Raw genomic sequence first — 144,179 nt, 5'->3', positions numbered from 1 at the left:
ACCACAATAAAACATTGAGAGTGACAGTGCAATAACAAACAAGCTGCAGGCAATGACTGCAAATTGAATCTCTCATTGGGACAAACACACAGTTACAAAGGTGATTGGTTGAGCCCTAGGGCACAGGGCCACTTGCAGCCACACACACAGTCCCCCAACACGGGCTCTATAGGAGGTTTTGCTCCACATGTGATGACTATGAAATGGGGAATGTTCCCATTGATTCTCAATGCGGAATTGCGGCGGGGATGTGCGCATGCCCGGTGTAACCCCGCCCCTGCTGGTCGTCACTCTGAGATTGGGAGCGCATGCGCAGCCGTTCCCCCACACACTCTCCATTTGGTCAGTGAGTGGAATCGCTTTGTTGAAACTGAATGAAATGTCGATGTCAGGGCCCAGGTCAGCGAGGAAACAGCGTTCTCATTGCAGCAGCACCTCCATCTGGGAGTGTGAGCAAAGAGGCTCAGAGATCATTACTGACTCGGGGGGAGTTCAGGGAGAATCGGGGGCTGTTTGCAAGAGGCGCAGCGGAACACGATCTTGTTCCGGGACTTGGAGTGAACCGGGGGGGAGGGAGAGCTCTTTCTGGGCCTGGCTTATTTGTCTGATTCTGGGTTAGGATTCGTGGAGTATTTTCTTTCTTTTACTGATTGGGGGCAGCACGGTGGCATCGTGGTTACCACGGTTGCTTCACAGCTCTAGGGTCCCAGGTTCGAATCCCGGCTTCGTCACTGTCTGTGCGGAGTCTGCACATTCTCCCCGTATCTGCGTGGGTTTCCTCCGGGTGCTCCAGTTTCCTCCCACAGTCAGATGTGCGGGTTAGGTGGAATGGCCATGATAAATTGCACTTCGTGTCCAACACTGTCCAACAGCACACATGGACTGGTTTAGCACACTGGGCTAAATCGCTGGCTTTTAAAGCAGACCAAGGCAGGCCAGCAGCACAGTTCAGGTCCCGTACCAGCCTCCCCGAACAGGTGCTGGAATGTGGCGACTAGGGGCTTTTCACAGTAACTTCATTTGAAGCCGACTTGTGACAATAAGCGATTTTCATTCCATTTCACATGGTTAGGTGGGGTTACTGGGTAAGGGTGGAGGCGTGGAACGCTCTTTACAAAGATGGGCTCGATGGACCGAATGGCCTCCTTTTGCCCTATAAATTCTGTGATTATCAGTTGAAAGAATAGACTGATCTATCATTGGCCTCATTTGACCCTGATTTACAAGAGATATGCTTTCTTCCCCCTAGTTCAACAGATGAAGAAATGAGTTCCAAGAACAAGATGATGATTCCTCAGCAAAATGTATGTGCCGCCGTCTCCTTCTAACTGACAGTAAGTACAATATTAATCCAACATTGCAGAGACACAGACACAACATCAGCTCCACCATCACAGAGAACAGAAGCAGTCACACTCACATTGACCTCAAGTCCCAGGTAAACATGTCTAATCCAACAGTGATACACGAGAGGGCAGGTGGGATAATTTTCCACAATTCGTCCTCCCTCCATATCATGGAACGTTGGATCAACTTGTGATAACCGCTTTTCATCTGTAAAGTAATAATTAGGTATAGATTCAGCAATCAATGTGGATGTAATCCATTTGCACTTTTTTTGCAACTTTCTTAGTGCAAAATACATAATAATCACTTCTTGTCACAAGTAAGCTTCAATAAAGTTACTGTGAAAAGCCCCTAGTCGCCACATTCTGGCACCTGTTCAGGGTGGCAGTTACGGGATTGAACCCGCGCTGCTGGCCTTCTTCTGCATTACAAGCCAGTTGTTTAGCCCACTGTGCTAAACCAGTCCCTGGTTTATCTCGAACGATCTCCGATATAACGGTACAGTGTCATTTTCATGAGACATGGATACAGATCATTTGTTATATCAATATTATCACTAAAAGTAATAATGGAAGATCAATATTGAACAGAAAGTTCACCATTAACTCACAGAACAGATATTGACAAGAACAGAAAACACAATAAAATCACGCACATCAGAGAGGTGGACAGATAGAGATTAAACCCAGAATCCTCTAACAGAGATAGACAGCTACAAATGCAAGCACACAGAACTGAGGCAGAGAGTTATAGAATCAAATTGATTTTTCGCTAACACTTGACCCAAAACAGAGACAGACAGCTACAGTGGAAAACACACACTCTCACACACATTCAGACACCAACAACTGAGCAGAAAGCAGTAAAATATGCCATAGATCATACACAGACAGTGAGGGTAAAACACACTCACACATTCTCTCACAGTAAGCAGTAAAATATGCATTATCTATCACAGAGAGACAGTGAGGGTAAAACACACTCACACATCCTCTCACAGTAAGCAGTAAAATATGCATTATCATAGAATTTACAGTGCAGAAGGAGGCCATTCGGCCCATCGAGTCTGCACTGGCTCTTGGAAAGAGCACCCTCCCCAAGGTCAACACCTTCACCCTATCCCCATAATCCAGTAACCCCACCCAACACTAAGGGCAATTTTGGACACTAAGGGCAATTTATAATGGCCAATCCACCTAACCTGCACATCTTTGGACTGTGGGAGGAAACCGGAGCACCCGGAGGAAACCCACGCATACACGGGGAGGATGTGCAGACTCCACACAGACCGTGACCCAAGCCAGAATCGAACATGGGACCCTGGAGCTGTGAAGCAATTGTGCTATCCACAATACTACCGTGCTGCCCTTAAGAACAAATAAATCTACACTATATCATTTTACCGTAATCCATGTACCTATCCAATAGCTGCTTGAAGGTCCCTAATGTTTCCGACTCAACTACTTCCACAGGCAGTGCATTCTATCACAGAGAGACAGTGAGGGTAAAACACACACTCATATTTTCTTATGCACATGTTCACTCACAAGTAACTTAGCAGTAAGCACTACATAAGCATTATATATCGCAGAGTCTGAGGGTGAAACACACACACACCAATCACTGAGCATTAAGCAGTAAAATATGTTATATAGAGCACAGAGTAACAGTGAGGTTTATACACACTCACTCACTCTTTCTCTCATACACTCTCTCTCTCTCACACACACACCCATGCACTGTCTCTCCCACAGACACTCACAAATCCAGAACATAGTAATAATCAATAAAATATTATTTATATATCACAGAGAGACAGTGAGGTTAATACTCACTCACTCACTCACACACTCTCTCTCTCTCTCACACACACACACCAGTCACTGAGCAGGAAGCAATAAAGTATGCAATATATACCACAGAGATACAGTGAGGGTAAAACATGCACTCACTCTGTCTCTCACACACTGTCTCACATTTTACTGCATACTGAGCAGTAAAATATTTGTTGCATATCAGAGAGAAACAGTGAGGGTAACATGCACACACACACTCTGTCTCTTGCACACTCTCTCAGACACAGTCACACACACTCTCTCTCTCATAGAAACCCTACAGTGCAGAAGGAGACCATTCAACCCATCGTGTCTGCATTGACCCTCTGAATGAGCACGTCACGCTAAGACCAATCTCCCACCCTCTCCTTGTAACCCCACCGAAGGTCAGTTTAGCATATCCAAACCCCGTAACCTGCATATCTTTGGACTGTGGGAGGAAACCGGAGGAAACCCAAACAGACACGGAAGAATGTACAAACTCCACACAGTTGCCCGAAGTCGGAATCAAACCCAGGTCTCTGACGCTGTCATGCAGCAGTGCTAACCACTGTGCCGCCCTGCTGCCCCTCAGCAGCACATCCACTTTTCACCCTGTTGCTCTCTCACACACATACACAAACACTCACTATCCCGCACACATACAGACTCTCCCTCACACAGACTCTCACTCACTCACACACACTCACTCCCTCACACACTCTCACTCACACTCACTCCCTCACACAAACACTCCCCATCTCACTCACATACTTTCACTCACTCACACTCCCCCACTCACACACTCTCACTCACACTCCCTCGCTTTCACACACACACTCTCACTCACACTGTCACTAACACTCACTATCTCACTCACACACTCACAGTCACTCCCTCTCACACACACTCTCTCTCACACACTATCTCACTCAGTCACTCACACACTCACACATACTCACTCCCTCACACACACACCATCTCACTCACACACTCTCACTTATGCTCACTATCTCACACATTATCTCACTCCCTCTCACACATACTATCTCACGCACACACACTATTTAGTGAGCAATAAGCTGTATAATATTTGTTATGTATCACAGAGAAACAAAGAGGGCAAAACAAACACACACAACTGTCACACACACTTACGCTCTCTCTCTCACACAAAGATGCTCCCTCTCTCTCACACACTCTCTCTCTCACACACACTCAGTCACTCTCACTCACACACATACCAGCCACTGAGCAGTAAGCAGTTAAAAATGTGTTCTATATCACAGATACATAGTGAGGGTAAAACACACACACACCTGTAAGAGTAAAATATGTGTTATATATCGCAGATACATAGTGAGGGTAAAACACACACACCTGTAAGAGTAAAATATGTGTTATATATCACAGATATATAATGAGGGTAAAAGACACACACACACCTGTAAGAGTAAAATATGTGTTATATATCACAGATACAGAGTGAGAGTAAAACTCACACACACCTGTAAGAGTAAAATATGTGTTATATATCACAGATACATAGTGAGGGTAAAACTCACACACACCTGTAAGAGTAAAATATGTGTTATATATCACAGATACATAGTGAGGGTAAAACACACACACACCTGTAAGAGTAAAATATGTGTTATATATCACAGATACATAGTGAGGGTAAAACTCACATACACCTGTAAGAGTAAAATATGTGTTATATATCACAGATACATATATCACAGATACATAGTGAGGGTAAAACACACACACACCTGTAAGAGTAAAATATGTTGGACTGGGGTGAGCACAGTAAGAAGTCTTACAACACCAGGTTAAAGTCCAACAGGTTTGTTTCGATGTCACTAGCTTTCGGAGCGCTGCTCCTTCCTCAGGTGAATGAAGAGGTATGTTCCAGAAACACATATATCGACAAATTCAAAGATGCCAAACAATGCTAGGAATGCGACCATTAGCAGGTGATTAAATCTTTACAGATCCAGAGATGGGGTGACCCCAGGTTAAAGAGGTCTGAATTGTGTCAAGCCAGGACAGTTGGTAGGATTTTGCAGGCCAGATGGTGGGGAATGAACCTCAAACGAACCATTGTTTGCAGCAAACTACCCAGTCTTCAGAACAGTGACCACGACACCACAGAACCCTGTCATGGCAATCTCTGCAAGACGTGCCAGATCATCGACATGGATACCACCATTACACGTGAGAACACCACCCACCAGGTACGCGGTACATACGCGTGCGACTCGGCCAACGTTGTCTACCTCACACGCTGCGGGAAAGGATGTCCCGAAGCGTGGTACATTGGCGAGACCATGCAGACGCTGCGACAACGAATGAACGGACATTGCGCAACAATCACCAGGCAGGAATGTTCCCTTCCAGTCGGGGAACACTTCAGCAGTCAAGGGCATTCAGCCTCTGATCTCCGGGTAAGCGTTCTCCAAGGCGGCCTTCAGGACCCGCGACAATGCAGAATCGCCGAGCAGAAACTTATAGCCAAGTTCCGCACACATGAGTACGGCCTCAACCGTGACCTGGGATTCATGTCGCATTACATTCATCCCCCACCATCTGGCCTGCGAAATCCTACCAACTGTCCAGGCTTGACACAATTCACACCTCTTTAAACTGGGGTTACCCCATCTCTGGATCTGTAAAGATTTAATCACCTGCTAATGGTCTCATTCCTAGCATTGTTTGGCATCTTTGAATTTGTCTATATGTGTTTCTGGAACATACCTCTTCATTCACCTGAGGAAGGAGCAGCGCTCCGAAAGCTAGTGACATCGAAACAAACCTGTTGGACTTTAACCTGGTGTTGTAAGACTTCGTACTGTGCTCTCCCAACAATAACTGAGCAGGAAGCAGTAAAATATGTTATACATCATAGAAACAATGAGGGTAAAACTCACACTCTCTCACTTACACACTCTCACTCACCAGTACCTGAGCAGTAAGCAGTAAAATATGTGTTCTATATCACAGAGAGATATTGACAGTCAAACGCGCACACACACACTCTCAGTCACGCACTCTCTCTCACAAACCAGTACCTGAGCAGTGAGCAGTAAAATATTCATTTTCTATCACAGAGAGACAGTGAGGTTAACACATACACACACATAGATAGACTATGACTCTATCTTATAAGAATCTTTATTGTCACAAGTAGACTTACATTAACACTGCAATGAAGTTCCTGGAAAAGTCCCCAGTCGCTACATTCTGGCACCTGTTTAGTTACAGGGAGGGAGAATTCAGAATGTCCAAATTACCTAACAGCACGTCTTTCGGGACAATCGACCTATGAGTGTGTGTAGTAACCTCTGTGATAGTAACCACTGTCTCTCTGTGATATATATTGAATATTCTACTGCTTATTGCTCAGTTACTGGTGTGTGAGAGAGAGTGTGAGTGTGTTTACCCTCACTGTCTCTGTGCAATATAACTCGTATTTCACTCTCTCTCTCACATTCTCTCTCACACACACTCATACACTCTCTCTTCACACACACACACACACACACCAGTAACTGAGTGGTAAAATATGCTTTATATATCACAGAGGGACAATGAGAGACAGTGTGACACACACTCACTATTTCTCTGGCAAACACTAACTCTCACACACACTTGCACACTCACTCTCTCACACTCCTAGTCCCTCTCTCTCAGACTGCCTCACATATGGACACACCAGTCACTGAGCAGTAAGCAGTTAAATATGTGTTATATATCGCAGAGGGACAGTGAGGGTAAAACACACTCTCGCCACTCTCACACTTAAGTAACTGAGCAGTAAGCAGTAAAATATATTATATATGATAGCCAGATAGTGAGGATAAACACACTCGCACACCAGTAACTGAGCAGTAAAATATGTGTGAAATATCAGAGACAATGAAGGTAAAACACACACACACTCACGCAGACTATTTCTCACACTCGTACACTCTTGCAGACATAGTGACACATTCCCTCGCACACACTTCCTCACACACACTCACACTCTCATTGTGATATTCACACACTCTTTGACACAACAGTAACTGAGCAGTAAGCAGTAAAATATGCATCATATATCACAGAGACCGTGATGGTAAAACACACTCTCTCTCTCTCACACACACCCCAGTAACAGAGCAGCAAGAGTAAAATATGTGTTACATATCAAAGAGTGACAATGTAAAATACAGAGGCTCACTCGCTCACACACGCACTCTCTCACACACCCACTCTCTCTCTCACACACACACACTCACACACACCCACTCTCTCACACAAACACTCTCTCACACACACATCCACTCACTCTCACACACATCCACCCACTCTCTCACACACATCCACTCTCACACACATCCACCCACTCTCACACACATCCACCCACTCACACACACACACACACTCTCTCTCATGTAGACACCCATCTTTCACTCGCACCCACTCTCTCTCTCACACTCTCTCACACACACATCCACCCACTCACACACACATACACCCACTCACACACACACACATTCACTCTCTCACACACACCCACTCTCTCTCTCACACCCATTCTCTCACACACAAACACACTCTCTCACACCCACTCGCGCACGCACGCATGCGCGCGCACGCGCGCGTGCACACACACACACACACACACACTCACACTCACACTCTCTCTCACACACTCTCTCACTAGCATCCACTCTCTCACACACATCCACCCACTCTCTCTCACACCCACTCTCTCTCTCTCACACCCACTCTCTCTCACTCACACCCACTCTCTCTCACTCACACCCACTCTCTCTCACTCACACCCACTCTCTCTCACTCACACCCACTCTCTCTCACTCACACCCACTCTCTCTCACTCACACCCACTCTCTCTCACTCACACCCACTCTCTCACACACACCCACTCTCTCTCACACACACCCACTCTCTCACACACACCCACTCTCTCACACACTCACTCTCTCACACACACCCACTCTCTCTCACACACACATCCACTCTCTCTCTCACACACATCCACTCTCTCTCACACACACATCCACTCTCTCTCACACACACATCCACTCTCTCTCACACCCACTCTCTCTCTCACACACATCCACTCTCTCTCACACACACACACTCTCTCTCACACACACACCCACTCTCTCTCACACACACCCACTCTCTCTCACACACACCCACTCTCTCTCACACACATCCACTCTCTCTCTCACACACATCCACTCTCTCTCACACACACATCCACTCTCTCTCTCACACACATCCACTCTCTCTCACACACACATCCACTCTCTCTCACACACACACACACACCCACTCTCTCTCTCACCCACCCACTCTCTCTCACACCCACCCACTCTCTCTCACACACATCCACTCTCTCTCACTCACACCCACTCTCTCTCACTCACACCCACTCTCTCTCACTCACACCCACTCTCTCTCACTCACACCCACTCTCTCTCACTCACACACACTCACTCTCTCACACACACACACTCACATCCACTCTCTCTCTCACACACATCCACTCTCTCACACACATCCACTCTCTCTCACACACACACATCCACTCTCTCACACACACACATCCACTCTCTCACACACACACATCCACTCTCTCTCTCACACACACATCCACTCTCTCTCTCACGCACACACCCACTCTCTCTCGCACACACCCACTCTCTCTCGCACACACCCACTCTCTCTCGCACACACCCACTCTCTCTCGCACACACCCACTCTCTCTCGCACACACCCACTCTCTCTCGCACACACCCACTCTCTCTCGCACACACCCACCATTTCCACTTGCCTTTAATGTGACAGGTGAGCCTGCTTGGTCCCCACGATCTCACTTGCTTTGTTATTCACTGTTACATTTCTGATAATGACTCCAGCTGATGATTGAAGATCTCACTGCATCCGTTGAAAAAAATACAGAGGTTTGTCCTGGAACTCGCCCTGCTTACTCTTCAAATGTCTTTGACATTTTGAGGGTTTTAATCTTTCATTTGCCAGTAATTCCCGACATGTAACACCCATGAAATTTGACTCCTGATTGCAGTGGCACAATTTATAAACCCACCCCTCAAATAATCATCGTTGTGCTGCTTTGTTCCTGTTTTCAGCTTCTTCATGGGTTGTTCACCAGAGGCCCTGGAGTTCACACCAGCACTGCTGGCAGCTGCAAAATGGAGGAATCTCTCTCGGGCCCAGAACACGTGATGTCAGCGTACGGGGCGTGTGACCTGCTCGCTGGCGCCGCCTCCGGTGGGAGGACTCCAGAATTTGCTGAACAAAACTGGCCCGGGACAGCGCACTGACATCAGGAGGAGCCAGTCCAACTTGCTGGGCTCCAGGCCTGCGCACTACTTGATAAGAGACGCATGCGCGGAATGGCCGACAATCTCAAACGTCCATCATGGTTGGCATTTGTAAACACTAGTCGTGACCATTGGCCATTCCTTCCGTGATCTGGATAACTACCACCCTCCTGAAGCCTTCCCGAGATCCACCCACAGGTCACGACCCTGAGCTTGAAACCTCCGGGCCTATGCTATCCTTGTCTCTATTAGCCGAGGCACAGAGTTTAAGAAAAGGCAGGTTATGCTGGAACTGTATAAAACATTGGTTAGGCCTCAGCTAGAGTAATACTCACACTCACACTCTATCAGAGAGTGAGTAAATCCCACATTCCCACAGTTTCAGGCAGCGATTAAATCCCACACTCACACACTGTATCAGAGAGTGAGTAAATCCCACACTCACACACTGTATCAGAGAGTGAGTAAATCACACTCTCACACACTGTATCAGAGAGTTAGTAAATCTCACACTCACACACTGAATCAGAGAGTGAGTAAATCCCATACTCACACACTGTATCAGAGAGTGAGGAAATCCCACACTCTCACACTGTATCAGAGAGTGAGTAAATCCCACACTCACACACTGTATCAGAGAGTGAGTAAATCCCGCACTCCCGCACATTCTCTCTGTGGTGAAGGGTCCCTCTCGCCGACAACTAGGTGACATTTCCCGGTGAATCTTTACACACTGACAAAATGGGACTGGAGACATTCTTTCTGACATGTATTTCCTGTTTGTAGTAAGAAGGTTTCTGATTGGTTGAAATTCCTAAATGTGATTGGTCTGTTTACATCTCCAGTCAAATAAGCAGAACATAGCTGGCTGTCCTCATTCTCACAATGTCCAATCACAATCATTCCTTTCCCCATTCCTCATTAGCATAGATGTGAGGCTCTGTCTATTTAATCAGCGCTCGGAAGGGGTTTGCTTTATTTCTGGGTGAAATTGACAATGGCTGACGAGAAGAAACCAACATCGAAACCAGCTTCCAAGAAGGGAGCCAAGAAAGTCATTAAGAAACCGGCAGTAAAGGGCGGCAAGAAGCGGCGAAGGTCGAGGAAGGAGAGTTACTCCATCTACATCTACAAAGTGATGAAGCAGGTTCACCCCGACACCGGCATCTCCTCCAAGGCCATGAGCATCATGAATTCGTTCGTCAACGATATTTTCGAGCGCATCGCGGGTGAGGCTTCCCGCCTGGCCCATTACAACAAGCGCAGCACCATCAGCTCCCGGGAGATCCAGACCGCCGTGCGCCTGCTGCTGCCCGGGGAACTGGCCAAGCACGCCGTGTCGGAAGGGACAAAGGCGGTGACCAAGTACACCAGCTCCAAGTAAAACTGTTCTCAAACTCATCAAAACCCAACGGCTCTTTTAAGAGCCACCCACAATTTCTGGAAAGCAGCCAAACTATCATATTTTAATTTACTGGTTTATTTCTATTATGAAAAGCCAGATCTGTTTTAATAGCGTTTCACTACATCAACAACTGTGTAATGTCGAGTTATCGTCCTGTCGATCTTTATACGTTGTTTACAAAGTCCAATCATTTAGTTACTGCTCGTTGACGCTTTGGCCTCTGACTCGTTCATACTCGGCGCTGTAGCTGGATTTGGAGAGAATAGAACTCCAAAACCTCCCTTTGCATTTATATTCAGGGTTACTCTCAATAATCGATCAGTTTATTTGGAGCACCCCGGTGGTGGGAAAACTCCATTTCAATCCTGACACTAGCTCCAAACTGCTCACTCCACTTTTAACACTGAGGAAGCGGGAGCAGTCTACAATGGGAACAAATGTTATTGTTTGCAGATGGCTATAAATTAGGCACTGATTGCGCTGAGAGCGTTTTAAACAGCAGCCGGATGAAACCTGTGGAGACGGTTAACGTTTCGGATCTAAACGTCCCTTCTACACATCTTAAACGTTTCTCTCCACAGATTCTCCCAGATATGCTGAGTTTATCCAGCATTTTCTCTTTAATTCACATTTGCAGCATCCGCATTATTTTGCTTTAATTTATTTTGGGTTTGTTCTGTTAGAGAGAAAACCCGAAATGAGAAACTGACAGATAAAGGGAAACTAGACTCGGGAAAGAGAGAGAATCCAACAATCTTATACTCAAAACTCAAATGATTTATTCACATGTTTTACGGTCCCTATGCAATTTTATCTCTTTTATCTTTTCGCGCTCTTTTAAGCTTTGAAATAAATATTCGGTTGGAATCTGAACATTTAGCGCCCAAACCTTCCGCCCTCAGCACCGTGGAGTCTCCTGATTGGTGCTTCAAACAGACATCTGATTGGTCAGTTTGTGCCAGGCTGCACAATGTTGTTCAGATAACCAATCAGCAATGTGTGCACCGCCATTCCTCCTGAAGCTATAAGAGAAGTGAATGTGGGCGGGTTTCCTCATTCTGTGTGAAAGTGTTTGTGAGATTGTGACAATGTCTGGAAGAGGAAAGACCGGCGGTAAAGCTCGGGCCAAGGCCAAGTCTCGCTCCTCCCGGGCTGGACTGCAGTTCCCGGTGGGCCGTGTTCACAGGCTCCTGAGAAAGGGCAACTATGCCCAGCGTGTGGGGGCCGGAGCCCCGGTCTATCTGGCTGCTGTGCTCGAGTATCTGACCGCTGAAATCCTCGAGCTGGCCGGCAACGCGGCCCGGGACAACAAGAAGACCCGCATCATCCCCAGGCACCTGCAGCTGGCCGTCCGCAACGACGAGGAGCTCAACAAGCTGCTGGGAGGGGTGACCATCGCTCAGGGCGGGGTGCTGCCTAATATCCAGGCCGTGCTGCTGCCCAAGAAAAGCAGCGCTGGCGCCGGCAAGAAGTGAAGCGACCATTCTTTAATCTAATAACACAAAGGCTCTTTTCAGAGCCACTCACTTTATCTGAAAAAGGGTGACCTGTTCTCGATCCGCTTAGTGCCGTGTTTGTGAGAATTTCCCAGAGGCTTCCGGCTGGAATGAGCTTCCCCTGGATTGTTGGTATTTACCGGGAGATGGCAGCTTTTAGCGGGCAGGCTTTCCTAAACTGACCATTTATGTGCAATGGGTCTGCTGTGTTTCAGAATTCATTCCCGCTCCCATTAGAATGTCAGTGTTCACTATGTGCGGTTACAGGTCTGACTTCGGAGAAAGCTTTTGTGATTCAGACTCATGAGTAAGGTTTCAAAGTTGCAGGAGTGTACCGGCAGACAGGAAGGTGGTTTAAAGTGTGTCTTCTTCAATGCTAGGAGCATCCGGAATAAGGTGGATGAACTTGCGGCATGGGTTGGTACCTGGGACTACGATGTTGTGGCCATTTCGGAGACATGGATAGAGCAGGGACAGGAATGGTTGTTGCAGGTGCCGGGGTTTAGATATTTCAGTAAGCTCTGGGAAGGTGGTAACTGAGGGGGAGGGGTGGCATTGTTAGTCAAGGACAGTATTACAGACGTCCGGTTGCGGCGATGCGGAGCTAAGCCGCACATTTCGGCAGCTCCCGCTAGAACAGACTTTTGGGCTCTCCGGAGGAGCCCCAACGGCACTTTTTTGATCTAATCCCGTGTGGGAAGGTGAAGTAAGGTCCCCCTTCCGCCATGTATGGAGGGGACTGGAAGTGGAGGGACAAAAAAAGAGCCTTTGCAGCAGCGGCAGAAATGAGGGGGAGAAGACAAGATGGTGGAAGGTGGAGATCGAGAAGCATGGGAGCCGGACCAGCAGGAGTTTCTCAGGCGCTATGTGGAGGAGCTTAAAAAGGAGGTGCTGGCGCCGATGCTGTTGGCGATCGAGGGGCTGAAGGAGGCTCAGAAGGCCCAGGCGATAGAGCTCCGAGAGGTGAAGGAAAAAACTAATGAGAACGAGCATGAGATCTTGGGCCTGGCGGTGAAAATGGAGGCACACGAGGCGTTACACAAGCGGTGGGCCGAGAGATTCGAAGTCCTGGAGAACAGGTCGTGGAGGAAGAATCTCCGGATTCTGGGTCTCCCCGAACGTGTGGAGGGGGCTGATTCTGGGACGCATGTGAGCACGATGCTCCATTCGCTGATGGGTGCGGAGGCCTCTCCGAGCCCCCTGGAGCTAGAAGGGGCTCACCGGGTCCTGGCGAGGAGACCCAAGGCTGGTGAGCCGCCAAGGGCGATAGTGGCGAGGTTTCATTGTTTCGCGGACAGAGAGAGTGTCTTGAGATGGGCCAAGAAGAAGCGGAGCAGTAGATGGGAGAATGCGGTGATCCGTGTCTACCAGGACTGGAGCACGGAGATGGCAAAGAGGAGAGCTGGCTTCAACCGGGCCAAGGCGGTGCTGTATTTAAAAAAAGGGTGAGATTCGGAATGCTGCAGCCAGCGCGACTGTGGGTCACGTACCAGGACCAACACCACTATTTTGAAACGCCAGTAGAGGCTTGGACCTTTATCCAAACGGAAAAATTGGACTCGAACTAAGGGGCTGTGGTAGTGGGGGAGATGTTGACTATATAGGGTTGTAAATATGGGGAAAGAATGTTTTACGGGTGGGACGATGGATGGGGATGGGGGAAGAGTGTTTGAAGGGGGGACAGTGAGGAATGTGGGCGCCAGTGCTGGAGGGAGGTGAGATTTGGAGATGGGGGAATTAGGATAAGGCCACAGGGGGCGGGGCTGGCTTAGGAAAGCGCAGGCTTTTTCCCACACTCTGGAGGCGGGGGGGGTGTGGAGGAGCGCAAGGAGGAGGGATTTCCACACGGGGGGGTCAACGGGAAGGCGGGGGAAGCCGGGGTCAGCAGGAGTCAGCTGACTTACGGAAGTATTATAGGGGGAGCAAAAGAGTTAGATTTGGATCTAGGGGGGTGGGGAGGGGGACAATAGGGTTGCTGCTGCAATGGCCGAGGGGGAACTGAAAATGGAAGAGGTGGTCGGGGCGGGGGTTCCCCGTCTGGGGGACTGGAGGGTGCGGGAGGCGCGGGCATGGGACTAGCCTAAAATAGGAGATGGCTAGTCGGCGGGGGGGGGGGGGGGGGGGAAAGAGGCGGTGTAGCCCCCCAATCCGGCTGGGTATGGGTAGCCCACCCAATCCGGCTGATTACGTGGAATGTGAGAGGCCTAAATGGGCCGGTTAAGAGGGCCCGAGTGTTCGTACACTTAAAGGTACTGAAGGCAGACGTGGTCATGCTTCAGGAGACACATCTGAAGGTGGCAGATCAGGTCAGGTTAAGAAAGGGATGGGTGGGAGAGGTGTTCCATTCGGGGCTGGATGCGAAGAATAGAGGGGTGGCAATACTGGTGGGGAAGCGGGTGTCATTTGAGGCCAAGAACATAGTGGTGGACAATGGAGGCTGATACGTGATGGTGAGTGGTAGGTTGCAGGGGACGGGGGTGGTATTGGTAAATGTATACGCCCCGAATTGGGACGACGCTGGATTCATGAAACGTATGTTGGTGCGTATACCGGACTTGGAGGTAGGAAGTTTGATAATGAGTGGGGACTTCAACACGGTGTTGGACCCAGCACTGGATCGCTCCAGATCCAGGACCGGAAAGATGCCAGCTGCGGCCAAGGTGCTCATGGGGTTTATGGACCAGATGGGGGGAGTAGATCCGTGGAGATTTGCCAGGCATTTGGCCAGAGAATTCTCTTTTTTCCCCCCATGTACACAAGGCCTACTCCCGGATAGATTTTTTTGTTCTGGGCAGGGCATTGATCTCGAAAGTGGAGGGGACGGAGTATTCGGCCATAGCCATTTCGGACCACGCCCCGCACTGGGTGGAATTAGAGCTGGGGGAGGAGGGGGACCAACGCCCACTGTGGCGGTTGGATGTGGGACTGCTGGCAGACGAGGAAGCGTGTGGGAGGGTGCGGGGGTGCATCGACAGGTATCTGGAGGCCAACGACAATGGGGAGGTGCAGGTGGGCATAGTATGGGAGGCGCTGAAGGCGGTGGTTAGGGGAGAGTTAATCTCCATCAGAGCTCATAGGGAGATGAGAGAGGGCAGGGAAAGGGAGAGGTTAGTGGGGGAGATTTTAAGAGTGGACAGGATATATGCAGCGGGCCCAGATGAGCGACTACACAGGGAGATGCGAAGTCTCCAGACGGTGTTCGACCTGTTGACCACAGGGAAGGTAGAGGCACAGTGGAGGAAGGCACAGGGGGCGATGTACGAATATGGGGAGAAGGCGAGCCGGATGCTGGCACATCAGCTCCGTAAGAGGATGGCAGAGAGGAAAATAGGTGGAGTCAAGGATGGAAGGGGAACTACGGTGCGGAGTGCGGTGAAAGTGAATGAGGCAGTCAAGGCCTTCTACGAGGAGCTGTGTAGGTCCCAGCCCCCAGGGGAAAAAGAGGGGATGCGACGATTCTTGAACCAACTGAGGTTCCCGAGTGTGGAGGAGCAGGAGGTGGCTGGTTTGGGGGCACCAATTGGGGTGGAGGAGCTGGTTAAAAGACTGGGGAACATGCAGGCAGGGAAGGCCCCGAGACCGGATGGGTTCCCGGTGGAGTTCTATAGAAAGTTAGTAGACCTGTTAGCCCCGTTGCTGGTAAGAACTTTCAATGAGGCAAGGGAGGGGGCGACCCTGCCCCCGACAATGTCGGTGGTGACGATCTCTTTCATCCTGAAGCGAGATAAGGACCCACTGCAATGCGGGTCGTATAGGCCGATCTTGCTCCTCAACGTGGATTCTAAGTTGCTGGCAAAAGTGTTAGGTACGAGGATTGAGGACTGTGTCCCGGGGGTGATTCACAAGGACCAGACGGGGTCTGTAAAGGGCAGGCAGCTAAACACCAATGTGCGGAGGCTACTGAATGTGATTATGATGCCATCGGTGGAGGGAGAGGCGGAGATAGTGGCAGCTATGGACGCGGAGAAGGCCTTTGACCGAGTAGAGTGGGAGTATCTCTGGGAAATGTTGAGGAGGTTTGGGTTCCTGGGAGGGTTTATTAGTTGGGTTAAGCTCCTGTATAGAGCCCCGGTGGCGAGTGTGGTCACAAACCGGCGGAGGTCGGAGTATTTCCGGCTGTATCGAGGGACGAGGCAGGGGTGCCCCCGTCCCCTCTGCTGTTTGCATTAGCAATTGAACCTTTGGCCATGGCATTAAGGGAGTCGGGGAAATTGAGGGGGGTGGTCCGAGGGGGAGAGGAACATCGAGTGTCGCTGTACACAGATGACCTGTTGCTGTATGTGGCGGATCCCGTGGAGGGGATGGTTGAGGTCATGCAGATCCTAAGGGAGTTTGGGGACTTCTCGGGCTATAAGCTCAATGTTGGAAAGAGTGAGCTCTTTGTGGTGCATCTGGGGGATCAGGGAAGAGGGATAGATGACCTACCGTTGAGGAGGGCGGAAAGGAGCTTTCAATGCTTGGGGATCCAGTTAGCTAGGAGCTGGGGGCACTGCACAAACTTAATTTGACGCGGCTGGTGGAACAGATCGAGGAGGACTTTAAAAGGTGGGACATGTTGCCACTCTCACTAGCGGCAGGGTACAGTCGATTAAAGTGGTGGTCCTCCCGAGCTTTCTTTTTGTATTCCAATGCCTCCCAATTGTGATTACCAAGGCCTTTTTAAAGAGGGTAAGCAGGAGCATTATGGGATTTGTGTGGGCTAGCAAGACCCCAAGGGTAAGGAGGGGGTTCCTGGAGCGTAGTAGATAGAGGAGGGTTGGCGTTGCCGAATCTGGGTGGCTACTACTGGGCAGCCAATGTGGCGATGATCCGTAAGTGGGCGATGGAGGGAGAGGGGGCAGCGGGGAAGAGGTTGGAGATGGCGTCCTGTAAAGGAACGAGCCTGGGGGCGCTGGTGATGGCACCGCTGCCGCTCTCGCTGACTAGGTGCACCACGAGCCCGGTGGTGGCGGCTACGCTAAAGATCTGGGTGCAGTGGAGACGGCATAGGGGGGCGATGGGAGCCTCGGTGTCGTCCCCGATCAGAGATAACCATCGGTTTGTCCCAGGAAGGATGGACGGGCGGTTTCAGAGCTGGCATCGGGCAGGGGTTAGAAGAATGGGGGACCTGATCACCAATGGGACGTTTGTGAGCTTAGGGGTGCTGGAGGAGAAATTTGGACTACCCCCGGGAAATGCCTTCAGGTACATGCAAGTGAGGGCGTTTGTGAGGCGGCAGGTGAGGGAATTCCCGCTGCTCCCGGCACAGGGGATTCAAGACAGGGTGATTTTGGGCGTATGGGTCGGAGAGGGCAAGGTGTCAGCGATCTACCAGGAGATGAAAGAAGAGGGGGAGGCTTTGATAGAGGAGCTGAAGGGTAAATGGGAAGAGGAGCTGGGGGAGGAGATTGAGGAGGGTCTATGGGCTGATGCCCTAAGTAGGGTTAATTCCTCTTCCTCGTGTGCCAGGCTTAGCCTGATACAATTTAAGGTGGTTCACAGAGAGCATGTGACGGGGGCGAGACTGAGTAGGTTCTTTGGGGTGGAGGACAGATGTGGGAGGTGCTCAGGAAGCCCGGCGAACCATGTCCATATGTTTTGGTCATGCCCAGCACCGGATGGGTTCTGGAGGGGAGTTGCGAGAACAGTATCCAAGGTGGTGAAAGTCCGGGTCAAGCCAAGCTGGGGACTAGTACTATTTGGAGTAGCGGACGAGCCGGGAATTCAGGAGGTGAAAGAGGCCGGCATTCTGGCCTTTGCCTCCCTGGTAGCCCGGCGAAGGATCTTGTTAGTGTGGAAAGATGTGAAGCCCCCCAGTGTGGAAATCTGGATAAGTGATATGACAGGGTTTCTCAGGTTGGAAAGAATAAAGTTTGCCAGGGGTTCTCCAGGTTGTGGCAACCGTTCCTAGTATATCTCGCGGAGCGTTAGATGGAGTTTGGTCGACAGCAGCAGCAACCCGGGGGGGAGAGAGAGAGGCGGGGGGGGGGGAGAGAGAGAGAGGAGGCGGGGGGGGGGAAGAGAGAGAGAGGAGGCGGGGGGGGGGGAAGAGAGAGAGAGGAGGCGGGGGGGGGGGAGAGAGAGAGGAGGCGGGGGGGGGAGAGAGAGAGGAGGCGGGGGGGGAGAGAGAGAGGAGGCGGGGGGGGAGAGAGAGAGGAGGCGGGGGGGGGGAGAGAGAGAGGCGGCTGGGGGGGGGAGAGAGAGAGGCGGGGGGGGGGAGAGAGAGAGGCGGGGGGGGAGAGAGAGAGGCGGGGGGGGGAAGAGAGAGAGGCGGGGGGGGAGAGAGAGAGGCGGGGGGGGAGAGAGAGAGGCGGGGGGGAGAGAGAGGGGCGGGGGGGAAGAGAGAGAGGCGGGGGGGGGAGAGAGAGAGGCGGGGGGGGAGAGAGAGAGGCGGGGGGGAGAGAGAGGGGCGGGGGGAGAGAGAGGGGCGGGGGGGAGAGAGAGAGGCGGGGGGGAGAGAGAGAGGCAGGGGGGGAGAGAGAGAGGCGGGGGGGGAGAGAGAGAGGCAGGGGGGGAGAGAGAGGGGCGGGGGGGAGTGAGAGAGGCGGGGGGGAGAGAGAGAGGCGGGGGGGGAGAGAGAGGGGCGGGGGGGGAGAGAGAGAGGCGGGGGGGAGAGAGAGAGGCGGGGGGGAGAGAGAGAGGCGGGGGGGGAGAGAGAGAGGCGGGGGGGAGAGAGAGAGGCGGGGGGAGAGAGAGGGGCGGGGGGAGTGAGAGAGGCGGGGGGGAGAGAGAGAGGCGGGGGGGGAGAGAGAGGGGCGGGGGGGAGAGAGAGGGGCGGGGGGGGAGAGAGAGAGGCGGGGGGGAGAGAGAGAGAGGCCGGGGGGGGAGAGAGAGGCGGGGGAGAGAGAGGCGGGGGGGGGAGAGAGAGGGGCAGGGGGGGAGAGAGAGAGGGGCGGGGGGGGAGAGAGAGAGGCGGGGGGGGAGAGAGAGAGAGGCCGGGGGGGGAGAGAGAGGCGGGGGAGAGAGAGGCGGGGGGAGAGAGAGAGGGGCGGGGGGGAGAGAGAGAGGGGCGGGGGGGAGAGAGAGAGGGGCGGGGGGAGAGAGAGAGGGGCGGGGGGAGAGAGAGAGGGGCGGGGGGGGAGAGAGAGGGACGGGGGGGGAGAGAGAGAGGCGGGGGGGAGAGAGAGAGAGGCCGGGGGGGAGAGAGAGGCGGGGGAGAGAGAGGCGGGGGGAGAGAGAGAGGGGCGGGATGGGGGAGAGAGAGAGGGGCGGGTGGGGAGAGAGAGGGACGGGGGGGGAGAGGGGTGCGGGGGGGGAGAGGGGTGGGTGGGAGAGGGGGCGGGGGGGGAGAGAGGGGCGGGGGGGAGAGAGGGGCGGGGGGGAGAGAGGTGCAGGGGGGAGAGAGGTGCAGAGGGGGGGAAGAGAGGTGCGTGGGGGGGAGAGAGAGGTGCGGGGGGGAGAGCGGTGCGGGAGGGGGGAGAGGTGGAGGGGGGATATCTCTTTCTGGGTGGGAGTGGAAGAGGGAGGAATAGGGAAGGGGGGTTCTTCGGGGGGGCATCTGAGCAAGAAAAACATAAACGATCGAGAAAACTGGTATGTACGGGAGGAATCCAATGTACAAAGTTCTGTCTCATATTGATTTGCCATGTTTATGTCTTGCTATGCAAGTTTTTTCTTCTTTTGCCGCCGTAATGTATCTGCTTCTACAACCTCCCCTGGCAACGCGGTCCATGCCCTCCCCACTGTCTGCGTAAAAAAACCTGCCTCGCACATCCTCTGTAAACTTTACCCTGTACACCTTAAATCTATGCCCCCTGGTGACTGGCCCCTCCACCCTGGGAATGATTGCCTGCCCATTCACTCTGTCCATGCCCCTCATAATTTTGTCGGCCTTTATCAGATCACACCTCCGTCTTTCTAATGAAAACAGTCCGAGTCTATTCAGCCTCTCCATAAAGCTCACTTTCCAGACCAGGCAACAGCCTGATAAACCTCCTCTGCACCCTCTCCAAAGCCTGCACATCCTTCTGGTAGTGTGGCCAGGATTGTGCACAATATTCCAAGTGCGGCCGTACCAAGGTTCTATACAGCTGCAGCATGACTTGCCAGTTTTATACTTAATGCCCCGTCCAATGAAAGCTGGCATTCCGTCTGCTTTTTTGACGACCTTGTCCAGTTATGTTGCCACCTTCAAAGATCTGTGGACCTGCGTGCCCAGATCTCTCTGACTTTCTATATTCCTTAGAGTTTTACCATTTACGGTATATTTCCCCTCTAGGTGAAGCCTACCAAAATGCATTACCTCCAGTTTGTCCAGATTAAACTCCATTTGCCATTTCTCTGCACAAGCCTCCAACCTATGTATGTCCTGCTGTATCCGCTGACAATTCTCAACACGATCTGTCACGCCACTATACTTGGTGTCATCAATGAACCTTCACACTCCAGACCTTCTTTGGAAAGGCACATTCCACATGGAGGTGAGTGACCGCTTCACCCCCCCCCCCCCCCCCCCCCCCAGCCACTTGGATGGCAGCATGTGACGGCGTTGAGACTTTGGGTGTGCATGAAGCATCTTACGGGGAGAGCCTTTCTCACCACCAGCCAAGCTGGGTCTTGTTTGGAAGTTCTGGTGATGTGATGATCTGCCAGATGCCTCTGACAGTCTGCTCAGAGCATAGAACATCACAGCGTAGTACAGGCCCTTCAGCCCTCGATGCTGCGCCGACCTGTGAAACCACTCTAAAGCCCATCTACACGATTCCCTTATCGTCCATATGTCTATCCAATGACCATTTGAATGCCCTTAGTGTTGGCGAGTCCACTACTGTTGCAGGCAGAGCATTCCACGCCCTTACTGCTCTCTGAGTAAAGAACCTACCTCTGATATCTGTCTTATATCTATTTCCCCTCAATTTAAAGCTATGTCCCCTCGTGCTAGACATCACCATCCGAGGAAAAAGGCTCTCACTGTCCACACTATCCAATCCGCTGATCATCTTATATCCATCAATAAGTCACCCCTTAACCTTCTTCTCTCTAATGACCCTCAAGACCCTCAGCTTTCCTCATAAGAGCTTCCCTCCATGCCAGGCAACATTCTGGTAAATCTCCTCTGCACTCTTTCCAATGCTTCCACATCCTTCCTATAATGCGGCGACCAGAATTGCACGCAATACTCCAAATGCGGCCCACCAGAATTTTGTACAGCTGCAACATGACCTAATGACTCCGAAACCCAATCCCGCTACCAATAAAAGCTAACACACCGTACGCCTTCTTAAGAACCCTCTCAAGACTTCCGGGTGCGGCTATGCAGAGCTAGGTCGCATATTCAGCAGCTCCTGCTTGGAACGGACTTTTGGGCTCTTTTACAGGGCCCCCACGGCATTTGTTTGACATTTCCCGGTGTGGAAAGAAGGCTGCAATATTCCCCCGACAGTGTCCCAGGAAGGGTATGTCTCTTGGTTGCCAGACACACGCAGAAACAGTAAAAGATTTGGCTGCAACTGCAGGATAAACAGGGCCTCTTCCAGCATGCAGGCGGGGGAAGGGCAAGCTTAAAGCTGCAAGCTGACCTGAGGGCCTGTATCAAAAGTGAATTCTAGCAGCAGAGGGAACAACTGTGAAAAGACCTCATCAAGGCCACTGAAGGGACTTCCGGTTGCGGTGATGCCTAGCTAGCTGCACGCTTCGGCGGCTCCAGCTCCGACGGACCTTCGGGCTCTTTTAAGAGCCCCAACGGGGAATTTTTCGACGACGCAACCCGGTGTGGGGTGTGTGAGAAGGGAGTCCCCCCCAAACGAAGGAGGAAAAAACCGGCGGCGGCGGCTGCAGCGCGAGGAATCGTCGACCAAAGGGTCAGAAAGAGAGAAGTACAAGATGGCGGCGGAGAAAGCGCAGGCGACATGGGGGCCTGAGCATGAAATTGTGAGACGGTGCGTGGAGCTGCTGAAGAGGGAGGTGCTGACCCCGTTGCTACAGGCAATTGAGGGGCTCAAGGAGACATTAAAGACCCAGGAGACTGAGCTCCGCGTGGTGGAGCAGAAGGTGACAGATATTGAGGACGAGATCCTGGGCCTGGTGGTTAAGACACATACGCATGAGGCACTTCATAAAAAGTGTACTGAAAGGATCGAAGCCCTAGAAAATGGAGCGCGAAGGAAGAACCTTCGGATACTGGGTCTCCCTGAGGGTGTGGAAGGAGTGGACTGTGGAGCGTACGCAAGTACGATGCTGAGCTCACTGATGGGTGCTGAGGCCCCTACGGGCCCCTTGGAGGTGGAGTGGGCAAATCGGATTCCGGCGAGAAGACCAAAAGCGGGAGGACCACCCAGGGCGATAATCGTGCGATTTTACCGCCTTAAGGATAGAGAAGAGGTCCTGAGGTGGGCTAAAAAGGTGCGGAGTAGCAGATGGGAGAATGCAGTGGTACGGGTATACCAGGATTGGAGTGCGGAGGTGGCGAGAAGGAGGGCGAGCTTCAACCGAGCCAAAGAGGTGTTGCATAAAAGGAAGGTGAAGTTCGGGATGCTGCAGCCGGCAAGACTATGGGTCACGTATCAGGAGAGACACCATTATTTCGAGACTGCGGAGGAAGCATGGACCTTCATCAAAGAAGAGAAATTGGATCGGAACTGAGGGACTGATGCTGCAGGAAATGTTATTGTTAATGTTACGGTGGAAGTTAATTGAGAAGTAAACAGGGAAGGGGGGAGACATTGGGGAAATGTGGGCGCCGGTGAGGGGGGAAAGACGGGACATAGTTGGAGAATGGGGAAGGGGAGGAGGAGGGGAAAGGGAGCTGCGCCATAAGAGGCGGGTCAGGTAAAGGGATGTTTCCGCACCAGAAAGAATAAGGCGGGAAGACAGGCGCAAGGCGGATTGGAGTTCCCCACATGGGGGGGGTCGAGGAGTGAGCAGGAGTAGCCGGGGTCAGTTGAAGTCAGCTGACTTACGGAAGTAATATGGGGGAGCAATCATGCTAGAAAGAGATCTAGCGGGGAGGGGGGGAGGGAGGGGGGCGGGTGGGGGACAACTGGGTTGCTGCTGCGGAAATCCAAAAGGAAATGGCTAAAGAGTGGGTGGGCGGGGATGGTGTGCGACGCTGGGGGAGCGAGCGGGAGCGCGGAGGCGGGATATGGGACTGGCCTAGAGAAGGTAATGGCTAGTCGACACGGGAGGGGGGCAGGTAGCCCCCTAGTGAGGCTGATCACGTGGAACGTGAGAGGCCTGAACGGACCGATAAAAAGGGCCAGAGTGCTCGCGCATTTGAAAGGACTAAGGGCAGACGTGGTTATGCTCCAAGAGACGCACCTAAAGGTGGCAGACCAAGTTAGGCTAAGGAAAGGATGGGTGGGACAGGTGTTCCACTCAGGACTGGACGCAAAGAATAGAGGGGTGGCCATTTTGGTGGGGAAACAGGTCGCATTTGAAGCAAAGAACATCGTAGCAGATAGCGGAGGTAGATATGTAATGGTGAGTGGCAGGCTGGAGGGAATGGAGGTCGTGTTGGTTAACGTGTATGCCCCAAACTGGGACGATGCGGGATTTATGAGACGGATGCTGGGGCGTATACCGGACCTGGAGGTAGGAAACTTGATTTTAGGAGGGGACTTTAATACGGTGCTGGACCCGGGGCTAGATAGATCCAGCTCAAGGACCGGAAGAAGGCCGGCAGCGGCCAAGGTACTTAAGGGGTTTATGGACCAAATGGGGGGAGTGGATCCATGGCGATTTCTTAGACCTAGGGCTAGGGAGTTTTCCTTCTTCTCCCATGTCCATAAAGTGTACTCCCGGATAGATTTTTTTTGTTTTGGGAAGGTCGTTGATCTCTAGGGTGGAAGAAGCTGAGTACTCAGCCATAGCGGTTTCGGATCATGCCCCACATTGGGTGGACCTGGAATTAGGAGAGGAAAGGGAGCAGAGAACACTCTGGCGATTAGATGTGGGACTGATGGCGGATGAGGGAGTGTGTGCAAGAGTGCGGGGGTGTATTGAGAGATATCTGGAGGTCAATGACGACGGCGAGGTCCCTGTGGGAGTGGTATGGGAAGCACTAAAAGCGGTGGTCAGAGGAGAGCTGATCTCCATTGGGGCCCACAAAAGGAAAACAGAGGCCAAGGAAAGGGAAAGATTACTGGGGGAGATTTTAAGGGTGGATAGGGAATTTGCAGAGACCCCGGAGGAGGAATTGTACAGGGAGAGGAGACGACTCCAGACGGAATTTGACCTTCTGACCACCAGAAAGGCGGAGGTACTGTGGAGGAAGGCACAGGGGAGGAGGTATGAATATGGGGAAAAGGCTAGTCGCCTGTTGGCTCATCAATTGCGAAAGAGGGCAGCAGCGAGGGAGATAGGAGGAATTAGAGATGAAAGGGGAGACACGGTGCGAAGGGCAGGAAAGATAAATGAGGTGTTCAAGACCTTCTATGAGGAACTGTATAGGTCTCAACCCCCAGAGGGAGAGGAGGGGATGCGGCAGTTCCTGGACCAATTGAGGTTCCCGAAAGTGGAGGAGCGGGGGGTGGTAGGCCTGGGGGCACCGATTGGGGTGGACGAGGTTATTAAGGGACTGGGAAGCATGCAAGCAGGGAAGGCCCCAGGACCAGACGGGTTCCCGGTGGAGTATTACAGAAAATATGTGGACTTGTTGGCCCCGTTGATGGTGAGGACGTTCAATGAGGCCAGGAAAGGGGGGACTCTACCCCCGACGATGTCGGAGGCGACGATATCGTTAATTTTGAAGAGGGATAAAGATCCGTTGCAGTGCGGGTCCTATAGACCCATTTCATTGTTGAACGTGGACGCCAAATTGTTGGCAAAGGTACTGGCATCGAGGATAGAGGACTGTGTCCCGGGGGTGGTGCACGAAGATCAGACAGGGTTCGTAAAAGGGAGACAACTGAATGTTAACGTGCGACGACTATTAGGGGTGATAATGATGCCCCCAGTGGAGGGGGAGGCAGAGATAGTGGCGGCAATGGACGCAGAGAAGGCATTTGATAGGGTGGAGTGGGAGTATTTATGGGAAGTGTTAAAGAGGTTTGGGTTTGGGAACGGGTTTATTAGCTGGGTTAGACTTCTTTATGGGGCTCCAACGGCAAGCGTAGTTACAGGTCGACATAGATCGGAGTATTTCCGACTATATAGGGGAACAAGACAGGGATGCCCGCTGTCTCCATTGTTGTTCGCGTTGGCAATTGAACCTCTGGCCATGGCGTTGAGAGACTCCAGGAAATGGAGAGGGGTGATTAGAGGGGGAGAAGAACACCGAGTCTCGTTATATGCGGATGACCTATTGTTATACGTGTCGGACCCAGCGGGGGGAATGATAGAGGTTATGCGAATTTTGAGGGGGTTCGGGGATTTCTCGGGGTATAGGCTAAACATGGGGAAGAGTGAATTATTTGTGATACATCCAGGGAACCAGAGTAGAGAGATAGAAGGCTTGCCTCTAAGGAAAGTGGAAAGAAACTTCCGATACCTGGGGATTCAGATCGCTAGGAGTTGGGGAACCTTGCACAGACTTAATCTGACACGGTTGGTAGAACAAATGGAGGAGGACTTCAAGAGGTGGGACATGCAGCCTCTATTGCTGGCGGGCAGGGTGCAAGCAATTAAGATGATGGTCCTCCCGAGGTTCTTATTTGTATTTCAATGTCTCCCTATACTAATCACTAAGACCTTTTTTAATAAAATAGACAGGAGCATCACGAGCTTCGTGTGGGCAGGGAAAGTTCCGAGAGTAAGGAGGGGGTTCCTTCAGCGTAGTAGGGACAGAGGAGGATTGGCACTACCGAACTTGGGCGATTACTATTGGGCCGCCAATGTGGCAATGATACGTAAATGGATGATGGAGGGTGAGGGAGCGGCGTGGGAAAGACTGGAGAGAAAGTCCTGTAAAGGGACGAGTTTAGAGGCGCTGGTGACGGCGCCGCTACCGATCTCACCTAAAAAGTTTACCACAAACCCGGTGGTGGCGGCAACATTGAATATCTGGGGACAGTGGAGGCGACAGAGAGGGGTGCGGGGAGCCCTGGTGGGGTCCCCAATCAGGAACAACCATAGGTTCGCCCCAGGAAGAATGGATGGAGGATTTCAGAGCTGGTTCCAGTTGGGAATTAGGAGGGTGGGAGATTTATTTATAGATGGGACTTTTGCGAGCTTGGGAGCATTGGAGGAAAAGTATAAGTTGCCCCGGGGAAATTTCTTGAGATATATGCAGGTGAGGGCATTTACTAGACAACAGGTGAGGGAATTTCCGTTGCTCCCGACACAGGGGATACAGGACAGGGTGCTTTCAGGGGTGTGGGTCGGAGAGGGCAAGGTGTCAGAGATTTACCGAGAGATGAGGGAAGAGGGGGAGGAGTCGGTGGGCGAACTAAAAGGAAAGTGGGAAGAAGAACTAGGGGAGGAGATAGAGGAGGGTATGTGGGCTGATGCCCTAAGCAGGGTAAATTCCTCTTCCTCATGCGCCAGGCTTAGCCTGATTCAATTTAAGGTGCTACATAGAGCACACATAACGGGAGCAAGATTGAGCAGGTTCTTTGGAGTGGAGGACAAATGTGGGAGGTGTGGCGGGAGCCCGGCAAACCACGCACATATGTTTTGGGCATGCCCGGCACTGGAAGGGTATTGGAAGGGAGTGACGGGAGTGATTTCGCGGGTGGTGAAGGCCCGGGTCAAACCAGGCTGGGGGTTAGCTCTATTTGGAGTTGCGGAAGAGCCGGGAGTGCAGGAGGCGAAAGAGGCCGACGTTGTGGCCTTTGCGTCCCTAGTAGCCCGGCGCAGGATCCTACTCATGTGGAAGGAGGCGAAACCCCCCGGACTGGAGGCCTGGGTAAATGATATGGCGGGGTTCATTAAACTGGAGCAGATAAAGTTTGCCCTGAGAGGATCGGCTCAAGGGTTCACCAGGCGGTGGCAGCCATTTCTCGACTACCTAGGGGAACGTTAGAGGGAAGACAGATGACCAGCAGCAGCAACCCAGGGGGGGGGGGGGAGGGGGGGGGTTAGTTTAGGTCAAAGATAAAGGGGTTTTGTTACTTGTGTATTGTTTAAAATTTCTGTATTGTTATTGTTGCGTTTGCTTTGTAAGAGGGGAAAAATTGTTGTTTGGGAAAAAATTTTCAATAAAACATTTATAAAAAAAAAAAAAAGAACCCTCTCAACCTGGGTGGCAACTTTCAGGGATCTAGGTACATGGACACCGAGATCTCTCTGTTCATCCTCACTGCCAGTAATCTTACCATTAGCCCAGTTCTGTCTTCTTGTTATTCCTTCCAAAATGAATCACCTCACACTTTTCTGCATTAAACTCCATTTGCCACCTCTCAGCCCAGCGCTGCAGCTTATCTATGTCCCTCTGTAACTTGTAACATCCTTCCACACTGTCCACAACTCCACCGACTTCAGTGTCATCCGCAAATTTACTCACCCATCCTTCTACACCCTCCTCCAGGTCATTTTTAAAAATAACAAAAAGCAGTGGCCTCAAAACAGATCCCTGTGGTACACCACTAGTAACTGAACTCCAGGCTGAACATTTCCCATCAACCACCACCCTCTGTCTTCTTACAGCTAACCAATCTCTGATTCAAATCGTTAAATCACCTTCAATCCCATGCCTCCATATTTTCTGCAATAGCCTACCATGGGGAATCTTATCAAATGCTTTACTGAAATCCATATACACCACATCAACTGCTTTACCCTCGTCCACCTGTTTGGTCCCTTTCTCAAAGAACTCAATAAGGTTTGTGAGGCATGGCCTACCCTTCACAAAACCGTGTTGACTAACTCTAATCAAATTATTCCTTTCCAGATGATTATACATCCTATCTCTTATAAACCTTCCAAAGATTTTGCCCACAACAGAAGTAAGGCTCACTGGTCTATTTGTTACCGAGGTTGTCTCTACTCCCCATCTTGAACAAGGGGAAAACATTTGCTATCCTCCAGTCTTCATGCACTATTCCTGTAGACAATGATGACATAACATAGAATATTACAGCACAGTACAGGCCCTTTTGCGCTCGATGTTGCGCCGACCTGTGAAACCACTCTAAAGCCCATCTACACTATTCCCTTATCGTCCATATGTCTATCCAATGACCATTTGAATGCTCTTTGTGTTGGCGGGTCCACTACTGTTGCAGGCAGGGCATTCCATACCCTTACTACTCTCTGAGTAAAGAACCTACCTCTGACATCAGTCCAATATCTATCTCCCCTCAATTTAAAGCTATGTCCCCTCGTGCTGGAAATCACCATCCATGGAAAAAGGTTATCACTGTCTACCCTATCTAATCCTCTGATCATCTTGTATGCCTCAATTAAGCCACCTCTTAACCTTCTTCTCTCTAACGAAAACAGCCTCAAGTCCCTCAGCTTTCCCTCATAAGAGCTTCCCTCCATACCAGGCAACATTCTAGTAAATCTCCTCTGCACCCTTTCCAATGCTTCCACATCCATCCTATAATGCGGCATCCAGAATTGCACTCAATACTCCAAATGCGGCCGCACCAAAGTTTTGTACAGCTGCAACATGACCTCATGGCTCCGAAACTCAATCCCTCTACCAATAAAAGCTAATACACCGTACGCCTTCTTAACAACCCTCTCAATCTGGGGTGCAACTTTCAGGGATCTATGTACATGGACACCGAGATCTCTCTGCTCATCCACACTACAAAGAATCTTACCATTAGCCCAGTACTCTGTCTTCCTGTTATTCCTTCCTAAATGAATCACCTCACACTTCTCTGCATTAAACTCCATTTGCCAACTCTCAGCCCAGCTCTGCAGCTTATCTATGTCCCTCTGTAACTTGTAACATCCTTCCACACTGTCCACAACTCCACCGACTTTAGTGTCATCTGCAAAGTTACTCACCCATCCTTCTACGCCCTCCTCCAGGTCATTTATAAAAATGACAAACAGCAGTGCCCCAAAACAGATCCTTGTGGTACACCACTAGTAATGGGTCTCCAGGCTGAACATTTCCCATCAACCACCACCCTTTGTCTTCTTCCAGCTAGCCAATTTCTGATCCAAACTGCTAAATCACCCTGAATCCCATGCATCCGTATTTTCTGCAATAGCCTACCGTGGGGAACCTTATCGAACGCTTTACTGAAATCCACATACAGCACATCAACTGTTTTACCCTCATCCACCAGGCACGACTTACCCTTCACAAAACCGTGTTGACTATCCCTAATCAAATTATTCCTTTCCAGATGATTATGCATCCTATCTCTTCTGAAACTTTCTAAGACTTTGCCCACAAGAGAAGTAGGGCTCACTGGTCTATAGTTACCGTGGTTGTCTCTGCTTCCCTTCTTGAACAAGGGGACAACATTTGCGATCCTCCAGTCTTCTGGCACTATTCCTGCAGACAAAGATGACTTAAAGATCAAAGCCAAAGGCTCAGCAATCTCCTCCCTAGCTTCCCAGAGAATCCAAAGATAAATCCCATCCGGCCAGGGGACTTATCTATTTTCACACTTACCAGAATTGCTGACACCTCATCCTTGTGAACCTCAAACCCGTTGGAGTTTAGAAGGATGAGGGGGGATCTTATTGAAACTTGCAGGATACTGCGAGGCCTGGATAGAGTGGATGTGGAGAGGATGTTTCCACTTGTAGGAAAAACTAGAACCAGAGGACACCATCTCAGACTAAAAGGGCAATCATTTAAAACAGAGTGGGGGAGGAATCTCTTCAACCAGAGGAGACCAAATCACTGAGTGTTTTTGAGACCGAGGCAGATAGGTATCTGATTAATAAGGGGATCAGGGGTTATGGGAAGAAGGCAGGAGAATGGGGATGGGAAAATTATCAGCCATGATTGGATGGTGGAACAGACTCGATGGACCGAGTGGCCTAATTCTGCTCCTGTGCCCTATGGTCTGTGTGATTAACACTAAAGAGGGGCTGGTAACTGGGTTTGTTTCATATTATTGAAGCTTTACAGGGTGTAACATGACCGATGTAAATATTTTGAGAAGAATTGTAATGTGAATATTGAAATGTGTTTAATGTCCTCATTATCCAACTGAATAAATTCAAGTAAATCTGGACCTCTGGAGAAAATGTAAATATTGTTGTCCGATACAATATTATAGTGATGAGAAATTGAAATGTTTGACCATGTTTCTTTCAAGGGATTTTATAAATGAAGTATATTTTTGAAAATAAATTGTGTGCTTCTATGAAAAATGAAGTCAGTCAGTGAAATGGTAGTTTGCAGAAAGTGTGAGTTTGAGGGGCTGAGTGACAGAGTAATAACAAACAAGCTGCAGGCAATGACTGCAAATTGAATCTCTCATTGGGACAAACACACAGCTACAAAGGTGATTGGTTAAGCCCGAGGGCGCAGGGCCACTTGCAGCCACACACACAGTCCCCCCAACACGGGCTCTGTAGGAGGTTCTGCTCCGTTTGTGATGACCGTGAAATGGGGAATACTCCCATTGATTCTCAATGCGGAATTGCTGCGGGGATCTGCGCACCCCCGGGGTAACCGCTTGCCGCTCGTCATTCTGAGATTGGGAGCGCATGCGCAACCCCATCCCCCACACACACTCCATTTGGCACTGAGTTGAATCGCTTTGTTGAAGCTGAGGGAAATGTCAATGTCAGGGCCCAGGTCAGCGAGGAAACAGCGTTCTCATTGCAGCAGCACCTCCATCTGGGAGTGTAAGCAAAGAGGCTCAGAGATCATTACTGACTCGGGGGGAGTTCAGGGAGAATCGGGGGTTGTTTGCAAGAGGCGCAGCGGAGCACGATCTTGTTCCGGGACTTGGAGTGAGCGGGGGAGGGAGAGCTCTTTCTGGGCCTGGCTTATTGTCTGATTCTGGGTTAGGATTTGGAGAGTATTTTCTTTCTTTTACTGATTATCAGTTGAAAGAATAGATTGATCTATCACTGGCCTCATCTGATCCTAACTTACATGAAATTTGTTTTCTTCTTCCTAGTTCAACAGATGAAATGATGAGTTCCAAGATGATGATGATGATTCCTCAGCAACATGAATGTGCAGCCGTCTCCTTCTAACTGACTGTAAGTACAATATTAATCCAACATCGCAGAGACACAGACACAACATCAGCTCCACCGTCACTGAGCAGAAGCAGTCAGATTCGCAGAGACCTCAAGTCCCAGATGAACATGTCCAATCCAACAGTCCTCATTATCCAATTGAACAAATTCAAATAAATCTGGACTTCTGGAGAAAATGTAAATATTATTTACAGATACATGAGAGGACAGGTGGGATAATTTTCCACAATTTACCCCTACTCTCTCATGGAATGTTGGATCAACTTTTGATAACAGCGTTTCATCTGTAAAGTAATCAGTATAGTATTAATTGGGCTTTAGATTCAGCAATCAATGTGCAAGTATCCATTTGCACTCTTTTGTAACTTTCTTAGTTTAAATTATTTCAGAAGCAAAGCACTTGAATAAGGCATTAACAAATAATGATATATTTCAATAGTTCTCCAAAAGGACACTTATCAAATTGTCAGGCCATCCTTTCATCTCACAATTTGTGAACCTTTGGTACAAGTGAAAGGTCGGATAGTACAGCTGATTGAAAAGTGCAGAAATAATCATAAACTTCTACCGAGATACCTCCCAAAACAAAATATAAAATTCCAATCCAAATATCTCACACAATCTCAGATATAATGGTAGTGTAATTCTCATGAAACAGACAGGGAAATACATCATTTAACATATCAATGTTATCACTAAAATAATAATGGAGGATCAATACTGAACAGAATGTTCACCCTTAACTCACAAAACAGATATTGACAAGTACAGAAAACACAATAAAATCTTGCACATCAGAGAGGTGGACAGACTGAGATTACCTGTCCTCTCGTGTATCTGTAAATAATATTACAGATAGAGATTAAACCCAGAATCCCATAACAGAGACAGACAGCTACAAATGCAAGCACAGAGACAGGAGTTAGAGAATCAAATTAAGTTTCCCCCTAACATTTGACCCCTAACAGAGACAGACAGCTACCGTGGAAAACACACTCACACATTCAGACACCAACAACTGAGCAAGAAGCAGTAAAATATGCCATATATCATAAATAGACAGTGAGGGTAAAACATATACTCACGTTTTCTCATGCACATGCTCACTCACAAGTAACTTAGCAGTAAGCATTAAATATGCATTATATATCACGGAGTCTGAGGGTGAAACACACACTCACACCAATAACTGAGCATTAAGCAGTAAAATATGTCATATATCGCACACAGAAACAGAGAGGTTTAGACACACTCACACTCTGTCTCTCATACACACTCTCTCACACACACCCACGCACTGTCTCTCCCACACACTCACAAATCAATAACTGAGCAGTAATCAATAAAATATGAATTATATATCACAGAGAGACTGTGAGGTTAATACACACTCACTCACTCACACTCACACACACACTCTCCCTCTCTCACACACACACCAGTCACTGAGCAGTAATCAATCCAATATGCAATATATACCACAGAGATACAGTGAGGGTAAAAAATGACTCACTCTCTCACTCACACTCTCTCACTCAGACAGTCACACAGCAGTAACTGAGCAGTAAGCTGTAAAATATGTGTTATACATCATAGAGAGACAGGGAGGGTAAAACACACACTCACGCTGTCTCTCACACACTGTCTCACATTTTACTGCTGACTGAGCAGTAAGCAGTAAAAATATTTGTTATATATCAGAGAAAGTGAGGGTAAAATACACTCTCTCTCTCTCTCTGTCACACACACTCTCACTCTCTCTCATAGAAACCCTACAGTACAGAAGATTTCATAGAATTTACAGTGCAGAAGGAGGCCATTTGGCCCATCGAGTCTGCACCGGCTCTTGGAAAGAGCACCTTACCCAAGGTCAACACCTCCACCCTATCCCCATAACCCAGTAACCCCACCCAACACTAAGGGCAATTTTGGACACTAATGGCAATTTATCATGGCCAATCCACCTAAACTGCACATCTTTGGACTGTGGGAGGAAACCGGAGCACCCGGAGGAAACCCACGCAGACACGGGGAGGATGTGCAGACTCCGCACAGACAGTGACCCAAGCTGGAATCGAACCTGGGACCCTGGAGCTGTGAAGCAATTGTGCTATCCACAATGCTACCGTGCGGCCCATAGAAGGGAGCCATTCATCCCATCGAGTCTGCATTGACCTTCTGAATGAGCATGCTAACCTGAGACCAATCTCCCCCCCCCCCCCTCTCCTTGTAAACCTACCAAGGGACAGTTTAGCATATTGAATCCACCTAACCTGCACATCTTTGGACTATGGGAGGAAACTGGAGCACCCGGAGGAAACCCAAACTCTGCAATACCCAAACAGGCGCCTGAGGTCGGAATCAAATCCGATCTCTGGCACTGTGAGGCAGCAGTGCTAACCATTGTGCCACCCTTCTGCCCATCAGCAGCACATCCACTTTTCACCCTGTTGCTCTCACACACATTCACCATCCCTCACACATACTCACAGACTCACCCTCTCACACACACTCTCACACACCAGGAATTGAGCCATAAGCAGTACAATATGTGTAATACATCACAGAGAGACAGTGAGGATAAAACTTACACTCAATCTCTCTCCCACACACACTGATACTCACACACACCATTAACTGAGCAGTACGCTGTAAAATATGTGTCTATATCATAGAGAGACAGTGAGGATAAAAATCTCACCCACACTCCCTCCCTCTCACACACACTATCTCACTCATGCTCTCCCACACATACACACCATTAACTGAGCAGTAAGCTGTAAAATATTTGATATGTATCACAGAAAAACACACATTCGCACACTGTCACACACACGCTCTCTCTCGCACACAGATGTCCCCTCTCTCATACACACACACACATACCAGTCAGTGAGCAGTAAGCAGTTAAATATGTCTAACACATTCACACAAGAATAAATGAGCAGTAAAATATGTTTTATATCACAGAAACACTGAGCACACAACTCACACTTTCACTCACAGACTGTCACTCACCAGTAACAGTGGTACAATAATCATTAAATATCAACTCTCTCTCCTCTCTCTCACTCTCTCTCACACACACACATTCACTCTCACACACCAGTAACTGCAGTAAGCAGTAAAATATGTGATATATATCATGCATTAAGGTTAAAATGTGCACACACTCTCTCACATGCCGGTAACTGAACAGGAAGTATAAACACACACACACTCACTAGTATACTCACACACTCTCGCTCACACACCCACACACCAGTAACTGAACAGTAAGCAGTAAAATATTCATTATATATCGCAGAGACATGACTCCATCTTATAATAATCTTTATTGTCACAAGTAGGCTTCTGTTAACACTGCAATGAAGTTCCTGTGAAAATCCCCTAGTCGCCACATTCTGGCGCCTGTTTGCGTACATGGAGGGAGAATTCAGAATGTCCAAATTACCTAACAGCACGTCTTTTGGGACTATCTATCCATGAGTGTGTGCAGTGAACTCACTGTCTCTCTGTGATATATAATGAATATTCTTGTGCTTACTGCTCAGTTACTGGTGTGTGTGTGTGTGTGTGTGTGTGTGTGTGAGAGATAGTGAGTGTTGAGCGTGAGAGTGTGTCTTTACCCTCACTGTCTCTCTATGCTATATAACTCCTATTTCATTCTCTCTCACACATTCTCTCTCTCACACATTCTCTCTCTCACACTCGTACACTATCTCATTCACACACTCACACCAGTAACTGAGCGGAAAAATATGCATTATATATCACAGAGAGGCAGTGAGGGTCACCATTCACTGAGCAGTAAGCAGTTAAATATGCGTTTTCTATCGCAGAGGGACAGTGGGGGTAAAACACACACTCGCACACCAGTAACTGAGCAGTAAAATATGTGTTATGTATCACAGAGACAATGAAGGAAAAAGACACACTCACCCAGACTATTTCTCACACTCATACACTCCCCCGCACACAGTGACACATTCTCTCACACACACTCCCTCACACACACTCACACTCTCATACTCTGATGATCACACACTCTCCCAACAGTAACTGAGCAGGAAGCAGTAAAATATGCATCATATATCACAGAGACAGTGAAGGAAGAACTCTCTCTCTCACACACTCACCACACACCCCAGTAACTGAACAGCAACAGCAAAATATCTGTTGTATATCAAAGAGAGACAATAAGGGTTGAATACACATAGACTCACTCGCTCATATACCCACTCTCTCTCATGCATACCCACTCTCTCTCACGCACACCCACTCTCTCTCACGCACACCCACTCTCTCTCACGCACACCCACTCTCTCTCACGCACACCCACTCTCTCTCACGCACACCCACTCTCTCTCACGCACACCCACTCTCTCTCACGTACACCCACTCTCTCTCACGTACACCCACTCTCTCTACCGTACACCCACTCTCTCTCCCGTACACCCACTCTCTCTCCCGTACACCCACTCTCACACACACACCCACTCTCTCTCACGCACACCCACTCTCTCTCACGCATACCCACTCTCTCTCACGCACACCCACTCTCTCTCACGTACACCCACTCTCTCTCCCGTACACCCACTCTCACACACACACCCACTCTCTCTCACGCGCACTCACTCTCTCACGCGCACTCACTCTCTATCTCACGCGCACTCACTCTCTATCTCACGCGCGCCCTCTCTATCTCACGCGCGCCCTCTCTATCTCACGCGCGCCCTCTCTATCTCACGCGCGCCCTCTCTATCTCACGCGCGCCCTCTCTATCTCACGCGCGCCCTCTCTATCTCACGCGCGCCCTCTCTATCTCACGCGCGCCCTCTCTATCTCACGCGCGCCCTCTCTATCTCACGCGCGCCCTCTCTATCTCACGCGCGCCCTCTCTATCTCACGCGCGCCCTCTCTATCTCACGCGCGCCCTCTCTATCTCACGCGCGCCCTCTCTATCTCACGCGCGCCCTCTCTATCTCACGCGCGCCCTCTCTATCTCACGCGCGCCCTCTCTATCTCACGCGCGCCCTCTCTATCTCACGCGCGCCCTCTCTCTCCCACGCGCGCCCTCTCTCTCCCACGCGCGCCCTCTCTCTCCCACGCGCGCCCTCTCCCACGCGCGCCCACTCTCTCCCACGCGCGCCCACTCTCTCCCACGCGCGCCCACTCTCTCCCACGCGCGCCCACTCTCTCCCACGCGCGCCCACTCTCTCTCACGCGCGCCCACTCTCTCTCACGCGCGCCCACTCTCTCTCACGCGCGCCCACTCTCTCTCACGCGCGCCCACTCTCTCTCACGCGCGCCCACTCTCTCTCACGCGCGCCCACTCTCTCTCACGCGCGCCCACTCTCTCTCACGCGCGCCCACTCTCTCTCGCGCGCGCCCACTCTCTCTCGCGCGCGCCCACTCTCTCTCGCGCGCGCCCACTCTCTCTCGCGCGCGCCCCACTCTCTCTCGCGCGCGCCCACTCTCTCTCGCGCGCGCCCACTCTCTCTCACGCGCCCCCACTCTCTCTCACGCGCCCCCACTCTCTCTCATGCATACCCACTCTCTCTCACGCGCGCCCACTCTCTCTCACGCGCGCCCACTCTCTCTCACGCGCGCCCACTCTCTCTCACGCGCGCCCACTCTCTCTCACGCGCGCCCACTCTCTCTCACGCGCGCCCACTCTCTCTCCCGCGCGCCCACTCTCTCTCACGTACACCCACTCTCTCTACCGTACACCCACTCTCTCTCCCGTACACCCACTCTCTCTCCCGTACACCCACTCTCACACACACACCCACTCTCTCTCACGCACACCCACTCTCTCTCACGCATACCCACTCTCTCTCACGCACACCCACTCTCTCTCACGTACACCCACTCTCTCTCCCGTACACCCACTCTCACACACACACCCACTCTCTCTCACGCGCACTCACTCTCTCACGCGCACTCACTCTCTATCTCACGCGCACTCACTCTCTATCTCACGCGCGCCCTCTCTATCTCACGCGCGCCCTCTCTATCTCACGCGCGCCCTCTCTATCTCACGCGCGCCCTCTCTATCTCACGCGCGCCCTCTCTATCTCACGCGCGCCCTCTCTATCTCACGCGCGCCCTCTCTATCTCACGCGCGCCCTCTCTATCTCACGCGCGCCCTCTCTATCTCACGCGCGCCCTCTCTATCTCACGCGCGCCCTCTCTATCTCACGCGCGCCCTCTCTATCTCACGCGCGCCCTCTCTATCTCACGCGCGCCCTCTCTCTCCCACGCGCGCCCTCTCTCTCCCACGCGCGCCCTCTCTCTCCCACGCGCGCCCTCTCCCACGCGCGCCCACTCTCTCCCACGCGCGCCCACTCTCTCCCACGCGCGCCCACTCTCTCCCACGCGCGCCCACTCTCTCCCACGCGCGCCCACTCTCTCTCACGCGCGCCCACTCTCTCTCACGCGCGCCCACTCTCTCTCACGCGCGCCCACTCTCTCTCACGCGCGCCCACTCTCTCTCACGCGCGCCCACTCTCTCTCACGCGCGCCCACTCTCTCTCGCGCGCGCCCACTCTCTCTCGCGCGCGCCCACTCTCTCTCACGCGCCCCCACTCTCTCTCACGCGCCCCCACTCTCTCTCACGCGCCCCCACTCTCTCTCACGCGCGCCCACTCTCTCTCACGCGCGCCCACTCTCTCTCACGCGCGCCCACTCTCTCTCACGCGCGCCCACTCTCTCTCACGCGCGCCCACTCTCTCTCACGCGCGCCCACTCTCTCTCACGCGCGCCCACTCTCTCTCCCGCGCGCCCACTCTCTCTCACGCGCGCCCACTCTCTCTCACGCGCGCCCACTCTCTCTCACGCGCGCCCACTCTCTCTCACGCGCGCCCACTCTCTCTCACGCGCGCCCACTCTCTCTCACGCGCGCCCACTCTCTCTCACGCGCGCCCACTCTCTCTCACGCGCGCCCACTCTCTCTCACGCGCGCCCACTCTCTCTCACGCGCGCCCACTCTCCCTCACGCGCGCCCACTCTCCCTCACGCGCGCCTACTCTCCCTCACGCGCGACCACTCTCTCTCACGCGCGCCCACTCTCTCTCACGCGCGCCCACTCTCTCTCACGCGCGCCCACTCTCTCTCACGCGCGCCCACTCTCTCTCACGCGCGCCCACTCTCTCTCACGCGCGCCCACTCTCTCTCACGCGCGCCCACTCTCTCTCACGCGCGCCCACTCTCTCTCACGCGCGCCCACTCTCTCACGCGCGCCCGCTCTCTCTCACGCGCGCCCCGCTCTCTCTCACGCGCGCCCGCTCTCTCTCACGCGCGCCCGCTCTCCCTCACGCGCGCCCCGCTCTCCCTCACGCACGCCCGCTCTCCCTCACGCACGCCCGCTCTCCCTCACGCACGCCCGCTCTCCCTCACGCACGCCCGCTCTCCCTCACGCACGCCCGCTCTCCCTCACGCACGCCCGCTCTCGCTCACGCACGCCCGCTCTCCCTCACGCACGCCCGCTCTCCCTCACGCACGCCCGCTCTCCCTCACGCACGCCCGCTCTCTCTCACGCACGCCCGCTCTCTCTCACGCACGCCCGCTCTCTCTCACGCACGCCCGCTCTCTCTCACGCACGTCCGCTCTCCCTCACGCACGCCCGTTCTCCCTCACGCACGCCCGCTCTCCCTCACGCACGCCCGCTCTCCCTCACGCACGCCCGCACTCCCTCACGCACGCCCGCACTCCCTCACGCACGCCCGCTCTCCCTCACGCACGCCCGCTCTCCCTCACGCACGCCCGCTCTCCCTCACGCACGCCCGCTCTCCCTCACGCACGCCCGCTCTCCCTCACGCACGCCCGCTCTCCCTCACGCACGCCCCGCTCTCTCGCACGCCCACTCTCTCTCTCGCACGCCCACACACACACACACTCTCTCTCACGGGCGCCCACTCTCTCACACGCACACACCCACTCTCTCTCACGCACGCCCACTCTCCCTCACGCGCGCCCACTCTCTCTCACGCGCGCCCACTCTCTCTCACGCGCGACCACTCTCTCTCACGCGCGCCTACTCTCTCTCACGCGCGCCCACTCTCTCTCACGCGCGCCCACTCACTCTCACGCGCGCCCACTCTCTCTCACGCGCGCCCACTCTCTCTCACGCGCGCCCACTCTCCCTCACGCGCGCCCACTCTCCCTCACGCGCGACCACTCTCTCTCACGCGCGCCCACTCTCTCTCACGCGCGCCCACTCTCTCTCACGCGCGCCCACTCTCTCTCACGCGCGCCTACTCTCTCTCACGCGCGCCCACTCTCTCTCACGCGCGCCCACTCTCTCTCACGCGCGCCCACTCTCTCTCACGCGCGCCCACTCTCTCACGCGCGCCCACTCTCTCTCACGCGCGCCCACTCTCTCTCACGCGCGCCCACTCTCTCTCACGCGCGCCCGCTCTCTCTCACGCGCGCCCGCTCTCCCTCACGCACGCCCGCTCTCCCTCACGCACGCCCGCTCTCCCTCACGCACGCCCGCTCTCCCTCACGCACGCCCGCTCTCCCTCACGCACGCCCGCTCTCCCTCACGCACGCCCGCTCTCGCTCACGCACGCCCGCTCTCCCTCACGCACGCCCGCTCTCCCTCACGCACGCCCGCTCTCTCTCACGCACGCCCGCTCTCTCTCACGCACGCCCGCTCTCTCTCACGCACGCCCGCTCTCTCTCACGCACGTCCGCTCTCCCTCACGCACGCCCGTTCTCCCTCACGCACGCCCGCTCTCCCTCACGCACGCCCGCACTCCCTCACGCACGCCCGCACTCCCTCACGCACGCCCGCTCTCCCTCACGCACGCCCGCTCTCCCTCACGCACGCCCGCTCTCCCTCACGCACGCCCGCTCTCCCTCACGCACGCCCGCTCTCCCTCACGCACGCCCGCTCTCCCTCACGCACGCCCGCTCTCCCTCACGCACGCCCGCTCTCCCTCACGCACGCCCGCTCTCCCTCACGCACGCCCGCTTTCCCTCACGCACGCCCGCTCTCTCGCACGCCCACTCTCTCTCTCGCACGCCCACACACACACACACTCTCTCTCACGGGCGCCCACTCTCTCACACGCACACACCCACTCTCTCTCACGCACGCCCACTCTCCCTCACGCACGCCCACTCTCCCTCACGCACGCCCGCTCTCTCTCACGCACGCCCGCTCTCTCTCACGCACGCCCGCTCTCTCTCACGAATGCCCGCTCTCTCTCACGCACGCCCGCTCTCTCTCACGCACGCCCGCTCTCTCTCACGCACGCCAGCTCTCACGCACGCCCGCTCTCTCTCACGCACGCCCGCTCTCTCTCACGCACGCCCGCTCTCTCTCACGCACGCCCGCTCTCTCTCACGCACGCCCGCTCTCCCTCACGCACGCCCGCTCTCCCTCACGCACGCCCGCTCTCCCTCACGCACGCCCGCTCTCCCTCACGCACGCCCGCTCTCCCTCACGCACGCCCGCTCTCCCTCACGCACGCCCGCTCTCCCTCACGCACGCCCGCTCTCCCTCACGCACGCCCGCTCTCCCTCACGCACGCCCGCTCTCCCTCACGCACGCCCGCTCTCCCTCACGCACGCCCGCTCCCCCTCACGCACGCCCGCTCCCCCTCACGCACGCCCGCTCCCCCTCACGCACGCCCGCTCTCCCTCACGCACGCCCGCTCTCCCTCACGCACGCCCGCTCTCCCTCACGCACGCCCGCTCTCCCTCACGCACGCCCGCTCTCCCTCACGCACGCCCGCTCTCCCTCACGCACGCCCGCTCTCCCTCACGCACGCCCGCTCTCCCTCACGCACGCCCGCTCTCTCTCACGCACGCCCGCTCTCCCTCACGCACGCCCGCTCTCCCTCACGCACGCCTGCTCTCCCTCACGCACGCCCGCTCTCCCTCACGCACGCCCGCTCTCCCTCACGCACGCCCGCTCTCCCTCACGCACGCCCGCTCTCCCTCACGCACGCCCGCTCTCCCTCACGCACGCCCGCTCTCCCTCACGCACGCCCGCTCTCCCTCACGCACGCCCGCTCTCCCTCACGCACGCCCGCTCTCCCTCACGCACGCCCGCTCTCCCTCACGCACGCCCGCTCTCCCTCACGCACGCCCGCTCTCTCTCTCACGCACGCCCGCTCTCTCTCTCACGCACGCCCGCTCTCTCTCTCACGCACGTCCGCTCTCTGTCACGCACGCCCGCTCTCTCTCACGCACGCCCGCCCTCTCTCACGCACGCCCGCTCTCTCACGCACGCCCGCTCTCACTCACGCCCGCTCTCTCTATCGCACGCCCGCTCTCTCTCACGCACGCCCGCTCTCTCTCACGCACGCCCGCTCTCTCTCACGCACGCCCGCTCTCTCTCACGCACGCCCGCTCTCTCTCACGCACGCCCGCTCTCTCTCACGCACGCCCGCTCTCTCTCACGCACGCCCGCTCTCTCTCACGCACGCCCGGTCTCTCTCACGCACGCCCGCTCTCTCTCACGCACGCCCGCTCTCTCTCACGCACGCCCGCTCTCTCTCACGCACGCCCGCTCCCTCACGCACGCCCGCTCTCTCTCACGCACGCCCGCTCTCTCTCACGCACGCCCGCTCTCTCTCTCGCACGCCCGCTCTCTCTCTCGCACGCCCGCTCTCTCTCTCGCACGCCCGCTCTCTCTCTCGCACGCCCGCTCTCTCTCTCGCACGCCCGCTCTCTCTCACGCACGCCCCCTCTCTCTCACGCACGCCCGCTCTCTCTCACGCATGCCCGCTCACTCTCACGCACGCCCGCTCTCCCTCACGCACGCCCGCTCTCCCTCACGCACGCCCGCTCTCCCTCACGCACGCCCGCTCTCCCTCACGCACGCCCGCTCTCCCTCACGCACGCCCGCTCTCCCTCACGCACGCCCGCTCTCCCTCACGCACGCCCGCTCTCTCTCTCGCACGCCCTCACACACACACACTCTCTCTCACGGGCGCCCACTCTCTCACACGCACACACCCACTCTCTCTCACGCACGCCCACTCTCCCTCACGCACGCCCACTCTCCCTCACGCACGGCCGCTCTCTCTCACGCACGCCCGCTCTCTCTCACGCACGCCCGCTCTCTCTCACGCACGCCCGCTCTCTCTCACGCACGCCCGCTCTCTCTCACGCACGCCCGCTCTCTCTCACGCACGCCCGCTCTCTCTCACGCACGCCCGCTCTCTCTCACGCATGCCCGCTCACTCTCACGCACGCCCGCTCTCTCGCACGCCCGCTCTCTCTCACGCACGCCCCCTCTCTCTCACGCACGCCCGCTCTCTCTCACGCATGCCCGCTCACTCTCACGCACGCCCGCTCTCTCTCACGCACGCCCGCTCTCACGCACGCCCGCTCTCTCATGCACGCCCGCTCTCTCTCACTCACGCCCGCTCTCTCTCACTCACGCCCGCTCTCTCTATCGCACGCCCGCTCTCTCTCACGCACGCCCGCTCTCTCTCACGCACGCCCGCTCTCTCTCACGCACGCCGGCTCTCTCTCACGCACGCCGGCTCTCTCTCACGCACGCCCGCTCTCTCTCACGCACGCCCGCTCTCTCTCACGCACGCCCGCTCTCTCTCACGCACGCCCGCTCTCTCTCACGCACGCCCGCTCTCTCTCACGCACGCCCGCTCTCTCTCACACGCCCGCTCTCTCTCTCACACGCCCGCTCTCTCTCACGCACGCCCGCTCTCTCTCACGCACGCCCGCTCTCTCTCACGCACGCCCGCTCTCTCTCACGCACGCCCGCTCTCTCTCACGCACGCCCGGTCTCTCTCACGCACGCCCGGTCTCTCTCACGCACGCCCGGTCTCTCTCACGCACGCCCGGTCTCTCTCACGCACGCCCGCTCTCTCTCACGCACGCCCGCTCTCTCACGCACGCCCGCTCTCTCACGCACGCCCGCTCTCTCTCACGCACGCCCGCTCTCTCGCACGCCCGCTCTCTCTCTCGCACGCCCGCTCTCTCGCACGCCCTCTCTCTCTCACGCACGCCCCCTCTCTCTCACGCACGCCCGCTCTCTCTCACGCACGCCCGCTCACTCTCACGCACGCCCGCTCTCTCTCACGCACGCCCGCTCTCACGCACGCCCGCTCTCCCTCACGCACGCCCGCTCTCCCTCACGCACGCCCGCTCTCCCTCACGCACGCCCGCTCTCCCTCACGCACGCCCGCTCTCCCTCACGCACGCCCGCTCTCCCTCACGCACGCCCGCTCTCCCTCACGCACGCCCGCTCTCCCTCACGCACGCCCGCTCTCTCTCTCGCACGCCCACACACACACACACTCTCTCTCACGGGCGCCCACTCTCTCACACGCACACACCCACTCTCTCTCACGCACGCCCACTCTCCCTCACGCACGCCCACTCTCCCTCACGCACGCCCGCTCTCTCTCACGCACGCCCGCTCTCTCTCACGCACGCCCGCTCTCTCTCACGCACGCCCGCTCTCTGTCACGCACGCCCGCTCTCTCTCACGCACGCCCGCTCTCTCTCACGCACGCCCGCTCTCTCTCACGCACGCCCGCTCTCCCTCACGCACGCCCGCTCTCTCTCACGCACGCCCGCTCTCTCTCACGCACGCCCGCTCTCTCTCACGCACGCCCGCTCTCCCTCACGTACGCCCGCTCTCCCTCACGCACGCCCGCTCTCCCTCACGCACGCCCGCTCTCCCTCACGCACGCCCGCTCTCCCTCCCGCACGCCCGCTCTCCCTCCCGCACGCCCGCTCTCCCTCCCGCACGCCCGCTCTCCCTCCCGCACGCCCGCTCTCCCTCCCGCACGCCCGCTCTCCCTCCCGCACGCCCGCTCTCCCTCCCGCACGCCCGCTCTCCCTCACGCACGCCCGCTCTCCCTCACGCACGCCCGCTCTCCCTCACGCACGCCCGCTCTCCCTCACGCACGCCCGCTCTCCCTCACGCACGCCCGCTCTCTCTCTCGCACGCCCACACACACACACACTCTCTCTCACGGGCGCCCACTCTCTCACACGCACACACCCACTCTCTCTCACGCACGCCCACTCTCCCTCACGCACGCCCACTCTCCCTCACGCATGGCCGCTCTCTCTCACGCACGCCCGCTCTCTCTCACGCACGCCCGCTCTCTCTCACGCACGCCCGCTCTCTCTCACGCACGCCCGCTCTCTCTCACGCACGCCCGCTCTCTCTCACGCACGCCCGCTCTCTCTCACGCACGCCCGCTCTCTCTCACGCATGCCCGCTCACTCTCACGCACGCCCGCTCTCTCGCACGCCCGCTCTCTCTCACGCACGCCCCCTCTCTCTCACGCACGCCCGCTCTCTCTCACGCATGCCCGCTCACTCTCACGCACGCCCGCTCTCTCTCACGCACGCCCGCTCTCACGCACGCCCGCTCTCTCATGCACGCCCGCTCTCTCTCACTCACGCCCGCTCTCTCTCACTCACGCCCGCTCTCTCTATCGCACGCCCGCTCTCTCTCACGCACGCCCGCTCTCTCTCACGCACGCCCGCTCTCTCTCACGCACGCCGGCTCTCTCTCACGCACGCCGGCTCTCTCTCACGCACGCCCGCTCTCTCTCACGCACGCCCGCTCTCTCTCACGCACGCCCGCTCTCTCTCACGCACGCCCGCTCTCTCTCACGCACGCCCGCTCTCTCTCACGCACGCCCGCTCTCTCTCACACGCCCGCTCTCTCTCTCACACGCCCGCTCTCTCTCACGCACGCCCGCTCTCCTCACGCACGCCCGCTCTCTCTCACGCACGCCCGCTCTCTCTCACGCACGCCCGCTCTCTCTCACGCACGCCCGCTCTCTCTCACGCACGCCCGGTCTCTCTCACGCACGCCCGGTCTCTCTCACACACGCCCGGTCTCTCTCACGCACGCCCGGTCTCTCTCACGCACGCCCCGCTCTCTCTCACGCACGCCCGCTCTCTCACGCACGCCCGCTCTCTCACGCACGCCCGCTCTCTCTCACGCACGCCCGCTCTCTCGCACGCCCGCTCTCTCTCTCGCACGCCCGCTCTCTCGCACGCCCTCTCTCTCTCACGCACGCCCCCTCTCTCTCACGCACGCCCGCTCTCTCTCACGCACGCCCGCTCACTCTCACGCACGCCCGCTCTCTCTCACGCACGCCCGCTCTCACGCACGCCCGCTCTCCCTCACGCACGCCCGCTCTCCCTCACGCACGCCCGCTCTCCCTCACGCACGCCCGCTCTCCCTCACGCACGCCCGCTCTCCCTCACGCACGCCCGCTCTCCCTCACGCACGCCCGCTCTCCCTCACGCACGCCCGCTCTCCCTCACGCACGCCCGCTCTCTCTCTCGCACGCCCACACACACACACACTCTCTCTCACGGGCGCCCACTCTCTCACACGCACACACCCACTCTCTCTCACGCACGCCCACTCTCCCTCACGCACGCCCACTCTCCCTCACGCACGCCCGCTCTCTCTCACGCACGCCCGCTCTCTCTCACGCACGCCCGCTCTCTCTCACGCACGCCCGCTCTCTCTCACGCACGCCCGCTCTCTCTCACGCACGCCCGCTCTCCCTCACGTACGCCCGCTCTCCCTCACGCACGCCCGCTCTCCCTCACGCACGCCCGCTCTCCCTCACGCACGCCCGCTCTCCCTCACGCACGCCCGCTCTCCCTCCCGCACGCCCGCTCTCCCTCCCGCACGCCCGCTCTCCCTCCCGCACGCCCGCTCTCCCTCCCGCACGCCCGCTCTCCCTCCCGCACGCCCGCTCTCCCTCACGCACGCCCGCTCTCCCTCACGCACGCCCGCTCTCCTCACGCACGCCCGCTCTCCCTCACGCACGCCCGCTCTCCCTCACGCACGCCCGCTCTCTCTCTCGCACGCCCACACACACACACACTCTCTCTCACGGGCGCCCACTCTCTCACACGCACACACCCACTCTCTCTCACGCACGCCCACTCTCCCTCACGCACGCCCACTCTCCCTCACGCACGGCCGCTCTCTCTCACGCACGCCCGCTCTCTCTCACGCACGCCCGCTCTCTCTCACGCACGCCCGCTCTCTCTCACGCACGCCCGCTCTCTCTCACGCACGCCCGCTCTCTCTCACGCACGCCCGCTCTCTCTCACGCATGCCCGCTCACTCTCACGCACGCCCGCTCTCTCGCACGCCCGCTCTCTCTCACGCACGCCCCCTCTCTCTCACGCACGCCCGCTCTCTCTCACGCACGCCCGCTCACTCTCACGCACGCCCGCTCTCTCTCACGCACGCCCGCTCTCACGCACGCCCGCTCTCTCATGCACGCCCGCTCTCTCTCACTCACGCCCGCTCTCTCTCACTCACGCCCGCTCTCTCTATCGCACGCCCGCTCTCTCTCACGCACGCCCGCTCTCTCTCACGCACGCCCGCTCTCTCTCACGCACGCCGGCTCTCTCTCACGCACGCCGGCTCTCTCTCACGCACGCCCGCTCTCTCTCACGCACGCCCGCTCTCTCTCACCACGCACGCCCGCTCTCTCTCACGCACGCCCGCTCTCTCTCACGCACGCCCGCTCTCTCTCACGCACGCCCGCTCTCTCTCACACGCCCGCTCTCTCTCTCACACGCCCGCTCTCTCTCACGCACGCCCGCTCTCTCTCACGCGCGCCCGCTCTCTCTCACGCACGCCCGCTCTCTCTCACGCACGCCCGCTCTCTCTCACGCACGCCCGGTCTCTCTCACGCACGCCCGGTCTCTCTCACGCACGCCCGGTCTCTCTCACGCACGCCCGCTCTCTCTCACGCACGCCCGCTCTCTCACGCACGCCGCTCTCTCACGCACGCCCGCTCTCTCTCACGCACGCCCGCTCTCTCGCACGCCCGCTCTCTCTCTCGCACGCCCGCTCTCTCGCACGCCCTCTCTCTCTCACGCACGCCCCCTCTCTCTCACGCACGCCCGCTCTCTCTCACGCACGCCCGCTCACTCTCACGCACGCCCGCTCTCTCTCACGCACGCCCGCTCTCACGCACGCCCGCTCTCCCTCACGCACGCCCGCTCTCCCTCACGCACGCCCGCTCTCCCTCACGCACGCCCGCTCTCCCTCACGCACGCCCGCTCTCCCTCACGCACGCCCGCTCTCCCTCACGCACGCCCGCTCTCCCTCACGCACGCCCGCTCTCCCTCACGCACGCCCGCTCTCTCTCTCGCACGCCCACACACACACACACTCTCTCTCACGGGCGCCCACTCTCTCACACGCACACACCCACTCTCTCTCACGCACGCCCACTCTCCCTCACGCACGCCCACTCTCCCTCACGCACGCCCGCTCTCTCTCACGCACGCCCGCTCTCTCTCACGCACGCCCGCTCTCTCTCACGCACGCCCGCTCTCTCTCACGCACGCCCGCTCTCTCTCACGCACGCCCGCTCTCTCTCACGCACGCCCGCTCTCTCTCACGCACGCCCGCTCTCTCTCACGCACGCCCGCTCTCTCTCACGCACGCCCGCTCTCCCACACGTACGCCCGCTCTCCCTCACGCACGCCCGCTCTCCCTCACGCACGCCCGCTCTCCCTCACGCACGCCCGCTCTCCCTCACGCACGCCCGCTCTCCCTCCCGCACGCCCGCTCTCCCTCCCGCACGCCCGCTCTCCCTCCCGCACGCCCGCTCTCCCTCCCGCACGCCCGCTCTCCCTCCCGCACGCCCCGCTCTCCCTCACGCACGCCCGCTCTCCCTCACGCACGCCCGCTCTCCCTCACGCACGCCCGCTCTCCCTCACGCACGCCCGCTCTCCCTCACGCACGCCCGATCTCCCTCACGCACGCCCGCTCTCCCTCACGCACGCCCGCTCTCCCTCACGCACGCCCGATCTCCCTCACGCACGCCCGCTCTCCCTCACGCACGCCCGCTCTCCCTCACGCACGCCCGCTCTCCCTCACGCACGCCCGCTCTCCCTCACGCACGCCCGGTCTCACTCACGGACGCCCGCTCTCCCTCACGCACGCCCGCTCTCTCTCACGCACGCCCGCTCTCTCTCTCACGCACGCCCGCTCTCTCTCTCACGCACGCCCGCTCTCTCTCTCACGCACGCACGCTCTCTCTCACGCACGCCCGCTCTCTCTCACGCACGCCCGCTCTCTCTCACGCACGCCCGCTCTCTCTCACGCACGCCCGCTCTCTCTCACGCACGCCCGCTCTCTCACGCACGCCCGCTCTCTCTCACGCACGCCCGCTCTCTCTCTCGCACGCCCGCTCTCTCTCTCGCAACGCCCGCTCTCTCTCTCGCACGCCCGCTCTCTCTCACGCACGCCCCCTCTCTCTCACGCACGCCCGCTCTCTCTCACGCACGCCCGCTCTCTCTCACGCACGCCCGCTCTCCCTCACGCACGCCCGCTCTCCCTAACGCACGCCCGCTCTCCCTAACGCACGCCCGCTCTCCCTCACGCACGCCCGCTCTCCCTCACGCACGCCCGCTCTCCCTCACGCACGCCCGCTCTCCCTCACGCACGCCCGCTCTCCCTCACGCACGCCCGCTCTCCCTCACGCACGCCCGCTCTCCCTCACGCACGCCCGCTGTCCCTCACGCACGCCCGCTCTCTCTCTCGCACGCCCACACACACACACACTCTCTCTCACGGGCGCCCACTCTCTCACACGCACACACCCACTCTCTCTCACGCACGCCCACTCTCCCTCACGCACGCCCACTCTCCCTCACGCACGCCCGCTCTCCCTCACGCACGCCCGCTCTCCCTCACGCACGCCCGCTCTCCCTCACGCACGCCCGCTCTCCCTCACGCACGCCCGCTCCCCCTCACGCACGCCCGCTCTCCCTCACGCACGCCCGCTCTCCCTCACGCACGCCCGCTCTCCCTCACGCACGCCCGCTCTCCCTCACGCACGCCCGCTCTCCCTCACGCACGCCCGCTCTCCCTCACGCACGCCCGCTCTCCCTCACGCACGCCCGCTCTCCCTCACGCACGCCCGCTCTCCCTCACGCACGCCCGCTCTCCCTCACGCACGCCCGCTCTCCCTCACGCACGCCCGCTCTCCCTCACGCACGCCCGCTCTCCTCACGCACGCCCGCTCTCCCTCACGCACGCCCGCTCTCCCTCACGCACGCCCGCTCTCCCTCACGCACGCCCGCTCTCCCTCACGCAAGCCCGCTCTCTCTCACGCACGCCCCTCTCCCTCACGCAAGCCCGCTCTCTCTCACGCACGCCCTCTCTCTCTCACGCACGCCCTCTCTCTCTCACGCACGCCCGCTCTCTCTCACGCACGCCCGCTCTCTCTCACGCACGCCCGCTCTCTCTCACGCACGCCCGCTCTCTCTCAAGCACGTCCGCTCTCTCTCACGCACGCCCGCTCTCTCTCACGCACGCCCGCTCTCTCTCAAGCACGCCCGCTCTCTCTCTCACGCACGCCCGCTCTCTCTCTCACGCACGCCCGCTCTCTCTCTCACGCACGCCCGCTCTCTCTCACGCACGCCCGCTCTCTCTCACGCACGCCCGCTCTCTCTCACGCACGCCCGCTCTCTCTCACTCACGCCCGCTCTCTCTCACGCACGCCCGCTCTCTCTCACGCACGCCCGCTCTCTCTCACGCACGCCCGCTCTCTCTCACGCACGCCCGCTCTCTCTCACGCACGCCCGCTCTCTCTCACGCACGCCCGCTCTCTCTCACGCACGCCCGCTCTCTCTCACGCACGCCCGCTCTCTCTCACGCACGCCCGCTCTCTCTCACGCACGCCCGCTCTCTCTCACGCACGCCCGCTCTCTCTCACGCACGCCCGCTCTCTCTCACGCACGCCCGCTCTCTCTCTCGCACGCCCGCTCTCTCTCTCGCACGCCCGCTCTCTCTCTCGCACGCCCGCTCTCTCTCACGCGCGCCCGCTCTCTCTCACGCGCGCCCGCTCTCTCTCACGCGCGCCCGCTCTCTCTCACGCGCGCCCGCTCTCCCTCACGCACGCCCGCTCTCCCTCACGCACGCCCGCTCTCCCTCACGCACGCCCGCTCTCCCTCACGCACGCCCGCTCTCCCTCACGCACGCCCGCTCTCCCTCACGCACGCCCGCTCTCGCTCACGCACGCCCGCTCTCCCTCACGCACGCCCGCTCTCCCTCACGCACGCCCGCTCTCCCTCACGCACGCCCGCTCTCTCTCACGCACGCCCGCTCTCTCTCACGCACGCCCGCTCTCTCTCACGCACGCCCGCTCTCTCTCACGCACGTCCGCTCTCCCTCACGCACGCCCGTTCTCCCTCACGCACGCCCGCTCTCCCTCACGCACGCCCGCACTCCCTCACGCACGCCCGCACTCCCTCACGCACGCCCGCTCTCCCTCACGCACGCCCGCTCTCCCTCACGCACGCCCGCTCTCCCTCACGCACGCCCGCTCTCCCTCACGCACGCCCGCTCTCCCTCACGCACGCCCGCTCTCCCTCACGCACGCCCGCTCTCCCTCACGCACGCCCGCTCTCCCTCACGCACGCCCGCTCTCCCTCACGCACGCCCGCTCTCCCTCACGCACGCCCGCTCTCTCGCACGCCCACTCTCTCTCTCGCACGCCCACACACACACACACTCTCTCTCACGGGCGCCCACTCTCTCACACGCACACACCCACTCTCTCTCACGCACGCCCACTCTCCCTCACGCGCGCCCACTCTCTCTCACGCGCGCCCACTCTCTCTCACGCGCGACCACTCTCTCTCACGCGCGCCTACTCTCTCTCACGCGCGCCCACTCTCACTCACGCGCGCCCACTCACTCTCACGCGCGCCCACTCTCTCTCACGCGCGCCCACTCTCTCTCACGCGCGCCCACTCTCTCTCACGCGCGCCCACTCTCCCTCACGCGCGCCCACTCTCCCTCACGCGCGACCACTCTCTCTCACGCGCGCCCACTCTCTCTCACGCGCGCCCACTCTCTCTCACGCGCGCCCACTCTCTCTCACGCGCGCCTACTCTCTCTCACGCGCGCCCACTCTCTCTCACGCGCGCCCACTCTCTCTCACGCGCGCCCACTCTCTCTCACGCGCGCCCACTCTCTCACGCGCGCCCACTCTCTCTCACGCGCGCCCACTCTCTCTCACGCGCGCCCACTCTCTCTCACGCGCGCCCGCTCTCTCTCACGCGCGCCCGCTCTCCCTCACGCACGCCCGCTCTCCCTCACGCACGCCCGCTCTCCCTCACGCACGCCCGCTCTCCCTCACGCACGCCCGCTCTCCCTCACGCACGCCCGCTCTCCCTCACGCACGCCCGCTCTCCCTCACGCACGCCCGCTCTCGCTCACGCACGCCCGCTCTCCCTCACGCACGCCCGCTCTCCCTCACGCACGCCCGCTCTCTCTCACGCACGCCCGCTCTCTCTCACGCACGCCCGCTCTCTCTCACGCACGCCCGCTCTCTCTCACGCACGCCCGCTCTCTCTCACGCACGTCCGCTCTCCCTCACGCACGCCCGTTCTCCCTCACGCACGCCCGCTCTCCCTCACGCACGCCCGCACTCCCTCACGCACGCCCGCACTCCCTCACGCACGCCCGCTCTCCCTCACGCACGCCCGCTCTCCCTCACGCACGCCCGCTCTCCCTCACGCACGCCCGCTCTCCCTCACGCACGCCCGCTCTCCCTCACGCACGCCCGCTCTCCCTCACGCACGCCCGCTCTCCCTCACGCACGCCCGCTCTCCCTCACGCACGCCCGCTCTCCCTCACGCACGCCCGCTCTCTCGCACGCCCACTCTCTCTCTCGCACGCCCACACACACACACACTCTCTCTCACGGGCGCCCACTCTCTCACACGCACACACCCACTCTCTCTCACGCACGCCCACTCTCCCTCACGCACGCCCACTCTCCCTCACGCACGCCCGCTCTCTCTCACGCACGCCCGCTCTCTCTCACGCACGCCCGCTCTCTCTCACGAATGCCCGCTCTCTCTCACGCACGCCCGCTCTCTCTCACGCACGCCCGCTCTCTCTCACGCACGCCAGCTCTCACGCACGCCCGCTCTCTCTCACGCACGCCCGCTCTCTCTCACGCACGCCCGCTCTCTCTCACGCACGCCCGCTCTCTCTCACGCACGCCCGCTCTCTCTCACGCACGCCCGCTCTCCCTCACGCACGCCCGCTCTCCCTCACGCACGCCCGCTCTCCCTCACGCACGCCCGCTCTCCCTCACGCACGCCCGCTCTCCCTCACGCACGCCCGCTCTCCCTCCCTCACGCCCCGCTCTCCCTCACGCACGCCCGCTCTCCCTCACGCACGCCCGCTCTCCCTCACGCACGCCCGCTCTCCCTCACGCACGCCCGCTCTCCCTCACGCACGCCCGCTCTCCCTCACGCACGCCCGCTCCCCCTCACGCACGCCCGCTCCCCCTCACGCACGCCCGCTCCCCCTCACGCACGCCCGCTCTCCCTCACGCACGCCCGCTCTCCCTCACGCACGCCCGCTCTCCCTCACGCACGCCCGCTCTCCCTCACGCACGCCCGCTCTCCCTCACGCACGCCCGCTCTCCCTCACGCACGCCCGCTCTCCCTCACGCACGCCCGCTCTCCCTCACGCACGCCCGCTCTCCCTCACGCACGCCCGCTCTCCCTCACGCACGCCCGCTCTCCCTCACGCACGCCCGCTCTCTCTCACGCACGCCCGCTCTCCCTCACGCACGCCCGCTCTCCCTCACGCACGCCCGCTCTCCCTCACGCACGCCCGCTCTCCCTCACGCACGCCCGCTCTCCCTCACGCACGCCCGCTCTCCCTCACGCACGCCCGCTCTCCCTCACGCACGCCCGCTCTCCCTCACGCACGCCCGCTCTCCCTCACGCACGCCCGCTCTCCCTCACGCACGCCCGCTCTCCCTCACGCACGCCCGCTCTCTCTCTCACGCACGCCCGCTCTCTCTCTCACGCACGCCCGCTCTCTCTCTCACGCACGTCCGCTCTCTGTCACGCACGCCCGCTCTCTCTCACGCACGCCCGCCCTCTCTCACGCACGCCCGCTCTCTCACGCACGCCCGCTCTCTCTCACTCACGCCCGCTCTCTCTATCGCACGCCCGCTCTCTCTCACGCACGCCCGCTCTCTCTCACGCACGCCCGCTCTCTCTCACGCACGCCCGCTCTCTCTCACGCACGCCCGCTCTCTCTCACGCACGCCCGCTCTCTCTCACGCACGCCCGCTCTCTCTCACGCACGCCCGCTCTCTCTCACGCACGCCCGCTCTCTCTCACGCACGCCCGCTCTCTCTCACGCACGCCCGCTCTCTCTCACGCACGCCCGGTCTCTCTCACGCACGCCCGCTCTCTCTCACGCACGCCCGCTCTCTCTCACGCACGCCCGCTCTCTCTCACGCACGCCCGCTCCCTCACGCACGCCCGCTCTCTCTCACGCACGCCCGCTCTCTCTCACGCACGCCCGCTCTCTCTCTCGCACGCCCGCTCTCTCTCTCGCACGCCCGCTCTCTCTCTCGCACGCCCGCTCTCTCTCTCGCACGCCCGCTCTCTCTCTCGCACGCCCGCTCTCTCTCACGCACGCCCCCTCTCTCTCACGCACGCCCGCTCTCTCTCACGCACGCCCGCTCTCCCTCACGCACGCCCGCTCTCCCTCACGCACGCCCGCTCTCCCTCACGCACGCCCGCTCTCCCTCACGCACGCCCGCTCTCCCTCACGCACGCCCGCTCTCTCTCTCGCACGCCCACACACACACACACTCTCTCTCACGGGCGCCCACTCTCTCACACGCACACACCCACTCTCTCTCACGCACGCCCACTCTCCCTCACGCACGCCCACTCTCCCTCACGCACGGCCGCTCTCTCTCACGCACGCCCGCTCTCTCTCACGCACGCCCGCTCTCTCTCACGCACGCCCGCTCTCTCTCACGCACGCCCGCTCTCTCTCACGCACGCCCGCTCTCTCTCACGCACGCCCGCTCTCTCTCACGCACGCCCGCTCTCTCTCACGCATGCCCGCTCACTCTCACGCACGCCCGCTCTCTCGCACGCCCGCTCTCTCTCACGCACGCCCCCTCTCTCTCACGCACGCCCGCTCTCTCTCACGCATGCCCGCTCACTCTCACGCACGCCCGCTCTCTCTCACGCACGCCCGCTCTCACGCACGCCCGCTCTCTCATGCACGCCCGCTCTCTCTCACTCACGCCCGCTCTCTCTCACTCACGCCCGCTCTCTCTATCGCACGCCCGCTCTCTCTCACGCACGCCCGCTCTCTCTCACGCACGCCCGCTCTCTCTCACGCACGCCGGCTCTCTCTCACGCACGCCCGCTCTCTCTCACGCACGCCCGCTCTCTCTCACGCACGCCCGCTCTCTCTCACGCACGCCCGCTCTCTCTCACGCACGCCCGCTCTCTCTCACACGCCCGCTCTCTCTCTCACACGCCCGCTCTCTCTCACGCACGCCCGCTCTCTCTCACGCACGCCCGCTCTCTCTCACGCACGCCCGCTCTCTCTCACGCACGCCCGCTCTCTCTCACGCACGCCCGCTCTCTCTCACGCACGCCCGGTCTCTCTCACGCACGCCCGGTCTCTCTCACGCACGCCCGCTCTCTCTCACGCACGCCCGCTCTCTCACGCACGCCCGCTCTCTCACGCACGCCCGCTCTCTCTCACGCACGCCCGCTCTCTCGCACGCCCGCTCTCTCTCTCGCACGCCCGCTCTCTCGCACGCCCTCTCTCTCTCACGCACGCCCCCTCTCTCTCACGCACGCCCGCTCTCTCTCACGCACGCCCGCTCACTCTCACGCACGCCCGCTCTCTCTCACGCACGCCCGCTCTCACGCACGCCCGCTCTCCCTCACGCACGCCCGCTCTCCCTCACGCACGCCCGCTCTCCCTCACGCACGCCCGCTCTCCCTCACGCACGCCCGCTCTCCCTCACGCATGCCCGCTCTCCCTCACGCACGCCCGCTCTCCCTCACGCACGCCCGCTCTCCCTCACGCACGCCCGCTCTCTCTCTCGCACGCCCACACACACACACACTCTCTCTCACGGGCGCCCACTCTCTCACACGCACACACCCACTCTCTCTCACGCACGCCCACTCTCCCTCACGCACGCCCACTCTCCCTCACGCACGCCCGCTCTCTCTCACGCACGCCCGCTCTCTCTCACGCACGCCCGCTCTCTCTCACGCACGCCCGCTCTCTCTCACGCACGCCCGCTCTCTCTCACGCACGCCCGCTCTCCCTCACGCACGCCCGCTCTCTCTCACGCACGCCCGCTCTCTCTCACGCACGCCCGCTCTCTCTCACGCACGCCCGCTCTCCCTCACGTACGCCCGCTCTCCCTCACGCACGCCCGCTCTCCCTCACGCACGCCCGCTCTCCCTCACGCACGCCCGCTCTCCCTCCCGCACGCCCGCTCTCCCTCCCGCACGCCCGCTCTCCCTCCCGCACGCCCGCTCTCCCTCCCGCACGCCCGCTCTCCCTCACGCACGCCCGCTCTCCCTCACGCACGCCCGCTCTCCCTCACGCACGCCCGCTCTCCCTCACGCACGCCCGCTCTCCCTAACGCACGCCCGCTCCCCCTCACGCACGCCCGCTCTCCCTCACGCACGCCCGCTCTCCCTCACGCACGCCCGCTCTCCCTCACGCACGCCCGCTCTCCCTCACGCACGCCCGCTCTCCCTCACGCACGCCCGCTCTCCCTCACGCACGTCCGCTCTCCCTCACGCACGCCCGCTCTCCCTCACGCACGCCCGCTCTCCCTCACGCACGCCCGCTCTCCCTCACGCACGCCCGCTCTCCCTCACGCACGCCCGCTCTCCCTCACGCACGCCCGCTCTCCCTCACGCACGCCCGCTCTCCCTCACGCACGCCCGCTCTCCCTCACGCACGCCCGCTCTCCCTCACGCACGCCCGCTCTCCCTCACGCACGCCCGCTCTCCCTCACGCACGCCCGCTCTCCCTCACGCACGCCCGCTCTCCCTCACGCACGCCCGCTCTCTCTCACGCACGCCCGCTCTCTCTCACGCACGCCCGCTCTCTCTCACGCACGCCCGCTCTCTCTCACGCACGCCCGCTCTCTCTCTCGCACGCCCGCTCTCTCTCTCACGCACGCCCGCTCTCTCTCTCACGCACGCCCGCTCTCTCTCACGCACGCCCGCTCTCTCTCACGCATGCCCGCTCTCTCTCAAGCACGCCAGCTCTCTCTCTCACGCACGCCCGCTCTCTCTCACGCACGCCCGCTCTCTCTCACGCACGCCCGCTCTCTCTCACTCACGCCCGCTCTCTCTCACGCATGCCCGCTCTCTCTCACGCACGCCCGCTCTCTCTCACGCACGCCCGCTCTCTCTCACGCACGCCCGCTCTCTCTCACGCACGCCCGCTCTCTCTCACGCACGCCCGCTCTCTCTCACGCACGCCCGTTCTCTCTCACGCACGCCCGCTCTCTCTCACGCACGCCCGCTCTCTCTCACGCACGCCCGCTCTCTCTCTCGCACGCCCGCTCTCTCTCTCGCACGCCCGCTCTCTCTCTCGCACGCCCGCTCTCTCTCTCGCACGCCCGCTCTCTCTCACGCACGCCCGCTCTCTCTCACGCACGCCCGCTCTCTCTCACGCACGCCCGCTCTCCCTCACGCACGCCCGTTCTCCCTCACGCACGCCCGCTCTCCCTCACGCACGCCCGCTCTCACTCACGCACGCCCGCTCTCCCTCACGCACGCCCGCTCTCCCTCACGCACGCCCGCTCTCCCTCACGCACGCCCGCTCTCCCTCACGCACGCCCGCTCTCCCTCACGCACGCCCGCTCTCCCTCACGCACGCCCGCTCTCCCTCACGCACGCCCGCTCTCCCTCACGCACGCCCGATCTCCCTCACGCACGCCCGCTCTCCCTCACGCACGCCCGCTCTCCCTCACGCACGCCCGATCTCCCTCACGCACGCCCGCTCTCCCTCACGCACGCCCGCTCTCCCTCACGCACGCCCGCTCTCCCTCACGCACGCCCGCTCTCCCTCACGCATGCCCGGTCTCACTCACGGACGCCCGCTCTCCCTCACGCACGCCCGCTCTCTCTCACGCACGCCCGCTCTCTCTCTCACGCACGCCCGCTCTCTCTCTCACGCACGCCCGCTCTCTCTCTCACGCACGCCCGCTCTCTCTCACGCACGCCCGCTCTCTCTCACGCACGCCCGCTCTCTCTCACGCACGCCCGCTCTCTCTCACGCACGCCCGCTCTCTCTCACGCACGCCCGCTCTCTCTCACGCACGCCCGCTCTCTCTCACGCACGCCCGCTCTCTCACGCACGCCCGCTCTCTCTCACGCACGCCCGCTCTCTCTCTCGCACGCCCGCTCTCTCTCTCGCACGCCCGCTCTCTCTCTCGCACGCCCGCTCTCTCTCTCGCACGCCCGCTCTCTCTCTCGCACGCCCGCTCTCTCTCACGCACGCCCCCTCTCTCTCACGCACGCCCGCTCTCTCTCACGCACGCCCGCTCTCTCTCACGCACGCCCGCTCTCCCTCACGCACGCCCGCTCTCCCTAACGCACGCCCGCTCTCCCTAACGCACGCCCGCTCTCCCTCACGCACGCCCGCTCTCCCTCACGCACGCCCGCTCTCCCTCACGCACGCCCGCTCTCCCTCACGCACGCCCGCTCTCCCTCACGCACGCCCGCTCTCCCTCACGCACGCCCGCTCTCCCTCACGCACGCCCGCTGTCCCTCACGCACGCCCGCTCTCTCTCTCGCACGCCCACACACACACACACTCTCTCTCACGGGCGCCCACTCTCTCACACGCACACACCCACTCTCTCTCACGCACGCCCACTCTCCCTCACGCACGCCCACTCTCCCTCACGCATGCCCGCTCTCCCTCACGCACGCCCGCTCTCTCTCACGCACGCCCGCTCTCCCTCACGCACGCCCGCTCTCCCTCACGCACGCCCGCTCTCCCTCACGCACGCCCGCTCCCCCTCACGCACGCCCGCTCTCCCTCACGCACGCCGGCTCTCCCTCACGCACGCCGGCTCTCCCTCACGCACGCCCGCTCTCCCTCACGCACGCCCGCTCTCCCTCACGCACGCCCGCTCTCCCTCACGCACGCCCGCTCTCCCTCACGCACGCCCGCTCTCCCTCACGCACGCCCGCTCTCCCTCACGCACGCCCGCTCTCCCTCACGCACGCCCGCTCTCCCTCACGCACGCCCGCTCTCCCTCACGCACGCCCGCTCTCCCTCACGCACGCCCGCTCTCCCTCACGCACGCCCGCTCTCCCTCACGCACGCCCGCTCTCCCTCACGCACGCCCGCTCTCCCTCACGCACGCCCGCTCTCCCTCACGCACGCCCGCTCTCCCTCACGCACGCCCGCTCTCCCTCACGCACGCCCGCTCTCTCTCACGCACGCCCTCTCTCTCTCACGCACGCCCGCTCTCTCTCACGCACGCCCGCTCTCTCTCACGCACGCCCGCTCTCTCTCACGCACGCCCGCTCTCTCTCAAGCACGTCCGCTCTCTCTCACGCACGCCCGCTCTCTCTCACGCACGCCCGCTCTCTCTCAAGCACGCCCGCTCTCTCTCTCACGCACGCCCGCTCTCTCTCTCACGCACGCCCGCTCTCTCTCTCACGCACGCCCGCTCTCTCTCACGCACGCCCGCTCTCTCTCACGCACGCCCGCTCTCTCTCACGCACGCCCGCTCTCTCTCACTCACGCCCGCTCTCTCTCACGCACGCCCGCTCTCTCTCACGCACGCCCGCTCTCTCTCACGCACGCCCGCTCTCTCTCACGCACGCCCGCTCTCTCTCACGCACGCCCGCTCTCTCTCACGCACGCCCGCTCTCTCTCACGCACGCCCGCTCTCTCTCACGCACGCCCGCTCTCTCTCACGCACGCCCGCTCTCTCTCACGCACGCCCGCTCTCTCTCACGCACGCCCGCTCTCTCTCACGCACGCCCGCTCTCTCTCACGCACGCCCGCTCTCTCTCACGCACGCCCGCTCTCTCTCACGCACGCCCGCTCTCTCTCACGCACGCCCGCTCTCTCTCACGCACGCCCGCTCTCTCTCTCGCACGCCCGCTCTCTCTCTCGCACGCCCGCTCTCTCTCTCGCACGCCCGCTCTCTCTCACGCACGCCCGCTCTCTCTCACGCACGCCCGCTCTCTCTCACGCACGCCCGCTCTCTCTCACGCACGCCCGCTCTCCCTCACGCACGCCCGCTCTCCCTCACGCACGCCCGCTCTCCCTCACGCACGCCCGCTCTCCCTCACGCACGCCCGCTCTCCCTCACGCACGCCCGCTCTCCCTCACGCACGCCCGCTCTCCCTCACGCACGCCCGCTCTCACTCACGGACGCCCGCTCTCCCTCACGCACGCCCGCTCTCTCTCTCACGCACGCCCGCTCTCTCTCTCACGCACGCCCGCTCTCTCTCACGCACGCCCGCTCTCTCTCACGCACGCCCGCTCTCTCTCACGCACGCCCGCTCTCTCTCACGCACGCCCGCTCTCTCACGCACGCCCGCTCTCTCTCACGCACGCCCGCTCTCTCTCTCGCACGCCCGCTCTCTCTCTCGCACGCCCGCTCTCTCTCTCGCACGCCCGCTCTCTCTCACGCACGCCCCCTCTCTCTCACGCACGCCCGCTCTCTCTCAAGCACGCCCGCTCACTCTCACGCACGCCCGCTCTCTCTCACGCACGCCCGCTCTCTCTCACGCACGCCCGCTCTCCCTCACGCACGCCCGCTCTCCCTCACGCACGCCCGCTCTCCCTCACGCACGCCCGCTCTCCCTCACGCACGCCCGCTCTCCCTCACGCACGCCCGCTCTCCCTCACGCACGCCCGCTCTCCCTCACGCACGCCCGCTCTCCCTCACGCACGCCCGCTCTCCCTCACGCACGCCCGCTCTCTCTCTCGCACGCCCACACACACACACACTCTCTCTCACGGGCGCCCACTCTCTCACACGCACACACCCACTCTCCCTCACGCACGCCCACTCTCCCTCACGCACGCCCGCTCTCTCTCACGCACGCCCGCTCTCTCTCACGCACGCCCGCTCTCTCTCACGCACGCCCGCTCTCTCTCACGCACGCCCGCTCTCTCTCACGCACGCCCGCTCTCTCTCACGCACGCCCGCTCTCTCTCACGCACGCCCGCTCTCTCTCACGCACGCCCGCTCTCTCTCACGCACGCCCGCTCTCTCTCACGCACGCCCGCTCTCTCTCTCGCACGCCCGCTCTCTCTCTCGCACACCCGCTCTCTCTCTCGCACGCCCGCTCTCTCTCACGCACGCCCCCTCTCTCTCACGCACGCCCGCTCTCTCTCACGCACGCCCGCTCACTCTCACGCACGCCCGCTCTCTCTCACGCACGCCCGCTCTCTCTCACGCACGCCCGCTCTCCCTCACGCACGCCCGCTCTCCCTCACGCACGCCCGCTCTCCCTCACGCACGCCCGCTCTCCCTCACGCACGCCCGCTCTCCCTCACGCACGCCCGCTCTCCCTCACGCACGCCCGCTCTCTCTCTCGCACGCCCACACACACACACACTCTCTCTCACGGGCGCCCACTCTCTCACACGCACACACCCACTCTCTCACACGCACACACCCACTCTCTCTCACGCACGCCCACTCTCCCTCACGCACGCCCACTCTCCCTCACGCACGCCCGCTCTCTCTCACGCACGCCCGCTCTCTCTCACGCACGCCCGCTCTCTCTCACGCACGCCCGCTCTCTCTCACGCACGCCCGCTCTCTCTCAAGCACGTCCGCTCTCTCTCACGCACGCCCGCTCTCTCTCACGCACGCCCGCTCTCTCTCAAGCACGCCCGCTCTCTCTCTCACGCACGCCCGCTCTCTCTCTCACGCACGCCCGCTCTCTCTCACACACGCCCGCTCTCTCTCACGCACGCCCGCTCTCTCTCACGCACGCCCGCTCTCTCTCACTCACGCCCGCTCTCTCTCACGCACGCCCGCTCTCTCTCACGCACGCCCGCTCTCTCACACGCACGCCCGCTCTCTCTCACGCACGCCCGCTCTCTCTCACGCACGCCCGCTCTCTCTCACGCACGCCCGCTCTCTCTCACGCACGCCCGCTCTCTCTCACGCACGCCCGCTCTCTCTCACGCACGCCCGCTCTCTCTCACGCACGCCCGCTCTCTCTCACGCACGCCCGCTCTCTCTCACGCACGCCCGCTCTCTCTCTCGCACGCCCGCTCTCTCTCTCGCACGCCCGCTCTCTCTCTCGCACGCACGCTCTCTCTCACGCACGCCCGCTCTCTCTCACGCACGCCCGCTCTCTCTCACGCACGCCCGCTCTCTCTCACGCACGCCCGCTCTCTCTCACGCACGCCCGCTCTCTCTCACGCACGCCCGCTCTCCCTCACGCACGCCCGCTCTCCCTCACGCACGCCCGCTCTCCCTCACGCACGCCCGCTCTCCCTCACGCACGCCCGCTCTCCCTCACGCACGCCCGCTCTCCCTCACGCACGCCCGCTCTCCCTCACGCACGCCCGCTCTCCCTCACGCACGCCCGCTCTCCCTCACGCACGCCCGCTCTCCCTCACGCACGCCCGCTCTCCCTCACGCACGCCCGCTCTCCCTCACGCACGCCCGCTCTCACTCACGGACGCCCGCTCTCCCTCACGCACGCCCGCTCTCTCTCTCACGCACGCCCGCTCTCTCTCTCACGCACGCCCGCTCTCTCTCACGCACGCCCGCTCTCTCTCACGCACGCCCGCTCTCTCTCACGCACGCCCGCTCTCTCTCACGCACGCCCGCTCTCTCACGCACGCCCGCTCTCTCACGCACGCCCGCTCTCTCTCACGCACGCCCGCTCTCTCTCTCGCACGCCCGCTCTCTCTCTCGCACGCCCGCTCTCTCTCTCGCACGCCCGCTCTCTCTCACGCACGCCCCCTCTCTCTCACGCACGCCCGCTCTCTCTCAAGCACGCCCGCTCACTCTCACGCACGCCCGCTCTCTCTCACGCACGCCCGCTCTCCCTCACGCACGCCCGCTCTCCCTCACGCACGCCCGCTCTCCCTCACGCACGCCCGCTCTCCCTCACGCACGCCCGCTCTCCCTCACGCACGCCCGCTCTCCCTCACGCACGCCCGCTCTCCCTCACGCACGCCCGCTCTCTCTCTCGCACGCCCACACACACACACACTCTCTCTCACGGGCGCCCACTCTCTCACACGCACACACCCACTCTCTCTCACGCACGCCCACTCTCCCTCACGCACGCCCACTCTCCCTCACGCACGCCCGCTCTCTCTCACGCACGCCCGCTCTCTCTCACGCACGCCCGCTCTCTCTCACGCACGCCCGCTCTCTCTCACGCACGCCCGCTCTCTCTCACGCACGCCCGCTCTCTCTCACGCACGCCCGCTCTCTCTCACGCACGCCCGCTCTCTCTCACGCACGCCCGCTCTCTCTCACGCACGCCCGCTCTCTCTCACGCACGCCCGCTCTCTCTCACGCACGCCCGCTCTCCCTCACGCACGCCCGCTCTCACTCACGCACGCCCGCTCTCCCTCACGCACGCCCGCTCTCCCTCACGCACGCCCGCTCTCCCTCACGCACGCCCGCTCTCCCTCACGCACGCCCGCTCTCCCTCACGCACGCCCGCTCTCCCTCACGCACGCCCGCTCTCCCTCACGCACGCCCGCTCTCCCTCACGCACGCCCGCTCACCCTCACGCACGCCCGCTCTCCCTCACGCACGCCCGCTCTCCCTCACGCACGCCCGCTCTCCCTCACGCACGCCCGCTCTCCCTCACGCACGCCCGCTCTCCCTCACGCACGCCCGCTCTCCCTCACGCACGCCCGCTCTCCCTCACGCACGCCCGCTCTCCCTCACGCACGCCCGCTCTCCCTCACGCACGCCCGCTCTCCCTCACGCACGCCCGCTCTCCCTCACGCACGCCCGCTCTCCCTCACGCACGCCCGCTCTCCCTCACGCACGCCCGCTCTCTCTCACGCACGCCCGCTCTCTCTCACGCACGCCCGCTCTCTCTCACGCACGTCCGCTCTCTCTCACGCACGCCCGCTCTCTCTCTCACGCACGCCCGCTCTCTCTCTCACGCACGCCCGCTCTCTCTCACGCACGCCCGCTCTCTCTCAAGCACGCCCGCTCTCTCTCTCACGCACGCCCGCTCTCTCTCTCACGCACGCCCGCTCTCTCTCACGCACGCCCGCTCTCTCTCACGCACGCCCGCTCTCTCTCACGCACGCCCGCTCTCTCTCACGCACGCCCGCTCTCTCTCACTCACGCCCGCTCTCTCTCACGCACGCCCGCTCTCTCTCACGCACGCCCGCTCTCTCTCACGCACGCCCGCTCTCTCTCACGCACGCCCGCTCTCTCTCACGCACGCCCGCTCTCTCTCACGCACGCCCGCTCTCTCTCACGCACGCCCGCTCTCCCTCTCGCACGCCCGCTCTCCCTCACGCACGCCCGCTCTCTCTCACGCACGCCCGCTCTCTGTCACGCACGCCCGCTCTCTCTCACGCACGCCCGCTCTCTCTCACGCACGCCCGCTCTCTCTCACGCACGCCCGCTCTCCCTCACGCACGCCCGCTCTCCCTCACGCACGCCCGCTCTCCCTCTCGCACGCCCGCTCTCCCTCACGCACGCCCGCTCTCCCTCACGCACGCCCGCTCTCCCTCACGCACGCCCGCTCTCCCTCACGCACGCCCGCTCTCCCTCACGCACGCCCGCTCTCCCTCACGCACGCCCGCTCTCCCTCACGCACGCCTGCTCTCCCTCACGTCGCCCACTCTCTCGCACGCCCACTCTCTCTCTCGCACGCCCACACACACACACTCTCTCTCACGGGCGCCCACTCTCTCACACGCACACGCCCGCTCTCTCTCACGCACGCCCGCTCTCTCCCACGCACGCCCGCTCTCTCTCACGCACGCCCGCTCTCTCTCACGCACGCCCGCTCTCTCTCACGCACGCCCGCTCTCTCTCACGCACGCCCGCTCTCTCTCTCACGCACGCCCGCTCTCTCTCTCACTTACGCCCGCTCTCTCTCACGCACGCCCGCTCTCTCTCACGCACGCCCGCTCTCTCTCTCACGCACGCCCGCTCTCTCTCACGCACGCCCGCTCTCTCTCACGCATGCCCGCTCTCTCTCACGCACGCCCGCTCTCTCTCACGCACGCCCGCTCTCTCTCACGCACGCCCGCTCTCTCTCACGCACGCCCGTTCTCTCTCACGCACGCCCGCTCTCTCTCACGCACGCCCGCTCTCTCTCACGCACGCCCGCTCTCTCACGCACGCCCGCTCTCTCACGCACGCCCGCTCTCTCACGCACGCCCGCTCTCACGCACGCCCGCTCTCTCTCTCGCACGCCCGCTCTCTCTCTCGCACGCCCGCTCTCTCTCTCGCACGCCCGCTCTCTCTCACGCACGCCCCCTCTCTCTCACGCACGCCCGCTCTCTCTCACGCACGCCCGCTCACTCTCACGCACGCCCGCTCTCTCTCACGCACGCCCGCTCTCTCTCACGCACGCCCGCTCTCCCTCACGCACGCCCGCTCTCCCTCACGCACGCCCGCTCTCCCTCACGCACGCCCGCTCTCTCTCACGCACGCCCGCTCTCTCCCCCGCACGCCCGCTCTCTCTCACGCACGCCCGCTCTCTGTCACGCACGCCCGCTCTCCCTCACTCACGCCCGCTCCCACTCACGCACGCCCGCTCTCCCTCACGCACGCCCGCTCTCCCTCACGCACGCCCGCTCTCCCTCACGCACGCCCGCTCTCCCTCACGCACACCCGCTCTCCCTCACGCACGCCCGCTCTCCCTCACGCACGCCCGCTCTCCCTCACGCACGCCCGCTCTCCCTCACGCACGCCCGCTCTCCCTCACGCACGCCCGCTCTCCCTCACGCACGCCCGCTCTCCCTCACGCACGCCCGCTCTCCCTCACGCACGCCCGCTCTCCCTCACGCACGCCCGCTCTCCCTCACGCACGCCCGCTCTCCCTCACGCACGCCCTCTCTCCCTCACGCACGCCCGCTCTCTCTCACGCACGCCCGCTCTCTCTCACGCACGCCCGCTCTCTCTCACGCACGCCCGCTCTCTCTCACGCACGCCCGCTCTCTCTCACGCACGCCCGCTCTCTCTCAAGCACGCCCGCTCTCTCTCTCACGCACGCCCGCTCTCTCTCTCACGCACGCCCGCTCTCTCTCACGCACGCCCGCTCTCTCTCACGCACGCAAGCTCTCTCTCACGCACGCCCGCTCTCTCTCACTCACGCCCGCTCTCTCTCACGCACGCCCGCTCTCTCTCACGCACGCCCGCTCTCTCGCACGCCCGCTCTCTCTCACGCACGCCCGCTCTCTCTCACGCACGCCCGCTCTCTCTCACGCACGCCCGCTCTCTCTCACGCACGCCCGCTCTCTCTCACGCACGCCCGCTCTCTCTCTCGCACGCCCGCTCTCCCTCACGCACGCCCGCTCTCTCTCACGCACGCCCGCTCTCTCTCACGCACGCCCGCTCTCTCTCACGCACGCCCGCTCTCTCTCACGCACGCCCGCTCTCCCTCACGCACGCCCGCTCTCCCTCACGCACGCCCGCTCTCCCTCACGCACGCCCGCTCTCCCTCACGCACGCCCGCTCTCCCTCACGCACGCCCGCTCTCCCTCTCGCACGCCCGCTCTCCCTCTCGCACGCCCGCTCTCCCTCACGCACGCCCGCTCTCCGTCACGCACGCCCGCTCTCCCTCACGCACGCCCGCTCTCCCTCACGCACGCCCGCTCTCCCTCACGCACGCCCGCTCTCCCTCACGCACGCCCGCTCTCCCTCACGCACGCCCGCTCTCCCTCACGTCGCCCACTCTCTCGCACGCCCACTCTCTCTCTCGCACGCCCACACACACACACTCTCTCTCACGGGCGCCCACTCTCTCACCCGCACACGCCCGCTCTCTATCACGCACGCCCGCTCTCTCTCACGCACGCCCGCTCTCTCTCACGCACGCCCGCTCTCTCTCACGCACGCCCGCTCTCTCTCACGCACGCCCGCTCTCTCTCTCACGCACGCCCGCTCTCTCTCTCACTTACGCCCGCTCTCTCTCACGCACGCCCGCTCTCTCTCACGCACGCCCGCTCTCTCTCTCACGCACGCCCGCTCTCTCTCACGCACGCCCGCTCTCTCTCACGCACGCCCGCTCTCTCTCACGCACGCCCGCTCTCTCTCACGCACGCCCGCTCTCTCTCACGCACGCCCGCTCTCTCTCACGCACGCCCGTTCTCTCTCACGCACGCCCGTTCTCTCTCACGCACGCCCGCTCTCTCTCACGCACGCCCGCTCTCTCTCACGCACGCCCGCTCTCTCACGCACGCCCGCTCTCTCACGCACGCCCGCTCTCTCTCACGCACGCCCGCTCTCTCTCTCGCAGGCCCGCTCTCTCTCTCGCACGCCCGCTCTCTCTCTCGCACGCCCGCTCTCTCTCTCGCACGCCCGCTCTCTCTCACGCACGCCCGCTCACTCTCACGCACGCCCGCTCACTCTCACGCACGCCCGCTCTCTCTCACGCACGCCCGCTCTCTCTCACGCACGCCCGCTCTCCCTCACGCACGCCCGCTCTCCCTCACGCACGCCCGCTCTCTCTCACGCACGCCCGCTCTCTCTCACGCACGCCCGCTCTCTCTCACGCACGCCCGCTCTCTCTCACGCACGCCCGCTCTCTCTCACGCACGTCCGCTCTCACGCACGCCCGCTCTCTCTCTCACGCACGCCCGCTCTCTCTCTCACGCACGCCCGCTCTCTCTCTCACGCACGCCCGCTCTCTCTCTCACGCACGCCCGCTCTCTCTCTCACGCACGCCCGCTCTCTCTCTCACGCACGCCCGCTCTCTCTCTCACGCACGCCCGCTCTCTCTCACGCACGCCCGCTCTCTCTCAAGCACGCCCGCTCTCTCTCAAGCACGCCCGCTCTCTCTCTCACGCACGCCCGCTCTCTCTCTCACGCACGCCCGCTCTCTCTCACGCACGCCCGCTCTCTCTCACGCACGCCCGCTCTCTCTCATGCACGCCCGCTCTCTCTCACTCACGCCCGCTCTCTCTCACGCACGCCCGCTCTCTCTCACGCACGCCCGCTCTCTCTCACGCACGCCCGCTCTCTCTCACGCACGCCCGCTCTCTCTCACGCACGCCCGCTCTCTCTCTCGCACGCCCGCTCTCCCTCACGCACGCCCGCTCTCTCTCACGCACGCCCGCTCTCTGTCACGCACGCCCGCTCTCTCTCACGCACGCCCGCTCTCTCTCACGCACGCCCGCTCTCTCTCACGCACGCCCGCTCTCCCTCACGCACGCCCGCTCTCCCTCACGCACGCCCGCTCTCCCTCACGCACGCCCGCTCTCCCTCTCGCACGCCCGCTCTCCCTCACGCACGCCCGCTCTCCCTCACGCACGCCCGCTCTCCCTCACGCACGCCCGCTCTCCCTCACGCACGCCCGCTCTCCCTCACGCACGCCCGCTCTCCCTCACGCACGCCCGCTCTCCCTCACGCACGCCTGCTCTCCCTCACGTCGCCCACTCTCTCGCACGCCCACTCTCTCTCTCGCACGCCCACACACACACACTCTCTCTCACGGGCGCCCACTCTCTCACACGCACACGCCCGCTCTCTCTCACGCACGCCCGCTCTCTCTCACGCACGCCCGCTCTCTCTCACGCACGCCCGCTCTCTCTCACGCACGCCCGCTCTCTCTCACGCACGCCCGCTCTCTCTCACGCACGCCCGCTCTCTCTCACGCACGCCCGCTCTCTCTCACGCACGCCCGCTCTCTCTCTCACGCACGCCCGCTCTCTCTCTCACTTACGCCCGCTCTCTCTCACTTACGCCCGCTCTCTCTCACGCACGCCCGCTCTCTCTCACGCACGCCCGCTCTCTCTCTCACGCACGCCCGCTCTCTCTCACGCACGCCCGCTCTCTCTCATGCATGCCCGCTCTCTCTCACGCACGCCCGCTCTCTCTCACGCACGCCCGCTCTCTCTCACGCACGCCCGCTCTCTCTCACGCACGCCCGTTCTCTCTCACGCACGCCCGCTCTCTCTCACGCACGCCCGCTCTCTCTCACGCACGCCCGCTCTCTCACGCACGCCCGCTCTCTCACGCACGCCCGCTCTCTCACGCACGCCCGCTCTCACGCACGCCCGCTCTCTCTCTCGCACGCCCGCTCTCTCTCTCGCACGCCCGCTCTCTCTCTCGCACGCCCGCTCTCTCTCACGCACGCCCCCTCTCTCTCACGCACGCCCGCTCTCTCTCACGCACGCCCGCTCACTCTCACGCACGCCCGCTCTCTCTCACGCACGCCCGCTCTCTCTCACGCACGCCCGCTCTCCCTCACGCACGCCCGCTCTCCCTCACGCACGCCCGCTCTCCCTCACGCACGCCCGCTCTCTCTCACGCACGCCCGCTCTCTCCCCCGCACGCCCGCTCTCTCTCACGCACGCCCGCTCTCTGTCACGCACGCCCGCTCTCCCTCACTCACGCCCGCTCCCACTCACGCACGCCCCCTCTCCCTCACGCACGCCCGCTCTCCCTCACGCACGCCCGCTCTCCCTCACGCACGCCCGCTCTCCCTCACGCACACCCGCTCTCCCTCACGCACGCCCGCTCTCCCTCACGCACGCCCGCACGCCCGCTCTCCCTCACGCACGCCCGCTCTCCCTCACGCACGCCCGCTCTCCCTCACGCACGCCCGCTCTCCCTCACGCACGCCCGCTCTCCCTCACGCACGCCCGCTCTCCCTCACGCACGCCCGCTCTCCCTCACGCACGCCCGCTCTCCCTCACGCACGCCCGCTCTCCCTCACGCACGCCCGCTCTCTCTCACGCACGCCCGCTCTCTCTCACGCACGCCCGCTCTCTCTCACGCACGCCCGCTCTCTCTCACGCACGCCCGCTCTCTCTCACGCACGCCCGCTCTCTCTCACGCACGCCCGCTCTCTCTCTCACGCACGCCCGCTCTCTCTCTCACGCACGCCCGCTCTCTCTCTCACGCACGCCCGCTCTCTCTCTCACGCACGCCCGCTCTCTCTCACGCACGCCCGCTCTCTCTCACGCACGCAAGCTCTCTCTCACGCACGCCCGCTCTCTCTCACTCACGCCCGCTCTCTCTCACGCACGCCCGCTCTCTCTCACGCACGCCCGCTCTCTCTCACGCACGCCCGCTCTCTCTCACGCACGCCCGCTCTCTCTCACGCACGCCCGCTCTCTCTCACGCACGCCCGCTCTCTCTCACGCACGCCCGCTCTCCCTCACGCACGCCCGCTCTCTCTCACGCACGCCCGCTCTCTCTCACGCACGCCCGCTCTCTCTCACGCACGCCCGCTCTCTCTCACGCACGCCCGCTCTCCCTCACGCACGCCCGCTCTCCCTCACGCACGCCCGCTCTCCCTCACGCACGCCCGCTCTCCCTCACGCACGCCCGCTCTCCCTCTCGCACGCCCGCTCTCCCTCACGCACGCCCGCTTTCCCTCACGCACGCCCGCTCTCCCTCACGCACGCCCGCTCTCCCTCACGCACGCCCGCTCTCCCTCACGCACGCCCGCTCTCCCTCACGCACGCCCGCTCTCCCTCACGCACGCCCGCTCTCCCTCACGCACGCCCGCTCTCCCTCACGTCGCCCACTCTCTCGCACGCCCACTCTCTCTCTCGCACGCCCACACACACACACTCTCTCTCACGGGCGCCCACTCTCTCACCCGCACACGCCCGCTCTCTCTCACGCACGCCCGCTCTCTCTCACGCACGCCCGCTCTCTCTCACGCACGCCCGCTCTCTCTCACGCACGCCCGCTCTCTCTCACGCACGCCCGCTCTCTCTCTCACGCACGCCCGCTCTCTCTCTCACTTACGCCCGCTCTCTCTCACGCACGCCCGCTCTCTCTCACGCACGCCCGCTCTCTCTCTCACGCACGCCCGCTCTCTCTCACGCACGCCCGCTCTCTCTCACGCACGCCCGCTCTCTCTCACGCACGCCCGCTCTCTCTCTCACGCACGCCCGCTCTCTCTCACGCACGCCCGTTCTCTCTCACGCACGCCCGCTCTCTCTCACGCACGCCCGCTCTCTCTCACGCACGCCCGCTCTCTCACGCACGCCCGCTCTCTCACGCACGCCCGCTCTCTCTCACGCACGCCCGCTCTCTCTCTCGCACGCCCGCTCTCTCTCTCGCACGCCCGCTTTCTCTCTCGCACGCCCGCTCTCTCTCTCGCACGCCCGCTCTCTCTCTCGCACGCCCGCTCTCTCTCACGCACGCCCGCTCACTCTCACGCACGCCCGCTCACTCTCACGCACGCCCGCTCTCTCTCACGCACGCCCGCTCTCTCTCACGCACGCCCGCTCTCCCTCACGCACGCCCGCTCTCCCTCACGCACGCCCGCTCTCTCTCACGCACGCCCGCTCTCTCTCACGCACGCCCGCTCTCTCTCACGCACGCCCGCTCTCTCTCACGCACGTCCGCTCTCACGCACGCCCGCTCTCTCTCTCACGCACGCCCGCTCTCTCTCTCACGCACGCCCGCTCTCTCTCTCACGCACGCCCGCTCTCTCTCTCACGCACGCCCGCTCTCTCTCTCACGCACGCCCGCTCTCTCTCTCACGCACGCCCGCTCTCTCTCACGCACGCCCGCTCTCTCTCAAGCACGCCCGCTCTCTCTCAAGCACGCCCGCTCTCTCTCTCACGCACGCCCGCTCTCTCTCTCATGCACGCCCGCTCTCTCTCACGCACGCCCGCTCTCTCTCACGCACGCCCGCTCTCTCTCATGCACGCCCGCTCTCTCTCACTCACGCCCGCTCTCTCTCACGCACGCCCGCTCTCTCTCACGCACGCCCGCTCTCTCTCACGCACGCCCGCTCTCTCTCACGCACGCCCGCTCTCTCTCACGCACGCCCGCTCTCTCTCACGCACGCCCGTTCTCTCTCACGCACGCCCGCTCTCTCTCACGCACGCCCGCTCTCTCTCACGCACGCCCGCTCTCTCTCACGCACGCCCGCTCTCTCTCTCGCACGCCCGCTCTCTCTCTCGCACGCCCGCTCTCTCTCTCGCACGCCCGCTCTCTCTCTCGCACGCCCGCTCTCTCTCTCGCACGCCCGCTCTCTCTCACGCACGCCCGCTCTCTCTCACGCACGCCCGCTCTCTCTCACGCACGCCCGCTCTCTCTCACGCACGCCCGCTCTCTCTCACGCACGCCCGCTCTCTCTCACGCACGCCCGCTCTCCCTCACGCAGGCCCGCTCTCCCTCACGCAGGCCCGCTCTCCCTCACGCACGCCCGCTCTCCCTCACGCACGCCCGCTCTCCCTCACGCACGCCCGCTCTCCCTCACGCACGCCCGCTCTCCCTCACGCACGCCCGCTCTCCCTCACGCACGCCCGCTCTCCCTCACGCACGCCCGCTCTCCCTGAAGCACGCCCGCTCTCCCTGACGCACGCCCGCTCTCCCTGACGCACGCCCGCTCTCCCTGACGCACGCCCGCTCTCCCTGACGCACGCCCGCTCTCCCTGACGCACGCCCGCTCTCCCTGACGCACGCCCGCTCTCCCTGACGCACGCCCGCTCTCCCTCACGCACGCCCGCTCTCCCTCACGCACGCCCGCTCTCTCTCACGCACGCCCGCTCTCTCTCTCACGCACGCCCGCTCTCTCTCTCACGCACGCCCGCTCTCTCTCTCACGCACGCCCGCTCTCTCTCTCACGCACGCCCGCTCTCTCTCTCACGCACGCCCGCTCTCTCTCTCACGCACGCCCGCTCTCTCTCTCACGCACGCCCGCTCTCTCTCTCACGCACGTCCGCTCTCTCTCTCACGCACGCCCGCTCTCTCTCACGCACGCCCGCTCTCTCTCACGCACGCCCGCTCTCTCTCACGCACGCCCGCTCTCTCACGCACGCCCGCTCTCTCTCACTCAAGCCCGCTCTCTCTCACGCACGCCCGCTCTCTCTCACGCACGCCCGTTCTCTCTCACGCACGCCCACTCTCTCTCACGTACGCCCGCTCTCTCTCACGCACGCCCGCTCTCTCTCACGCACGCCCGCTCTCTCTCACGCACGCCCGCTCTCTCTCACGCACGCCCGCTCTCTCTCACGCACGCCCGCTCTCTCTCACGCACGCCCGCTCTCTCTCACGCACGCCCGCTCTCTCTCACGCACGCCCGCTCTCTCTCACGCACGCCCGCTCTCTCTCTCGCATGCCCGCTCTCTCTCTCGCACGCCCGCTCTCTCTCACGCACGCCCGCTCTCTCTCACGCACGCCCGCTCTCCCTCACGCATGCCCGCTCTCCCTCACGCACGCCCGCTCTCCCACACGCCGCCCGCTCTCCCTCACGCACGCCCGCTCTCCCTCACGCACGCCCGCTCTCCCTCACGCACGCCCGCTCTCCCTCACGCACGCCCGCTCTCCCTCACGCACGCCCGCTCTCTCTCACGCACGCCCGCTCTCTCTCACGCACGCCCGCTCTCTCTCACGCACGCCCGCTCTCCCTCACGCACGCCCGCTCTCCCTCACGCACGCCCGCTCTCCCTCACGCACGCCCGCTCTCCCTCACGCACGCCCGCTCTCCCTCTCGCACGCCCGCTCTCCCTCACGCACGCCCGCTCTCCCTCACGCACGCCCGCTCTCCCTCACGCACGCCCGCTCTCCCTCACGCACGCCCGCTCTCCCTCACGCACGCCCGCTCTCCCTCACGCACGCCCGCTCTCCCTCACGCACGCCCGCTCTCCCTCACGCACGCCCGCTCTCCCTCACGCACGCCCGCTCTCCCTCACGCACGCCCGCTCTCCCTCACGCACGCCCGCTCTCCCTCACGCACGCCCGCTCTCCCACACGCATGCCCGCTCTCCCACACGCACGCCCGCTCTCCCTCACGTCGCCCACTCTCTCGCACGCCCACTCTCTCTCTCGCACGCCCACACACACACTCTCACGGGCGCCCACTCTCTCACACGCACACGCCCGCTCTCTCTCACGCACGCCCGCTCTCTCTCACGCACGCCCGCTCTCTCTCACGCACGCCCGCTCTCTCTCACGCACGCCCGCTCTCTCTCACGCACGCCCGCTCTCTCTCACGCACGCCCGCTCTCTCTCACGCACGCCCGCTCTCTCTCACGCACGCCCGCTCTCTCTCTCACGCACGCCCGCTCTCTCTCTCACTCACGCCCGCTCTCTCTCACGCACGCCCGCTCTCTCTCACGCACGCCCGCTCTCTCTCTCACGCACGCCCGCTCTCTCTCACGCACGCCCCCTCTCTCTCACGCACGCCCGCTCTCTCTCACGCACGCCCGCTCTCTCTCACGCACGCCCGCTCTCTCTCACGCACGCCCGCTCTCTCTCACGCACGCCCGTTCTCTCTCACGCACGCCCGCTCTCTCTCACGCACGCCCGCTCTCTCTCACGCACGCCCGCTCTCTCACGCACGCCCGCTCTCTCACGCACGCCCGCTCTCTCTCACGCACGCCCGCTCTCTCTCTCGCACGCCCGCTCTCTCTCTCGCACGCCCGCTCTCTCTCTCGCACGCCCGCTCTCTCTCACGCACGCCCCCTCTCTCTCACGCACGCCCGCTCTCTCTCACGCACGCCCGCTCACTCTCACGCACGCCCGCTCTCTCTCACGCACGCCCGCTCTCTCTCACGCACGCCCGCTCTCCCTCACGCACGCCCGCTCTCCCTCACGCACGCCCGCTCTCCCTCACGCACGCCCGCTCTCCCTCACGCACGCCCGCTCTCCCTCACGCACGCCCGCTCTCCCTCACGCACGCCCGCTCTCCCTCACGCAGGCCCGCTCTCCCTCACGCACGCCCGCTCTCCCTCACGCACGCCCGCTCTCCCTCACGCACGCCCGCTCTCCCTCACGCACGCCCGCTCTCCCTCACGCACGCCCGCTCTCCCTCACGCACGCCCGCTCTCCCTCACGCACGCCCGCTCTACCTCACGCACGCCCGCTCTCCCTCACGCACGCCCGCTCTCCCTCACGCACGCCCGCTCTCCCTCACGCACGCCCGCTCTCCCTCACGCACGCCCGCTCTCCCTCACGCACGCCCGCTCTCCCTCACGCACGCCCGCTCTCCCTCACGCACGCCCGCTCTCCCTCACGCACGCCCGCTCTCCCTCACGCACGCCCGCTCTCCCTCACGCACGCCCGCTCTCCCTCACGCACGCCCGCTCTCCCTCACGCACGCCCGCTCTCCCTCTCGCACGCCCGCTCTCCCTCTCGCACGCCCGCTGTCCCTCACGCACGCCCGCTCTCCCTCACGCACGCCCGCTCTCCCTCACGCACGCCCACTCTCCCTCACGTACGACCACTCTCTCGCACGCCCACTCTCTCTCTCGCACGCCCACACACACACACACTCTCTCTCACGGGCGCCCACTCTCTCACACGCACACACCCACTCTCCCTCACGCACGCCCACTCTCCCTCACGCACGCCCACTCTCCCTCACGCACGCCCACTCTCCCTCACGCACGCCCACTCTCCCTCACGCACGCCCACTCTCCCTCACGCACGCCCACTCTCCCTCACGCACGCCCACTCTCCCTCACGCACGCCCACTCTCCCTCACGCACGCCCACTCTCCCTCACGCACGCCCACTCTCCCTCACGCACGCCCACTCTCCCTCACGCACGCCCACTCTCCCTCACGCACGCCCACTCTCCCTCACGCACGCCCACTCTCCCTCACGCACGCCCACTCTCCCTCACGCACGCCCACTCTCCCTCACGCACGCCCACTCTCCCTCACGCACGCCCACTCTCCCTCACGCACGCCCACTCTCCCTCACGCACGCCCACTCTCCCTCACGCACGCCCACTCTCTCTCTCGCACGCCCACTCTCTCTCTCGCACGCCCACACACACACACACTCTCTCTCACGGGCGCCCACTCTCTCACACGCACACACCCACTCTCTCTCACGCACACCCACTCTCACTCATGCACACCCACTCTTGCACACCCACTCTCAAACATATCAGTAACTGAACAGCAGACACTAATATATGCATTATATATCACAGAGACAGTGAGGAGAAAACTGACATCCACACACACACTTCTACTCACACTCTCTCTCTTTCTCACACACAGACACACACCAGGGACTGAACAGTAAGCTGTAAAATATGTGTTAGACATCACTGAGAGATCTCACACACTCTCTCACTCACACACACACACACTCATACACCATCAATTGAGCAGTAAGCAGGAAAATATATGTCATATATCATAGAGTGACAGTGAGGATAAAATACAGACACACTCATACACACACACACACACACACACTCTCACACACACCCGTAAGCATTATATATCACGGAGAAACAATGAGGGCAAATCACACCTTCACACTCTCATGCAAACACTCCCTCTCACACACACCAGTCACTGAGCAGTAAGCAGTTAAATACGTGTTTCATGTCTCAGAGGGACAGTGAGGGTAAAACACACTCTCGCCACTCTCACATACTCACACACTCCAGCAACTGAGCAGTGAGCAGCAAAATATGTTGTATATGATAGACAGACAGTGAGGATAAAACACACACTCGCACACTCTCCAACACCTGTTACTGAGCAGTAAAATGTGTTATATATCACAGAGATGATGTGGAGATGCCACCGTTGGACTAGGGTGAGCACAGTAAGAAGTCTTACACCAGGTTAAAGTCCAAAAGGTTTGTTTCAATTACCCACCTGTTGAACTTTAACCTGGTGTTGCAAGACTTCTTACTGATGTCACAGAGGGACAGTGAGGGTACAAAACACGCTCACACACGCTCTCCCCATACACTCTCTCTCACACACACCGGTTTCTGAGCAGTAAGCAGTAAAATATGTTATAGAACAAAGAACAAAGGAAATTACAGCACTGGAACAGGCCCTTCAGCCCTCCCAGCCTGCGCCGATCCAGATCCTTTATCTAAACCTGTCTTCTACTTCCCTCTGTTCCCCGACCGTTCATATATTTGTCTAGATGCATCTTAAATGATGCTAGCGTGCCCGCCTCTACCACCTCTGCTGGCAAGGCGTTTCAGGCGCCCACTACCCTCGTGTAAAAAACTTTCCACGCACATCTCCCTTAAACCTTCCCCCTCTCACCTTGAAATCATGACCCCTTGTAATTGACACCCCCACTCTTGGAAAAAGCTTGTTGCTATCCACCCTGTCCATACCGCTCATAATTTTGTAGACCTCAATCAGGCCCCCCTCAACCTCCGTCTTTCCAACGAAAACAATCCTAATCTACTCAACCTTTCTTCATAGCTAGCAACATCCTGGTGAACCTCCTCTGCACCCTCTCTAAAACATCCACATCCTTTTGATAATGTGGCGACCAGAACTGCACGCAGTATTCCAAATGTAGCCTAAATGTTGTCCTATACAACTGTAACTTGACCTGCCGACTCTTGTACTCAATACCTCGTCCGATGAAGGCAAGCATGCTGTATGCCTTCTTGACCAGTCTATCGACCTGCGTTGCCACCTTCAGGGTACAATGGACCTGAAATCTCAGATCTCTCTGTACATCGATTTTCCCCACGACTCTTCCATTTACCGTGTAGTCCGCTCTTGAATTAGATCTTCCAAAATGCATCACCTCGCATTTGCCTGGATTGAACTCCACCTGCCATTTCTCTGCCCAACTCTCCAATCTATATATATTTGCCTGTATTCTCTGACAGTCCTCCTCGCTATCTGCAACTCCACCAATCTTAGTATCACCTGCAAACGTGCTAATCAGACCACCTATACCTTCGTCCAGATCATTTATGTATATCACAAACAACAGTGGTCCGAGCATGGATCCCTGTGGAACACCACTAGTCACCTTTCTCCATTTTGAGACACACCCTTCCATCACTACTTTCTGTCTCCTGTTGCCCAGCCAGTTCTTTATCCAACTAGCTAGTACACCCTGAACCCCATACGATTTCACTTTTTCCATCAACCTGCCATGGGAAACTTTATCCAACGCTTTACTGAAGTCCATGTATATGACATCTACAGCCCTTCCCTCATCAATTAACATTGTCACTTCCTCAAACAATTCTATGAGGTTTGTAAGACATGCCGTTCCCTGCACAAAACCATGCTGCCTATCGCTGATAAATCTATTTTCTTCCAAATGTGAATGGGTCCTGTCCCTCAGTATCTTCTCCAACAGTTTGCCTACCACTGACGTCAAGCACACAGGTCTATAATTGCCTGTATTATCCCTGCTACCCTTCTTAAACAAAGGGACAACATTAGCAATTCTCCAGTCCGTCGCAACGTCACCCGTGCTCAAGGATGCTGCAAAGATATCTGTTAAGGCCCCAGCTATTTTGTCCCTCACTTCCCTCAGAAACCTGGGATAGATCCCATTCGGACCTGGGGACTTGTCCACCTTAATGAAAATGAAATGAAATGAATGAATGAATGAATAAATGAAATGAAATGAAATGAAAATCGCTTATTGTCACAAGTAGGCTTCAATTAAGTTCCTGTGAAAAGCCCCTAGTCACCACATTCCGGCGCCTGTTCGGGGAGGCTGTTACGGGAATTGAACCGTGCTGCTGGCCTGCCTTGGTCTGCTTTCAAAGCCAGCGATTTAACCCAGTGTGCTAAACAGCCCCTTTAATGCCTTTTAGAATACCCAAAACTTCCCCCTTCCTTATGCCGACTTGACCTAGAGTATTTAATCATCCATCCCTAGCCTCAACATCCGTCATATCCCTCTCCTTGGTGAATACCGATGCAAAGTACTCATTAAGAATCTCACCCATTTCCTCTGACTCCACGCATAAATCCCCTGTTTTGTCTTTGAGTGGGCCAATCCTTTCTCTAGTTACCCTCTTGCTCCTTATATACGAATAAAAGGCTTTGGGATTTTCCTTAACCCTGTTTGCCAAAGATATTTCATGACCCCTTTGAGCCCTCTTTGTTGCGCGTTTGAGATTTGTCCCACTTTCCCGATATTCCTCCAAAGCTTCATCAGTTTTAAGTCACCTCGATCTTATGCATGCTTCCTTTTTCATCTTAGCTAGTCTCACAATTCCACCCGTCATCCATGGTTCCCTAATCTTGCCATATCTATCCCTCATTTTCACAGGGGCATGTCTGTCCTGCACTCTAATCGACCTTTCCTTAAAAGACTCCCACATTTCAAATGTGGATTTACCCTTAAACAGCTGCTCCCAATCCACATTCCCTAGCTCCTGTCGAATTTTGTTAAACTTGGCCTTTCCCCAATTTAGTACTCTTCCTTTAGGACCACTTTCGTCTTTGTCCATGAGTATTCTAAAACTTACGGAATTGTGATCGGTATTCCCAAAGTAATCACCGACTGAAACTTCAAGCACATGGCCGGGATCATTCTCCAATACCAGGCCCAGTATGGCCCCTTCCCGAGTTGGACTATTTACACACTGCTCTAAAAAACTCTCCTGGATGCTCCTTACAAATTCTGCTCCATCTACGCCTCCAACACTACATGAGTCCCATTCAATATTGGGGAAGCTAAAATCTCCCATCACAACCACCCTATTGCTCCTACATTTTTCTATAATTTGTCTACATATTTGTACCTCTACTTCACGCTCGCTTTTGGGAGGCCTGTAGTAGAGTCCCAACAATGTTACTGCACCCTTCCTATTTCTTAGCCCTACCCATATTGCCTCGGTGCTCGAATCCTCCATCGTGCCCTCCTTAATCACAGCTGTGATATCATCTCTGACCAGTAATGCAACTCCTCCACTCCTTTTCCCTCCCTCTCTATCCCTCCTGAAGCATCTATACCCTGGGATATTTAGTTGCCAGTCTTGCCCTTCCCTCAACCAAGTCTCAGTAATACCAATAACATCATATTCCCAGGTACTAACCAAGCCCTAAGTTCATCTGCCTTACCTGCTACACTTCTCGCATTGAAACCTCTGTCCCTTTGCGTTCATCATCTCTTCCCTGTCTACCCTTCCCCTTAGCCACATTGAGTTTATTATCTAGTACCTTACTGGCTTTAGTTGCTGCCTCTTTACGACCTCTAACGTCCTAATCTTGTCCCCATCCCCCTGCCACATTAGTTTAAAACCTCCACAACAGTGTTAGCAAAAGCGCACTCTAGGACATTGGTTCCAGTCCTGCCCAGGTGTCGACCATCCAATTTGTAATGGTCCCACTGCCCCCTGAACCGGTTCCAATGTCCAAAAAATCTGAAACCCTCCCTCCTGCACCATCTCTCAAGCCACGTATTAACTCTGACTATTCTTGAATTTCTAATCTCACTGTATCGTGGCACTGGTAGCAATCCTGAGATTACTACCTTTGAGGTCCTACTTTTTAACTTGTCTCCTAACTCCCTAAATTCTGATTGTAGGACCTCATCCCGTTTTTTACCTATATCTTTGGTGCCTATATGCACCACGACAACTGGCTGTTCACCCTCCCCCTTCATTATTTCCTGCAGCCGATCTGAGGTAACCCTGACCCGTGCACCCGGGAGGCAACATACCATTCGGGAGTCTCATTTTCGACCACAGAAATGCCTGTCTATTCCCCTTACGATTGAATCCCCTATGACTATAGCCCTGCCAGTCTTTTTCCCGCCCTTCTGTGCAGCAGAGCCAGCCATGGTGCCATGAGCCTGGCTACTACTGCCTTCCCCTGGAGAGTCATCTCCCCTAACAGTATCCAAAACGGTATACCTGTTTTGGAGGGAGATGGCTGCAGGGGACACCTGTACTGCCTTCCTGCCCTTTCTCTGCCTTTTGGTCACCCATTCGCTGTCGCCCTTACCAATCCTAATCTGCGGTGTGACCAACTCACTGAACGTGCTATCCACGACCTCCTCAGCATCGCGGATGCTCCAAACTGAGTCCATCCGCAGCTCCAGAGCCATCATGCGGTCTAACAGGAGCTGCAGCTGGACACACTTCCCGCACATGAAGGAGTCAGGAGCATCTGCCGTGACCCTGAACTCCCACGTAGAGCAAGAGGAGCATAACACGGGTCTGGGATCACCTGCCATTTTTACACCCCCAGCAGTAAATTTGAAAGAAAAAATGTACACCTCTTCTCAGCAAGCACAGATTCAGCAACCACTGCGCCCCGCACGATAACACCTCAGGGAAAAGAAAAACTACTTACCAGTCAAGCCAATCATTTACCTGCAGGCTGTGACATCACGGTTCAACGTCTTTCTACTTCTACCTGCCCTCAAGTATCCCTCTTGATCTTTACTCGGCTGGGATCCTTACAGAGATTGTCTTCTTTTTTTTTTTTGGTTAGAGGAGGAGGTAGGGAGGGAAACACTGAAGAAGTGTTTCGGGTTTAACTGTCACTTGACAACAGCTCTTCCACAAACCACCTTTTGGATGCAGTGATCGCAATGTACAGATGCAAATTGTCCCCACAACAGCCAATCAGCAGCTCCGCTCTATTGGGCTGTGCTGGATGCTTGCCTTGACTTGAACACCGAGGGTGTCTTGCTCAGGTACACTTTCTGGATGCAGTGACCGCAATGCGGTCTATATGATAGACAGACAGTGAGGATAAAACACAGTCACACACCTGTTACTGAGCAGTAAAATATGTTATATATCACAGAGACAATGAAGGTAAAACACACTCTCTCTCCCCACACACTCACACTCATGCAGATTATTTCTCACACTCGCACACTCCCTCACACAGACTGACACACTTTCTTGTATATGCTCCCTCACACACTCACACTCTTTCATATTCACACACTTTCAGATACTCACACTCAATGTCACAACAGTAACTGACTAATAAGCAGTACAATGTGCATCATATATCATAGAGAACAAATGATGGTAAACCACACACTCACACTCTCTCTCACACACACCAGTATCTGGGCAGGAACAGTAAAATATGTTTTATATATCAAAGAGAGATAATGAGGGTAAAATGCAAACATGCTCACAAACACACATGCTCACACACGCACTCTCTCATACACACGCACTCTCTCATACACACGCAGTCTCTCATACACATGCACTCTCTCATAAACACACACTCTCTCATACACACGCACTCTCTCTCATACACATGCACTCACGTACACACGCTCTCGCACTCACTCTCACACAGGCACTCGCTCTCACACACGCACAGAGCGAGTCAGTGAGGGTAATACACACTTTCACACACAATAATGCGGTTAGATGCCAAGAGAGAAGATCAAACCAAGCTAGAGTCACAGACAGACAGTCGACGGTTGTGGCAAGGACTAAACAACATAACGGGCTACAAAGCAAAGCCGAACAGTATATCTTGCAGCAGCGCACCCCTCCCCGAGGAACTTAATGCATTCTATGCTCGGTTCGAGCAGGTAACCAACAATCTGCTGGCGAGTGCCCCAGCAGCCCATAATTCACCCATACCCACCATCACAGCTTCCGAAGTCAGATTGGCCTTCCTGAAAGTGAACCCTTGGAAGGCGACGGGCCCAGACGGGATCCCTGGTCGTGCACTCAGAGACTGCGCGGAGCAGCTGGCAGAGGTATTCACGGACATCTTTAACCTGTCCCTACTCCACTCCAAGGTCCCCACCTGCTTCAAGAAGACCACCATCATACCGGTACCAAAGAAGAACCAGGCAACGTGCCTCAATGACTACTGACCAGTGGCCCTGACTTCAGTCGTAATGAAGTGCTTTGAGAGGTTGATCATGAAGCACATCACCTCCATACTCCCAGAACGCCTTGATCCACTGCAATTTGCATACCACTGCAACCGGTCCACACCAGGCACCATTTCCCTGGCCCTACACTCATCCCTAGAGCATCTATTTATTGACTACAGCTCCGCATTCAACACCATAACCCCAGCCAAGCTCATATCAAAGCTCCAAAACCTAGGACTTGGCTCCCCACTCTGCAACTGGATCTTCGATTTTCTGACCAACAGACCACAATCAGTAAGACTGAACAACAACACCTCCTCCACAATAGTCCTCAACACTGGCACCCCGCAAGGCTGCATACTCAGCCCCCTACTCTACTCCCTGTACACACATGACTGCGTGGCAAAACTTGGTTCCAACTCCATCTACAAGTTTGCTGACGATACAAACATAGTGGGCCGTATCTCGAATAACGACGAGTCCGAATACAGGAGGGAGATAGAGAACATAGTGGAGTGGTGTAGCGACAACAATTTCTCCCTCAATGCCAGCAAAACTAAAGAGCTGGTAAATGACTTCAGGAAGCAAAGTACTGTACACACCCCTGTCAGCATCAACGGGGCCGAGGTGGAGATGGTTAGCAGTTTCAAATTCCTGGGGGTTCACATCTCCAAAAATCTGTCTTGGTCCACCCACGTCGACGCTACCACCAAGAAAGCGCAACAGCGCCTATACTTCCTCAGGAAACTAAGGAAATTCGACATGTCCACATTAACCCTTACCAACTTTTACAGATGCACCAATAAAAGCATCCTATCGGGCTGCATCACAGCCTGGTATGGCAACTGCTCGACCCTGGACCGCAAGAAACTTCAGAGAGTAGTGAACACAGCCCAGTCCATCACACAAACCTGCCGCCCATCCATTGACTCCATCTACACCTCCCATTGCCTGGGGAAAGCGGGCAGCATAATCAATAATCCCTCCCACCCGGCTTATTCACTCTTCCAACTTCTTCCATCGGGCAGGAGATACAGAAGTCTGACAACACGCACGAACAGACTCAAAAACAGCTTCTTCCCCACTGTTATCAGACTCCGAAATGACCCTCTTATGGACTGACCTCATTAACACTACACCCTGTATGCTTCATCCGATGCCAGTGCTTATGTAGTTACATTGTATATGTTGTGTTGCCCTATTATGTATTTTCTTTTATTCCCTTTTCTTTTCATGTACTTAATGATCTGTTGAGCTGCTCGCAGTGAAAGGTATTTTTCTGCGAGCAGCTCAACAGATCATTAAGTACATGAAAAGAAAAGGAAATAAAAGAAAATACATAATAGGGCAACACAAGGTACACAATGTAACTACATAGACACCGGCATCGGGTGAAGCATACAGGGTGTAGTGTTAATGAGGTCAGTCCATAAGAGGGTCGTTTAGGAGTCTGGTGACAGTGGGGAAGAAGCTGTTTTTGAGTCTGTTTGTGCGTGTTCCCAGACTTTTGTATCTCCTGCCCAATGGAAGAAGTTGGAAGAGTGAGTAAGCCGGGTGGGAGGGGTCTTTGATTGTGCTTGCCGCTTTCCCCAGGCAGCGGGTGGTGTAGAAGGAGTCAATGGATGGGAGGCAGGTTCGTGTGATGGACTGGGCTGTGTTCACGACTCTCTGAAGTGTCTTGCGGTTTTGGGCCGAGCGGTTGCCATACCAGGCCGTGATGCAGCAGCTAGGATGCTTTCTATGGTGCATCTGTAAAAGTTGGTAAGAGTTAATGTGGACATGCCGAATTTCCTTAGTTTCCTGAGGAAGTAAAGGCCCTGTTGAAATTTCTTGGTGATAGTGTTGATGTGGGTGGACCAGGACAGATTTTTGGAGCGGTGTACCACTAGGAATTTGAAACTGCTAACCATCTCCACCTCGGCCTCATAGAAACTGACAGGGGTGTGTACCATTCTTTGCCTTCTGAAGACAATGAAGGGCAGCACGGTAGCATGGTGGTTAGCACAATTGCTTCACAGCTCCAGGGTCCCAGTTTTGATTCCCGGCGTGGGTCAGTGTCTGAGCGGAGTCTGCACGTTCTCCCCGTGTGTGCGTGGGTTTCCTCCGGGTGCTCCGGTTTCCTCCCACAGTCCAAAGATGTGCAGGTTAGGTGGATTGGCCATAATAAATTGCCCTTAGTGTCCAAAATTGCCCTTAGTGTTGGGTGGGGTTACTGGGTTATGGGGATAGTGTGGAGGTGTGGGCTTGGGGAGGGTGCTCTTTCAAAGAGTGGGTGCAGTCTCGATGGGCCGAATGGCCTCTTTCTGCACTGTAAATTCTATGATTCTTTAGTTTTGCTGGCATTGAGGGAGAGGTTGTTGTTGCTGCACCACTCCACTAGATTCTCAATCTCCCTCCTGCATTCTGAGTCGTCGTTATTCGCGATCCGGCCCACTATGGTCGCATCGTCTGCAAACGTGTAGATGGAGTTGGAACCAAATTTTCCACTCAGTCGTGTGTGTACAGGGAGTATAGTAAGGGGCTAAGTAGGCAGCCTTGTGGGGCCCAAATATTAGAGCTAACATTAGAGCAAATATGGAGGAAAATTTCAGAGAAGAGGAAAAGTAATAGGGTTGTGATAGTGGGAACAGTGGGGGATCGCAACTTCCTCAATATGAACTGGGGTAGTCATAGTGCGAAAAGTTTAGAGGGAGCGGAATTCTTAAAATACATCCATGAGAACTTTTTAAGCCAGTACGTAGAGGGACAGACAAGAGAGGAGCGGTCTTGGACTTCACTTTCAGTAACGAAGCTGGACAAGTGGTTGAAGTATCGTTGGGGGAGCATTTTGCAGACAGTGATCATAACTTCATTAGATTCAAGATAGTCATGGAAAAGGACAAGGATGGACCTGAGATCAAAGTTCACAACTGGAGGAAGGCTGATTTGAATCAGATCAGATCTGATTTGGCCAGAGTGGATCGGGAGCAGACACCTTTCAGTAAATCTGTGACAGAACAGTGGGACACATTCAACAAGGAAATAGGGAGAGTACACGGCCAACATGTTCCAATCAAGAAAAGGGTGGGACCAACAAATCTAGTCAACCATGTATATTGAGAGATATACAGCGTTGGATAAGTAGAAAAGGGGAGGCTTGTGGCAGATATTGAGGGCTCAAAACAGCAGAAGCGCGAGAGGTGTACAGAATGTGCAAGAGGGAACTTAAAACGAAAATGAGGAGAGCAAAAAGGAGACATGAAAGGATACTGGCAGGTAAAATAAAATTGTTAAGTTGTTCTACAAGTACATTCAGGGAAAAATGATAACTTGGGGCAGAGTAAGGCCCATGACGCATCAGAGTGGTAACTTGTGTGTGGAGCCGGGGGATGTAGGTGGGGTTCTCAATGGTACTTTGCGTCAGTGTTACCCCGTGAGAAGGACAGTGTGGGTATAGAAAGCAGGGAGAAGGAATGTAATAAAACTAAATAGATTAATATAGACAGAGAGGAGGTTCTGAGTGGGAGGCTTCAAAGTAGACAAAGCTCCAGGGCCAGATGAAATGTATCCCAGGCTGATGAGTGAGGCAAACGAGGAAACAGCAGGGGCACTGGCAATAATTTTCAATTCCTCTCTGGCCACAGGAGAGGCCTTTCCTCTCTTCTTCATAATGGTACTACATTGGCAGACTGGAGGATCGCCAATGTAGTACCATTATGAAGAAGAGAGGAAAGGATTAACCAGGAAACTACAGGCCAGTCAGTCTAACCCGAGTGGTGGGGAAACTATTGGAAGCAAATCTGAGACACAAAATTAATCTGCATTTGTAGAGGCAGTGATTAAAAGGTCAGCGTGGTTTGGTTAAGGGGAGGACATGTCTGACGAAATGGATTGAATGTTTCGAAGAGGTGAACAGGTGTGTAGATGAGTGAAATGCATTTGACGTAATCTACTTGGACTTCAGCAAGGCTTTTCATCAGGTCCCACATGGGAGACTGATGCGAAGACACATGCCCGAGGGACCAAAGGAAATTTGGCAAATTGGATCCAAAATTGCTGAGTGGCAGGAAGCAGAGGCTGTTGGTGGAGGAGTGTTTTTCTAACAATAATAATTGCTTATTGTCACAAGTAGGCTTCAATGAAGTTACTGTGAAAAGCACCAAGTCGCCACATTCCGGCACCAGTTCGGGGAGGCCGGTACGGGAATTGAACCTTCGCGGCTGGCATTGTTCTGCTGTTTAGTCCACTGTGCTAAACCAGTCCAGAGCCTCTGATTGGAAGATTATGTCCAGTGGTTTCCCACAGGGATCAGTGTTGAGGCCCTTGCTGTTTGTGGTTGATACAAATGCTTTAGATATGAATATAGGAGGGTTGATCAGTAAGTTTGCTGCAAATATGAAATTTGGTGGGGTGGTAAATATTGAGGAGGATAGCCTCCGAATACAGGAGGACACAGATGGACTGATCAGTGGCAAACGGAATTCAATCTGGAAGAGATGCAGTTGGGCAGGACAAACAAGACAAGAGAATACATGATAAATGGCAGGACGCTGGGAGGCACGAAGGGCCGGAGGGATCTTGGTGTGCATGTACACCAGTACCTTAAGGTAGCAGAGCAGCTGGATACAATGGTTAAGGAAGCCTATGGCAGTGTCGATCAAACTTTTTAACCGGGGTCCCATTTTTACCAACCGGCCATCCTTCGGGACCCTCGCTGGGCGGCCTTTGCGACCATCGCGGCTGATCTTCGCGACCCACCATTTTCACTTGACTTTAATGTGACAGGTGAGCCTGCTTGGTCCCCACGATCTCACTTGCTTTGTTATTCAATGTTACATTTCTGATAATGACTCCAGCTGATGATTGAAGATCTCACTGCATCCATTGACAGAAATTACAGAGGTTTGTCCTCGAACTCACCATACTTAGTCGTCAAATGTCTTTGATAATTTGAGGTTTTAAACATTCATTTGCCAGTAATTCCCTGCATGTAACACCCATGAAATTTGACTCCTGATTGCAGTGGCACAATTTATAAACCCACCCCTCAAATACTCATCATTGTGCTGCTTTGTTCCTGTTTTCAGCTTCTTCATGGGTTGTTCACCAGAGGCCCTGGAGTTCACTCCAGCACTGCTGGCAGCTGCAAAATGGAGGAATCTCTCTCGGGCCCAGAACACGTGATGTCAGCGTACGGGGCATGTGACCTGCTCGCTGGCGCCGCCTCCGGTGGGAGGACTCCAGAATTTGCTGAAAATAACTGGCCTGGGATTGTGCACTGACATCAGGAGGAGCCGGTCCACCTTGCGCACTACTTGATAAGGCAGGCATGCGCGGGATGGCCGGCACTTTTAAAAGCTGATCGTGACCATTGGCCATTCCTCCCGCAATCTGGATTACCGCCAACATCCTGGAACCTTCCTGAGATCCACCCACAGGTCACAACCCTGAGCTTGAAAATGCCAGGCCTATGGTACCACAGTCTATATTGGCCGAGGCATAGAGTTTAAGAACACGCCGGTTCTGCTGGAACTGTAAAATGTTGGTAAGGCTTCAGCTAGAGTAATACTCACACTCACAATGGATCAGAGAGTGAGTAAATCCCACACTCACACACTGTACCAGAAAGTGAGTAAATCCCACACACACACCATCAGAGAGTGAGTAAATCCCACACACACACACTGTATCAGAGAGTGAGTAAATCCCACACTCTCACACAGTATCAGAGAGTGAGTAAATCCCACACTCACACACTGTATCAGAGTGAGTAAATCCCACACACACACTGTATCAGAGAGTGAGTAAATTCCACACTCACACACTGTATCAGAGAGTGAGGAAATCCCACACTCACACACTGTATCAGAGAGTGAGTAAATCCCACACACTCACACTGTATCAGAGAGTGAGTAAATCCCACACACACACCATCAGAGAGTGAGGAAATCCCACACACACACTGTATCAGAGAGTGAGGAAATCCCACACTCACACACTGTATCAGAGAGTGAGTAAATCCCACACTCACACACTGTATCGGAGAGTGAGTAAATCCCACACACTCACTGTATCAGAGAGTGAGTAAATCCCACACTCACACACTGTATCAGAGAGTGAGTAAATCCCACACTCACACACTGTATCAGAGAGTGAGTAAATCCCACACTCACAGACTGTATCAGAGAGTGAGTAAATCCCACACTCACACACTGTATCAGAGAGTGAGTAAATCCCACACACACACACTGTATCAGAGAGTGAGTAAATCCCACACTCAAACACTTTATCAGAGAGTGAGTAAATCCCACACTCACACACTGTATCAGAGAGTGAGTAAATCCCACTCACACACTGTATCAGAGTGAGTAAATCCCACACTCTCACACTGTATCACAGAGTGAGTAAATCCCACACTCACAGACTGTATCAGAGTGAGTAAATCCCACACACACACTATCAGAGTGAGTAAATCCCACACACACACTGTATCAGAGAGTGAGTAAATCCTACACTCACACTGTGTCAGAGTGTGAAAAATCCCACACTCTCACACTGTATCAGTGAGTAAATCCCACACTCACACACTGTATCAGACAGTGAGTAAATCCCACACTCACACACTGTATCACAGAGTGAGTAAATCCCACACTCACAGACTGTATCAGAGTGAGTAAATCCCACACACACACTATCAGAGTGAGTAAATCCCACACACACACTGTATCAGAGAGTGAGTAAATCCTACACTCACACTGTGTCAGAGTGTGATAAATCCCACACTCTCACACTGTATCAGTGAGTAAATCCCACACTCACACACTGTATCAGACAGTGAGTAAATCCCACACTCACACACTGTATCAGAGAGTGAGTAAATCCCACACTCACACTGTATCAGAGAGTGAGTAATTCCCCCAGACACACACTGTATCAGAGAGTGAGTCAATCCCACTCACACTGACTGTATCAGAGAGTGAGTAAATCCCACACTCTCACACTGTATCAGAGAGTGAGTAAATCCCACACTCACACTGTCAGAGAGTGAGTAAATCCCCCCCACACACACACACTGTATCAGCGAGTGAGTAAATACCACACTCACACACTGTATCAGAGAGTGAGTAAATCCCACACACACGCACAGTATCAGAGAGTGAGTAAACCCCACACTCACACTGTATCAGAGAGTGAGTAAATCCCACACTCACACACTGTATCAGAGAGTGAGTAAATTCCACACAGACACTGTATCAGAGAGTGAGGAAATCCCCCACTCACACACTATCGGAGAGTGAGGAAATCCCCCACACTCACATGGTATCGGAGAGTGAGTAAAACCGACACTCACACTGTATCAGGGAGTGAGTAAATCCCACACTCACACACTGTATCAGAGAGTGAGGAAATCCCCCTCTCACACACTGTATCGGAGAGTGAGTAAATCCAACACTCACACACTGTATTAGAGAGAGAGTAAATCCGACACACACACACTGTATCAGAGAGTGATTAAATCCCACACTCACACAGGGTATCAGAGAGTGAGTAAATCCCACACTCACACACTGTATCAGAGAGTGAGTAAATCCCACACTCACACACTGTATCAGAGAGTGAGTAAATCACACACTGTATCAGAGAGTGAGTAAATCCCACACTCACACACTGTATCAGAGAGTGAGTAAATCCCACACTCACACACTGCATCAGAGAGTGAGTAAATCGCACTCTCACACACTGTATCAGAGAGTGAGTAAATCCCACACTCACACTGTATCAGAGAGTGAGTAAATCTCACACTCACACACTATCAGAGAGTGAGTAAATCCCACACTCACACACTGTATCAGAGAGTGAGTAAATCCCACACTCACACACTGTATCAGAGTGAGTAAATCCCACACTCGCACACAGTATCAGAAAGTGCGTACATCCCACACTCTCACACTGTATCAGAGAGTGAGTAAATCCCACACTCTCACACTGTGTCAGAGAGTGAGTAAATCCCGCACTCACACACACTGTATCACAGAGTGAGTAAATCCCACACACACAGACTGTATCAGAGTGTGCGTAAATCCCACTCTCATACAGTAACAGAGACTAAGTAAATCCCACACTCACACACAGTATCAGAGAGTGAGTAAATCCCCCACTCACACACTGTATCAGAGAGTGAATAAATCCCACACACACACAGTATCAGAGAGTGAGTGAATCCCACACTCTCACACTGTATCAGAGAGTGAATAAATCCCACACTCTCACAATGTATCAGAGAGTGAATCAATCCCACACTCACACACTGTATCAGAGAGTGAGTAAATCTCACACACACACTGTATCAGAGAGTGAGTAAATCTCACACTCACACACTGTATCAGAGAGTGAGTAAATCCCACACTCACACACTGTATCAGAGAGTGAGTAAATCCCACAGTCACACACTGTATCAGAGAGTGAGTAAATCCCACACTCACACACTGTGTCAGAGAGTGAGTAAAACTCTTTTTTTTTTTTTTTTCAAAAAAATATACTTTATTCATAAAAATTTATCATAAGCATTACAGAAACAATTCAAATTGTCTTGACTGTACATTTCCGGCAGGGTTACATGTTGCCTTAACTTTCATTCAATTTTGATATTGTCATATACATATCACTCTTTACATTACAATTCCTTCTTAAATATTTACAGTGCCATGTTTGTTTTTGTACATTGGAGTGTTGGTTGCCCAGACCGAGGGGCTTTACACTGTTACCCGCCCCTCGGTGTACATTTGCTGGAAAGACTTTACACAGCAGTCTTTCCCCATTGCGCCTTGGCGGCAGCTGCCCCAAGCTTGAGTGCGTCCCTCAGCACGTAGTCCTGGACCTTGGAATGTGCCAGTCTGCAACACTCGGTCGAGAACAATTTTTTGCACTGGAAGATCAGCAAGTTTCGGGCAGACCAAAGAGCGTCTTTGACCGAGTTGATGACCTTCCAGCAGCAGTTGATATTTGTCTCGGTGTGTGTCCCTGGAAACAGTCCGTAGAGCACAGAGTCCTTTGTCACAGATCTGTTTGGGATAAACCTTGACAAATACCACTGCATCTCTCTCCAGACCTTCTTTGCAAAGGCACATTCCACAAGGAGGTGTGTGACCGTCTCATTTCCCCCACAGCCACTCCGAGGGCAGCGTGCATTGGCGCAGAGCCTTCGGGTGTACATGAAGAATCTGACGGGGAGGGCCCTTCTCACCACCAGCCAAGCTAGGTCTTGGTGCTTGTTTGAAAGTTCTGGTGATGAGGCGTTCTGCCAGATGACTCTGGCAGTCTGCTCAGGGAACCATCCAACGTCCTCCACGGTCTCCTTTTCTCTGAGGGCCTCGAGGACATTACGTGCTGACCACTGCTTCATTGCCTTGTGGTCAAAGGTGTTTTTCTTCAAAAACTTTTCCACGAAGGACAGGTGGTACGGTACGGTCCAACTACTTGGAACGTTCCGCGGCAATGAGGCCAGGCCCATCCTTCGTAACACCGGGGACAGGTAGAACCTCAGTATGTAGTGACACTTGGTGTTTGCATACTGGGGGTCCACGCACAGCTTGATGCAGCTGGACACAAAGGTGGCCAACAGGATGAGGGAGGAGTTGGGTACGTTCTGCCCTCCCTTCTCCAGAGGTTTGTACATGGTGTCCCTTCGGACACGGTCCATCTTGGATCGCCAGATAAATTTGAAGATGGCCCGGGTGACTGCTGTGGCGTAGGGTCAGGTTATGGGCCAGACCTGCGCCACGTACAGTAGCACCGAGAGTACCTCACACCTGATGACCAGGGGTTTGCCCGCAATGGAGAGGGAGCGTTGCTCCCACCAGCCCAGTTTCTGTCTTACCTTTCCGATGCACTCCTCCCAGTTTTTGGTGCACGCCCCAGCAGCTCCGAACCATATCCCCAGCACCTTGAGGTAATCTGACCTGACAGTGAAGGGGACAAAGGACCGGTTGGCCCAGTTCCCAAAGAACATGGCCTCGCTCTTGCCATGGTTTACCTTGGCTCCCGAGGCCAGTTCAAACTGGTGGCAGGTGGTCAAGAGCCTGCGTACAGACGCGGGATCCGAGCAGAAGACGGCAACGTCGTCCATGTACAGGGAGGCCTTGACTTGCGCGCCTCCGCTGCCTGGGATCGTCACTCCTCTTATGCCCGGATCCCTCCTGATGGACTCGGCAAAAGGTTCTATGCAGCACACAAAAAGGGCAGAGGAGAGAGGGCAGCCCTGCCTGACTCCAGATTTGATCTGGAACTTTTCTGATTCCCACCCATTGATTGAGACTGTGCTATAGATGTTTGTGTAGAGCAGTTTGATCCAATTGCGAATTCTCTCCCCAAACCCCATTTTGGAGAGCACATCCATCATGTAGGTGTGCGATATTCTGTCAAAAGCCTTCTCCTGGTCAAGGCTGATGAGGCAAGTGTCCACCCCCCTGTCCTGCACGTAGGCGATCCTATCCCTAAGTAGCGCGAGGCTATCAGAGATCTTCCTGCCGGGTACAGCACAGGTCTGGTCAGGGTGGATCACCGACTCCAGAGCAGACCTGACCCGATTGGCGATGACCTTGGCTAGAATTTTGTAGTCCACATTCAACAATGAAATGGGTCGCCTAATTCGAATTTCTTCCCTTTCCCCCTTCTGCTTGTAGATGAGGGTGATGATGCCTTTCCTCATGGACTCTGACATGCTGCCTTCCAGAAGCATACTCTCGTACACTTCCAGCAGGTCTGGGCCCATCCAGTCCCACAGAGCCGAATACAACTCAACCGGTAAGCCGTCGCTTCCGGGAGTTTTACTCGTCTCGAAGGACTTGACGGCCTTTGTCAGCTCGTCCAGAGTTAGTGGTTTGTCCAGGTTTTCCAGCTCGCTGTCGCCTATGACCTCCGTGATAGTCGACAGGAAGGTCTGGGAAACAGTGCTATCTGTTGGCTTCAGGTCATACAGTCCGGCATAAAAGGATTGGCTGATCCTCAGGATGTCAGACTGCGATGACTTTTCAGAGCCATCTTCTTCCTTCAGGCTGCTGATCACAGAGGTCTCTCTGTGCACCTTTTGGAAGAAGAAGCGTGAGCACTTTTCGTCCTGCTCCACGGAGCGGACTCTGGAACGGAAGATAACCGTGGAGGCCTCCGAGGTGTAGAGCGAGGCTTGCTGGCTCTTCACCTCTTGGAGATCCTCCCTGACATCCACCCCCATCGACTGCAGCTGGAGCAAATTTTGCATGCTTTTCTGGAGCCTGGACATGACCCCTCGTCTCTCTCTCACCTTTTGAACGCCCTTGAGGATGAAAAACCTCTTGATGTTCCCCTTGATTGCTTCCCACCAGAGATGTGGGGCCTCAAAGAGGGGTTTCACGGTTCTCCAACCTTTGTAATCCCTCCTGAGTTCCTCGATGTTCTCAGGGGTCAGCAGTTTTACATTTAGCTTCCATGTCCCCCTGCCTACCCCCTGGTCTTCCTGCAGGTGGCAGTCGGCCAGTAGGAGGCAGTGGTCAGAGAAGAACACCGGCGTTACGTCAGTGGACCTGACCGTGAAAGGTCGGGACACAAAAAAGAAGTCTATCCTGGAGCGGACGGACCCGTCTGGCCGTGACCATGTGTATCTACGCTGCGCGCCGTCTGCAGGGTTGCTGCAGACGTCGAGCAGCTTGGCGTCTTTTACCGTTTCCATCAGGAGTCTGCACGTAGCGTCTAGTTTGCTGTCGGCTTTGCTGGATCGTCCAGCCGCATCGATGATGCAGTTGAAGTCACCACCCAGGATGACTGGCTTGGAGGTGGCCAACAGCAGTGGGAGTTGCTGAAGGACTGCCAGCCGCTCACTTTTTACAGCCGGGGCGTACACATTAATAAGTCTGAGAGGGGTGTTTTTGTATTTCACGTCTGCTACGAGGAGGCGCCCGCCCACCACCTCCTTAACGTCGGAGATGGTGAAGTTGCCTCCCCGCAGCAGAATATCCAGGCCGGAGGAGCGGCAGTCGTTTCCTCCTGACCAGATGGATGGCCCGTGGGACCACCAGCTCGACCAGCGCCTGTAGTTGCTGAGGTGCGGAATTCCGCACTCTTGCAGGAACAGTAGGTGAGCTTTTACATTTGCCAAATAGTTGAGCGTGGCTACACACCGCGAAGTATCTTTAATGCTTCGCACATTTATGGATGCAATTTTTAAACCCATTATAAAAAGGTAGATTTACCAGTCTCAAGAGTCCAGAGTCTATACAGTTGGCTGTTCCAGAGAGTGAGTAAAACTCATACTCACACTCACATATTACAAGACACTCACAGTTCCTGAATGTATCCCACAGTCCCGCACATTCCCTCTGTGGTGAAGAGTCCCTCTCACCGGCAGACTAGTGACTTTTCCCGGTGGATCTTTACACACTGACAAACTGGGACTGGTGACATTCTTTCTGAAATGTAGTTCATGTTTGTATAAGATGGTTTCTGATTGGTGGAAAATCCTAATTTTGACTGGTCTGCTTTTATATTTAATCAAATAAACAGAACATAACTGGCTGTCCTCATGTTCACAATGTCCAATCACAATCATTCCTTTCCCCATTCCTCATTAGCATAGATGTGAGACTCTGTCTATTTAATCAGCGCTCGGAAGCGGTTTGCTTTATTTCTGGGTGATATTGACGATGGCTGACGAGAAGAAACCAACATCGAAACCAGCTTCCAAGAAGGGAGCCAAGAAAGTCATTAAGAAACCGGCAGTAAAGGGCGGCAAGAAGCGGCGAAAGTCGAGAAAGGAGAGTTACTCCATCTACATCTACAAAGTGATGAAGCAGGTTCACCCCGACACCGGCATCTCCTCCAAGGCCATGAGCATCATGAACTCGTTCGTCAACGATATTTTCGAGCGCATCGCGGGTGAGGCTTCCCGCCTGGCCCATTACAACAAGCGCAGCACCATCAGCTCCCGGGAGATCCAGACCGCCGTGCGACTGCTGCTGCCCGGGGAACTGGCCAAGCACGCCGTGTCGGAAGGGACAAAGGCGGTGACCAAGTACACCAGCTCCAAGTAAAACTGTTCTCAAACTCATCAAAACCCAACGGCTCTTTTAAGAGCCACCCACAATCTCTGTGAAAAAGCTGCACCATCTTTTCCGCATTGACTTGATGAGAAATCTCTTTGTGGAGGAGAGAGATTTGTCCCGTTCCAGAATGTTGTGAATGTGGTGTGGTAGTATGTATTGGGGGTCATGTGGGACTGGAAGCCCTAATGTCATTGGCTGACAGATCCCGGGTCCTGGTTGGCCGTTGACCTCATACTCCGCCCTGAAGGCGAAGTATAAGAAGCCGGTGCCTTCCCCCGCATGCCAGTTTACTATCGGGCTGCTGGGGAACAGACACGCTTAATAAAGCCTCATCGACTTCACTCTATTTGTCTCATGGAGTCTTTGTGCGCCACAATTTATTAAGCGTGTCTGTTCCCCAGCAGCCCGATAGTAAACTGGCATGCGGGGGAAGGCACCGGCTTCTTATACTTCGCCTTCAGGGCGGAGTATGAGGTCAACGGCCAACCAGGACCCGGGATCTGTCAGCCAATGACATTAGGGCTTCCAGTCCCACATGACCCCCAATACATACTACCACATGTGGCTTCATCCCGCCCGTCACAGACACTTTCACACAGAAGAGAATCAAACTGAATTGAGAGCGGATTTTAAACGCAGTCTGGCATTTGTGACGGACAATGAGGAGAAGCACAATTTCAGGAGGGAATTATTTAAATTTAATGATAACTATATTCAGAGTTTAACAGCTGGTGAGTTAAATTCATAAGGAAATTATTATTTTTTCTCTCGGGTGATGTGTTTCCCGCTCCCGGAACACAGTAAAGGCGGGAATGAAGGGGTTATTTTCGCGCTGAACTGTTTATTGCGCAGTTTTCTCAGGGGCCGGAACCAGCGAGATTTGAGCACACACAGGAACTCAGTCCATTGCAGCGCTTTAAGATCTGCCTCTCCCCGGCCCTCCCTATTCTCCGGACACAAAGCTGCCTATTCCACCGGCTGGATAGAGTCGGGGATTCTCTCCACACTTCCCAGTGTAACATTCCCGGCCGCTTTCAGGAGAGAGGCTCAGAAATCAGCCCTTTCTCTCTGTCCCTGTGAAGCCTGTGTGAAGGAGTTGGTTGGTAATCTCGATGTTTCTGCTTTTGCAGTGAGCTGAGATTTGCTCCGTTTTAAATTGCTGAACGGGGTCTTATTACTGCCGGTTACTGATGAGATTGACAAGTTCAATCTGTTCCTAAAATAACGCCAGGATTCTGGAAGGGAAAAATCAAGAAACAGATAACAAAGTGTGAGATTCAAATAGTTTCCTGAACATTGAGCCGTTCCGTTATTTGGGATTTTCCTGCACTGAAATTGGCGGGCGTTTCGAATTTGAAAATGTCAGCCAATCAAAACCTGCACATTCTTCTCCCTGGCCTGTGATTGGTTAATGGTTGACTGTCCTTTAGTTTTTAAATATCATTTGTTTCCACAGACAAATACCAGAATATTCTGAAGATGAATAAATGTGATGTTTCCTCCACACAAGTTACAGGGAAGAGTGTCGCCAGCTCCTTCCCACACACAATCCGTACATTGTCACTGACAGAGCAAAGAGACACAGACAGGTCATCTTTTCCACAGTCTCAGGCAGCAGAAACAGTTCCAGAGACACATTTTCAACCCATCAATCAAACAGCAGGAGAGACAGATGCTGTGTCCATGTCACCCTAACACAGTACCACTGACAGGAGGCCCCATAAATCCCAGTGCAAATTCTCACCCATTCTCATCATCACTGTTTCAGTTCCACAATGGAGCAGCTTAGTGAAATAATCAATATCAGAGAAAACTGACACATGGTTTCCGGTTAAGAATTACACAATTAACCGTAATAATGTACTCTGAGATTCGAGTTAAATACCAGTTACATCACTCACATCAGGGGTGGCTGTACTAATCCTCAGAGTGCGTCCTCACAAATACATTAGCTGCAAACACAAATATCAGGTGCATTCTCAGATTGAGATATGCTGAAAGCGACAAAGATACAAACTCTGATTCTTGTTTAAAACTCACCTAGTTTATGAAAATAAAAGATACAATATAATTTCGCTGACTATGAACTGAGATGTAATTTGCAAACTATTGGAAAATTCTCACTGAATCTGTCCCTGAAGGAAGATACTGTATCAATTCCAGAGTGTGGTCCATTTTACATTCATGTCAAAATTCTGACTCAGAATCAGACTGAGTGGCACAGATCAAATCAATGTGTACAACCTGAGTTAAACTTCCAGAGCAATCCAGTATCAGGTTGAAGGTTACATTATCTTTCACAATTGTGTTCTGATATTAAATGCTGGTCCAAAACTCTCACATTGTTTGCTTCAAACCTCCCACAGCAATGGTTTCTTTCTGTGCTGGAAATTTACGTGGAATGAATGCAAACTTATAAACTGTCCCAGAGGTTGAATTGTCACATCCTGAACCGCATCCTCCCACTGAGTCACAGAGCCTGACAGGTACAGGATAATCCCCAAACACATATTCAGACTAAGATCCATCATCACACTGAGTCCTGCAGTGTGACAGATGCAGGATATTTCATAGACACATGTTCAGAGTACGATGTGAACACATGCGCAGGTCAAGGAGACACAGCCTGAGTGAGTGAGACACAGACAGAGTGAGAATTTGGTAATTTGGTGCAGTGAGGTAACCAGGAAAGGTAAGTAGTTAATCTAATTTTGCTGTTTTTCAGTTAAAAGTGCAGTGTAGATTAGTGTCTGATTGGCTGAAGCTGCCCCCACCCTAATTGTTGAGAGGCAGTTATCTGGCAGTCACCTGAGGCCTGTTGAGGGGCACAAAGGTACACATTGTATTCTTCTCTTTGAAGTTTTAGTGTGAGTCATCCTAAAGTCTGTATAAAAGACAGACAGAAAGTGAACTTAGTAAGCATTGCGCAGGTCAAGGAGACACAGCCTGAGTGAGTGAGACACAGACAGAGTGAGAATTTGGTGCAGTGAGGTAATTCGGTGAAGAGTGGGAGAAGGTGCTTTTTCCCGACTGTTTTGTTCTCTCTCTTTCTTCGGGCCTAATTTCGGGAGCCGTTCGGAGGAGGAGGAGCAGTCTCTGTGAGGATAAAAACCTAATGGTAACTTCGTTTTCCAGTTTTTTCCCCCCAAAAGTGACGGCAGAGGGAAGCTGTGAGCTGATTGGTTGATAGCAAATCTGCCCCAACTTTAAAAAAAAACACAGCTAAACTCATAAACTTAAATTAAACTAATTAATTAATTAGTGATGGCTGGTCAGGTGATGTGCTTGAGCTGCTTGATGTGGGAGCTGGCAGATCCCATTGCGAGCTGCAGCGATCACATCTGCAGTAAGTGTTGGCTGCTCGAAGAGCTCTGGCTCAGAGTTGATGACCTGGAGTCTGAGTTTCAAACACTGAGGCACATCCGGGAGGGGGAGACTTACCTGGACACTGTGTTTCAGGAGGCAGTCACACCTGTCAGAGTAAGTAGTTTAAATCCTGCCCGTGGCCAGGGACAGCAGGGTGTGACTGCAGGTCAGGCAGTTAAAGGGAACCAGCAGTCAGGAACTCAGGAGCCTCATCCCTTGACCCTGTCCAACAGGTATGAGGCACTTGCTCCCTGTGTGGATGGCGAACAGGGCTGCAGGAAGGATGAGTCAGCTGACCAAGGCACCATGGTTCAGCAGGCCATTCAAGGGGAGGGAGTAAATAGGCAAGTTGTAGTTGTAGGGGATTCTATTATCAGGGGGATAGATAGTATCCTTTGTGAGCAGGATAAAGAGTCCCGCATGGTATGTTGCCTGCCCGGTGCTAGGGTGCGGGACATCTCTGACCGGCTTGAAAGGATACTGGAGAGGGAGGGGGAGGATCCAGTTGTTGTGGTCCATGTCGGTACCAACAACATAGGCAAGTCTAGGAAAGAGGACCTGTTTCGAGATTATAAAGAGCTAGGATTCAAATTAAAAAACAGGTCCTCAAGGGTCATAATCTCCGGATTACTGCCTGAGCCACATGCAAATTGGCATAGGGAGGCAAGAATAAGGGAAGTTAACACGTGGCTGAAAGAGTGGTGTGGGAAAGAGGGGTTCCTTTTCATGGGACACTGGCATAGTTTTGGGACAGGGGGGACCTATACCGTTGGGATGGTCTCCACCTGAACCGAGCTGGGACCAGTGTTCTGGCGAAAAGAGTAAATAGGGTAGTCAATCGGACTTTAAACTAGAGATTGGGGGGGAAGGGAAAGTCAGGGAACCAAGAGGTGAAGTAATCAGTGGGAAGCGTAGCTGCTTAGGAATACAAAAAAGCACGAAAAGACAAAACTCAGGAGAGGTTACGATAGTCCCCATCCCACAAAATATGACACAGTGTATGGAAAGGCTCAGTAAACCAAGGTCCACCACACTATGAAAACAAAAAGGGACGGTCAATAGAGAATTAAAGGTGCTATATTTAAATGCGCGCAGTGTACGGAACAAGGTAGATGAGCTTGTGGCCCAGATTGTGACTGGCAGGTATGATGTGGTAGGCATCACAGAGACGTGGTTGCAGGGGGTTCAGGACTGGCATTTAAACATCCAGGGATTCACAACCTATGGAAAAGACAGAGAAGTGGGCAGAGGGGGTGGGGTTGCCTTGTTAATTAGGAATGAAATTAAATCAATAGCACTCAACGACATAGGGTCAGATGATGTGGCGTCTGTGTGGGTAGAGTTGAGGAACCACAATGGCAAAAAAAAACATAATGGGAGTTATGTACAGGCCTCCTAACAGTGGTCAGGACCGGGGGCACAAAATGCACCACGAAATAGAAAGGGCATGTCAGAAAGGCAAGGTCACAGTGATCATGGGGGACTTCAATATGCAGGTGGACTGGGTAAATAATGCTGTCAGTGGACCCAAGGAAAGGGAATTCATTGAATGTTTACAGGAGGGCTTTTTGGAACAACTTGTGATGGAGCCCACGAGGGAACAGGCCATTCTGGACTTAGTGTTATGTAATGAGCCAGACTTGATTAAAGATCTTAAAGTAAGGGAACACTTAGGAGGCAGTGATCATAATATGGTAGAATTCAATCTTCAATTTGAAAGAAAGAAGGTAGAATCAGATGTAAAGGTATTACTGTTAAATAAAGGTAACTACAGGGGCATGAGGGAGGAACTGACGAAAATCGACTGGGAGCAGAGCCGAGTGGGAAAGACAGTAGAACAGCAATGGCAGGAGTTTCTGGGAGTAATTGAGGACACAGTACAGAGGTTCATCCCAAAGAAAAGAAAGGTTATCAGAGGGGGGGATTAGGCAGCCATGGCTGACAAAGGAAGTTAGGGAATGCATCAAAGCGAAAGAGAAAGCCTATAATGTGGAAAGAGTAGTGGGAAGTCAGAAGATTGGGAAGGCTACAAAAACAAACAGAGGATAACAAAGAGAGAAATAAGGAAAGAGAGGATCAATTATGAAGGCAGGCTAGCCAGTAACATTAGGAATGATAGCAAAGGTTTCTTTAAATACATTAAAAACAAACGGGAGGCAAAAGTAGACATTCGGCCGCTCCAAAATGACGCTGGTAATCTAGTGATGGGAGACAAGGAAATAGGTGAGAAACTAAATAAGTACTTTGCATCAGTCTCCACAGTAGAATAAATGAGTAATATCCCAACAATTCCGGAGAGTCAGGGGGCAGAGTTGAATATGGTAGCCATCACAAAGGAGAACGTGCTAGAGAAACTAAGAGGTCTAAAAATTGATAAATCTCCGGGCCCAGATGGGCTACATCCTAGAGTTCTAAAGGAGATAGCTGAAGAAATAGTGGAGGCGTTAGTTATGATCTTTCAAAAGTCACTGGAGTCACGGAAAGTCCCAGAGGATTGGAAAATCGCTGTTGTAACACCCCTGTTCAAGAAGGGAACAAGGAAAAAGATGGAAACTTATAGGCCAATTAGCCTAACCTCGGTTGTTGGCAAGATTCTAGAATCCATTGTTAAGGATGAGATTTCTAAATTCTTGGAAGTGCAGGGTCGGATTAGGACAAGTCAGCATGGATTTAGTAAGGGGATGTCGTGCCTGACAAACCTGTTAGAGTTCTTTGAAGAGATAACAAATAGGTTAGACCAAGGAGAGCCAATGGATGTTATCTATCTTGACTTCCAAAAGGCCTTTGAGAAGGTGCCTCACGGGAGACTGCTGAGTAAAATCAGGGCCCATGGTATTCGAGGCAAGGTACTAACATGGATTGACGATTGGCTGTCAGGCAGAAGGCAGAGAGTTGGGATAAAAGGTTCTTTTTCAGAATGGCAACCGGTGACGAGTGGTGTCCCGCAGGGTTCAGTGTTGGGGCCGCAGCTGTTCTCTTTATATATTAACGATCTAGAAGACGGGACTGAGGGCATTCTGGCTAAGTTTGCCGATGATACATAGATAGGTGGAGGGGCAGGTAGTATGGAGGAGGTGGGGAGGCTGCAGAACGATTTAGACAGTTCAGGAGAGTGGTCCAAGAAATGGCTGATGAAATTCAACGTGGGCAAGTGCGAGGTCTTGCACTTTGGAAAAAGGAATAGAGGCATGGACTATTTTCTAAACGGTGACAAAATTCATAAATGTCTGAGGATCCTGGGATTATATTCATTGGAGTTTAGGAGGTTGAGGGGAGATCTAATAGAAACTTACAAGATAATGAATGGCTTAGATCGGGTGGACGGAGGGAAGTTGTTTCCATTAGCAGGGGAGACTAGGACCCGGGGGCGCAGCCTTAGAATAAAAGGGAGTCACTTTGGAACAGAGCTGAGGAGAAATTTCTTCAGCCAGAGAGTGGTGGGTCTGTGGAATTCATTGCCACAGAGGGCGGTGGAGGTCGGGACGTTGAGTGTCTTTAAGACAGAAGTTGATAAATTCTTGATTTCTCGAGGAATTAAGGGCTATGGAGAGAGAGCTGGTAAATGGAGTTGAAATCAGACATGATTGAATGGTGGAGTGGACTCGATGGGCCGAATGGCCTTACTTCCGCTCCTATGTCTTATGGTCTTATGATCCATCCTCACACTGAGTCCTGGAGCATGACAGATTCAGGATTACTCTCAAACGGTTGTTCAGAGTAAGATGCTGAAAGACACTGTACTCACTCATAAATAGCAATCACAAGAAGCAATCAGACTCAACAATTGTACCTCTGAGAGATTTAGAAATGGTTAAAAGACTCTCAGAGAGGAAACAATAATGACATACAATTGGAAGACTGCGCGCGCACACACAAGCATACACATGCACAGGTATACACACACAGCTATACACACGTACACACACAGTGTACAGGCCCACACATATTATACACACAGTTGCACACACACGGATACACAAACATACACACAGGTATAATATACACATGTACACACACAGTATACAGAGTCACACACATTATACACACACAGTTGTACACACCCGCACATACATGTATACACACACAGGCACATAAACATTCACACACATTCTCAGACACACACACATATATAGAAACACGCATGTGCTCACAGACACAGATATACACAGAGACAGATACATTACATCAGAGAAATAATTAATCCAGCTGCAGTGAAGTAACAGAGATATAGTTCTAATACAGGATGGTGAGTGGCTGGAGGAGAGCCTCCAGGTCGCGGTGTCGGCCGCCCTTGTCCCTCTCTAGATGGTGGTGGATGTGGGTTTGGAAGGTGTTGCCAAAGGAGCCTTGGTGACTTCCTGCAGTGAATCCTGTAGCTGGTATACACGCTGCCACTCTGCATCAGTGGTGGAGCGAGTGAGTGTTTGTGGATGGGGTGCCGATCAAGCAGGATGCTTTGTCCTAGATGGTGTCAAACCTATTCAGTGTTGTTGAAATTGCAACTATTAAAGGAAATGGAAATTATTCCAATACATTCCTGATTTATGCTGTGTCGACAGGGTTTGGGGAGTCAGGGAGTGAGTGCCTCGCCACAGGAGTCCGAGACTTTGGCCTGCCTTCTAGCCACAGTGTTTATATGACCAGTTCAGTTTCTGCTCAATGGCAATCAGTCAGATGTTGGCAGTGGGGTTTCAGTGATGGGAATTCCGGTGAATGTCAAGGGGCGATGGTTAGATTCTCACTTATTAGAGATGGTCTTTGCCTGGAACTTTTCAGCCCAAGCCTGGATAGTGTCCACGTTGCTGCATTTGGACATGGACTGTTTTATTAACAGAGGAGTTGTGAATGGTGCTGAACATTCTGCAATCATGGAAAGCCTGTGTGTGTTTGCAGCATTTACAGCGTGTGTCCCTGTGGGAGTAAATGCCATTTCAGACATTGGTTGCACAAATTAAATGTTTGATGGAACCCCCTTCCAGCCGAGTAAAAACCCGTTTCCTGGAAAGAAATGTCAGATATACTTGTGGTGAGAAGCTAAATGTTTCTCTTTACTGTAACGGAAAGTATAAAAAACAACTAGCAGAGAATGGTTTCAATCCATCGACCTCTGGGTTATGGGCCCAGCACGCTTCCGCTGCGCCACTCTGCTCCATGTTTGTTGTTGCGTTGAAGCGACACAATTCCTTACTTCCGCAATGTTGTTCATCAGGACCACGTGTGCTCGACAGCGCACCCTGGCGGCACAATTCCACTGTGCAACTCACCAACAATGCAACACACACACACACAGCAGCTGGACACTGTCACCTTACACAAGATAACACACATCGACTGACTGGTCATATATAGAAAGTGTTCCCATTAAGTTCCAGTGTTCTCTGTCTTCAGGTGATGCCCCGGAGGACTGGAGAAGAGCCAATGTTGTTCCTTTGTTTAAGAAGGGGAGCAAGGATAATGCAGGGACCTACAGGCCGGTGAGCCTTACGTCAGTGGTAGGGAAATTACTGGAGAGAGTTCTTCGAGACAGGATCTACTCCCATTTGGAAACAAATGGACGTATTAGAGAGAGGCAGCACGGTTTTGTGAAGGGGAGGTCATGTCGCACTAACTTGATAGAGTTTTTGGAAGAGGTCACAAAGATGATTGATGCAGCGAGGGCAGTGGATGTTGTCTATATGGACTTCAGTAAAGCATTTGACAAGGTCCCTCATGGCAGACTGGTACAAAAGGTGAAGTCACAGGGGATCAGGGGTGAGCTAGCAAGATGGATACAGACTTGGCTAGGTCATAGAAGGCAGAGAGTAGCAATGGAAGGGTGCATTTCTGACTGGAGGGCTATGTCTGGTGGTGTCCCGCAGGGATCAGTGCTGGGATCTTTGCTGTTCGTAGTATATATAAATGATTTGGAGAAAAATGTAACGGGTCTGATTCGTAAGATTGCAGACGAAAAAAGGTTGGTGGAATTGCGGATAGCGATGAGGACTGTCAGAGGATACAGCAGGATTTAGATCGTTTGGAGACTTGGATGGAGAGATGGCAGATGGAGTTTAATCGGGACAAATGTGAGGTAATGCATTTTAGAAGATCTAATGCAGGTAGGGAATATACAGTGAATGGTAGAACCCTCAAGTGTATTGACAGTCAGAGAGATCTAGTGTACAGGTCCACAGGTCACTGAAAGGGGCAACACAGGTGGAGAAGGTAGTCAAGAAGGCATATGGCATGCTTGCCTTCATTGGCCCGGGCACTGAGTATAAGAATTGGCAAGTCATGTTGCAGTTGTGTAGGACCTTAGTTAGGCCACCATTGGAGTATAGTGTTCAATTCTGGTCGCCACACTACCAGAAGGATGTGGAGGCTTTAGAGAGGGTGCAGAAGAAATTTGCCAGGATGTTGCCTGGTATGGAGGGCATTAGCTATGAGGAGCAGTTCAATAAATTTGGTTTGTTCTCACTGGAACGACGGAGGTTGAGGGGTGACCTGAAAGTGGTCTACAAAATTATGAGGGGCATAGACAGAGTGGATAGTCAGAGGCTTTTTCCAAGGGTAGAGGGGTCAATTACTGGGGGACATAGGTTTAAGGTGTGAGGGGCAAGGTTTACAGGAGATGTACGAGGCAAGTATTTTACACAGAGGGTAGTGGGTGCCTGGAACTCGCTGCCAGATGAGGTGGTGGAAGCAGGGACGATAGTGACATTTAAGGGCATCTTGACAAATACATGAATAGGATGGGAATATAGGGATATGGACCCAGGAAGACGAGAAGATTTTAGCTCAGATGGACAGCATGGTCGGCACAGGCTTGGAGGGCCGAAGGGCCTGTTCCTCTGCTGTACTTTTCTTTGTCTTTGTTCTTTGTTGTAAAATCTCCCCTCTTTCCTCTTGTGTAACTGTGTTATCTGCATCTTCACTCTGTTATTGAAAGGTCTTCCCTGATGTTAGTTAAACTGCTTTCCGATATTTAAGTATATTCTCTCCCGCTGAACTGTGATTTCTACTGTGGAACCGAGATCTCTACTGTGTAACTGCTCTCTGCTGTGGAATATGATCTCTGCTGTGAACTGTGCTCTGCTGGGGAACGGCGACCTCTCCTGTGGAAATGTGCTCTCTGCTGTGTTACTGTGTTCTCTGCTGTGAAACTGTGCTCTCTGCTGTGGGACTGTGTTCTCTGCTGTGGGACTGTGTTCTCTGCTGTGTTACTGTGTTCTCTGCTGTGAAACTGTGCTCTCTGCTGTGGGACTGTGTTCTCTGCCGTGGACTGTGCGCTCTGCTGAGAAACTGCGATCTCTCCAGTGGAAATGTACTCTCTGCTGTGAAACTGTGCTCTCTGCTGTTGAAACGTGGACCAGATGTGATGCAGCTGAGGGATGCTGAGTGATGTAACGTGGACATGGTGAAGTTACTGGCCAGAAATTTCCGAATTCTATTTTTGTTTTGAATGGACAGCTACAATCCACGTGTTTATTTCAGGACACAACAATGAATAAAAATGAATCAGTGCTGAGCAGATTCTAACATCCCACACCTCCAGTTTGTTCTTATTGAGAACCCCGTCCTCGATGGAAGCTTTTGCTCTCCGAATCAGACCACCACCTCCTGGGAATACAGCAGCGATACCTCCAAGATCTGATCTGTAACAGAATCACAGAATAATACAGTGTCCCCTTGTGACTGAGGGGAACAGGTGCTCCCTATCCGCCCTGTCTATACCTATCATAATCTTGTACACCTCGATGAGATCACCCCTCAGTCATCTCTGTTCCCGCGAGAGAGAGAAAACAAGCCTATCCAACCGCTCTTCATATCCTAAATGTTCCATCCCAAGCAACATCCTGCTGAATCACCTCTGCACCCCATCCAGTGCAGTCACATGTTTGCTAGAATGTGGTGACCAGAATTGCACACGGTACTCCAGCTGTGACCTCCCCATCATTCTATACAACTCCACCATGACCTCTCTGCTTTTGTAATCCATGCCCCGATTGATAAAGACAAGTATCTCAAATGTCTTTTCCACCACCCTATTAACCTACCCTTCTGCCTTCAGAGATCTATGGACAAACACTCCAAGGTCCGTTTGTTCCTCAGGACTTCCCAGTGTCAGGCCATTCACATTAATCCAATAATAATAATATTTTATTCTTTATTGTCACAAATAGGCTTATATTAACACTGCAATGAAGTTACTGCGAAAATCCCTACCAAATGGATCACATCTAATTTTACAGCGTTAAATTCTATCAGCCACTTTTCTGCCCATTTGACCATCCCGTCTGTATCTTCCTGTAACTCAAGACACTCAACCGCACTGTGAGCTTGAAACTCAGTGAAAGGATTTCACCCTCCTCTCGGAATCTGAACACAAGCTCAATCCCAACATTCAGCTTGGGTGGGCAGACAAGACAACTTCCTTCCCGCAGCCCCCCCAGCACAGACTGGATAATATCCCAAACTCGTATCCTGCTATTGTCACATTGCTCCACCATCTTGTTCTCTTCACAACACGCCAGGAATCTCAGACCAATTCTTCAGACCTTTCATTCTCTCTTCAAACAACATCTTGTCCCTGATTAAGTCCATCTTGAGAAGAGGGGCTCGGTATTCTGAGTTTCTCTGCAGACATCCGGTTGCTGTTGATGGACCAAAAGAGGCCTCGCGCCTGAAAGAAAGCCTCTCTCACAGCCCTGTGAGCATGTCTCCATTAGACGGTGCAGTCAACACCTGCAGAGTAGATAACAATGGAGAGAAGTGTGAGCAATTTCAGCGTCACAATTCAAAATATAATATTACTGAAAATACTGAACTGATCCTCTGGGAGCAGGACTCAAGTCAAAGGGGAAAATCCAGTGGATTTTTAGTGGAAAGATTTAACAACTGGATGATGGCAGCTGAAATCAGTCATTGTGTTACAATCTCTGTAGATATTCTACTGAATTTAAACCTGCAAAAGGCATATTTTCCGACTAGAAATCCAACACATTTCCCCCTGTTGTGGAGGAAGTTCTCAATCGCACAGGTGGTCAAACGGAATAAGGCTGGGCTGGTATTTGAGTCCAGATTTTTCTTCAGTGAACAGACACTTTACCGGACGAAGCTACAGAGTCTGAGGATGTTCAGCTAATCACAAGGGAATGCTGGAAATACGGTACGGATCTGTAGTATCTGTGAAAAGTGAAATAGTTAACATTTCACAACCTGACATTTCATTGGAACGACCTGTTTCTCTCTCCACAGAAGCTGCCGGATCAGCTGAATATTTCCAGCATTTTCTGTCTTTGTTTCAGATTTGCAGCATCCACAGTATTTTGGTTTTGGGTCAAAGGACAATGAGTTGCCTTTCCTGCTCTGAGGGTTATTGCAGGTCCCTCTGGCTGTGATTGTCGCTGATTCGGCCAAACATTTACAATCTATCATTAATTGACCGCGAGAATGGGCGGTGAGGTGATTCTGGAACCGCTGCAAGTCCATATGGTGTATGTACACACACAGTGCTGTTAGGGAGGGGTTCCAGGTTTGAATGGTGCCTCGCGGAGGAAAAGTCAATTTCAGGAGTGGGATTCGAGCCCTGACCTCCAGAGGAGACTGCGACCAGCGCTCGGCCATCCTGACGTATTCGAAAGGTTAGGTGCGTTTGGGCCGAAATCGGGTGGTCTTTCCGAGGGTCGGTACCGGTTCCATGGGCCGAATGGCCTCCTTCCGCACTGGAGGCATTCTATGATTACTGAAATAGGGTGAAAATGGCAGCATCAGGACACAGGGACGAGTTAAGGTCTCAGGCCAGAGTCAGTGTCCTATGTAATGACACATAGAATGTACATTTATTGTGGACTGGTGCCGCCTCCTGGCTGAACCGGAGCCGTGCGACACGGACACTTTCATTCAGGAGCATTTTAAATTGGAGTGAAACAACTTACGCAAAGTAAGTATTTGTTACGAAACAGTTAATCAAACTGGTCTAAAGAACCAAAAGGACACATCTCCAATCAGTAGCGATGGTGGTATAGTGGTGAGCATAGCTGCCTTCCAAGCAATTGACTCGGGTTTGTGAGTTTCAAAACTCTTTGTGAGTTTCAAACTGAGGAAGAGAAAGTTTCTCACTCAGAATTTAGTGGCAAGTACAGCGAGGAGTGAAATAAGTAACTTTCTCATCATTTTTAATGTGGTTTCAATATGTCAGTCGACTAATCACTGCCCAAGCCCTCCGACAAGAGCTAAAAATCACACCAATTTCACTTCAGCGTCATGAAGTGGACCAAAGAGAGACACAACAGACACGTTACAGACGAGGATGGGATTTGAAGCCACGTGTACAGAGCACAATGGATTATTGTGCATCACCTTAACCACGTGATACAGCTGTTTTGTTTTCAGGGCCCTTTAGTATCCCTCAATATAACCTCCTTGGGTTTCTTTCGCACGGTTGGGTGTAAATAAAACATAAATCTATGAGGAGAAACGCTCAGTTCTTGGGCTTGGGCTTGTGGCGCAACGGTAGCGCGTCTGACTCCAGATCAGAAGGTTGCGTGTTCAAATCACGTCAGACTCAGGAAGTTTTTCTGCCGCTGGTTCCAGGAATTTCTCTCTGTGGGAATGTTCCCGAAATGACTCTGTTCAAAGCCACAATTTTTCCGAATATTTCAGATTTACCCGCTCAGTTTATATTTTTGAGCAGTTTCATCAAGCATTCGGATAGCTCAGTCGGTAGAGCATGGGGCTCTACCTCCCAGGGTCGAGGGTTCGAGCCGCACGTTGGCCGCTTCCATATTATTATCTGAGAATATTGAACCAACTGTGCTAACCATTGTGCTACCGTGCTGCCCGTACAGTTGGTCAAATCTCCCTGCTCGTGGGTGACTAGTACTACTGGGCAGTTAAAAACAAGGATGTCGCTCTTTTTCGGACGGAGATGAGGAGATTTCTCCCTCTCAGAGAGTTGTGCGACTTTGGAACTCTGCCTCAGAAGGCCGCGGAAGCGGGACATTGATTATTTTTAAGGCGGAGATGGGGAAATTCTTGTTCAGCAAATAAATCAAAGGTTTATCGGGGTTGCATACAACCATTGCATTCAGCCAGTTACCTGGGTGCACAAGCGTGCGGTTTTTTGTTTGATATATCAGTTCCACACCATGGTGAAACGGTCTTAAAATGTCGTTTTCATTTCTTCACGTGTTCTCCACTGATATATTCGCTGCAATAACTTCTCTGGGCACAAAGCACGGTAGCACAAGTGGCTAGCACTGTGGCTTCACAGCGCCAGGCTCCCAGGTTCGATTCACTGTCTGTGCGGAGTCTGCACGTTCTGCCCATGCCTGCGTGGGTTTCCTCCGGATGCTCCGGATTCCTCCCACAGTGCAAAGACGTGCATCAGGTGGATTGGATAAATTGCCCTTAGTGCCCATACGGGACCAGTCTTTATAAATAGAAGCGTCATCCCGGCCCTGGGTCACTGCCCGTCTGGAGTTTGCTCATTCTTCCCATGGCTGCGTGGGATTCACCCCCACAACCCAAAGATGTGCAAGGTATGTGGATTGGCCACGCTAAATTGGCCCTTAATTGGGAAAAAAATAATTGGGTACTCTAAATTTATACAGAACTAAATAAATAAATAGAACCGCCGAGCACAAAGGCAAGGCCGCTATGGGGATTCATCATAAAATCCTGCAACAGAAATAGACAATGTTGGATAACTCGGCTGGTCTGGCAGCATCTGTGGAGAGAGAAACAGAGTTACAGTTTCCAGTCCAGTCTGACCCTGCTTCCCATTCTCTGTTTCCCGCTCCACAGATGCTGCCAGGTCTGCTGAGATTTTCCAGCTCTGGGCGACTGACATGGACACGGTGGGCGGAATGGCCGCACCCTGTGCTGGAACCATTCTATGATTCTATAATTCTCAGCTGTCCTCGTAATTGAAACCTTCTATGTCTGTATCATTCTGGTGAAGCTCCATTGCCGCCGCTACATTAAAGTTCTGAATACATTTTTGGACTCCCCTCATTCCCTCCTCCAGCAGATTTTGCCGGGTAAATATCCTGATTCCGTAAACTCCTCATTCTCTCGAACAATGAAATGTCGCTTGGCTTTGACACTACCCAATAGACAGAGTGGTTCCGACCTCACTACCTGATCAATGCATCTCAATCGGAACAAGACTGAATTTTCAATTCTCGCGCTTCCAACACAACAAAATGCAATTAGGCCTCACAACTTGGACTGGATTGTCACATCAATGAATTGCAGATACTTTGGAAAAATAAGATGCTGTTTTTGCTTGAGGATAAATTCAGAATCCCACACCATGATCAAACGACCTTTAAATACCCTGTCCGATTTTTCACGTGTTCTGCACTGATATATTCGCTGCAATAACTTCCCGGGAGCTCAAACCTCCTCCCGATTTCAGTCAGTGACACCATCCGGGCTGGTTCGGATTTTTGAACCCGGGACCTCTGGCATTTTATCGCAGCTGAGAATCAATGTCAATGTCAGGAGTGGGATTGAAGCCTCGTCTCCAGAGGATACTGACACCTGATGTATCCAAACGGTTCTAGGGGATTGGGCCGTGTTGGGGTGCTCTTTCCGAGGGTCGGTGCAGACTGGATGGGCCGAATGGTCTCCTTCTGCACTGGAGGGATTCTATGATTACTTAACCAGGGTGCAAACGGCAGCATCAGGCCACAAGGACAAGGTGAGGTCTCAGGCCAGAGCAAGAGTCCTATGTAATGACACACAGAACATCAGAAATAAATACATTTATTGTGGACTGGTGCCATCTCCTGGCTGAACGGGAGCAGTGCGACACGGACACGTTCATTCAGGAACATTTTTAAATTGGAGTGAAATAACATGAACATAGTAAGACGTTGTTTACGAAACAAAGCAAAGCATCAAAAGGGCTCAACGTTCTGCAGTAAGTGATGGAGGGATACTGGTGAGCATCGCTGCCTTCCAAGCAGTTGATCCGGGGTCGATTCCCGGCCATCGCAATAATAATTTGATCGGAGGCGTTTGCGTGATTTCGTGTGTTTCGAGCTGAGGAAGAGAGCTGGAGAAAGTGAGGTGGCTGGGGGCAGGAATCTCCGCTTGTTCTAAATAGTCTGGTTGGATTGTTCACATCCGTCCGAGTGGCGAAACTGTGATCTCGGTTTCTGTAGTGGTTTATTATTGGATATTGTTCTCTATAGAATTTACAGTGCAGCAGGAGGCCATTCGGCCCATCGGGTCTGCACCGGCTCTTGGAAAGAACACCCTACCCAAGCCCACATCACCCTATCCCCATAACCCAATAACCCCACTCAACCAATACTAAGGGCAATTTAGCATGGCCAATCCACCTAACCTGCACATCTTTGGACTGTGGGAGGAAACCGGATCACCCAGAGGAAACCCACTCATACACGGGGAGAATGTACAGACTCCGCACAGACAGTGACCCAGCTGGGAATCGAACCTGGGACCCTGGAACTGTGAAGTTGATGAATGTGATATAAAATAGTTAATTTAAGTATATTAGTTACAGTAATGTAGATGTAGGCCAGTCTAATTCTAGTGAGTTCACAGACAAAGGATTTTAGAAAGCATGGCACGAAAGGGGGGAGGTGTGTCTGGTGGAGGAGGAGAAAAGGATGCTGGGGATCAAGAGGTCCAGGGTTAAGGAATGAGAAGTGAGCCAATTAGGATGTATGGCCAGGTCAGGAGGGGTATAGGATGGCCTATGGGAATCTGTATGTGAAACTTGATGTCATTTGAATGTATTTGTAGAGATTCCTTTGTCTCCAATAGCACTCAATTCGGAAGACCCAGGAGGCAGCTTGTGTTCTGGGTTTGTGTGATGCGATTCAGACTTGCAAGTTGGTTAAAAATAAATAATACTATGCCTACAAATCCATCTCGAGTTTTATTGAGTCGAGACTGACGTGTATAGAATTCAATGTTTTGTCAAAGCAATTCCACTATGCTGCCGTGCTGCCCTTACCTTGTCCTTATTACCCCTCTGTGGGGTATTCCTGGACGTTATTGTATACACTTTTCCCCTTCGCTCTGTTAAAGGAATTGGAAACATTGAAAAACTCCTGGTTCTATCTTTATCAAATGATATGACTGTGTTAATAAAACATAACCCATTTCTGTCAGTGGAGATGTGATATTGGCACCAATAAAACTCACACACCACAGCAGATGCTGTCTGTTTCCCTCAGAGAGAGTCAATTGAAGAGCTTCCCGATTTCGTTACTTTGAGCTTCACAGTGATGTGAAATGACAAATGTCCGGATCACACTGGAAGCAACACTTTGATACTAATTTACTGAAAAGAAAAGGCGGATGCACGGTGATAGCGACATGTTTACTTTTGGTGTGAGTGAGAATATAAATAGCAGAGGTTGGTTTATGGGTTATGGGCCCAGCACGCTTCCGCTGCGCCACTCCGCTCCTTACGTCCGCCGTGTTCGCAATTACTGCTCTGAGGCAGCCAGATAACTATTTTTTTAAAAACGAGAACCCAAGTGTTGTGAAGTTCACTTTGGCTGGACAATAACCCGGAACTTCAGCACGGCTGTAACACACAGAGGAAGACACACAGAAAAGCAGGAAGAGACTATCAGGACACACACACACAATGACACACAGAAGAGGTGCAGTGCAAACCAGCAAGATACTGTGATGGAGAAACTGGTTATTTAGGAAAACGGGGTTTTCTGTTGCACAAAGATAGGCAATTAAATGTATTTCTGCTGCGTAACTGTGCTCTCTGCTGTGTAACTGTGCTCTCTGCTGTGTAACTGTGCTCTCTGCTGTGTAACTGAGCTCTCTGCTGTGTAACTGAGCTCTCTGTTGTGTAGCTGTGCTTTCTGCTGTGTAACAGTGCTTTCTGCTGTGTAACTGTGCTCTCTGCTGTGTAACTGTGCTTTCTGCTGTGTAACTGTGCTTTCTGCTGTGTAACTGTGCTCTCTGCTGTGTAACTGAGCTCTCTGCTGTGTAACTGAGCTCTCTGTTGTGTAGCTGTGCTTTCTGCTGTGTAACAGTGCTTTCTGCTGTGTAACTGTGCTCTCTGCTGTGTAACTGTGCTTTCTGCTGTGTAACTGTGCTCTCTGCTGTGTAACTGAGCTCTCTGCTGTGTAACTGTGCTTTCTGCTGTGTAACTTGGCTTTCTGCTGTGTAACCGTGCTTTCTGCTGTGTAACTGTGCTCTCTGCTGTGTAACTGAGCTCTCTGCTGTGTAACTGTGCTTTCTGCTGTGTAACTGTGCTCTCTGCTGTGTAACTGAGCTCTCCGCTGTGTAACTGAGCTCTCTGCTGTGTAACTGTGCTTTCTGCTGTGTAACTTGGCTTTCTGCTGTGTAACTGAGCTTTCTGCTGTGTAACTGTGCTCTCTGCTGTGTAACTGAGCTCTCCGCTGTGTAACTGAGCTCTCTGCTGTGTAACTGTGCTCTCTGCTGTGTAACTGAGCTCTCTGCTGTGTAAGTGAGCTTTCTGCTGTGTAACCGTGCTCTCTGATGTGTAACTGTGCTCTCTGCTGTGTAACAGTGCTCTCTGCTGTGTAACTGAACTCTCTGCTGTGTAACTAAGCTCTCTGCTGTGTAACTGAGCTCTCTGCTGTGTAACCGTGCTTTCTGCTGTGTAACTGTGCTCTCTGCTGTGTAACAGTGCTTTCTGCTGTGTAACTGAGCTCTCTGCTGTGTAACTAAGCTCTCTGCTGTGTAACTGAGCTCTCTGCTGTGTAACAGTGCTTTCTGCTGTGTAACTGTGCTCTCTGCTGTGTAACTGTGCTTTCTGCTGTGTAACTTGGCTTTCTGCTGTGTAACTGAGCTTTCTGCTGTGTAACTGTGCTCTCTGCTGTGTAACTGAGCTCTCCGCTGTGTAACTGAGCTCTCTGCTGTGTAACTGTGCTCTCTGCTGTGTAACTGAGCTCTCTGCTGTGTAAGTGAGCTTTCTGCTGTGTAACCGTGCTCTCTGATGTGTAACTGTGCTCTCTGCTGTGTAACAGTGCTCTCTGCTGTGTAACTGTGCTCTCTGCTGTGTAACTGTGCTCTCTGCTTTGTAACTGAGCTCTCTGATGTGTAACTGTACTCTCTGCTGTGTAACTGTGCTCTCTGCTGTGTAACTGTGCTCTCTGCTGTGTAACTGTGCTTTCTGTTGCGTAACTGTGCTCTCTGCTGTGTATCTGTGCTCTCTGCTGTATAATTGTGCTCTCTGCTGTGTAACTGAGCTCTCTGCTGTGTAACTGAGGTCTCTGCTGTGTAACTGTGCTCTCTGCTGTATAATTGTGCTCTCTGCTGCGTAACTGTGCTTTCTGTTGCATAACTGTGCTCTCTGCTGTGTATCTGTGCTCTCTGCTGTATAATTGTGCTCTCTGCTGTGTAACTGTCCTCTCTGCTGTGTAACTGTGCTCTCTGCTGTATAATTGTGCTCTCTGCTGTGTAACTGTGCTTTCTGTTGCGTAACTGTGCTCTCTGCTGTGTATCTGTGCTCTCTGCTGTATAATTGTGCTCTCTGCTGTGTAACTGTCCTCTCTGCTGTGTAACTGAGCACTCTGCTGTGTAACTGAGTTCTCTGCTGAGTAACTGCGCTCTCTGCTGTACAATTGTGCTCTCTGCTGTGTAACTGTTCTCTCTGTCCTGGAACCGTGACTGTGCCGGTGACAGATTTTCACTGTGGTTGGGTCAAATCATTCCCAGTTGTGGAAATATGATCCGTCTGAATCAGAATCTTTCTCCGCCATTACTGAGACGAAATTTCAATTCCAGATTTATCAAATCTTGTCATGAAAGATTAGTTCAGGCCTGTGGATTCCCCGTCCCGCGACAAAACCTTGTATTCCTGTTATCAAAACAGTTCGGTCAGCTCAAAATTCTCAGATGGAAGCGCCCAATATGGGGCTTGAACCCAATATGAAACAATATAGGGCTTGAATCCACGACCGTGGGATTAAATGTCCTATGCTCTACCGACTGAGCTAGCCAGGCTGCTGTCAGAAATATTATTGACCTGAGGAGATTCGAATTTGCTAAGCAGCGAATTTTGTGTCAAACCTTTTTCTAAAAATCGATTAATTCTTTAGTCACAGTCGTTGGGAGCAGGGCTCGAACCTGCTGGGGAAGTCCAACACCTTAACCACTCGACCATCGCAGCTCGGTTCAATAGGTCATTCATTAAACATTATAAAACATACAAAACATTATAAAACCGGCCAGGAATCACTCCAGGAAGGTCTTGCATTCCTGCGATGAACGGTGCCCCGGTGTTTATGTGAGGAGCGGTTGAATCTACCTTAAAATGACCATTGGATTTGGAGAGAAGCCTTGAGAGACTCGAAAATCCCAGTTCCCGAAACGCACAATTCCACTGATTCAATTGTTTACGGAAGAAAATCAGTTACATTGGAAATATCCTAGAAGTTCATTTTTGCTTTACATGGAACAGCACCGAACTTCCCAGTCCAGATCCAAATTAAAGCAATTCAATCACAGAAACTGGCAGCACAGAAGGAGGCCTGTGCAGACCGAATGGTCACGTGACTACGTGTTCCGCATCTAAAATGATCAGGTGTTCTCCCCGGATCGCGCTCAGAGCACAAGCCTGGAGCAGCTGCTCAAACAGTAAATAAATTATTTTTTGTTACACGTCCTTGGTCGCCAGTCTTTGAGAGATCAGAATTTCTCCATGGTGTCAGGAGTGGGCAGTATGGCACAAGGGCTTCGCCACCTAAACCCGCTGCTGTCACAGAATCAGAGAATCCCTATTGTGCAAATGAAGACCATTCGGCACAACGAGTATGTACTGACCCTCCGAAAGCTCACGCACCTGCCCTCTACTGGAATATTGGGTCCGATGGAGCAACTCTGGCCCCCATTCCAACCCCTGAAATCCGTCCCTCCCCTCTCATGAGTGGGGTGCAGGATTGGAGGGTCAGTGCAGACTCGATGGGCCGAATAGCCTCCTTCTGCATTTTACTGGTTTCTATGGAAACAGATATGATCACAGTATTTATTCACATGGGATAAACATTGGCTCGCACGCCACTGGCGGTGGCCGCGTGGCCTAATGGACAAGGCGTCTGACTTCGATGAATCTAATGATGATATCAGATACCTGTCGCGGTCGTTTTATACAGAAATCCGGTGGAACTTGCTGACAGCCGAGTTTTCCCTCTTCAGCTCATAGTTCCACCTTTCCATCCAAGCATTGCAGGGCTTTTTATGGAATATAATTCCTTCTAACATTGTTTTCATTCAATTCGCTCTCATCCTAGTATTTTGTTTATCCCCTGATGAATCCACAGTATCTGTTTGACTTGGAGAAAGAATAGAATAAAATATTATGTATCAATCGGTTCACTACAATTCTGTGGAGGAAATTCTAATGTCGTCAGGAAGACAGACAGAGTCATAGATGTTGGCAGCATGGAAAAAGCCCTTCGGCCCAGCTTGTCAATGCCGCCCAGTTTCTTTCACTAAGCTAGTCCCACTTGTCCGCATTTGGCCCATATCCATCTATACCCACCCTGCCCATGTAACTGTCTAACTAATTTTTAAAAGACAAAATGATAACTGCCTCTACCACTGCCTCTGGCAGCCCGTTCCAGATGCTCCTGAGTACCTTATTTATGCTCCTCATTATTTCATAGACCTCTATGACATTACCCATAAGCCTCCTACGCTCCAGGAAAAAAAGTGCCAGCCTATCCAGCCTCTACCTTTCACTCAGACCATCAAGTCCTGGTAGCACCCTTGTAAACCACTTCTGCACTCTTTCTAGTTTAACAATATCCTTCCGAAAATAGGGTGACCAGAACTGAACACAATATTCCATGTGTGGTCTTACCAATGTCTTGTGCAACTTGAACAAGACGTCCCAACTCTTGTATTCAACATTTTGAGATTAAAACCCCGCATTCCGAATGCCTTCTTCACCACCCTATCCACCTGCGACACCACCTTCAAGGAGCTGTGAACCTGTACTCCTAGATCTGTTTGTTCTGTAATTCTCCCCAACTCCCTACTAGTAACTGATTAGGTCAATCCCTGATTTGAGCTACCAAAATACATCACCTCACATTTATCCAAATTAAACTCCATCTGCCATTCATCGGCCCACTGGCCCAAGATGTTTAATAATGAGCTGAATCAACTGTTTTTTGTTCAGAGGGATGAAAGATTATCTCACTGGATTGGGAATCCAGATGCCTGAAATACTCTTTGGGACAGGGAATAAAGCTCACCATTCAAATTCACTGATTCAATTGATTTTCAGGGGCGTTGACAGGGTGGATGCTGAGAGGTTGTTTCTCCATGTGGGAGAGTCTAGGACCAGAGGGAATGATTTCAGAGTAAGGGGCCGCCCAATTAAATCAGAAATGATGAGTAATTTGTTCTCTCAGAGTATAGTGTATCTGTGGAAACATTGTTTCTAAGCGAATACTTGTCGAGGCTGGGGAAGTTAATATGTGCAAGATTAAATCAGTAAGGGAATCAAGGGTTATGGGGATAAGGCGGGAAAGTGGGTTTGAAGATTATATCAGGTCAATCATAACCTCTTTGAATGGTGGAGCAGACAGGATGGGCCGAATGGCCTACTTCTGCTCCTCCGTCTTACAGTGTAATGAGATCATCTGATGGACTTGATTTCACGGCTGGGCGGCCGGTTCTGGAAAGACAAAATCTGCCAGCAGTGCCCCAGATGAAGCTGGCGTCTGTTTTGGAGTTTCTGAAGCCGCATGTTTTCATGGTGCCAAACTCCTGCCCAAAACTGGTGTCGTGATCTAAATCGATTATCAGACAGAGGATTAGGAATATCGGTATAGAGAATGATGCAAGAAGATTCACTCCTCAGGCCTGTTGAACTCCGAATCTAAACTCCATCCTAGTTCCGGATACACTGAATGAATCATCAGGTCACCCTCAATAAGTGGCCCAACGCGGAGACGCAGGAAATTGATCATCGACGAGGATGGATTCAGACCCGCAGATGCAAAGCACAATGGATTAGCAGCGCATCACCTTCACCTCTCGGCCAACTCGCCAAATGACCTGACTTCACCAAACCACCTCATGGACCTTTAACATCTGCAACAACTAACGGAAGATGGTTGTATTTTTCCATTGGTCCAGATGTGCAGCCAGTTGTGAAATGTTGGAAATATAGTCTCTGTCAGCAAATTACATTTCCAACATATCAGCTGAAGGATTGTTCTGAACGGACTGATGGGAAACACTTGAACACCATGGGAGTGGGCACGTGAGCAATAGGTCAGAAGGTGAGAGCATTGAGGGAGAACTCACAGACTGTGTCAGAGAGAGACCTCTCCTGTGGAAATGTGCTCTCTGCTGTGGTACTGTGTTCTCTGCTGTGAAACTGTGCTCTCTGCTGTGGTACTGTGTTCTCTGCCGTGAACTGTGCGCTCTGCTGAGAAATTGCGATCTCTCCAGTGGAAATGTACTCTCTGCTGTGAAACTGCTCTCTGCTGAGGAAACGTGGACCAGATGTGATGCAGCTGAGGATGCTGAGTGATGTAACGTGGACATGGTGAAGTTACAGGCCAGAAATTTCCGAATTCTATTTTTGTTTTTAATGGACTGCTACAATCCACGTGTTTATTCTAGGACACAACAATGAATAAAAATGAATCAGTGCTGAGCAGATTCTAACATCCCACACCTCCAGTTTGTTCTTATTGAGAACCCCGTCCTCGATGGAAGCTTTTGCTCTCCGGATCACACCACGCCTCCTGGCAATACAGCAGCGATACCTCCAAGATCTGATCTGTAACAGAATCACAGAACAATAGTGTCCCCTTGTGACTGAGGGGAACAGGTGCTCCTTATCCGCCCTGTCTATACCTATCATAACCTTGTACACCTCGATGAGATCACCCCTCAGTCATCTCTGTTCCTGCGTGAGAGAGAAAACAAGTCTATCCAACCTCTCTTCATATCCTAAATGTTCCATCCCAAGCAACATCCTGCTGAATCACCTCTGCACCCCATCCAGTGCAGTCACATATTTCCTATAATGTGGTGACCAGAATTGCACACGGTACTCCAGCTGTGACCTCCCCAACATTCTATACAACTCCACCATGACCTCTCTGCTTTTGTAATCCATGCCCCGATTGATAAAGACAAATATCTCAAATGCCTTTTCCACCACCCTATTAACCTGCCCTTCTGCCTTCAGAGATCTCTGGACAAACACTCCAAGGTCCCTTTGTTCCTCAGGACTTCCCAGTGTCAGGCCATTAACATTAATCCTATAATAATAATATAATATTCTTTATTGTCACAAATAGGATTATATTAACACTCCAATGAAGTTACTGCGAAAACCCCCTACCAAATGATCACATCTAATTTTTCAGCATTAAATTCCATCAGCCACTTTTCTGCCCATTTGACCATCCCGTCTGTATCTTCCTGTAACTCAAGACACTCAACCGCACTGTGAGCTTGAAACTCAGTGAAAGGATTTCACCCTCCTCTCGGAATCTGATCACCACCTCAATCCCAACATTCAGCTTGGGTGGGCAGACAAGACAACGTCCTTCCCGCAGGCCCCCCAGCACAAACTGGATAATATCCCAAACTCGTATCCTGCTATTGTCACATTGCTCCACCACCTTGTTCTCTTCACAAAACGCCAGGAATCTCAGACCAATTCTTCAGACCTTTGATTCTCTCTTCAAACAACATCTTGTCCCTGATTAAGTCCATCCTGGGAAGAGGGGCTCGTATTCCGAGTTTCTCTGCAGGCATCCGGTTGCTGCTGATGGACCAAACGAGGCCTCACGCCTGAAAGAAAGCCTCTCTCACAGCCCTGCGAGCATGTCTCCATTCGACGGTGTAGTCAATACCTGCAGATTAGATAACAATGGAGAGAAGTGTGAGCAATTTCAGCGTCACAATTCTCTGGACACAGAGCATTCAAAATATAATATTACTGAAAATACTGAACTGATCCTCTGGGAGCAGGACTCAAGTCAAAGGGAAAAATCCAGTGGGTTTCTAGTGGAAAGATTTAACAACTGGATGATGGCAGCTAAAATCAGTACTTGCGTTACAATCTCTGTAGATATTCTACTGAATTGAAACCTGCAAAAGGCATATTTTCCGACTAGAAACCCAACACATTTCCCCCTGTTGTGGAGGAAGTTCTCAATCGCACAGGTGGTCAAACGGAATAAGGCTGGGCTGGGATTTGAGTCCAGATTTTTCTTTAGGGAACAGACACTTTACCGGACGAAGCTACAGAGTCTGAGGATGTTCAGCTAATCACAAGGGCTCTGGCTTTGATTGTCGCTGATTCGGCCAAACATTTACAATCTATCATTAATTGACCGTGAGAATGGGCGGTGAGGGGATTCTGGAACCGCTGCAAGTCCATATGGTGTATGTACACACACAGTGCTGTTAGGGAGGGGTTCCAGGTTTGGATGGTGCCTCGCGGAGGAAAAGTCAATTTCTGGAGTGGGATTCGAGCCCTGGCCTCCAGAGGAGACTGCGACCAGCGCTCGGCCATCCTGACGTATTCGAATGATTAGGTGCGTTTCGGCCGAAATCTGGTGCTCTTTCCGAGGGTCGGTACCGGTTCCATGGGCCGAATGGCCTCCTTCTGCACTGGAGGCATTCTATGATTACTTAAACAGGGTGAAAATGGCAGCATCAGGACCCAGGACGAGTTAAGGTCTCAGGCCAGAGTAAGTGTCCTGTGTAATGACACATAGAATGTACATTTATTGTGGACTGGTGCCATCTCCTGGCTGAACAGGAGCCGTGCGACATGGACACTTTCATTCAGGAGCATTTTAAATTGGAGCGAAATAACTTACGCAAAGTAAGTACTTGATAAGAAACAGTTAATCAAACTGATCTAAAGAACCAAAAGGACACGTCTCCAATCAGTGAGCGATGGTGGTATAGTGGTGAGCATAGCTGCCTTCCAAGCAGTTGACCCGGGTTCGATTCCCGGCCATCGCAATAATAAATTGGGAATTTTTGTGCCTCTGGCCAAACTGAGGAAGAGAAAGTTTCTCACTCAGAATTTAGACGCAAATACAGCGGGGAATGAAATAAGTACTTATCGTTTTTTAACGTGGTTTCAATGTGGACAGTGTTCGACTATCCCCCCCCCCCGCCCCCCGCGCCAGCCCTCAAACAAAAGTTAAAAATAGCAGCATTTTTACTTCATCTTTGATGCACGATCAATTGCACAAAGACTAAAGTTGTGTACAACTGTGGCTTTATTACAGTCAGATGCGAGGCCTCCTGCTGCAGCTGGCGAAATGGCAGGGCACTGGAGGGCATGCATATTTATACAGTTCTCCCTGGGCGGAGCCAGCAGGCAGGAGCTACCGGCGAACCTGTAGTGCAGGCCCTACCTTACATCTCCTATTACAGTGGATCACCACAACCCCATGAGGGAACCAAACAGAGACACAACAGACACGTTACAGACCAGGATTGGATTTGAAGCCACGTGTACAGAGCACAATGGATTATTGTGCATCCCCTTAACCACGTGGTACAGCTGCTTTACTTCAGGGCCCTTTAATATCCCGAAATCGAACTTCTTTGCGTTTCTTTCGCACAGTTGGGTATAAATAAAACATAAATCTATGAGGAGAAACCCGCAATGGTCCGCAGTTGGGCTTGTGGCGCAAAGGTAGCGCGTCTGACTCCAGATCAGAAGGTTGCGCGTTCAAATCACGTCAGGCTCAGGAGGATTTTCTGCCCTGGTTCCAGGAATTTCTCTCTGTGGGAATGTTCCCGAAATGACTCCGTTCAAAGCCACAATGCTGGTAAATGTTTGCGGATATTTCAGATTGACCCGCTCAGTTTATATTTTTGAGCAGTTTAATCAAACATGCGGAGACTCGGATAGCTCAGTCAGTAGAGCATGGGACTCTACCTCCCAGTTGGCCGCGTCCATATTATTATCTGAGAATATTGAACCAACTGTGCTAAACATTGTGCTACCGGGCTGTCCAAACAGTTGGTTCAATCTCACTGCTCGTGGATGACACCAGAACAACTGGGCAGTTAAAAACAAGGATGTCGCTCTTTTTCGGACGGAGATGAGGAGATTTCTCCCTCTCAGAGAGTTGTGCGACTTTGGAACTCTGCCTCAGAAGGCCGCGGAAGCGGGACATTGATTATGTTTAAGGCGGAGATGGGGAAATTCTTGTTCAGCAAATAAATCAAAGGTTTATCGGGGTTGCATACAACCATTGCATTCAGCCAGTTACCTGGGTGCACAAGCGTGCGGTTTTTTATTTGATATATCAGTTCCACACCATAGTGAAACGGTCTTAAAATGTCGTTTTCATTTCTTCACGTGTTCTCCACTGATATATTCGCTGCAATAACTTCTCTGGGCACAAAGCACGGTAGCACAAGTGGCTAGCACTGTGGCTTCACAGTGCCAGGGTACCAGGTTCGATTCACTGCCTGTGCGGAGTCTGCACCTTCTGCCCGTGTCTGCGTGGGTTTCCTCCGGGTGCTCCGGATATCTCCCACAGTGCAAAGACGTGAATTAGGTGGATTGGATAAATTGCCCTTAGTGCCCATACGGGACCAGTCTTTATAAATAGAAGCGTCATTCCGGCCCTGGGTCACTGCCCGCTTGGAATTTGCTCATTCTTCCCATGTGTGCGTGGGTTTCACCCCCGCAACCCAAAGATGTGCAAGGTCCGTGGATTGGCCACGCTAAATTGGCCCTTAACTGGAGAAAAAAAATAATTGGGTACTCTAAATTTATACAGAACGAAATAAATAAATAGAAACGCCGAGCACAAAGGCAAGGCCGCTATGGGGATTCTTCATAAAATGCTGCAACAGAAATAGACAATGTTGGATAACTCGGATGGTCTGGCAGCATCTGTGGAGAGAGAAACAGAGTTACAGTTTCCAGTCCAGTCTGACCCTGCTTCCCATTCTCTGTTTCCCGCTCCACAGATGCTGCCAGGTCTGCTGAGATTTTCCAGCTCTGGGCGACTGACATGGACACGGTGGGCGGAATGGCCGCACCCTGTGCTGGAACCATTCTATGATTCTATAATTCTCAGCTGTCCTCGTAATTGAAACCTTCTATGTCTGTATCATTCTGGTGAATCTGCATTGCCGCCGCTACATTAAAGTTCTGAATACATTTTTGGACTCACCTCATTCCCTCCTCCAGCAGATTTTTGCCGGGTAAATATCCTGATTCCGTAAACTCCTCATTCTCTCGAACAATGAAATGTCGCTTGGCTTTGACACTACCCAATAGACAGAGTGGTTCCGACCTCACTACCCGATCAATGCATCTCAATCGGAACAAGACTGAATTTTAATTCTCGCGCTTCCAACACAACTCGATGCAATCCGGCCTCACAACTTGGACTGGATTGTCACATCAGTGATTGCAGATACTTTGGAAAAATGAGTCCCACTGGGAGAAAGCAGGATGGAAAATCGACAATGATGGGTTTCGAACCCAAGCACGGAGAGCTCAATGGATTAGCAACCCGTCCCCTTAACCACTCGGCCACCTCATCCCGCAAGCGCGTTTGTCAAATCAAAGGTTTATCAGGTACAAATAACCATTGTATTCAGCCAGCTGCGCGGATGCACAAGCGTGCGTCTGTTTTTACTTGAGGAGAAATTCAGAATCCCACACCATGATCAAACGACCTGTTAATACCCTGTCCGTTTCTTCACGTGTTCTGCACTGATATATTCGCTGCAATAACTTCCCGGAAGCTCAAACCTCCTCCCGATTTCAGTCAATGACACCATCCGGGCTCGTCCGGATTTTTGAACCCGGGACCTCTGGCATTTTATCGCAGCTGAGAATCAATGTCAATGTCAGGAGTGGGATTGAACCCTCGTCTCCAGAGGAGACTGACACCTGATATATCCAAACGGTTCGGAGATGATTTGGCCGTGTTGGGGTGCTCTTTTCGAGGGTCAGTGCAGACTGGATGGGCCGAATGGTCTCCTTCTGCACTGGAGGCATTCTATGATTACTTAACCAGGATGCAAACGGCAGCATCAGGACACAAGGACAAGGTAAGGTCTCAGGCCAGAGCAAGAATCCCATGTAATGACACACAGAACATCAGAAATAAATACTTTTATTGTGGACTGGTGCCATCTCCTGGCTGACCGGGAGCCGTGCGACACGGACACTTTCATTCAGGAGCATTTTAAATTGGAGGGAAATAACATAAACATAGTAAGACGTTGTTTACGAAACAATTTATCAAACTAATGCAAAGCATGAAAAGGACTCAACATTTGGCAGTAAGTGATGGGGGGATACTGGTGAGCATCGCTGCCTTCCAAGCAGTTGATCCGGGTACGATTCCCGGCCATCGCAATAATAATTTGATTGGAGGCGTTTGCGTCTTTTCCTGTGTTTCGAGCTGAGGAAGAGAGCTGGAGACAGTGAGGTGGCTGGAGGCAGGAATCTCCGCTTGTTCGAAATAGTCTGGTTGGATTGTTCACATCCGTCCGAGTGGCGAAACTGTGATCTCGGTTTCTATAGTGGTTTATTATTGGATATTGTTATATATGCTTATTACCCCTCTGTGGGGTATTCCTGGAAGTTATTATATAAACTTTTCACGTTCTCGCTGTTATAGGATTTGAAAACATTGAAAAACTCCCGGTTCGATCTTTACCAAATGACATGACTGTGTTAATAAAACATAACCCATTCCAGTCAGTGGAGATGTGATATTGGCACCAATAAAACTCACACACCACAGCAGATGCTGTCTGTTTCCCTCAGAGAGAGTCAATTGAAGAGCTTCCCGATTTCGTTACTTTGAGCTTCACAGTGATGTAATGCTGTCTGTTTCATTCCTGGCGCAAATGTCCGGATCACACTGGATGCAACACTTTGATACTAATCTACTGAAAAGAAAAGGTGGATGTGCCGCAGGGTGATAGCGTCATGTTTAATTTTGGGGTGACTGAAAATATAAATAGCAGAGGATGGTTTCGATCCATCGACCTCAGGGTTATGGGCCCAGCACGCTTCCGCTGCGCCACTCTGCTTTTCAGATCCGCCGTGTTCGCAATTGCTGTTCTGCGGCAGTCACATAACTATTTTTTTCTTAAACGAGAACCACGTGTTGTGAAGCTCACCTTGGCTGGACAATAACACGGAACATCAGCACGGCTGTGACAGACAGAGAAAGACACACAGTAAAGCAGGAAGAGACTATCAGGACACACACACAATGACACAGTAGGCAGCACGGTAGCATGGTGGATAGCACAATTGCTTCACAGCTCCAGGGTCCCAGGTTCGATTCCGGCTTGTGTCACTGTCTGTGCGGAGTCTGCACATCCTCCCCGTGTGTGCGTGTGTTTCCTCCGGGTGCTCCGGTTTCCTCCCACAGTCCAAAGATATGCAGGTTAGGTGGATTGGCCATGGTAAATTGCCCTTAGTCTCCAAAATTGCCCTTAGTGTTGGGTGGGGTGACTGGGTTATGGGAATAGGGTGGAGGTGTTGACCTTGGGTAGGGTGCTCTTTCCAAGAGCCGGTACAGACTCGATGCAATTCTATGATAATGTACGATGCTCTACCGACTAAACTAGCCGGGCTGATGTCCTTCCTGAGGATATTAGAATTTGCTAAGTAGCGAACTTTGTGTCAAACCGTTGACTAAAAATCGATTAATTCTTCAGTCACAGTCGTTGGGAGCAGGGCTCGAACCTGCTGGGGAAAGTCCAACACCTTAACCACTCGACCATCGCAGCCCGGTTCAATAGGTCATTCATTAAACATTATAAAACCGGCCTGGAATCACTCCAGGAAGTTCTTGCATTCCTGCGATGAACGGTGCCCCGGTGTTTATGTGAGGAGCGGTTGAATCTACCTTAAAATGACCAATGGATTTGGAGAGAAGCCTTGAGAGACTCGTAAATCCCAGCCCCCGAAACGCACAATTTCACTGATTCAATTGTTTGCGGAAGAAAAACAGTTGCATTGGAAATATCCTCGAAGTTCATTTTTGCTTACATGGAACGTCCCAGTCTAGATCCAAATTAAAGCATGAGTGGGGTGCAGGATTGGAGGGCCGGTGCAGAGTCGATGGGCCGAATGGCCTCCTTCTGCATTGTACTGGTTTCTAGTCAAACAGAGAGAATCACAGTATTTATTCACATGTGATAAACATCGGCTCGTATGTCCCATGCGGTGGTCGCGTGGCCTAATGGCTAAGGCGTCTGATTTCGGTGAACATAATGAAGATATCAGATGATTGGAAGCTCGAATCCCACCGCGATCGTTTGATATAGAAATCCGGTGGAGCTTGCTGTCAGCTGAGTTTTCCTTCCTCCGCTCAAAGTTTCACCTTTCCATCCAAACGTTGCAGGGCTCTTTTTGGAATATAATTTTTGGGAACATTGTTCATTCAATTCGCTCTCATCCTAGTATTTTGTTTATCCCCTGATGAATCCACAGTATCTGTTTGACTTGGATAAAATATAGAATAAAATATTATGTATCAATCGGTTCAATACAATTCTGTGGAGGAAATTCTAATATCATCAGGAAGACAGACAGAGTCAAAGAGTCGTGGATGTTGGCAGCATGGAAACAGCCCTTCGTCCCAGCTTGTCAATGCCGCCCAGTTTCTATCACTAAGCTAGTCCCACTTGCCCGCATTTGGCCCATATCCATCTACACCCACCCTGCCCATGTAACTGTCTAACTGATTTTTAAAATCAAAATGATACCCGCCACTACCACTGCCTCTGGCAACCCGTTCAGATGCTCCTCGTTACCTTATTTATGTTCCTCATTATTTCATAGACCTCTATGACATCACCCATAAGCCTCCTACGCTCCAGGAAAAAAAAAGTCCCAGCCTATCCAGCCTCTACTTTTCACTCACACCATCAAGTCCTGGTACCATCCTTGTAAATCACTTCTGCATCCTTTCTAGTTTAACAATATCCTTCCGAAAATAGGGTGACCAGAATTGATTACAGTATTTCCCGTGTGGTCTTACCAGCATGTCTTGTACAACTTGAACAAGACATCACAACTCTTGGATTCAATATTTTGACCTTAAAACCTAGCATGCTGAATGCCTTCTTCACCACCCTGTCCACCTGCGACATCACCTTCAAGGATGTGTGAACCTGTTCTCCTCGATCTGTTTGTTCTGTAATTCTCCCCAACTCCCTACCATTAACTGAGTAGGTCAATCACTGATTTGAGCTACCAAAATGCCTCACCTCACATTTATCCAAATTAAACTCCATCTGCCATTCATCTGCCCACTGGCCCAAGATGTTTAATAATGAGCCGAATCAACTGTTGTTCAGAGGGAAGAAAGATTATGTCACTGGATTGGGAATCCAGAGGCCTGAACTAATCTTTGGGACAGGGAATAATTCCCACCATTCAAATTCACAGATTTAATAGCTTTTCAGGGGGGTTGACAGGGTGGATGCTGAGAGGTTGTTTCTCCACGTGGGAGAGTCTGGGTCCTGAGGGAATAATCTCAGGGTAAGGGACCGCCCAGTTAAGCCAGAAATGATGAGTAATTTCTTCTCTAAGGAGATTCTGTATCTGTGGAAATATCGTTTCTAAGCGAATAGGATTGTCGAGGGTGGGTCAGTTAATATGTTCAAGATTTAATCAGTAAAGAAAACAAGGATTATGGGGATGTGGCGGGAAAGTGGATTTGAGGATTATATCAGATCAGTCATGATCTCTTTGAATGGTGGAGCAGACACGATTGGCCGAATGGCCTACTTCTGCTCCTCCGTCTTACAGTGTAATGAGGTCACCTGATGAACTTGATTTCACGGCTGGGCGGCCGGTTCTGGAAAGGCAAAATCTGCCAGCAGTGCCCCAGATGAAGCTGGCGTCTGTTTTAGAGTTTCTGAAGCCGCATGTTTTCATGGTGCCAAACTCCTGCCCAAAGCTGGTGTCGTGATTTAAATCGATTATCAGACAGAGGATTAGGAATATCGGTATAGAGATTGGTGCAAGAAGATTCACTCCTCAGGCCTGTTGAACTCCGAATCTAAACTCCATCCTAGTTCCGGATACACTGAATGAATCATCAGGTCACCCTCAATATGTGGCCCAACGCGGAGACGCAGGAAATGGATCATCGACGAGGATGGATTCAGACCCGCAGATGCAAAGCACAATGGATTAGCAGCGCATCGCCATCACCTCTCGGCCAACTCGCCATAGGACCTGACTTCACCAAACCACCTCATGGATGTTTAATATCCACAATAACGAACGGAAGAAGGTCGGCTTTGTGCATTGGTCCAGATGTGCAGCCAGATGTGAAGTGTTGGGAATGTTGTTTCTGTCAGCAAATTACATTTCCATCATATCAGCTGAAGGATTGTTCTGAATGGACTGATGGGAAACACTTCAACACCATGTTAAACATGTTTCTACACATTGTAAATAAAACACCGCGGAAAGACTGAAAGATACAAACATTTGATCGCATCATGATGAAGATCAGTCAGACGCCTTAAACATTCCGTCAATGTCGGAGTTGTGACGATTCTAATTTGTTATCCAGAGAATCCCTGCAGGACATTCGGCCTCTTGAGTCTGCACCGAACGTCCGAAAGTAACCGGAGGCACCCGGAGGAAATCCACGCAGACACCGGGTGAACACGCAGACTCCGCAAAGGCAGCTCCCTGGAGCTGTGAAACAACTGTGCTAACCACTGTGCTACCGTGCTGCCTACAGTGCGAGTAGGTTTCGAATCTGTGCGGGGGAACCCCATTTGATTGCAAGTACCAAGCCACAGCCACTCCGCTAACTGAACTACGTTTAACAAGACATTCATTGACAGTTTATGCGATATAAACCCAACCTGGAATCACTCCAGGAAGTTATTGCTTTCATGCGATGACGAGTCCCCCAGTCTGTCTGTGAGAAGGGATAGAATCTCCGCGGGAAAAGACCATTGGATTTGGAGTCTGTCATAATATCCACTCATGTATCTAATGAGATGCAGACAGTCAGTGATGGACACACAGGATGACCAGCAGGCACAACACAGTGCAGCCAATCACCAAACAGGACACTACCACTATAAAGCCAGAGGGCACTAGGTTTCCCGCTCTCTCTGGACCCAGCCACTGAGACAGTCAGAGTCCACGAGCTAGCAAGTGCAAACACCATGCGGTAGCTAGTAAGTCTGATCAGGCTACTACAAGGTCTCCAGTCAGTTCAGTATAGTGTCGACCCACAGCTGCATATGTGTATCAGTTCTATCGTTGAATAAAACAGTGTTGGATTTTCTCCAGTGTTCGACGTCTGTTTTTAGCTTCCCTGCATCGAGTGCAGTCCACATTGAGCCTACCTGCCTAACACATCATGGTACCAGAGTGATACTGATCTTGACGGACCTACCTCGAGTGAATCAGCATTGACCAGGAAGCAGCCATCCGGTGAAATGGAAAACACCAGCCTCCTCCGCAGCTCCGCATCTCCGGCAACCTTGGCGCCAATTGGAAAATCTTCAAGCAAAAGTTCCTCCTGTACATCGAGGCCTCCGACCTCGAAGCAGCATCGGATGCCAGGAAGATCACTTTATTTGTCTCCACCGTGGGGGACCATGTCATCCACATCTACAACTCCCTTACGTACGCTGCCGGCGAAGACAAAACAAAATTCAAAACAGTCCTGCTGAAGTTTGACAGCCACTGCGACACTGAGGTGAATGTGAGCTTTGAATGGTACTTTTTCCAGCAGAGGCTTCAGGGTAAGAATGATCCTTTTCAGTTCTTCGTGACCCATCTACGCATCCTAGCGCAGTCATGTAACTATGACTCGACGGCTGATTCCATGATCCGGGATCAGATCGTTTTCGGGGTCCACTCCGATTCCCTTCGGCAGCAGCTCCTGAAAGTCAAACAGTTGACCCTCTCAGTTGCTATCGAGACATGCGTTATCCATGGGCATGCTAAGAATCGTTACTCCCACATCAGGGCGGCAGAAACTGCAAAACTGGCCTCCCACGAGGCGGAACTGGTGCAGGCCATTGTTCAAATGCAGGGCCTGAGCATCGAGGAGAGTGGTCACTTTGTGCACTTTTCCCGGGTCCCTGTGCATGTGCGCCATGACCGAGTGGACGACGAGGCCGAAAACATGACTGCACAGGTGCGTACGTCGACCGACCGCACTGCGCATGCACGATGGCGCACGGAATGCCCTGTCGTCGGCGTCATGACATCTCCGAATTGTGGCTCCACCCACTTAAAGCGGAAATGTCCGGCAAAAGGACGCCGGTCTCTACAGTGTGGCAAGCTTGGCCACTATGCAGCCCTTTGCAGATCTGCTCCACCGCTCAGCAGCCAGCGATCCCAGCTGCGGTGCAAAAGTGTCCGCTCAATACAACAAGGCATGCCAGATTCCGATCCCGACAGCCCAACAGACCCTGATGCTGAGTGCGTCAGGTCCCCATACTGGGTGGGCATCATAACTACACATGCACTGCCTTCCACCACAACGAGAAACGCCTCTCGATCCTCAGTGTGGATCGACAAGTGGTGTGCTGTCCACACAATTAATGAAATGAAAACGAAATGAAATGAAATGAGACAAGGCTTGCATCCGATTCAAACTTCACACCGGCGCATCAGCGAACCTCATCTCAAAATCCGGCCTCGACACCATGCGCGCCAGACCAAGCATTCTTCCACCGGCATGCCAGTTCCTTGACTACAATGGCAATGCCATAGCTGCCACTGGTTCCTGTCAACTAGGTCTAACCAACAAGGCGATCAAGGCAACACTGTGGTCTGAAATCGTCGGGCCTGACAGAGCGTCCCTGCTCCGTGCTCGAGCTCCTGAACCTGGTTCAGCGAGTCCACGCCACGTCATCATCACCGGCGACGGCCTCGCCAGCAAGTTGCAAGCCTATTTATATTCTCACTCACACCAAACGGAAACAAGTCGCTATTTGTCAGCAGCACACCTGCCTTCTTCTTTATTAGTAGCAAAGTTTTGCTTTCTGTCTGATCCGCTCCTTGTTTTTCAGCTAACCACAGTACAGTCTGTGAACTTGTCTGTGAAAGCAGCACCGGGAAGCAACTGTGGAGAGAGATTGCCCGAATGCAACTCTCCAAATGGATACATCACGTCGTTCAGATCTTAGCCTTTCAATACCTTTGTGTGAGGAACAGGTGGAACGGGAAATCGGACCTTGTTGATGAGAGCAAACTGATCAATGCAGCAATGAGAAGCTCCTTAAACACCAGCGGTTTGGACAAGGATGGCACTCAGATACAAGACTCTGGCTGGGGTTCAAAAGAAGGAAAAGCATATCTTGTTTGAAATGAAATAACGACGAAGATAGACTTTAAGTCGATTTGTGCACGGATCTTAGCTTCGACGACAACGCATCAGGATGGCCGAGCGGTCTGCGTTGAGGTCGCAGTCTCTGCTGGAGGCGTGGGTTTGAATCCCGTTCCTGATATTGACTTTTCCTCCACGAGGTTAAATTTCTCCAGCAAGATTTTCAACCTTAAGAAGATCCAATACCTCCCTTTCAATGGAAAAGCGTTGGTCTCAGTACATGAGATTCCAGCTTAAATACGCACAGCAAGACCCCACCGGCAAAAGCCCAGTTCATGACTCGGTAATCTGCTTCGGTGAGTCTGGTTGAGGAATTAATATTGATCCCAAGAGAAGGGTAAAATTCGTCATCTCTTGTAAATAGTCTGGCAGGTTGGAGTGTTCACATCCATCCAAGAGGGGAAGTTGGGGACTCGGTTTCTATTGTGATTCATTGCTCGATAAAGCTTTATTTTCTTATTGGCCCCCTGTGAGTTATTACTGGATATCGTTATATATCTATATTGCCCCTCTGTGGGGTACTGCTGGATAACGTTTCACGAGCAGCTTTGACGAAGGGTCACCTGGACTCGAAACGTTAGCTCATTTCTCTCCCCCCCAGATGCTGTCAGATCTGCTGAGACTTTAAAGCCTTTTCTCTGTGGTTCCCTATGTGTGAGCTTTACAATGTTGTAATGTGTCATGCTGTCTCTTTCATTCTTGGGACTAATGTCGGGATGAGACTGCCAGAAAGTTTCTGATAGGTATTTGCTGCAAAGAAAACAGGAACGTGTGTTATGTTTACTTTTGGGGTGAGGGAGAATGTAAATAGCTGAGAATACCCTCGATTCCTCGACCTCGGGCTAATGGCCCAGAACGCTTCCGCTGCGGCACTCTGCTCCTTAAACCAGGAGCTACAACATTACTGCTCTGCGGTAGCCACACAACTATTCACTGCCTCATTTTTTTGTTTCAACAAGAACACACGTTTGAGCACACTGATACTGGTCAGCATCGTTCAGATAATTTACTTTCGTGCTGAATGGTTGTTCTGTGAAGGTGATGTGATTTCTTCTTTAACGTTGTTCTGATGGGAAAGTGGGGAGTGACTGGAATCACCTTTATGAAATGAAGTTAGGGGCGGCAGTTTCGCCTCTCTGGGAACATTGTTCACGCTGGTACAGATTTCTTTAAACTTTGCCTCAGGTTCGACCAGGAAAGGAATGAGCCACGAGCCGAGTGGCGCAGCGGAAGCGAGCTGGGCCCATAGCCCAGATGTCGATGGATCGAAACCCCCTTCTGCTATTCATATTCCCGCTCACACCAAATGGAAGCAAGTTGCTATTTGTCAGCAGCACATCTGCCTTTTTCTTTATTAGTATCAAAGTTTTGCTTTCAGTCTGATCCGCTCTTTGACACCTGTTCTTCAGCTAACCAAAGTACAGCCGAGGTGACTAAGTCGACCTCTCCCAGAACTCTCTTCTACCGCCTCTACTGGATGAACGTTCACCTGATTGGATACTGGAGGGGTTCTTAGGCTACTTGTCTGTGAAAGAAGCAGCTGTGGAGAAAGATTGCAGTCGCCAGAATGCAACTCTCCAATTGTATACTTCACGTCAGTCAGATCTTAGAATTTCAACGCATTCGTGTGAGGAACAGGTAGAGCGGGAATTCGGACCTTGTTGATTACAGCAAACTGATCAATGCAGCAATGAGAAGCTCCTTAACCCCCAGCGGCTTGGACAAGGATGGCACTCAGATACAGGACTCTGTCTGGGGTTCAAAAGTAGGAAAAGCATATCTTGTTTGAAATGAAATGACAATGAAGATAGAATTTAAGGCGATTTATGCACGGATCTGAGCTTCGACGACAACGCATCAGGATGGCCGAGCGGTCTGCGTTGAGGTCGCAGTCTCTGCTGGAGGCGTGGGTTTGAATCCCTTTCCTGATATTGACTTTTCCTCCACGAGGTTAAATTTCCCCCGCAATATTTTCATCCTCAGGAAGATCCAATCCCTCCCATTCAATGGAAAAGTGTTGGTCTCAGGACATGAGATTCCTGCTTAAATACGCTCAGCAATACCCTACAGGCAGAAGCCCATGTAACGACTCGATAATCTGCTTAATGACTCTGGTTGAGGAATTCAAATTGATCACAGGACTCCGGCTAAAATTAATCTTCTTTTGTTGTACATCGTCTGGCTGGTTGGATTGTTCACATCCGTCCGAGACGGGAAGCTGGGAACACGGTTTCTATTGTGATTTATTTCTAGTTAATGCTTTATTAACGTTTTGGACCCCTGCGAGGTATTACTGGATATCGTTATATCTCTATATTGCCCTTCTGTGTGGTACTACTGGGTGACGTTTGCAGTCCAGCTTTGACAAAGCGTCTCCTGGACTCGAAACATTAGCTCTTTTCTCTCCCCACAGATGCTGTGAGACTTGCTGACATTTTAAATCATTTTCTCTGTGGTTCCCTATTTGTGACATTTACAATGTTGTAATTTGTCATGCTGTCTCCTTCATTCCTGGGACTAATGTCGGGATGAGACTCCAATAGAGATTCTGACTACAATAGAAATTTGCTGCAAAGCAAACAGGATCGTGCGTTTTGTTTACTTTTGGCGTGAGGAAGAATGTATATTTTGCTTTCGTGCTGCATGGTTGTTCTGTGAAGGTAATGTGATTTCTTCTGTGACGTTGTTCTGATGGGAAAGTGGGGAGTGACTGGCATCACTTTTACAGAAAGAAGTTCGGGGCGGAAGTTTCACCTCCCTGGGAACGTTGATCAAGCTGTTACCGAATACTTCAAACTTTGCCTTAAGTCTGACCGCGAATAGCTCAACCACGAGCGGACTGGCGCAGCGGGAGCTTGGTGGGCCCATAGCCCAGCAGTCGATGGACCAAAACCATCGTCTGCTGTTTGTATTCTCACTCACACCAAAAGCAAACAAGTCGCTATCACCCAGCAGCAAATCTGCCTTTTTCTTTATTAGTATCAACATTTTCCTTTCAGTATGATCTGCTCCTTGACACCTGTTCTTCAGCTACCCACAGTATAGTCGAGGTGACTAAGTTGACTTCTCCCAGAACTCCCTTCTGCCGCCTCTACTGGATGAACGTTCACCTGTTTGGACACTGGAGGGGTTCTTCGGCTGTGAAAGCAGCATCGGAAGCAGCTGTGGAGAGAGATTCCAGTCGCCAGGATGCATCTCTCCAATTGTATACTTCACGTCGCTCAGATATTCGTCTCTCAATACCTTCGTGTGAGGAACAGGTTATAATGAAAAAATATATCATTTGAACCATGAATGTGAACCTGGAAAAGACTGAGAAGCTCCTTAACACCCAGCGGTTTGGACAACGGTGGCACTCAGATACAGGACTTGCTGGGGTTCAAAATTTGGATAAGAATATCTTGTTTGAAATGAAATGCCGATGAAGATAAAATTTAAGTCGATTTGTGCACGGATCTTTGCTTCGGCGACGACGCATCAGGATGGCCGAGCAGTTAAGGCGCTGCGTTCAGGTCGCAGTCTCTTCTGGAGGCGTGGGTTCCACTCACACCCCTGAATTTGACTTTTCCTCCACGAGGTTAAATTTCTCCTGCAAGATTTGCAACCTCGGGAAGATCCAATAGCTCCCTTTCAGTGGAAAAACGTTGGTCTCAGGACATCAGATTCTTCTTAAATACGCACAGCACGACTCAACAGGCAAAAGGGCAGTTAATGACTCTATAACCTGCTTCAGTGAAACTAGTTGAGGATGAACATTGATCCCAGGACTCCGGGAAAAATTCGTCTTCTCTTCTTGTAAATAGTCAGGCTGGTTGGATTGTTCACATCCGTCCAAGAGGGGAAGTTGGGGACTCGGTTTCTATTGTGATTCATTGCTCGATAAAGCTTTATTTCCTTATTGCCCCCCTGTGAGTTATTACTGGATATCGTTATATATCTATATTGCCCCTCTGTGGGGTACTACTGGATAACGTTTCCCGTGCAGTTTTGACCAAGGGTCACCTGGACACGAAACGTTAGCGTTTTTCTCTCCCTACGGATGCTGTCAGACCTGCTGAGACATTAAAGCATTTTCTCTGTGGTTCCCTTTGTGTGAGCTTTACAATGTTGTAATGTGTCATGCTGTCTCCTTCATTCCTGGGACTAATGTCGGGATGAGACTGCAAGAAAGCTTCTAATAGGTATTTGCTGCAAAGCAAACAAGAACGTGCGTTATGTTTACTTTTGGTGTGAGGGAGAATGTCAATAACAGAGAAATGCCTTGATTCCTCGACCTCGTGCTGATGACCAGCACGGTTCCGCTGCGGCCCTCTGCTCCTTAAACCAGGAGGTACGTCATTACTGCCCTGCGCTAGCCACACAACTATTCACCTCCTCGTTTTTTCTTTCAACAGGAACACACGTTTGAGCTCACTGATTCTGGTCAGCATCGTTCAAATAGTTTACTTTCGTGCCGAATGGTTGTTCTGTGATGGTGATGTGATTGATTCTGTGACGTTGTTCTGTTGGGAAAGTGGGGAGTGACTGGAATCACCTTCATAGAATGACGGTCGGGACGGAAGTTTCACCTCTCTGTGAACATTGATCACGCTGTTACTGATTTCTTTAAACTTTGCCTCAAGTCCGACCCCAAAGAGCATCAGCCACGAGCAGAGTGGCGCAGCGGAAGCGTGCTGGGCCCATAACCCAGAGGTCGATGGATCGAAACCATCCTCTGCTATTTACATTCTCACTCACACCAAACGGAAACATGTGGCGATTTGTCAGCAGGACTTCTGCTTTATTAGTATCAAAAGTTTGCTGCGCGTCTACTGGATGAACGTTCACATGTTTGGACACTGGACGGGTTCTTCGGTTACATTGCTGTGAAAGCAGCACCGGAAGCAGCTGTGGAAAGAGATTGCCGTCGCCAGTATGCAACTCTCCAATTGGATGCTTCACATCGTTCAGATCTTAGTCTCTCAACATCTTCGTGTGAGGAACAGGTAGAGCGGAGATTCGGTACTTGTTGATTGAAGCAAACTGACCAATGAAGCAAGAGAAGCTCCTTAACATCCAGCGGCTTGGACAAGGAGGACACTCGCATAGAGGAGACTGGCTGGGATTCAAAGTATGAAAAGCATATCTTGTTCGAAATGAAATTACGAAAAAGATAGAATTTAAGTCGATTTGTGCACGGATCTTACGTTTGACGCCAGAGCATAAGGATAGCCGAGTGGTCAAAGGCGCTGCGTTCAGTCGTAGTCTCTTCTCGAGACGCGGGTTCAAATCCCACTCCTGATTTTGGCTTTTCCTCCACGTGATTAAATTTCTCCAGCGCGATTTTCAACCTCACGAAGATCCAGTTCCTCCCTTTGAATGGGAAAGCTTTGGTCTCAGGACATGAGATTCCTGCTTAAATACGCACAGCAAGACCCAACATGCAAAAGTTACTCTGGTTGAGAAATTAATAGTGATCCCAGGACTCCCAGGTAAAATTCGTCTTCTCTTGTAAATAGTCTCGCAGGTTCGATTGTTCACATCCATCCGAGAGGGGAAGATGTGAACTCGGTTTCTATCGCGATTTATTGCTCGATAAAGATGTATTTCCTTATTGGCCCCCTGCGAGATATTACTGGATATCGTAATATATCTATTTTGCCCCTCTGTGGGATACTACTGGAGAACGTTTCCTGTCCAGCTCTGACTAAGGGTAACCTGCACTCGAAAAGTTAGCTCTTTTCCCTCCCTTTAACCGCCAGTGGCTTGGAGAAGAATGGCACCCAGATACGGGACTCTGGCTGGCGTTCAAAATAGGAAAAGCACATCTCGTTCGAAATGAAATAACGGTGAAGATCGAACTTAAATCTATTTATGCACGGAGCATATCCTTTGCCACAAAGCGTCAGGATAGCAGAGCGGTTGATAGCGCTGCGTTAAGGTCGCAGTTTCCTCTGGAGGCGTAGGTTTGAATTCAACTTCTGACATTAACATTTCCTCCACGAGGTTACATTTCTCAAGAAAAATATTCAACCCCAGGATGATCCAATATCTCCCATGCAATGGGGAAGCGGTGGCCTCGTATCGTGCGATTCGTGCTTAAATTCCCACAGGAAAAAGCCCACTTAATGAATGGATAATCTGCTCAGTGACTCTGGTTGAAGCAGTAATATTAATCCCAGGACTCCGGGTATAATTCCTCTTATCTTGTTGTAAATAATCTGTCTGGTTGGATTGTCGCGGTTACTCAGTTGACTTCTCCCAGAGTCCTCTTCTGACGCCTTTACTGGATGAACGTCCTCCTGTTTGGACACTGCAGGGGTTCTTTGGCTACTTGTCTGTGAAAGCAGCAAGAGAAGCAGCTGTGGAGAAAGATTCCAGTCGCAAGAATGCAACAGTCTAATTGCATCCTTCACGCCGCTCAGATCTTCGACTCGCAATATATTATATTCGTGTGAGGAACAGGTCGGCGGCAGTTTGGTCTTTGTTGATTGGGGCAAACAGGTCAATGCAGCGTTGAGAAGCTCCATAACCCCCAGCGGCGTGGAGAAGGATGACAGTCGGATGCAAGACTCTGGCTGTGATTCAAAAATAGGAAAATCACATCGAGTTTAGAATGAAATGATGATTAAGAAAGAACTCAAATCGATTTGTGCACGGAGCATGGCTTCTGCCAGAGCGCCTCAGGATGGCCGAGCGATCGTAGACGCTGCATTCAGGTGGCAGTTTCCTCTGGAGGCGTGTGTTCGAATCCCACTGCTGACATTAACTTTTCGTCCACGAGGTTACATTTCTGCAGCAAAATGTTCAACCTCAGGAAGGTCCAATAACTCAGATACAATGGGGAAGCGGTGGCCTCAGGACATGAGATTCCTGCTTCGATTCGCACAAGAAGACCGTACAGATAGAAACCCAGTTCATTGCTGGATGATCTGCTCAGTGACTCTGGTTGAGGAATTAACATTGATCCCAGGACTCCGGGTAAAATTCCTCTTCTCTTGTTGTGAATAGTTTGGCTGGTTGGATTGTCGAGGTAAACTCAGTTTTTCGAAGAGGTCACAAAGATGATTGATGCAGGTAGGGCAGTGGATGTTATCTATATGGACTTCAGTAAGGCCTTTGACAAGGTCCCTCATGGTAGACCGGCACAAAAGTTGAAGTGACACGGGATCAGGGGTGAGCTGGCAAGTTAGATCGAGAACTGGTTAGGTCATAGAAGGCAGAGTGTAGCAATGGAAAGGTGCTTTCCTAATTCGAGGGCTGTGACTAGTGGTGTTCCGCAGGGATCAGTGCTGGGACCTTTGCTGTTCGTAGAATACATAAATGATTTGGAGGAAAATGTAACTGGTCTGATAAGTAAGTTTGCAGACGACACACAGGTTGGTGGAATTGCGGATAGAGATGAGGACAGTCAGCGGATACAGCAGGATTTAGATCGTTTGGAGACGTGGGTGGAGAGATGGCAGATGGCGTTTAATCCGGACAAATGTGAGGTAATGCATTTTGGAAGGTCAAATGGAGGTAGGGAATATACAGTGAATGGCAGAACACTCGAGAGTATTGAAAGTCAGAGATATCAAGGTGAACAGGTCCACAGGTCATTGAAAGGGACAACACAGGTGGAGAAGGTAGTCAGAAAGGCATACGGCATTCTTGCCTTCATTGGCCGGGGCATTAAGTACAAGAATTGGCACGTCATGTTGCAGCTGTATATAACCTTAGTTTGGCCACACTTTGAGAAGAGTGTTCAATTCTGGTCGCCACACTACCAGAAGGGTGTGGAGGCTTTAGGAAGGGTGCAGAAGAGATTTACCAGGATGATGTCCGGTATGGAGGGCATTAGTTGCGAGGAGCGGTTGAATAAACTCGGTTTGTTCTCACTGGAACGACGGAGGTTGACGGGCGAGCTGATAGTGCTCTACAAAATTATGAGGGGCATAGACACAGTGTATAGTCAGAGGCATTTGCCCAGGGTAGAGGTGTTAATTACTGGGCGGCATCGGTTTAAGGTGCGCGGGGCAATGTTTAGAGGAGATGTACGAGGCACGTGTTTTACACAGAGGGTAGTGGGTGCCTGGAACTCGCTGCCGGAGGAGGCGGTGGGACCATGGACGATAGTAACATGGAAGGGGCATTTTGACAAATACAGGAATAGGATGGGAATAGAGGGATACGGAACCAGGAAGTGTAGAAGATTTTAGTTTAGACGGGCAGCATGGTCGGCACGGGCTTGGAGGGCCGAAGTACCTGTTCCTGTGCTGTACTTTTCTTTGTTCTTTGTTCTTGTTTGAAATGAAATGACAATGACGATAGGATTTAAATCGATTCGTGCACGGAACACACCGTTTGTCACAGCGCGTACCGATGGCCGAGCGGACGAAGATGCTGCGTTTCGGTCACAGTCTCCTCTGGAGACGTGTGTTCGAATCGAACTTCTGACATTAAACTTTCATCCGCGAGGATCCATTTCTCCAGCGAAATGTTGAACCCGAGGTTGATCCAATACCTCCGATTCAATGGGGAAGCGGTGGCCTCAGGACGTGAGATTCTTGCTTAAATACGCACAGCAAGACCCCGCAGGCAGAAGCCAAGTTCATGACCGGATGATCTGCTCAGTGACTCTGGCTGAGGAATGAATAATGATCCCAGGACTCCGGGTAAATTTTCACTTCCCTTGTTGTAAATAGTCTGGCTGCTTGGATTGGCGCAGGTGAATCCGTTGGCTTATCCCAGAATGTTCTTCTGCCGCCTTTACTCAGCTTCATAAACAAACCACTGACCGCACAAATGACCGGGGCTCCCTTTGCCTCTCATTCATGGTTTTCACCCAATTTGGCTGTTTGGGGAATGAAAGTAAAAAATTATCGGGTCTGATAATTAATATTTCTAAATAAACTACACTAAACATATGAAACAATACTTATAAATGATACTTAACCAATATTAATCAATATTAATAAAGTGTCCTGCAACGTTTGGAAGGAAACGCCCATCCCATCCGGGCTGGATATATTGGTAATGGACCGGAGTGAAACATTCCCAGACCATGTCCAACATGTTTCTCCTCAGCATGAAAACTCCCCGCAGAAAGACTGAAACAGACGCTCATTTGATCACATCATGATAAACATCATGGTTTGCACTGAGTGCTGAATTTGATGCATTTGAGTGCTATAGTGAGAGTTTGGTGACTGAGGGAGTTAGGTGAGGAGGGAGTAAGGTGCTCCTTTCATTTCGTTTCCTACATTTCTGCAAAGAGCGAGAAGGGATCCAGGAGTTTACAGAGAGTGCAGCTGACTGGGAGAAGAGTCGGAGGGCGAGGTCCAGTTGGTCCACAGGGCAGCTATATTCTCTAAGGTAAGAGGGAATGGAGGCTAGGCCTGTTGCATGCTCCTCCTGTAGGATGTGGGTGGTGAGGGATACAACAGGTGTCCCCACAGACTATACCTGCGAGAAGTGCACCCAAATCCAGCTCCTCGGAGACCCTGTTAGGGAACTGGAGCTGGAGCTGGATGAACTTCGGATCATCTGGGAGGCAGAAGGGGTTATAGAGAAGAGTTAAAGGGAGGTAACCACACCCAAGGTACAGGACAAGAGTAGTTGGGTTGCAGTCAGGGGAAAGAAAACAAACAGGCAGACAGTGCAGGGATCCCTCGTGGCTGTTCCGCTTCAAAACAAGTATAACGTTTTGGATGCTGTTGCGGGGGATGAACTACCGGGGGAAGGTCCTAGCGGCCATGTCTCTGGCACTGAGTCTGGCTCTGGGGCTCAGAAGGGAAGGGGTAGAATAGAAAAGCAATAGTAGTAGGAGATTCAATGGTTAGGGGAATAGATAGGAGATTCTGTGGCCGCGAGCGAGACTCCCGGAAGGTATGTTGCCTCCCGGGTGCCAGGGAGGGACAGGGATGTCTCGGATCGTGTCTTCAGGATCCTTAAGAGGGATGGTGAGCAGCCAGAAGTTGTGGTGCACATTGGTACCAACGACATTGGTCGTAAAAGGGGTGTGGAGGTAATAAACGAGTTTAGGGAGTTAGGCTGGAAGTTAAAAGCCAGGACAGACAGAGTTGTCATCTCTGGTTTGTTGCCGGTGCCACATGACAGCGAGGCTAGGAAGAGGGAGAGAGTGCAGCTGAACACGTGGCTGCAGGAATGCTGTAGGAGGGAGTGCTTCAGGTATTTGGATAATTGGAGTGCATTCTGGGGAAGGTGGGACCTGTACAAGCAGGATGGGTTGCATTTGAACCAGAGGGGCACCCATATCCTGGGAGGGAGGTTTTCTAGTACTCTTCGGGAGGGTTTAAATTAATTTGGCAGGGGAATGGGAACCGGATTTGTAGTCCAGCAACTAAGGTAGCCGATATTCAGGACTCCAAAGCGTGCAGTGAGTCAGTGGGGAAGGGAACACTGACAAAGGAGAGTACTTGCAGGCACGGAGATGGGTTGAAGTGTGTATACTTCAACGCAAGAAGCATCAGGAATAAGATGGGTGAACTTAAGGCATGGATCGGTACTTGGGACTACGATGTGGTGGCCATCACGGAAACTTGGATAGAAGAGGGGCAGAAATGGTTGTTGGAGGTCCCTGGTTGTAGATGTTTCAATAAGATTATGGAGGGTGGTAAAAGGGGTGGGGGGCGTTTTTAATTAGAGATAGGATAACAGATGCAGAAAGGCAGTTCGAGGAGTATCTGCCTACTGAGGTAGTATGGGTTGAAGTCAGAAATAGGAAAGGAGCAGTCATCTTATTGGGAGTCTTCGATAGGCGACCCAATAGTAGCAGAGATGTGGAGGAACAGATTGGGGAACAGATTTTGGAAAGGTGCAGAAGGGACTTCAACTTCCCAAACATTGAGTGGAAACTCTTTCGAGCAAACAGTTTGGATGGGGTGGTGTTTGTGCAATGTGTCCAGGAAGATTTTCTAACACAGTATGTAGATTGTCCGACCAGTGGGGAGGCCATATTGGATTTGGGACTTGGCAATGAACCAGGGCATGTGATTGATTTGTTAGTGGGGGGAGCATTTTGGAGATAGTGACCACAATTCTGTGACTTTCACTTTAGTAAAGGAGAGGGATAGGTGCCTGCAATAGGGCAAGGTTTACAATTGGGGGAAGTGTAAATACGATGTTGTCAGACAAGAATTCAAGTGCATAAGTTGGGAACATAGGCTGTCAGGGAAGGACACAAGTGAAATGTGGAACTTGTTCAAGGAACAGGTACTACGTGCCCTTGATATGAATATCCCTGTCAGGCAGGGAAGAGATGGTCGAGTGAGGAAACTATGGTTGACAAGAGAGGTTGAATGTCTTGTTAAGAGGAACAAGGAGACTTATGTAAGGCTGAGGAAACAAGGTTCAGACAGGGCGCTGGAGGGATACAAGATAGCCAGGAGGGAACTGAAGAAATGGATTAGGAGAGCTAAGAGAGGGCATGAAAAATCTTTGGCGGGTAGGATCAAGGAAAACCCCAAGTCCTTTTACACACATGTGAGACATATGAGAATGACTAGAGCGAGGGTAGGTCCGATCAAGGACAGTAGCGGGAGATTGTCTATTGAGTCTGAAGAGACAGGAGAGGTCTTGAACGAGTACTTTTCTTCAGTATTTACAAATGAGAGGGGCCATATTGTTGGAGAGGACAGTGTGAAACAGACTGGTAAGCTCGAGGAAATACTTGTTCGGAAGGAAGGTGTGTTGGTCATTTTGAAAAACATTAAGACAGACAAGTACCCCGGGCCTGACGGGATATATCCAAGGATTCTATGGGAAGCATGAGATGAAATTGCAGAGCCGTTGGCAGTTATCTTTTTGTCCTCACTGTCAACAGGGCTGGTACCAGGGGATTGGAGAGTGGCGAATGTCGTACCCATGTTCAAAAAAGGGAATAGGGATAACCATTGGAATTACAGCCAAACTGGTCTTACTTCGGTGGTAGGCAAAGTGATGGAAAGGGTACTGAGGGATAGGATTTCTGAACATCTGGAAAGACACTGCTTGATTAGCGATAGTCAGCACGGATTTGTGAGGGGTAGGTGTTGCCTTACAAGTCTTATTGAATTCTTTGAGGAGGTGACCAAGCATGTGGATGAAGGTAAAGCAGTGGATGTAGTGTACATAGATTTTCGTCAGGCATTTGATAAGGTTCCTCATGGTAGGCTTATGCAGAAAGTAAGGAGGCATGGGATAGTGGGAAATTTGGCCAGTCGGATAATGAACTGGCTAACCGATAGAAGTCAGAGAGTGGTGGTGGATGGCAAATATTTCGCCTGGATCCCAGTTACCAGTGGCGTACCGCAGGGATCAGTTCTGGGTCCTCTGCGGTTTGTGATTTTCATTAATGACTTGGATGAGGGAGTTGAAGGGTGGGTCAGTAAATTTGCAGACCATACGAAGATTGGTGGAGTTGTGGATAGTGAAGAGGGCTGTTCTCGGCTGCAAAGAGACATAGATAGGATGCAGAGCTGGGCTGAGAAGTGGCAGATGGAGTTTAAACCTGAAAAGTGTGAGGTTGTCCATTTTGGAAG

The 144,179-nt window shown here is 54.1% G+C and overlaps 1 long non-coding RNA gene and 4 other non-coding genes across 5 annotated transcripts; all 5 read left to right on the top strand.

Moving 5' to 3' along the window:
• The first annotated feature begins 31,315 nt into the window (after positions 1 to 31,315).
• Positions 31,316 to 105,866, top strand: LOC140400063 (uncharacterized). The gene is made up of 2 exons (XR_011938026.1): positions 31,316 to 31,411; positions 104,288 to 105,866. It is a non-coding gene; the product is annotated as an uncharacterized lncRNA (long non-coding RNA).
• A 2,952-nt stretch (positions 105,867 to 108,818) lies between these two features.
• On the top strand, positions 108,819 to 108,890 carry trnaw-cca (transfer RNA tryptophan (anticodon CCA)). The gene has a single exon. It is a non-coding gene; the product is annotated as a tRNA-Trp (tRNA).
• A 12,347-nt stretch (positions 108,891 to 121,237) lies between these two features.
• On the top strand, positions 121,238 to 121,309 carry trnag-ucc (transfer RNA glycine (anticodon UCC)). Its single transcript has one exon. It is a non-coding gene; the product is annotated as a tRNA-Gly (tRNA).
• A 668-nt stretch (positions 121,310 to 121,977) lies between these two features.
• Positions 121,978 to 122,049, top strand: trnaw-cca (transfer RNA tryptophan (anticodon CCA)). Its single transcript has one exon. It is a non-coding gene; the product is annotated as a tRNA-Trp (tRNA).
• A 14,275-nt stretch (positions 122,050 to 136,324) lies between these two features.
• trnam-cau (transfer RNA methionine (anticodon CAU)) lies at positions 136,325 to 136,396 on the top strand. The gene has a single exon. It is a non-coding gene; the product is annotated as a tRNA-Met (tRNA).
• The last annotated feature ends 7,783 nt before the right edge of the window (positions 136,397 to 144,179 follow it).

The sequence above is a fragment of the Scyliorhinus torazame genome, chromosome 24, assembly GCF_047496885.1.
Source record: "Scyliorhinus torazame isolate Kashiwa2021f chromosome 24, sScyTor2.1, whole genome shotgun sequence".
Lineage (NCBI taxonomy): Eukaryota > Metazoa > Chordata > Chondrichthyes > Carcharhiniformes > Scyliorhinidae > Scyliorhinus > Scyliorhinus torazame.
The sequence above is the reverse complement of the archived record's forward strand: the minus strand, read 5'-3'. Positions and strand labels throughout refer to the sequence as shown.